We start from the raw sequence: 121,896 nt of genomic DNA on the forward strand, positions 1-121,896 counted from the left end.
GGCTTCAAAGTGAAGAACTGCTACCCTGACTTTACGCCACTAGCAAATGCGGTGGACATAATTCTGAAGGAAACAGACTGGACAAAGTCTGAGTAGTCTTTAGCTGCTCCGGCATTACAAACGGCAGGGAGCAGAAGGCTTAGAGAATGACTGGCCAAGGGTCGCGAAAGGAACCTTGGGCAGGTAGTCAGGGTGAGGGTGCAAAGAATGCTTTTGGTCCTACCTGGGGCAACTCAAAACAGGCCGGCAAAAGAGACAGAGCCTGTAGGTACCCAAGTCTACTTAGAGACGTAATTGCCATATGAAAAACCATCTTGAGAGTCAGAAGTCTACCAAACGCTGACTCTAGAGGTTTTAAAAAAGGGGGGTCTTACCCTATGAAGAGGTCCTAGCAAGGATGCCCACCCGCCCACCGAGGCGTGGCAAACCGAAGTGGAGGCCACATAGAACCTGGCAGTGGTGAGGCAAGTGCCCGCTGACAGTTCTTTCTACAGAGACTCCAAAACTGAAGCAAACTGGCAGTTAGCTGGTTCTGTAATGTGAACTTATTAGAAGGAAACGCATGCAGGCACATTAGTGCCGTGTATGCGCCACCACGATCAGCCCCACGAGGGGGGGGGGTATTGACTCAGGGAGAAGTAGAGGAGACATTGCGCTATCAACATAGGCGAAGAGGTCCTCTTCTGCCCTGTAAAATCTACCCAGATCAGTTCCAAGTGGAGGGAGCCCTAGCACTTGAAATGGTCTCGATAACCTCAGGAGAAAGCCCTGCGAACCTCAGTTGGTACCCTACAGGGGCCAAGCATGAAAGGTTTCACGATTCGGGCCGGGGATGAATATGTCCCCTGAGCCTGAGAAAGAAGGTCCTCCCTGTTCGGAATCGACCAAGGCGAACCGTAAAGGAGAGATATTAACTCCGAGAACCATATCCTGTTCGGCCAGCGCAGCGCCATAAGTAGGAGGCAAGACCCTTGCTGGTGAACATTGGCCAAGACTCCTGGGAGCAGAGAAACCGGGGAAAGAAACGCATACAGATGCGCTGTGGGTCATGTATGTGACTTAACTTCCAGACCCAAGGGGGGGCTGGGTGACTCATGGAGAAATAGAGGAGACATTGCGCTATTCATAGAGGCGAAGAGTTCCTCTTCTACCCTAAAATCTCACCCAAACTTGTTCCAAGTGGAAAAAGCCTGGCATTTAAAAAGGTCTCGATAACCTCAGGAGAGAGCCCTGTGTCCCTCAGTTGGTACCCTTAGGGGCCAAACATGAAAGATTCCACAATTTGGGGCAGGGATGAAATATTGCCCTGTGCCTGAGATAGAAGATCCTTCCTGTTAGGAATCGCCCAAGGCGAGCCGTTGAGGGAAGAGATTAGCTCCGAGAACCAAGCCCTGTTCGGCCAGCAAACTCTGGGCAACTACTACCTTAGGGTGGAGTTCTTAACTCCCCCACTGGTATTTTCTGTCTGGACCGTAAATCTGCTCCCATATACGGGCATCCAGGGATATAACTGACCTGAGTGACAGGAGCTTGCCCTGGGCCCTAAGGAGAACCCAACGTGTCAGAAATACAGCTGACAAGAACGTGGGTCTCCTTGATGATTTATGTAAGAGGCTACCGCTGTATTGTCCACCCACACCAAGACATGGCAGCCTCAGGAGGAGGTATTTCAGGGTCAGAAATACAGCCATCAACCGAGACAGTGACTGTGACAACCGAGCTGATGACCCTCCTATCCCCTTAAGCTGGACGACCACTTAAGGCCGCTACCCCGCCCATCAGGGAGGCGTCTGTCATTAGCAGCCTGCGACAACAAGACGCACCTAGAGTGGGACCCAAGGCAGAAAACCGGGGTCTGAACCACATAGAAAGGGAACGAAGCCTGAGGCGCGTAACCCTATTTAGCCTAGGGGTTTTGGCCCTTGGAAGAAATCCCCTGGCTTTGGGCCACAACAAAAACGGTCACATGAGCAGAAGGTCAAGAGAGATCACCGTGGACGCATTCGCCCTGAGACCTGGAAATCGTTGATACTGATAACAGTGCAACCTTGACCTAGCCTGACTTTGCTCAGGGTGATCTGAATGGACTCAATACTAGCGGGAGACAGTTGTGCCCACATTGTGATTGAACTCCATACGATGCCCCGATTGACAGTGTTCTGAGTGGGAGAGAGGATGCTTTCCTTGGCGTTAAGCCTCAACCCCAGAGAAACAGATGAGCTAAGACGATGTCCCTGTGCTGAACTGCCAGTTCCTGGAACTGCGCTAGGATCAGCCAGTCGTCTACATAATTCAGAATGCAGATGCCCCGGAGTCGCAAGGAGCCAGCGCTACATCATGCATTGTGAATGTGCGGGTAAAAAGGGCTAGGCTGGTTGAAAGAACCTGACCCTGGAAGGCTTCGCCCCCGGAAGTGAACCTCAGGAACTTTCCATGTTGTGGCAGAACTTCTAAATGAAGTATAGAAGTGCGTCATAAGATCGATGTGACCAGCCAAACGAGTTGTAGGGCTTGAGACACGACCGTCTTGACAGGCATCATCTTGGACTTGAACACCCACGGGTAGTTCAAGCTTTAAGATCTAAGCCAGACGCCACCCCTCACCCTCCATGGGTAACGGGAAGTATTTAGTGTAATAACCTAACTCTCTCTCTGGAAGGGGAGCACATACCATGGCCCCTTTAACCAGGAGATTGAGTTTTTTGTTTTTACAAAAAAAGAAATCCGGTTTACGGTAGTGAGAACGCCATTGAAACATGGAAAAGCGGTGAGTGAATTAAATCCTGACGCCCTTATAAGACCCACAGAAAATAATATATCCGGCAGAAGTTTCCACGCTGCCAGGATCTCTGAGATGGGTATTATATTTTAACACTTCCTGTTGAGGGGTTGTCGGGTGTTTCGCGTCCTGAATAAAATGCAGGAACAGCGAAAACACCCAATTTTGATGGAAGCCTCTGCAATCCGAAACACCAAGAGGTGGCGGGAATGGAGGGGCTTCGAGGGGGTACCGGGAGGGGTGAAGTGAAGCACGCGCCCCGTCCGAGGGAGCTACCCCTAATCTAGGTGCAAGACCGTCAGGGTTTTCTCTTGGGTCTTGCTTCGGGGGCTGGCGAGGGCGACGAGACTGTCCCCAATCCCTGGGAGGAGGAGCACGACTCGCCACGCTTTGCTTTTGAGCCTCCCTTCAGTCAGGACCGAGGCGGGTCTGAGGCTTGCTCGTCAAGCGCAGAACCCACACTCAGGTCGTCCAGGGGGTCAGTCTGGTACGCCTGTAAAACAGCATAGTGTGCAGAGCAGCACCAGCCTGACCTGCTGCTTGATAAGCCCTTCCCACTAAAGTGGATGTTGTCCTACAAGGCTTTGAGGGGAGAGAGGGCTTCTTAAGTGACGATGCCGAGCCTGGCGAGAGATATCCCGCAAGCATCTCTTCGACCGGCGGCATCACTGAATACCGCCGTGCCTCAGCACCCACAGTAGTCGAATATAATGACGTCGAGGGTATGTGAACATGGGAAGAAAATATATATATATATATATATATATATATATATATATATATATATATATATATTTTTTTTTAGGGGTACTCCATGAGCGAAAAAGCTCTTCATGGAGGTTATCAAGGAAGGGAAGGGACCCATGAGGCGTTCCATTTCTTAGACTGGAAGATAAAATATATCCCCTAATTTGGAGCGTTTGGGGGTCTCTTTTTCATTTGGCCAGTCCAATCTGGCAACCACACGAGTAACAACATCGAGCAATCCTCCGTAGATTTTTTATCGTGGACGGAAAGCTCGGAGGCGGGAAGAGAATCATGATCCACCTCATGATCCGAAGAAGCGTCGAGATCATGTGAAGGACCAGCTGGGTTTGGGGAGAGAGTGAGAGAAAGGGATCAACCCGTCTCTTGCTCCTCAGCCAAATCCATGCAAGAGCCCCACGAACGATTATTTTTTTTTTCGTGAGTGCTGACTCCCGGAAGCAAGCGAGGCGAGCACGACGCACTCTGCCTGTTAAAGCAAATCGCAGTGCTCGCACCCACCCTGCTGCAACGCGAGAGCAGCGTGCTCTTACCCCCAAACAAACATAGCAAAAACTGATGTGTGTCATCTCCGAGTATTGAAAACAGAGCGGCTAAAAGAAGCTACTCTAAAAAGCTGAAAAACAGTTTTCTGCCAAAAATCCTGCATCTGTGTGGAAAGGCCTGAAAAGCAAAACCAAGTTCAAGACACCTCCCTCTCGCTCTGTAGAGAGTCAACTAATGGCTGATGAACTGAATGTGTTTCACTGCAGGTTTGTAAAGCCCAGTCTCACACCCCTCCCCTGCTCTGATCTAAAATTCACACACACACAAACACCTCCTGGAAGGGGAGGTTGATCAGCTAGCTGTGTGGTGCAGTCACAATAACCTTGAGCTGACCACGCTCAAAACAGTAGAGATGATAGTGAACTTCAGGATAAATCCCCCTCAGCATCCTGAAAAGCATTGTGGCAGCAGTGGAGTCATTCAGGTTCCTGGGCTCTACCATCTCTCAGGACCTGAAGTGGGACACCCATATATACTCCATTGTGAAGAAGGCTCAGCAGAAGTTGTGCTTCCTTCACCAGCTGAGGAAGTTCAATCTGCCAGAGAAGCTGCTGACACAGTTCACTCTGCCATCTTTGGGTCTGTCCTGTGTACATCTATAACTGTCTGGATTGGTTCAGCAACCAAATAAGACAGAAGGAAACTACAACAGACAGTCAGTACTGCTGAGAGATTTAATTGTGCCCCCCTGACCACCCTCAAGACCTTTACGTCTCCAAAGTGAGGAAACCTGCAGGTAGAAACACTCTGGACCCCACACACCCTTCCCACTCCCTCTTTGAACTGTTACACTCTGGCCTCATCCAGGCACAAGAACAGTTTTTACCCTTAGGCCATTATCCACATGAACAATTAAACTGCCTCAGGACTCCCCCATAGTGCAATTATGTAAATACGTATCTCATGTACAATAGTACATTCACATATTTAATTCAATAACTGTACATACCCCTACCTTGCACATCATTACCACTTGCACATGTACATACACCATTCTGTTATACAGTATGTCTGTTTATACTCTTACCTTGTTTTGTATTCCAACTGTAATGTTCTGTGTGCACTTGTTTTTCCAATCACCAAATGAATATATCCTGTGTACATGAGAACACTTGGCAGTTGTCTTAGTGTGTAACGCTTTGATATCCTTCCCGGTTTAGTAGACGCTAAACTTTTGTCAGTCTGTCTGTATGTGTATATATATATATATATATATATATATATATATATTGAATTATTTATTTAAGTAGCACATGGGGGGGCCACATTGAGATACAATGCTTAACATTAATATATTTGTTGTATCTTTTAAGCCCAGAAATAGTTGTGTTCCATTCTCATGCATGATGCACAATCATGATTGTGACTGGTGGAATATTCTGCCTGAAGTATTGCTGTACAAATGGGGATCTTTATAGAACTCTCTCTACATCTGGGGTTGGTATTATTAAAAAACGAACAATATTTAAAAAATATTATTATAAAAAATATCAATGTTTAATTCTATTTCATTAATAATTTTAAAGCTACTCCAGTTATACAGCCAAAAGTAGTGCGTGGTTTTCTCGTTTCCTTATTGTTGTTTGATTAATAGCCTTTAAATGATTTATAGCCTACTAACTAGACAGTGCTCAATTCACATACATGTAAACTTCAAGTCTGACATTTTGGTACAAATACACTTTTTGTCCGACTCTTTAAAATTCACTTTAGACATAAACGACTACGTTTACATTAAATCCTCACTAAGATGGGCATTGGAGGAATTATAAAGTGTATTTGATAAATTAGAGCTCTCGGAGCAAGCACATTTATAGCGTACAAACATTAACCACCTCTCTATCAAACAGTGTGCAGTTACAGACTTCAGGAAATAAAAAGTCAATGTCAACCTACAGCATGTATTCCAACCAGTGGTTGTCTTGCTATCGTGATCGCTAAAATAAACTACTTCTAAATGTATAACATAGGCTAAATATAGAACACTACTCAAAAGTTTGAGCAATTTTCTGATAAACATCAAGATTTTATCATTTTAATCTCTCACAGCAGCCCAATAATCTCAGTGATAGTTAAATTACAGGCTACGTTTAGACACAGAATTTAGTAAGCAGAAATATGAAATTTACCTCAATATGTTTCTTCAAATAAACTCACATGACACGCAGTTGGCCTTTTTCACAGCGAAAATCCCTTTTAGGTGTGGCCGTGATGTTCAGGTGTTGAACTGTGTTTGAGGCATTCTCCACAGATGGCGGCATGGCACCAAATCTGCAGTTGCTGTTCAAATTTGTTACGTGTGATTTGATTTGATGGGATTCACAAGACTTTCATAGCCAATCATGTTGATAGATAAAAATAAATTCAGAACAGAGAAGTAGCGAACACAGACGGTGGGAAAATAGCACAGTAAAAGTACAGTTACAGCACTTAAAATGTACTCAATTAAAAGTAAAAGTATAAACATTTTAAACGACTTATAAAAGTATAAAATTATTGGGGAAATGTAGTTAATTACAGGAACGTGAGTATTTGTAATGCGTTACTTTACTCCCCCTGGTAAAGTGTATACAGTTCTAAAGTCAGCACAAATAATGCCAAATTTATTTTCATATTAAATATAAAAAAAACTGTATATTGACATTGTAACGATGCTGGCAACAGGCATACATAGAGACGATGAAGTAGTGCGATGAACCCAAGTGCAGTTTGTTTACATAAGTGAAATCCACAACTGTAAAACCAAAAGTGAATCAAACATAAACTTGACTAAATTAAACTTTCCATGACTTGGCTTGACTATAATGTTAACATAGAAAGAAGTACACCAATAACGATGCATGCAAACAATAAACCAATGAAAACAAGACACATGAACCTGGAGGGAAACATGAAATCAAATGACATGAAACAGGAACTAAACTTTTCTAATTAAAAGACATGAAAAACATGAATCAACAAAATGCACATGATAGACATTGTAGAGCTTTTTATTTATTGGGCGTTATGAATTGAACATCATCCTATGTGCATTTCCAGTTTAATTGTATAGGACCTGATTATGTTATAAATAAAATTCACACAAGTACAGATAACTTGTAAGCCTGAATAGATAAGCATCATCCAACAAGCGCTTTATCATGCCCCCCTAATAAAGATATAACTTTATTGAAAAAAAATTACATTTTGGCTCTGGTAAGTATAAAGCAGTATACATTTTTTAAGATTTTTAAATAAAAACAAAAATGTTGTTGCATCCCACAGTGCAGCTCACTGAACGTATATGGAATTTTGTTCACAAACATGCCGCATAGTCATACAGCACCTCACATGAAACAGGTCAATAGTACTGTATATTTTGTCAGTTTTACATTTGTTGAAATGTATTACAGTAACGTTACATCTTACCTTCCACTGCATTCCATTAAATATATTCAGTTCTTAGTTTATAGTAAATTTTTTTGACATTTTGATATATTGCACAATTTGTTGCCTAGATTTTTGGAAATTCTTTAAACCAATGTCTACTTTTGAAGTTTTATTTCCACACTTCTCATAGAAACTCACAATCAAGCTGCTCCTCCATTTAAAGGTATTTCAGTCCTACTTAACTTCGATAACAAGGTGCTCTTTGACCTAGATGTTTCTGAGGAGGAATCTGAATCTGATCCAGAACAGCTCAGTGCTTTTGGCACCCTCTTCCTAAAATCCTCAGATACATAATAAAAGATAAAGGGATCAATGCAGCTGTTGAAGGTGCTGAAAGACAGACTGATCAAGTAAGGCATATAGAGGTGATTATTGACAAAGTCTGACTTTGAGTAATGCAACAACAGGAGAACATTGCTTGGCAACAAGCAAACCACAAAAACAACCAACATCAGCACAGTCACTTTCACTGCATGTGCATAACGCTGACCTTCAGCCAAAAGAGTGCGTAAGACAGCACCATAGCAGAACAACACAACCAGCAGTGGAAGCAGGAAGCAGATAGAGAACAGGGTAACAAAGTAAGGCAGGAAGTATTTCTGCTGTTCCTCTGGAGGAAGTGCATCATGGCAGGTGATTATATGAATGTTTTCTATCTGATAAGACTGTTTTGAGACTAACAAGGGCAGAGCTGCAGCTGTAATCACAATCCAAACCAATACACTCATGAGGACAGAATTCTTCTTACTACGAAGAATCTTGGCACCAAAAGGGTGGACCAGAGCAACATAGCGATCCATAGCGATCAGTGACAGACACACCACTGAGCCATACATGTTTCCATAGAAGAGTCCAATCACAATGCGACAGAATGGTTCCCCAAAAGTCCAGTTGTTGCCACTGAAGTGATAGACAATACGGAAGGGCAGCACCAGAAGTAACAGAAGATCACAGAATGTCAGATTGATCAGCAGAATGGTGGAAGGGAGCTTTGTGGTATGGAAGAGCAGCACCCAGAGGGCAAGCAAGTTGGCAGGAAGCCCAATGAGGAAGGCCAGGAGACAGACAAGAGGTACCAGTAGTACAGTGATGTTGCTTTGTATCTGCTCCTTGTGCTTTTCCGATAGGGTGTTATTAACCACAGCAAGGCCCCGTCCCCGTATTCCTAAGAATGACAGAATAGCCTTACTTTTATGAAATCCTTCATCAAAGTGAGACCACTCAGAAAGCAGTCAAAAGTTTAACTAATTATTTATATATATTTATAGTTTTTATTATACCTCAAATAAACATTGTTTATTGTTTGTTTATTTTGTCTAATTTATTAAGGAGGAGATACCTGGAAACTCTCCATTGCCTAAGATATCTACTGTAACATATCTAACAACCAGGGATGGATTATGACTTGCAAAGGCCCTGGTGCTAATTATCTCCAAGGGCCCCCCCTCCACCCAAAAATTGTTGAGTGGGGGAGGCAATCACAAAACTAGATTGCGCAGCTCGGGCAGTCAAGGGCCCGGTTGGTAATCCATACCTGCTAACAACACTTATAGTTATGTACTGTCTTTTTTTCTTTTGACAAAATAAAGTCTTGTTCCTAGTCTTTTAATACTAACAGGAAAAACAAAAAGTCAAAAGTACCAGACACTCAACATACTTAAAGCTAGTAATGTAATGCAAAAGGAGACTTATTACCTGTCATGGACTGGATTTTGTTTTCTGAAGACATATGAAGGAGAACAAGGAGAAAGAGCACTCGGGGAACTGCAACAATTGTCATGGTGCAGAAAACAAAATCGTTTGTTTCTGTACATAAAACCAATGGCAATATTTTTTCAAGGCAATTTTAAAAAGGCTCTCCTCGCCTTCTTGTTTATTTTCTATCTTTTGATCCTTGCTAAAAAAAAAAAAAAAAATTCCTTCATTAGTAACTTGCAAATCTGTTTTGCAGTCTGTCCTCTGAACTCTCGTCTGTTTACTCTTCTGTTGTTTCTCTCAGCTTTTGTCTGTCGAGTGCAGTTTGCCGCATTTGAATGTCTTTTTTGTTGCCCCTCCCCCTCTCTCTGTTATAGATATGTCAGTTTCCCCTATGCTCAAATTTATATTTAAATAGTTATGTTGTTTAAACCATTTTGACATGACACATTTTTTTTTCACAATGATATAAACAAATGACGCTTAGGAACATTGATAGTTTTTGGTTTCATTATATTGATTGTTCAAAATATTAAACCATAATGGTGATACCAAGTGATCTAGAGAAATTCCTGCTTCTGCTTTGATGTTTTGAAGACTAAATACAAATGTTTTACAGTAACTGCCTGCATTTCCATTTAGGGAATTAAGTGGACACTAATAGTGTCATAAAAGTTTTCTTAAATGTTCTGCCCACAACCACTACCAAACAGGAAGCGATATGGTCTTATTAGAAGGAAATGAGAAAGCATTTTATGCAAACAGGGTCAAAGTAATGAAGTTCTTATTTGGCCTGCATCAAGAATGTCATTTTATGTACTTTTGTTTTTAATAAACAAAAGAAAGAAAGAACCAACAGTTGCTCTATCAAACATTTTTTATTAAATTTTCTCTTTATTCATGCATAAGTTTTGGCAAAAAAAAAAAAAAAAGTTTGTTAACAATACCAAGGCATCCAAATATACAATATATTTGTAATGTATACTGTATATCAGATAGGTACATATTGTACGTACATAAAATAAATTCCATAATAACAAATATTTATAGGCCAACATTAAATAATGCTTCCCTGCTGCACTGGGATGCCCCAGGACTGCTCTTCAGACAAAATACCTGACTACGTGCTGGTTACACATCTATTAATAGCCCAACCCCAGGTGCATCCAATGGGCAGAGGCTATAAATTCCGGTCAATGTTCATTGAGGTGTTACACACATATTCACAGCTGGTCACACACATATTCACAGCTGGTCACACATGTGACGGTACTTAAATATTACCATTCTGTTCCTTTAAAATGTATCTCGTACCATCCCTTTAATAGTGCCATCGTATTCTTTTAAAAACGGAAATGAAGTGGCATATCCGGGAGGTAATTGGAAGAGGAAGTGTATAAAAATGACTGAGTGCTAGAGGAAAGGGGCTGAGTAATTACGGAGATCGGAGAAACCAGGAAAACTAAACGCGGCTTCCCAAGGACTGCTGTCTCGCTGCTGAATATTCAGCGAAACCTTTGCACCTCGCAGTCACTCCTGGCAGAGCATTTTCAGTGCATACGGCGGTGGGATTTAACACTTTCAAGTTCCGTTCATTGCCTTGTCTGGACGGGATTACTAGGCGCACTGCTCACCTCTCACGCCCATTTCACACATATTCCGTTTGCAGTGCGTATGCGGTGCGTATTTTTTTCCGTACCCATGTTAACAGGTTAGAGCTTTTACACTGCACGCGGATGCAGTCCGTCGATCCGTTCCAGTTGCGGTGCGTATACAGCAGTACAGCGATCGTTTACGGATCGAGTCTATTTTTGCTGTGTTGCACCGCATTGAATTAAAGTGGCAGCGCATTGTTCACAGTAAAATAGACATAGATTGTCAAGAAACTGTAATAATTTGATCATATACGCATAATTTCAGTTAATGTGTTCTACAGTTACTAAATTACAGGGTCAAGAAAAACAAAAAAGTACGATTATAGTCCCAAAAGTTGCAAAATGCCATCATATATGATTTTTTTACCCTAAAAAAAGACAGAGTGAACCCAAATGCGTCTCATTCTTCTCCTTATTAGCAACAGATATAGCGCGATAGCTTTTCTTCTGTCAACAACTCGAACTACATGTAAAACAAAGAATCACAATGATTAAAATAAATTTTCATTCTGTTTCAATGCCTTAAACAATCTCAAAGTTAACGTTTGGATTTAAAATCAAAATTGCTTACACATTTTTGATTTTGTGGCACACAGAAACTGCGGATCAGTAGCACACTGCAAACGCAGCATATGTGAAAGCACTATAGCACATGCTGCTCCTGTACCGTATACGCACCGCATACCACTGTACACGGAGTAGGCTATGTGTGAAACGGGCGTCAGTCGACACCTTGAAACTCGCTTCTGGTCACCTGCACGTCCGCAAGCCACACACACAAATTACACTACACTCTAAAAACTCCTGGGTTATTTCTTCAACCCATTTTCTGGGTTATTTGTGTTGGGTTAAAATTATGGGTTATTTTTTCAGAGAGTAACAATTTTCTGGGTTATAGGGTTAATATTTTGACCCAATTCCTGAGTTGTTTGGGTTTCTGGGTTATTTTTCAAAGAGAAACCCATGTTCTGGGTCACCCCTCCCCCAGTTGTTCTGGAATTTTCTCAACAGCCGTTTGAAATAACCGTCACTTCGGCTCGATCCACTTCGCGCTCGATCCACTTCAGGCTCGATCTTATTCGGTGAAACTTCGACTTCGTGCGTGCATTAAAGGTAAGCAAGTATTTTCAGTGTTGATGTAATGTTAACTTTTCTGTGTCCATATCCCGTTGCTAAGTTAGTTTAGCACCATTTACCATGGCTTAGTTGCTACTGTACGTTGAGACTAGCATTATGTGGCAACGTTAATTTTGTGGTTGGCATGTAACTGTTAGACTCGGCTATCGCGAAAACATCTAACGTTAACTAGTTTAAAGTCTGTGTAAAGTCAAAATAACTTTTTTTGACAACTTTATGTGTCAAAATGGTCGAAATGCTTTTTTCACATTTCTGAGAAATACATTTATGACCCATTTAACGTGTTTAGAAGAAAATGACAGCATTCACTTTACACGGCCTTTAAATTCTAGTTTTCATAACATGTGCTGCAACGTAAGTTAACGTTACTTATCTCATTGTTATAATACAATGTTACTAATATGGTAAGTACAGTGCAGCTTGTGGCGACATAACTCAATCGTTGAGTTATGTTTAGCAGCTAACGTTAACTTACCAGCTGCGCCGTGCCGTGCTTAGCACTATTAACTTAACGTTATACATAGCTCTAACGTAACTGGCTGAAGTAAGTTAGTGAGAGTTAAAACCTGTTAACCTTTGCAAGTGGCCCAGCGCGTGTTTTTGTTTAAATAGTTCAAAGTTACTATCAGATCAGATTTAATGTTATTACCGTGACAAACTAACCATCATTAAAATATATATACGACTCAAGTTTCAGTATTTGACTATGACCATTATTGTATTCTGAGAAACTTATTGACAGTCATGTCTTAATTTGTGTCAGGTGTTATGAAATGAAAAAATGAGTCGATACCGTTTAGAAAGAGTTATGAGCGTCAGCCGCTCTCATTCAGGAAAAAAAATCCGGTTGCTGTCGTCATGACAGCGCTTGACAAAACAACGTCCCTCAGGGCTTTTAGCTCAACGTCCCTCAGGGCTTTTAGAAGGTGTAGGCTAATTAGTAATAATAATGCAGCAGACAAAAGAAAATAATATTTTATGCTTTTAGTACAAAGGGTTCATGAACTGCTTCTGTTTCAGTTTGGGTATATGCCATTTCTGTGGATTTTTTAAAAAGTGGGGTTGCAGCCTAACAGGTTAAAGAAGCAGGTCAAGTCTTCGAATTGTTGCTAACCTCTATATTGATATGTTTTCTCCAGGTCATTTTAAATGGACAGCTTTGTCACTGACAAGTTAACTGAGTGGCGGCTGTCTGAGCTGATTGAGAATTTTAGAGGTGAGCATTTACTCTTACTGCCCTTATATCATCTCTCTATAGGCCTTATTCGCAAACACCGGAAGTAGCTAACCGCGGCCATATTGTTGACATGACATCTGTCCTGCCCCTAGCCGCACGCAGATTTGAGTTGAGGGGAGCTGTAGCCTAATGGCTTCATCTCGTCGGTATCAAGAGAAGATAAGCTTGATTGGTGTGGACCCATATCAAATAGACCCAATAGCCTTAAGTAAAGATCCGTCCTTATTGCCATCCGTAACTTATCCGGATATTTACAACTATCTCGTTCATACTGTATCCGCATACACATAACACAGTATCATACAAGCACTAATTCCCTACCTAGTATCAATGCCAGACCTATATGTTCATAGGTAACTTAAGCTACGATAAGTTAAGTTAGATATTTAACCCAGAAGTTGGGTCAAAAAGAATAACCCAATTTTCTGGGTTGAAATAACCCAGAAATTAGTTGGTCCCTTTTTAACCCAGGAGTTGGGTCAAAAATAACCCATTATAGGTTATTTTTGACCCAGGAGTTTTTAGTGTGTAGGGTGACCAAACGTCCTGTTTTACCAGGACATGTCCTGTTTTCACGTCCTGTCCTGGCCGTCTTTTTTGTGTCTTTGATAGATAGTATTTTGTAATAACAATTTTCTATCCATACAGAGGCATAGCCTACTTTAAATGTATTGAAATTAACAAGGCATCTTTGAGTAAAATTCGAGTATCATTTGAGTATCTCATTGCCGGGCCGAGTGTCCTGGTTTTTGGTAATCAAAATATGGTCACCCTAAATTACACGGTAACGCCCACCCATCTACACTGACATTACAGACATGCTTTCTATATATAGTGCAAGGGTGAATTACATGTTTCTGTGTTGTAACAACTTTCTTTATTTTCTATTCCTCCTCTCTGTTGTTTTGAATCTGCTGAGTAATGCTTCTGCTGCTGACTCCAAGAGCAGACTGACTAACGAACTGATTATTTGTATTGTGCTTCGTTTATGAGGATTACATTTATTTTGTTCAATACAACACAATTTATGATGCAACCCCGGTGGTGAATAGTGTTCCTTTTTATTAGAAAATAATTTAATTAAGTGACAATAGGCAATTTAAAGTGTGTTGATTATTAATATAAAAACAATATATGATAGTAGCAGTATTTAGTATCTTCTTTTTTTTTCCTTTCTTGTAAGTGGTGGCATGTTTTTCGTTTGAGTTATCTGGGTTAAAACGGTTTATTATATTGCAGACCTAACCTGTCTGCCTGGCACCTGAAAATACATTGGATAAAATTAAAATAAAATAGAGTTTTCATGTCTATTTACAGCCATTTCATCTCAGGGAGTCGGCCACCGTTACACACACATGAAGTTGTTCCCAAAGCGCTTTCAGCGCAGCATCAGAAGTGTGTATCTTTTTGTAAAGGGAACAATTGTTCCAGAACTATGTGCTCTCCAATCTCCTCCTTGGTGTGCTGATCTGGCCTTATCATCTCTAATCTCCTCCAGGAACCCCTCTTCCCATCTCTGCTGAGAGGTGATGAAATCCCTCAAATGCAACCATCACCGAGGTAGGTTTTGCAAGTAAGAGCTTTGGTTAAATTGTTTTTGGATGTGCTCCAGCTGCCTCAAAGCTGTCATCTTCATCCACTGTTTTCCAGGCCTTGTCTTTTGCTGTCTCTGGTACTGTAGGTTTATGAGATCAAAGACAGGGTCCTACATCTAACTGGATGCACCACTTTACGGCTGGCCATCCCACCACTGCCATAATGTCAGTTAGTGTTTACCAGTAACGTGTCTCTTGGTGGTAACATTAACTGAACACACATAGCACTTTAGTGCAACAATGATTTTATGGAGTGCATAAAAAATATCCCAAAACTATATACAGTAATACAGGGTGGAAATATATGCAGTGCAGTGAAAAATTATTTACCCCCATCCTGATCTCTTCTATTTTTGTGTATCTCATTCTAAATAGTTTCCAAAAATTAAAACAAAATCTAACATAAAACAAGGGCAATCTGAGTAAATACAAAATACAGTTTTTAAATGAAAATGTTATTTATTGAAGCAAAAAAGTTATCCAATACCAACTGGGCCTGTGTGAAAAAGTTTTTGCCCCTTAGTTACAAAATCTCCAATTCTATGAAATTGCATTCATAATGGGGTTCAGCTGGACTAGACATACCCAGGCCAAATTTCTGCCAGCCCTGTTCTATCAAATCAACACCTAATTATAACTTTTTCAGCAGCATGAAGTTGGCTAAAAGGTCTCACCCAGTAGCACACTATGCCAAGGCAAAAAGAAATTCCAGAATTGATGAAGAAAAAGATGATTGAAATATATCAGTCTGGGAAGGGTTACAATGCTATTTCAAAGGCTCTGGGACTTCAACGAACCACAGTGAGAGCCATTATCTCCAAACTTTATATCCTGAAGATGTAATATCGCACTTTATATTTTGTGAATGTTTGCAAATCGCCTTTCCGAATGCGCTTGTTAGCTGATTCCATGGCTAATGCAGCTAAAGTTACCATTGTTTCTGACTGTATTCCTGGAGACCAGATATACATATATATTCATACATATGTGGCTGAACTCCGTTATTTACACTGTCAGTCATATTGGTTCTGATTTGTTGTTGCTATAGTATCCGAAGCACGAGCTTTAAAGGCGCAGAACTCTTCTGGAAAGGGGTGGGGAGCAACAGCTAATTTGCATTTTAAGAGATGCAAAATCAGCGTGTTTTTTTTTTTATTCCACCCAAAAAGAGGCTTTTATAACATGGTATAATAAACGATCTATGGGGTATTTTGAGCTGAAACTTCACAGACACATTCTGGGGACACCTGAGACTTATATTACATCTTGTAAATAGGGGCATAATAGGTCTCCGTTAAAACCTGGAAGGATAGTGGTGAACCATCCGCTTTGTGGAATAAATGTGCTCAGAAAAAAATATTGAATGATCATGATTGAAGAGCACTAAAACGCTTGGTGAAGTCACATAGACAAATCTACAGTAAAACTCATGGCTATGTTTAATTGTGAAAGTAAGAGCATTTCCACCTGCACAATGTGACAAGAATTTACTGGATTGAGACTAAACCGCTGTGTGGCCACAAGAAAGACACTTGTTAGTGAGGTTAATAAAAAAAAAAAATTGCGCTTAATTTGCTAGGGAGCATAAAAGTTTACACTGTGGAGCAAGGTCATGGAGAAAGGTCATGTGGTCTGAGGAGTCCAGATTTACCCAATTCCAATGCAATGAGCATGTCTGGGTAAGAAGGGAACTGCATGAGACAATGCACCCTGCAAAGAACCCTCGGGAAGCTGTGTTATGATCTGGGGTTGTTTCAATTGGTCAGGTCTAGGCTCAGCAATGTTATGCGGCAATAAAATTAAGTCAGCTGACTACCTGAATGAACTGAATGGCCAAGTTATCTTCTCTGATGGCACGGACATATTCCAGTGCGACAATGCCAAGATTTATCGGACTCAAATTGTGAAAGAGTGGTTCAGGGATCATGAGGACTCATTTTCACTCATGAATTGGCCACCACAGAGAACTGACCATAACCCCATTGAAAGTATTTAAGATGTGCTGGAGAAGACTTTACGGGGTGGTTCGACTCTCCCGTAATGAATACAAGATCTCTGCGAAAAATGTATGTAACTCTGGATGGAAATAAATGTTGTGAAGTTGCACAAGTTTGACGAAACAATGCCATGACGAATGCGTGCCCCAATCAAAGCTAAAGGCTGTCAAACAAAATATTAGAGTATGCAAACATGGCAATAGGTAGGAACATGGATGTTAGTCTGACAATAACAGAAATGTAATTGTCAGAATTTTTACATCAAATTAGTTCCAAACTTTATTTTCTGTAACAATGTACATTAACTTTATTTTACACTTTTTCCCATTTCAAATTGTATATATAGTATACTATATTGTTTTTTTTAAAAAAATAACTACTGATCTGTCAAGCATTATGTTTGTAAATTTTTTAACAAAAAATAAGTTGTTATAAAATGTCTAAATTTCTCCAATTTCTCAATTATTTCAAGTTGATTTCCTGATCTTTTCTGAATATTTCTCACAAAAAAAACTGACAGAATTTGAGTTAATTAAAAATTGGTCAATGTACAGTTGTGAGTGCTTTAAAATGTATATATTTTAAATATGCATATACCTAACAATACTCTTAAAATATATGCATATGTACATACAAAAGCTGATGAAAAATTTATGTATTATTATCAGAAGATGATGTGTTGGTGTGATGCCATTTTAAAATGTTTGGAGTCTAAAAACTTGATGCACATGCTTGTGAACATATTTAACTTCACCAAATTATATAATATTTAAATTAATATATAAATGCCACTGGAAGACTGATATATGAAAATTAGAGATGCACCGATCGACCGGAATTAGCCGATTTTCCGCATGGTCTGCCGGAGCAGTTTCACACAATTAAAAGTAACAACTTTTACCCAGTCTCGCTTATATAATAATATATATTTTTTTAATAAATCAACAAATAAAGTTACACGTATGATGCATAGAGTGGGAGAGCAATAGTACATTTTTACTTCTTTTGAAGCAGCGCATTACCCTTAAGACTTTCAATATTTTTAAAACATATACTCTCAATCTGCTATTTAAAACTGGTATCCAACACTGAGACAATAGACACAATTGTATCGGCTTCTTCTTTACAGCATTAAACTTTACTTTTCAGCAGCATGTGGCCATTTGTCCATTAGGTACATCAAATCATTGGTTTTATACTGTATAAATGTATATATTATTATGCATATACAGAGACCACTAAAACGCAACACCTTTGTTAGTGTTTTTTGCATTGGGCGACTGACATCTCTATGATTGAAAACACCTCAGAGATTTAATCGACCTCTTTCTGAAATCCTTGGACACATAATTAAAGATGAAGGGATTTGAGAGACAAACTGGGCAGGTAAGTTAAATTATTGTTATAACTGTCAAATTATGAGTTTGTAGTGAAACAGCAAAAAAAAAACAAACAAAAAAAAACATTGCTTGGCAATAAGCCAGAAAGACCACCATTTGTATAATGTCTCTTCTGAAACTAAAATTATTTAGAAACAAATATACTTTTTTATTTGCAATCTTAAACATTACATCTAACTTAACACTATACAGGTACATTAATACTTGCATGCATCAGTGTCAGACCACCTTTTCTCTGAGGTTGAAAAAACTTGAATAAGGGTGAGAAGGCCAAGATGGAGCACTTGAAAAATGACTGTAATAGCCATGTTCACAGAAAGCCTTTTGGATAAGCGTGCACAATGCACATCCCAATCTAATTTGGTATTGGTGCAGGATAAAATGCAACAAATTGCAGAAAGAGGGAAAAGATATCCGAACACTGATATTAAAGCATTAAAATTTGTAACACTATTGGTTTAACCAATCAGAAATAAGCCACAGAGGGGAAATCACAGCATAACAAGATGTTCTTACTAACTTCAAATGGCATAAATGAAATATAGAAAGAAATGTAACTTTAGAGAAGTTTAAAATATAAAGAGAAAAGTTGGACCTATTAGATCAAGTTGCAACCTTTGAAGAAATATGGGATTGAGGGAAGAAACACCCATGAAATAGGGAAGAAACACTTCAGGTTATTCATGCATGTATTATTATTGTTACTTATATTTATTCTGTATTTTGTAAACCTCCAGTGGCTTAACCATTCTCTGTTAATTTCAATCACACTTGGCATTTCAGAGTATTTTCAAATATTCTATAAATAAGCTGCACATTGTTTACTCATACTGTAGTTATGACTTATATTCCAGCTGCCCTACATTTTTGTCTTCTTCAAGATGGAATAAACATGATAGAAAACTAAATTTCTCAAGATTTATTTACAAAGTATAAGTAAACTTACTTGAATGATTCCTGGTATTGTTGGACATTAATGGTTCTGAGTACAAACATTGTCTTTCAGTGTCTTATGTGAAGAAGAAAAAAGTTTCCACCAATCCATTAATAAATAGATTAATAATGAAATCATAATAATAGATTTTTTTCATGATAATAATTTATTCTATGTTAATTCAGTCTTAAAAAAATAAACTTAATATAATATTGCATTTTCACATGTAAGTGTGTCCATATACTAAAATACATATGACGAAAACTTGCATGTGTCAGTATGTGACCAAATACCTTTAAAAATGGAATAAATATGAATAGGAGCAAAGAAAGAGCACTCGAGAAAATAACATTATCTTTAGAATGTCCTCTCTTCTGCTTCTATGTTTACCACTTACTAGCTGTGCCTTATCTCTGTCTTTGAATCTTTCATATATATTCCTATAAATTTAAGAGAGAAAGTGTCATTTGCTACATAGACATGTGGTCCTTTGCCCCTGCTTTATTGGAGCTCTAACACAATTACTCTTCTTCACAGTATTGTAACCACTCTCATCATAACTGTTGAAAGATGACCCTGAATGACTATGTAGGATGGTATGGTTTCCACTAGAGAGAGCCAGAGCACATGCTGAGTGGTGATGGTTGAGCCACGTGTCACCTTAAAGGAGCAATATTTAATAATGATATCAAGCGTTTAAAATGGGTACTGCAATCCAAAGGTAAAATATTGGAGAGAGTTGTCTTCCCTGCCCCCTCCTCCCCAAACTCACGTGGGCTGCCAGGTTGAGGACAGCAACAAGCAAATTGACAATGGCAAGCAACAAGCATTACACTGTAAGTTGATCAGCTAATGCAGTATTTCCCAACCTTTACAACTAAAAAATTCTACGGCACAACACTATCCCACATAGGCTAACCATCATCAGTATTTTCCTTTTCAAGAACTTGTCCATGTTTTCTGTCTGTCTTAGTAGCGTGTTTACTTGTAATGTTTGAAATTAGGCTATGCAAAAAAAAAAAAAACACACAAACAAGTCACATACAGTGCATTAGAATTTTTCATTGTCTGTCATTTTGACGGACAGGGTCATAAAAATTCCGTCATAATCTTTTATTACCCGTCATTTTAATTTTCATATTTTAATGATAATAAGGCTTTAATTTTCAATTTTTAATCATGAACTTACAGGACGAGCATATAGCAAATTATGCATTTATTTATTTATGAAGAGAACAGATGAACAACAGTGACACCACACGAAGCAGATTAATGTTTTTTCCCCCAACACAATATTACAAAAAACAAATACAATTAAAATATTAACAAAACATGTAACACATTAACTGAACAGAACTCAAAGTGGAAGAGAGAAAAAAGCTTGCAGTTGCTTTGATAGCAGAAAGTAATAAAAGACTTATGTTTAGGTCTAAGAGTTGGACCCTTTCTAGATCCGCTTCAATTTGCTTATTGAGCAAACGGGTCTGTGGAGGATGCAGTCAACGTGGGAGTGCATCATATCCTGCAACATCTGGACAGATCAGGGACATATGCAAGGATAATTTTTGTTGACTTCAGTTCAGGTTTCAACACCATTGCTCAATTATACATGCAGACGAATTGAAACAACATGATTTTAATCTAGGATTTACCCTTTTAATCCTGGAATTCCTCAGCATCATAAAGTATCGGACCAAGCCTCAACTTCCTACTGAAGGCCCATCTTTGGACAATAAAATGGTCAAGACACTCTAAACAACCTCATTTAAAGCAAAACGGTCATGGGTCAGAAAGACCCCTCTGCACTACCTCCTGAACTTCCACACAGAGTTAAAGCAGACTTGTTCTTGAAAGGTTTCCAAAAGACCATCAGATGTGCATGACTCGAATACTAAGACATTTCAGCTTAATCCAGGAACAATTTACACAAAGTCACAGTACTTTATCGATTTAGCCTTCTAAAATGTACAGAATACATTTAAATCCATGACTTATACAAGACCTAGTCTTGCTAGGTAATCCTGACAATTGCTTTGAACTGTTAACTTGTATAACTGACAAATTAATGATTATAGCCTGATGTACCTCTTTAAAATGTGTGTAATGTTTCATCCATGTTGTATAACCAATGAATTAACCAGTATGATTTTGTAACTAGGACTTTTCATGTTTTGTTACCTAAACGTATAATATCCATGAAAAAAAAATTCATGTTTAGTATGCAAGCGTTCGCTGGTGTATGCAGAGAAAGCTGATGACAACGAATATCATGTCTCTTGTACCATTCTCAAGATATAAAAGTTAATGATTAAATATGCACTATTTATGTTTTATGCACTATTTGTAGATTTTTAAGAATCTGAAACAAAGGACCATAAATCAACTGTCGGAAAAGACAGCCCAGTTGACCATGTGACTCTGAAAAGTCACTTATAATTGGCACAGGACACCTTTGGGGTATGCGGCCATTTTCAGTTAAAATGTTTCCAAACAGGAAGAACACACTCTTCTTCACTCTCTTCCTCTCTTCTCTCCTCTCCTCTCATCTCAGACTTTGCTCTGACTCTTCCCTTGTGGTCTTCTCGGGATCTCGTCGGAACCAGGTCCATGCATGTGAGGTCCAAGGAAGCCTGGGACTCGACGTCCCGAGAAAGCTTGACACTCTCTACGGTTCACAAACCCATGAGAAGGCCTTGCTTCAAAGCCAACCTCATCATTCAAACAGACAATAACTTCGATTGGAACGAACTTTCGACCAAGAACCGAGCAACACAAAGAACACAAGGAAACACCACTACACACTAGTACATCCCCAATTTTGTGCTCAAAGCGCTGGTGTATTTATTAAATACATCGGGTAATCCAATAGCAAATCGATGTAGACTCAAAGGAGGATAAATGGTTCTTCAGGTATTGTCAACAGACTCCATATAGTCCATTTGTATTAATCATCATTGCATTGAACATTCTGTCACTCTTCTCACCAACCTGTCTTACACATATATATATATATATATGTGTTAGATTAGATTTATGTTTAGAATAGTAATTAAGTTTGTCTGTGTTCAAAGAGGACATGACTGTGGTATATTTTTATAAATAATCCCTGTTTCTAAAATATTTAGCTTCAAAGCTGTACCTAAATACACTCACCTAAAGGATTATTAGGAACACCATACTAATACTGTGTTTGACCCCCTTTCGACTTCAGAACTGCCATAATTCTACGTGGCATTGATTCAACAAGGTGCTGAAAGCATTCTTTAGAAATGTTGGCCCATATTGATAGGATAGCATCGTGCAGTTGATGGAGATTTGTGGGATGCACATCCAGGGCACGAAGCTCCCGTTCCACCACATCCCAAAGATGCTCTATTGGGTTGAGATCTGGTGACTGTGGGGGCCATTTTAGTACCGTGAACTCATTGTCATGTTCAAGAAAGCAATTTGAAATGATTCGAGCTTTGTGACATGGTGCATGGTGGCCATAAAGGATGGACATGGTCAGAAACAATGCTCAGGTAGGCCGTGGCATTTAAACGATGCCCAATTGGCACTAAGGGGCCTAAAGTGTGCCAAGAAAACATCCCCCACACCATTACACCACCACCACCAGCCTGCACAGTGGTAACAAGGCATGATGGATCCATGTTCTCATTCTGTTTACGCCAAATTCTGACTCTACCATCTGAATGTCTCAACAGAAATCGAGACTCATCAGACCATGCAACATTTTTCCAGTCTTCAACTGTCCAATTTTGGTGAGCTCTTGCAAATTGTAGCCTCTTTTTCCTATTTGTAGTGGAGATGAGTGGTACCCGGTGGGGTCTTCTGCTGTTGTAGCCCATCCGCCTCAAGGTTGTGCGTGTTGTGGCTTCACAAATGCTTGGCTGCATACCTCGGTTGTAACGAGTGGTTATTTCAGGCAAAGCTGCTCTTCTATCAGCTTGAATCTGTCGGCCCATTCTCCTCTGACCTCTAGCATCAACAAGGCATTTTCGCCCACAGGACTGCCGCATACTGGATGTTTTTCCCTTTTCACACCATTCTTTGTAAACCCTAGAAATGGTTGTGCGTGAAAATCCCAGTAACTGAGCAGATTGTGAAATACTCAGACCGGCCCGTCTGGCACCAACAACCATGCCACGCTCAAAATTGCTTAAATCACCTTTCTTTCCCATTCTGACATTCAGTTTGGAGTTCAGGAGATTGTCTTGACCAGGACCACACCCCTAAATGCATTGAAGCAACTGCCATGTGATTGGTTGATTAGATAATTGCATTAATGAGAAATTGAACAGGTGTTCCTAATAATCCTTTAGGTGAGTGTATATGTGATATTATTTTCAATAAGCCATGAGAATAATATCACTCCAATAAGTGAATTAATCAATTCACTTATTAAAGCTAATTCCTTACAGTAGAAATTGCGAGCTGATACAACTAGACGTTGTATTACGATTTAAATGGTGGAGAATGTATTAAGACAAATAATCTAGTTATTTGTCATTTATCTAATTTATAATGGTTGTCGAACGCAACTATTTCCATTATATATTTCATTACCTAATAAGGTACAATAAGGACAGCTTAATTTAGTCCATAGCTCACATATTTCAAGACCCTAAATTCCCTTCTAAATTTACCATACCAAATATCTTTCCATATAATGGTGTGAGAATGAGGGCAATTTAAAGTTCCCTCCTAAATATTGCATACCAAATATCCTTACAATGGCCACTGACACATTCTGGAGATTGCGCATTTACTCCAGTATGTGGCAACAAAAGAAAATCGAATAGTTTATGAGTGTTTCATTGAATTGTTTAACCACTGGAACAATGGAAGCGAATGAGAATAATTAAACTAGAACAATTCAAATAGTATCTACTTGTTTGTTGAACCATTGTTTGTAGTAATGTATAATATAAAATTATTTCTTATAACATTCTCATTGCTGGGTAGTAACAGATTACATGTAATATTGATTATGTAATCAGATTACATAAATCAATTACTTGTCCCTTTAATTCTTTTATAAATTTTATTTTTTTGATTCTAAATCAGCTAACATCTGATATACATATGGTTAGTCTTTGAGTGTTTTCAAATGAAGAGGGAGTTCTGTGTGAAATTGTACATACAGACCTGATACTAGGTACCAGCCATAATTATTCTGATGATAGAGTGGTAATTTACACAAAAATTATAGCATTATTGCTGTAATGTTATCTTTAGTTTTGCAAATTGCTTTTTTATTCATCTTTAAAAAAAATGCATATCAATGCAATTTTGCTTTTGTTACAACTTTTGGGATATAACTGGTCTGATCTGTTGCCCTGCATGGATGTCATGTGTAATGCCAAAATTGCTGGAGAGCCTGAATTTTAAGTGCCTTTTTTCATTTCACTCAGAAACAAACAGACATATAGCAATTAAAACACACACACACACACACACACACACACACACACACATATAATTTCTTATATATTGATCTATTAAGTAAGTTTTATTTAATGCATTTAAGCTAAATTATATCAAAATGGCACAAGCTTGCTACTCAAATGCATGTGGCATCAAATAAACAAGAATTAAGTGAGAAGTAATCCAAAAGCAATCAAATGAAATTAATATAAAATGTATCATTTTAGTAATGTAATTTGTAATCAGTACCAGATTACAATTCAGAAGTAATATACCTAGAATTGAACAGTCTGTTCAAGGCCCAGAGAGGATGGTGATGTGGCCCCCCGTCCCTCCCACTGATCTCAATTTGAGATACGGGCTATTACGCGCATGCGCACGACTCAGTGTTAAGTGTGGAAAAAAAGCAACAAGAAAAGCAACACATCGTTATGTGCATGGCCAAACGAGCCACAGCACGGCGAAATACCAAAACAAAGAGATATATTGACAGGATATAATACAGGTGGAAGCGACTGAGCGGGTAAGGTATCTTGTGGTAATATTTTGTTTTAAAAATCGAACCGCTGGTGTAAAGGTGTGTTTCATGGCAGCTTGTTACACTGCTGGTTGCACGGACAAAGCGGTTCTGATAGCAGAAGCAACATATTTGTTGCCCTGTAACAGTCGTTAAAAGCCACGCATTGTACTTGTTTTGAGACCAGTAGACGTTTAACGGAGTAAACGAATAGTAAGCTCTGCATGCAGAAGCCTCAAGCTCCATTAAAATACATGGAATATGTTGCCATTGTAGAGACAATAACGTCGACGGATATGCAAACGCAAGTTGTTTCTTTCTTTTTGTCGTGCCTAAATCATAAAATTGTATATGGGCATGCACATTTGCGCCAGACCCCAAATGTAATGGCCAGTTATTAGGCTACATAAAAACACAACGAATCTCTGGTTCATGCTTCTGAAAATGTACCATTTCCTCTTTCAGGTTTTAATCGGCGCACAAGCAGGATAAGCGACGCATGGCTCTCCATATGGACATTGCTGTGGCTTGAGAGGAGGACATAATGTTTACATGACGGGCCGTCTCGAGACAGAGCGGTGACAGTTTGAACGTATCGCTGAGTCGGGTTGCATTGAACGGCACAGACATTCCCGAAGATGCTGAAAAGATTGGCCGAACCGGCGTCATGCAGCAGCTGTCTCCTCGCCTTCATCCTCGTCTTCGTCTCGCCCAGGTGTACGCTGTCTGTCGCTGCCGACAAAAATATGGTCAACAAAGAGGATTATTATAGCGCCACGGTGAACGCCACAGTTTTGGACCAAAAAGGCAATCCTCAACAGATGGTCACGAAGAATGACGGGCGATATGGGCAGAATTCTCCCAAAACAGAGGCGAAGGGCATCGTGATTGCACCTGCTGCTGTTAATGGAGGTGAGTGTGTAAGAGGGGTCTCTGGGAGATTTAAAGTGTCTCGTTTTGAGTTCAGGTTTTTGGAAGTGAGCATGAGCATTGCAATGGTTTGCACACATGTTCATTGAGCTTATTAACTATAGCATTTTAAATGTTGTGACATATGAAAACATTTCCCTCTTGTCTTCAACAAACAGCCTACTGAAATCTTCAGGAATTGGATAAGGCCAAGATAACTGTACAAATCTGGTCATGGTTCTTCTGTCTCTTGAAGACCTTGGTCTCTTTATAATCAAATCATGTTGCAAAATTCTTTCATAAATGCTTTGACCTTTTAATATATTTATGGGCAATAGAGCTGTTCTGCTTGTAGTCCAAAAACCAGAAGAGAATTTGCAATTGGTTCCTTCTGGAGTTTCCTATGGGTTTTTATAATGGGGTTTTTGAACTTAGAGTAAAATAAGGTCTGTGGTAACATTACTTGATTAAACGTGTAGGCCTACATTTTGTTCTACAACGTGAATTAAACATAGTCATACCTCAAACTTGAATTCTGAAGCCTGCTTGCATAAAAAAAAATATATTCAATACGGCTTCAATTCACATTTGAGGTATGACTGTTTAATTCATGTTGTAGAACAAAACGTCCACATTTTGTCAAGTAATGTTTACAACAGACTAGGGATGCACCGATCTGATACCTGGATCAGTGTTGCTCCGATACTGACGTTTTTAAACGGATCGAGTATTGGTCGTCCGAGCCTGATCCAAATCCAATACTGTGTGTTAGTCATGTTCGTTACTGTCAAGCATAACCATTAAAACACAATTAAAGTAGTTCGTATGACCCATGCATTTTATTCAAAGCCACTTGAAGACGAGCGATAGCTCTGTGAATCACACAAGGCTGTGTTTAATAAGTAAATATAAAAAATGCACACGCATTTCATGGCACATCAGTGAATTGCGCTGCTCTGTTTAAAATACACGCCTATTTTAGCCTTAATGCGGGGTGCAATATGAGCACTACTCGCATCTCAGATGTAAATACTCAATAGTTTGTTCACTTATAATATACATTTAGAATGGCACCGGAGGTTCATTTTTACCAGAATGTGAATAATAAGCTAATTAAAATACTGTGAACTTTCCTACAAATGGACACACACACAGGTCTTCCTGGAGTTCAAAATGTCAAAATAAAAGCATGAGGGTTTACTAGGGTAACTAAACCCCTGCTCATAGTCTGACTCCACCCAATATTTGAAAAATGCTGGAAAAGTGGGCAGACACCAGCGGGGATAGAGGGGACGAAACGAGGGCTGAGCGGGGGGGGGGGCGTGCACCTGAGACCCGTAGTGACGGATTAATTGACAGTTGCTGTCAGACTCTAAAATGGAGAATGACTGGAGTGGTAATTTTCTCCAGGAGTATTACTATTATGTTATTATTATTCCTCACACGGTCGCAAGACGACATGTACATGAATCTGAGTTTTATTGAGTTGATGTCAATATCGCGCGCTCTGTAGGCATATTATTATTTTGCCGCTATGTGAAAAAATCCAGCAAATGCGCCGGCGCGTTTGTCTACCCCAGAGGATTAACTTTAGCCTAACCATAAATTGTGATTCAAATATATCACTCACCTCAAGACGCCGCTGCGGTGGTGGAGTCCATGCAGGAGGAGCAGCGTTTGGCACTGTGGCGCTTTTCAGCACGAGCTGTTTGGAGAAGCCCATTTCCACCTCCATTGCGTTGGAGAAGCAATCCCGCGTAAAATGCAGTTTTGCACACTCCTACAGCTCTAGGCGGGAACTCGCGGTCTTCCAGGCCAAGGACATGCAACCACTGGCGCCTAATTTCCAAGTCTGCTGGAAAGCTATACAGTCCAGCAGTGCTGTTGCAACCAGCAACACTACACCATCCTGACCACTGTACTAAATACAGATAATCTACGCTAACTTGAAGCTATCCTAACTGACGCAATACTATGCTACTAACTAACTATGCTTCTAACAATACTACACTAACAAATATGCTAATTAACTACCTAGACTACACTAAATAATCTAAATAACTATATAAATGCTATGCTAAATAGATGCTAAAATACTCTATCCTGATCGTTTTCAATACTCGCAATTCCAACTGCTGACTCGCTACAGTGGTTTTGACGAAACAAGATGGTTTTTATACTGCCATGGGCGTGGTAGCTCGTACCAAGGGCGTGGTGAGCTGGAACCTGCTTACGTCAGCTGTCACCGGTTACGTCACGAAGTACCGCAAACAGCCAATAGGAAAATTCAACTGCAGTAGCCACCGTTCAACCTGAAGAGGGCAGCACTCAGACGTTTTTACACCATATATTGTAGAATTAAAACACTATACACAAATGTCAAAAAAATTACTTGAATCAATGACCAGTACTAATAAAGCCCCATTCTTACAGATCATTAACTAAAAAAGTTGGTTTAGGGTTTAGTTACCCTTTAAAAGTTAAAGGTGTCATGGAGAGACTCACAGAGGCAGAGATATGAACTCAGTAGCAGGGTTTATTGAAACAGTGATGTAAACATCATGTGAGTAAATCCGGTTGAGCAGAGTGGCAAACAGCAGGTTAGTAGCAGATCCAGACAGGGTACAGACACGATGAGCAGACCTCACAGCAGTCTTCTGATACTTTCAGACAATAATGAAGACACCAGTATATTTGACATAGCAGAAAGGTGTGGAATCTCAGAGATACTATCGGTGAGAACAGACAAAGAGTGTGTGTGAAACCGGGGTATATATATGCAGTCCTTGATTAGCCACTAATGATATGCAGGTGCATGTAACCAGAACTCGGGTGAGAATGAGTGCTGACGGCAGTGAGGAAGAAATAGAGAGACCGGTGGATCCGTGACAAAAGGTGCACAATTGAGATATATTACTATTATAATATATTATTATTATTATAATTTGTTTACAAGTTATAATAATGTTTAAGTTGTATGGGTTCCAAAAAATAACTGTGTGAATGAAAAGTAAGCTGATGTCTTAAAACTAAATTGAACAAAAAAGAGATCTGAATCCTTTTAACTCCAGATACAAGTTGAGAAATGTTTGCAAAAAAAAAACATCTTCTTTTCTACTGATGACTTATACTGGAATTACTGTTAATTTTGCTGCTACATTATCCAGTATACTAGTTAATAATAAAGTGTCTCTTAATGAGCTATACATTTATATTTTATAAATGCATATTAAAGAGCACACCCAATTAGTTCCACACAATAATGTAAAGATATTCTAAACTGATAATGCAAAAAAAACAACACTGGTCTCAGATCGGTATCGGACGATACTGAGATTTCCAATATCGGAATCGGAAGAGAAAAAGTGGTATCAATTTTACTCATAAGTTTAAAAACCCCGGTTCGCCTACAAATTGACGTGGCTGAACAGCTATGTGGGTTTGAAAAAATGTGCATGCATGGTAGCCTATGCAATGTGTTAAAGGAATATTCTATGTTTAATGCACGTTTAGCTCAATCGACAGCATTTGTGGCATAATGTTGAATATCTACTTTCGACTCGCCCCTTCTATTCTTATAAAAATTCCAAAATTGAAGTTACAGTGAAGCATTTACAATGGAAGTGAATGGGACCAATTTTTAAAGGAACGTGAAGCCTATAATAATAATAAAATAAAGCACTTGTATTACATTTTCTGTTAAAACTTGTGTATTGCATAAATAGATTTTAACGGTCATTTTGTGTTAATCAGCATTCTTCCACAAATGCTGTCGATAATGCTTTATCAAAGTGGGTAATTTTTCAAGGAAATCTAGTATGATGTGTCCTTGGAGATATGTGATATGTCCTGTTATATTTTACATTTTCACATGACTGTCATGCCATTTCCTCTAATGTGCATGTTTTGCACAACAGAGGAAATTATGCAGAATATTTAAAGGTGCTGTAAGCGATTTTTGCTATTCTGAAACTTCCACCAGACCAGCCGTTAAAATTAGCCCAGCCCCTTCTTTCCAAAACCCTGCACACGCAGACACACTAGAGACTGTTGTGTGAGCAGATGGAGGGTGATGGGTCCCCCTGAGCCTTTCATGTGAACATGCACAATGATTGACTGGCAGAAAGTCTTCTGATTGGCTAAAAAAGGATCTGGCCAGGGCCTGCAGATGTCTTTTACCCCGCCGTTTACTGAGCCTAAGGCTGTTACAGAGACAGATGACACCTATTTCATGACACCTAATTCAGTGGTATCTGGCAGCTAATAAGGACATTTTATGCATGTCATTTCATAATAATAAAAACCACTTACAACCTATTTAAATCAGTCAGCTATACATGATATGGCCATGCTAAAATTCGGTGAAGTATTGTAATTTTTCTCAGATTAAAAAGGGACTATTTCTATTATTTTATAGTTAATATAATACAGAGACTGAAGCTTCTTGTCCTTTCTTTAGGAGTCTGGCTGCAAGATCCTGTTTGGCTAACTTTGCAATATTTTTATTTGTGAGACCTTGTGGATAGCCAGGTGTCCTCCCAGGACCAATTACGTGTGCTGTGGCTGCTTCTCTCGCATTGATTCGGTAAACAGAACTCAAAAATGTCCACTAAACACAGTGCTACTTTACTTGCATAACCTCACCTAAAGAGCCGGTGCAATGTTGTGTTTTGTTCTGTAAAGTCAGTGACGTGGGGGATAAGGTACACAAGTGACTTGTTTGGCTTGCTTTTTTTTTGCAATAACAGTAATACCATTGCCTGCCTTCCTCTTTGACAGTTTTTGACAGCTCTTGTGTTCTCAGAGCATGTGTAAGGTCATCAGCTCATTTTGCTCAATTGCTTAGCAAACTTATGTGTGATCCAGATACCACAAATTTTCTTGAATCCCCAAAGTGCCTCTTCACAATGCACCAAGCTACTTCTCAAGTTACATTAAGTGATGGCTGCTGTGTATGGCTCTATACACACATCTTCTTTCTCGATTGACACTAAGTAATTTTCTTTCATTGCTATTCTTAATTTTGCTGAATCACTGGGTTTTTGACATATCTCCTGTTTGTATTGAATTGCTTGATGGAAGTGCAGAAGCTATAATCATTATTGGTCTGGCTGGAATCATCTTTCCATATTTCTCTCCATAACGCCCAGTTCTTCTTTGCTTGTTCAGTTTACAGGATGCTTAGAAATGGCCAGAAATAATTGAGACTAGGATTCTCTGTAAATCAATTATTTATCAATATTTAGAGTGCCATTACCTTTGTTTATTTTGGTGCAGCACACTTTGAGCTGAACGTTAAGTGTCATTGAGGCAAGACTAACAAAGATGAGTGTGTCGATGAAAATGTCAACAGATGAAATCTTTACCAGCTCACTAGAGGCAACTTTAAAAGATTCTTCATGCTTCATGGCTAATGAGTTCAGCCAGGCAGTTTCCTTAGTGTTGTCCATCCCTCATTATACCAGTTTCAGCCTACATGCTGTTCTAGTTAAACTAGTTTGGTGAATTAATGCAAAAACCGCTGTCTGCCCTACTGGTTATTATGCCAGTGAACCCAGTGGAGGCTATTCATCCTAATCCAGACTGAGGTTGGGACCGGGGCACTGGACTCATTATTTCATTTGAAATATGATCTCAAGGACATACATCAATTTACAGTGAGGGAGTAACTACTATCAAGAAGGACAGAAACGTAAGAAGACAAACTAGGAGACATTCTATCATTTAAGAGCAAGTGGTTGCTGTAAATACAAAGCAAAACTAGATCCTAAACTAAATACTGTATACTATATATAAGTGATTCTGACTTCTTGTATTGCCTTTTCAATTGCATTCACTCTTTTCCTGCCAAAATAATGATCCTCATAGGGTGCTTGAGATATTGTATAAAAGAGACAAAGCCCAGAGTACTTTGGCCTACATCAGTAACACCTACTTCCTCTGTTACACTAATCACTAATCAAGATGCTCTCTCTACACATAGGATATAACCCTGGTTTGGCTGCATTTGTTATTACACTATGCTGTAGCATAATCATTCTGGATTGGTTTGACCAGTTCATCACTGCTGAAATGAATTGTATCCATATGGATACAGTAGGCTAGTTAATATTGCTCTAGAAGTTGCATGGGGAAAGCTTGTCTTGTTTGTTTGTTATACATTATTTTGATGTGTTTAATGTTAAATAACCCTGATTAAGCTGAGGAGGAACCCTCTGGGATCTGAGGGTGTTTTGGGCCCTGGAGAAGTTTTGAAGTTTTGCCTTGACATTTGTGCTTTTTTCAGTTGCTTAAAAACATATTAATGGCTAAAGTCTGATAACACTGTATTCAGCACAAACTGGGCTACAATAATATGTGAGCAACATGTATGTACAGGTTTGTATTTTTGAGAAAGTAACGTTTATGCATGGTTTTTGAAAAAACAAAATTTTTATGTCATTGAAATAAGGCCATATAACACATACTAAACATTTGTCTACAAGACATTTGAGAACTGGATCTTGTAGCCTAGAGGTTTTGCTAATTTTCAGCAGCATTACTGCATCATTCAGTGTCACATGATCCTTCAGAAATCCTTATAATATGCTGATTTTCTAATATGGGCATATTTAAAGTGGATTTTACTCATTTACACCTGAACAGATATTTGCAAGCACAAGTATTAATAATAGTAAGGCAGCATAAACACTAGATCAAATATATTCTAAACATTCATATAATTTTATATCATATTTATATCATACAACATACAATTTAAATACCTGCTTTATCCGAAACAGCATTTAAATGTAACTAAAACTTGCTTATTAGGACATATTTCAAACTTTCTTTAAAGAAAAGAGAAGTCGAAAAACATTTTTGTGGTAGTCAACATTATGCCACAGATGCTGTCAGTTGAGCCATATGAATCTAGTTCGCCACACTTGGGTCAATTGTCCATGACAAGCGTTCATTGAAAAACATCCACTAGCACTTTTTGTCAATAAAAGTGATAAATCTGAGAAATATAGATACATTCTACATTGTTTACTTGAGATCTCGCCTGAAAGAATTACCCTTCGTCGTCGTTCTTCAACAAATTATGCGATCTGAGAAGCATTCATGTTGTAAAACTGTATATTATCTTGTATATTAGAGTCTCATAAACAAAATGAATGTGTCTCCAAAGTCTATTTTTAAAAATGCGGCATAGTTTTATTCATAATAGCAGAGCAGTGTATTCATATTTTGTGTCCTCTTGAAAGGCAGAGCCTTAATTTTACTCTGTACGCCGGCATCGATTTTCAGAGAAAAAAAGCTTGCAGGAACCTCATTTTTTATTAGATCATCTTCAAATCTGAAATGGTACTTTAGACTTGTGACTTTGAGAGCATTGTATTTCTGGGTTGCCTTGTCACTTTTATTATTGTTTTTTTGTTTATAAAAACATGTTCAGCACAAAATATTTTCAATACTATAAACTTCAGCTTCTCTAACTTTAATAAATAACAATATATATTATTTCTGAAACTTGGGAAATAAAGCACAAAGTGTCTTATTTCAAAAGATACTATAACTGTGTCCATACTCCAAAGGGTCCAGTAAATACAACCATTTAAGTGTCATTTTCATGGTTTGTGCTCAAAAAGTGGGTGCGTATCAACAGGTTAACAATAACTTCTTAGATCCACCACAAAACAAACCATTAAAGGGCTTTTCCACTGCACGGTACAACTCGACTCAACTTGACTATTCTCACTTTTTGGGGTTTTCCACTGTGGATAGTACCTTGTACCTGATCCTTTTTTTTTAGTACCTCCTCGGTCGAGGTTCCAAGCGAGCCGAGCTGATACTGAATGTGACGTCAAAATCCTGCAGATCACTGATTGGTCAGGGAGAATTGTCACTACCAGAGTCACTGGATTTCCGACACGCAAAATCAACCCACTAGTTTTAAACTAGTTTAGCAACAGCTATAACAGTATCATTTGTTCACGTGACTTTCAAATTGTGAACAAAGAAATGGCTGTGCGCAAAACAACACCTTGGTCAATAAACGAGGTGCAGATGGTCCACTCGTTAGCAATTAGCGAACCGAAAAAGTCTGTCAGGAAGTGTATCAGCTGTTGGCCGCACACGGCTTCCACCGGACCTACCAACAGTGTAGAGAAAAGTCACTACAGAACCATCAAGGAAAAGTGGAAGTGGTTCGACCAAATGGACACTATCTAAACCGGCGAGCAATGGGAGGGAGAGTGCCCTTGACTGGCATTGATCCACGATGGAGGATGGTATGTTTTGTTATGTTAACTCTATACTCTGCTTTATTTAGTTGACCAGCTACTGGAAGCTTGCTTCTAAAATAAACAGGCCAATTTAATTGTTACACCTGTGTAAAATCACCATGCAACAACTGCTTTGTGGAGCATAATGAGCTAGTAGCTAACAGCTAGCGGTCATTTTATTGTTTTGGTCAGTTTGTGTCGTGTTTAAGATGATGTCACAGCAGTAGAGGTGACACATCTATGACGATCATCCTATAATCTCACCCACGTTTAGGTGGCATTAAACTGCAATTGAAATGCAAGCTCAGAAACGTAAAGCGATTAGAGTTGAGGCGAGTCGAACCGTAATGTGCAGTGGAAAAGTGCCATTAGATGATGCAGAGTATTTGGCTTGTGAGAAACTACTAAGTCACTGTTAGGCTGAGTGAATCTAGCACAAAAAGTCCTGTTTGACTGTTTTAAGATAATATTTCCTCATGAGACCTCAGTGTATTTGTCTGTCCTCTGTGTTTTTCTGTTCTTCTGCCTCTCAGATGGCTTACCAGTTTCTCATCAGTCTAAACAAGGTGGTGAGCACTAAAAATCTCTCTCTCTCTTACAGTAGCTCACCCCTTTCAAAGAGACTGAGTTGGAGAAAGACAGACAGAGGGAGTGCAGGACATTGCAACTCACCATTTTCTTCTCCACTCAATTCTCTCGGTTCCCCGGCCAGCTGCAGCTATCATGAGGGGTCTGGCAACATAACCACAATTAGCTAATGGGAAGTGGGACAGAAAAGCACCTGCCAACCGGAGATCCAATAAAAAGTAATTCTAGAATAAAGCCAGCAACACCAATTCGGACATGAAGCCAAACAGATAGCAGCCTGAAACAAGACAATAGACAGTGGGAGGTGATGAACATTTGTCAAGATAAGCGTCCTATTGCATGTTTCCCAGCGTGTAGCAATTTCTGATGCATGAACGAGCCCATATGGCATTAAATGACCCTGGCATAAAGGATAATTCGATTCACTTCAATTTCAGTTGAAGGCAAAGAAGTAAGCAAAATACTACACAAATGAATTGCATATTTACGAAAACAAAAGAAAATCATGTATTTATTGTCAAAATATTTTTTTATTCCAATAAAATAGAGGCTTTACCCATTATCTTTCTTAAAGCCTACAATAAGGAGGAGGGTTCTTACACTTCTTTTGATGTGTAAACAGTCCATTGATTCATCACTACCAAATGAAAAAGGAAAAAAAAAATCAATTTGTTAAAAGAAACAGATGAAAGAACAGCAAGGAAACATGTGACATGCCATATGCTTCTAATTGATCCAGGCAGGAATGTGAGCTTGAGTAATGTTTGAACATTGATTACAGTGGTGTTGTTGTCATATTGAATAGAGGTTGGAGAGGGCCAGCAGTGTTGAAGAAGCTAATTGGCTGCCTGTGTTTTTCCTAATAGCTGATTTTTCCTCTGTGGGTACGTGTTTGGTCATAATGCATTCTCATTTGAGATGAACACAATGTCAGGAGATGAGCTGCAGAGAATCAAATTAGTTTAGTGTCTGATGACAGAACAGAATGTAGTTAGTAGCGATTCTGTGAAGATTTTTATCCCATGAAGTCTCACATCTATCAGTGTTATGGCTGCTTTCACACTTGGGTGGATTGCTTGAGCCAGACGTAAGTTCGATTCCAGACCCCTCTGCCAGCCCCCTTTTCACATTATTTGGCTTGTAACCACAGTATGTTTGGCCATCAACGTGAGTCCCTTCAGAGATAGCATTTGGTGGAAAAGGCCAAGTGAGTGGAAGAAAACACAAACCTCAATATGCTGTCTGTAGGAATGAAAGTACTGACTTTCAGTTAAAAGAGCCAATCAACTTTTTATTGAGGTATGGTTTGATGACCTAAAGTAGCAGCATTTATTATACCATTGTTGTCAGATTTTTTTTTTGCTGATGTGCATTTGTTATTGAAAATTTAGAAATGGACAACTTTAAGATATTGAACAACATTTTAGCGCTCACCTGGTTCACGGTCCTCCAAGGCTCTGGCTGAAGTAAGGAAAATTTGTGGCTGGCTGGCCATTTAGATGATTGGTTGATAGACGAACATCCCGTGTGATTCCGCGCTTTATGTAATTATGTGTGTAAATAAAAAGCAAAGTAAAAAAAATCTCATGGGGATTGATTTAATCTATTTTACCTCATATTATTGATCATTGGTTGGGACTACAAACCCACAAAATTGTGTATATCCTTATGTGCCTGTGCCTTCCAAGATGGCGGCGTGATGGCACGCAGCAGCCACTCCGGATCCAAAATGGTGCTATTTTTGTTAAAAAAGCCCGACTTTTGCAGCACATGGACATCGGAGCAACCGGTTTTCATGTCTACCATCACCAGACACTACTGAAATATAAGACTCATGCAAAAACCAAGCTGCATGATGACCTGCAGGAGGCGCTACGTGTACTCTGCTTGCTGCGGAGACCAGGCCTCCAGTCCTCCAGTCCTCGGCGTCTCCTGATGCCAGTGGCCAGGGGAGAGGACGTCGTAAGCGGTGTGCGAGAAAGCAGAAGCGCGGCAAGAGGGTGGGTGTCCATGCTAGGCTAAAATTAAACCCTAGCCGGCTGGCTCTCCCGTCTATCCGGCTCCCTGGACAATAAACTAGACTATATCGCAGCGTGAGTTTAGAGACTGCTGTGTCTTTGCTTTCACGGAGACGTGGCTCAGCGACAGAGTTCCGGACTCCGCCATTCAGCTAGACGGGCTCGCCTCGTTTCGTGCGGACAGAAATCCAGCTCTCTGCGGTAAGACTCGCGATGGTGGCTTGTGTGTTTACATCAACACAGAATGGTGCAAGAACTATATGCTAGTCTTCCTGCTCTTCAGGACTGTTTTGAGTGTACTGACTGACACATGTTCTGGGAGGCTGCAACATATGGTGATTCTACCAACTTGGAGGAATACACGGCATCAGTGACCAGCTATATCAGCAAGTGCATTGATGATGTCACTTTCTCCAAGACCATCACCACACGCTCCAACCAGAAGCCGTGGATGACTGCGGAGGTGCGCACACTGCTGAAGACCCGAGACTCCGCCTTCAGAGCAAGCGATAAGGCAGCCCTAAGAACAGCTATGACCAAACTGTCCCGGGCAATCAGAGAGGGAAATCACGCACACGTCCAGAGAATCCACAGTCACTTCCAGGACAGTGGTGACACGCGGCACTTGTGGCAGGGCATCCAGGCCATCACCAACTACAGGACAACATCAGTTGCCTGTGACAAAGTTGCCTCCCTTCCAGATGCGCTTCTACGCTCTTTTTGAAGTGCAGAAAGATGTGGTGACGAGGAAGACCACTCCTCCTCCCAACGACCAGGTGCTCTGTCTTACCACGGCGAGGAAAACTCTACGTAGAGTCAACCCACGGAAGGCTGCTGGACCAGACAACATTCCTGGCAGAGTGCTCGGAGGATGTGCAGACCAGCTAGCAGATGTTCTTACTGATATCTTCAACATCTCTCTGAGCAGCGCCGTCATTCCAACGTCCTTCAAGGCCACCACCATCATCCCCATGCCAAAGAAGTTTTCAGTGTCCTGCCTCAATGACTACCGTCCCGTTGCACTCACACCAATCATCATGAAGTGCTTCGAGAAGCTCGCCAAAGGCACATTAAGACACTGCAGTTTGCGTATCGTCCAAACCGTTCAACGGACGACGCCATCGACACAACCCTCCATCTGGCCCTCACCTACCTAGACAAAAAGGACTCATACGTTTGAATGCTGTTCATAGATTTCAGCTCAGCATTCAACACAATAATTCCTCTGCACCTGATTGGAAAGCTGAACGTGCTGGGCCTGGACACCTCCCTCTGCAACTGGATCCTGGACTTCCTGACTGGGAGACCTCAGTCAGTCCGGATCGGGAACAGAATCTACAGCTCGAACCACATCGTCAAGTTTGCAGATGACACGACCGTGGTGGGTCTCATCAGCAAGAACAACGAGTCAGCATACAGAGAGGAGGTGCAGCGGCTAACGGACTGGTGTAGAGCCAACAACCCGTCCCTGAATGTGGACAAAACAAAAGAGATAGTTGTTGACTTTAGGAGAGCACAAGGTGAACACTCCGCTGAACATCGACGGCTCCTCTGTGGAGATTTGTTAAGAACACCAAATTCCTTGTTCACCTGGCGGAGAACCTCACCTGGTCCCTCAACACAAGCTCTATCACCAAGAAAGCCCAGCAGTGTCTCTACTTTCTTCGAAGGCTGAGGAAAGCACATCTCCCACCCCCCATCCTCACTACATTCTATAAAGGGACTATTGAGAGCATTCTGAGCAGCTGCATCACTGCCTGGTTTGGGACTTGCACCGTTTCGAACTGCAAAACCCTGCAGAGGATAGTGAGGACAGCTGAGAAGATCACCGGGTCTCTCTTCCCTCTATCAAAGACATTTACAAAAAACACTGTATCCACAAAGCAACCAGCATTGTGGACGACCCCACACACCCCTCACACAAACTCTTTACCCTCCTGGCGTCTGGTAAGAGGTACCAAAGCATTCGGGCCCTCACGGCCAGACTGTGTAACAGCTTTCCCCCAAGCCATCAGACTCCTCAATACTCAGACTCGTTTGTCACACACACACACGTGTCCTGAGTTGCACTTTAATTACTGTCACTTTATAACTGTCTGCTACATCGATAACTGCTATGTGCATAGAACACTATCTTATAGTATGTTATGTTTATGTTTTTAGAAATGGTCATCTTTTTGCACTACTGTGTACTGGTCTCTCACTGTGCCTATTGTCCTGTTCATTGTTAGAAATGTATTGTACTGTCTTGTACTTTTTGCACATGTTTGCACGTGCACTTTATATAGGTATATATAGTTATTTTATTTAGTTGCGTAGTCTCATGTGGTTCTGTGTTTGTCCTATGTTGTTTTTATGTAGCACCATGGTCCTGGAGGACGTTGTCTCGTTTCGCTGTGTACTGTACTAACTGTATATGGTTGAAACAACAATAAAAACCACTTGACTTGACTTGATGTGATTAGTTGGGTTTGTAACAAAATCTGGCAAACGTTAAGACACGCAATTCTGACGCACATAAAATATTTCACTTTCTTTTTTAAACTATATGCTTAATGCTTTACTGTATAGGTTACCTTATAAAACGATGTATTAAAAAAAGCCTAAGCTGAAATTACCACAATAAACAAAAAAAAAACCTCTGTCGGGCTTGTCCATTGGAATATTACTGTATTCAATTCAGTGTTAATTTTGGCAGCAAATTCTGATTTAGTCTTAGTCTTAGTCTTAGTCTTTTGAATAACACACCATTTAGTTTTAGTCATATTTTAGTCATCTGAAATCTTTTAGTCTTAGTCTAGTTTTAGTCGACTAAATATAATAAGAGTTTTAGTCTAGTTTTTGTAGATCAAATTTAGTCGACTAAATCTACAGTGGACTTAGTTGACTTGACTAAATGTTTCTCCAAAATTTCCAGTCATTGGAAGTACCCATGGTATTAAGATTTGAATATGCAATACAGACACAGATTTAACAGTTGTAATACAAAACATGTATTTTATTTTATTCTTAATGTCAAAAACACTCACCGTGGCTTTTTCATAAAAGATAATCTCACATAAAATAAGCATACGGCCTGCTCTCCCAGAAAAATATACTTGCTCCCTGAAAAAGATATGCATTCTCCCGCATATGACATTCTTTCACGATGAAGTACAATACTATTGATATAGATAACCACCTAACTCTGAACTTACTGTCTTCTACGGACTGTGCAAAATCAAAAACTTTAAGAAAAATAAAGAGCAATTCTTAAAAATAATAAAACTATTGTTTGTAATGCCATTGCACAAGGTATCTACAGATAATTCACTACTGTTAATGTTCACGTACCTCAAGAGAAGTTAAATTACTGCTAGGTACAATGCCTTAGAATGCCTTACAATGCATTGCTACTCTGTGCAAAATCAACAAGATCTGTTGAACAGAACAGATTAGTGCAATTCTCAAATGTAGAATAAAAGATGTATTGGATGTAATGCCATTGCACACAAAATGAAATATTCTTCTGTTAATAATTAAAAGTAGTATCAATGAGCTCAACTCAAGACAAGTGAATTACATGCTAAGCTGTAATGGCATTATTGCATGGAACAACAAAATCAGTAACTTTCAAGTTGTGCATATACTACTACAGGAAATGCTGTAAATAGCAGTGAATACAACAGTTCTATTTGTTTCTGTTCATTTTAAGGAAAGCACTTCGCTCCAATGTGACCCTTCCTCTGTTGCGCCGTCCTCTTGTGAGGTCACCTGTGATGCTGAATACCCTCTCTGCAAAAGCTTGAGAAGCTGGCATAGCCAACAAGTCTAATGCAAAAGGTTTTAAACTGTGATAAAAACTGTCACTCTTTTCCAGCCAGAAGTCTGTCCCTGTGTCCTCAGTGATTTGATGTGAAAGTTCTTCCTTGTACTTGATAATCTGCTGCCTGATGCTGGTTGTGGAGGTTTTCTGTTTAGGCCTTGTGGTGCGGCATTTTGAGAGGAACCTAAACACCGGCTGCTTTGAGGATGGCGTGGCTTCTGGTTCCTCAATAACCTCTTCTTCTGCATCATCTTCAGACTGGTCCTCCTGGCAAGTGCATTTGACCACATAGTCTTCTGCCTGTTTCAGCAGTTCCTGGATATTTCCATCAGCCACATCAACATTAACAAGGATTTCACAGACAGTTGGGTTGACAAAGCATGCAGCTGCTGCAAGTGCTGAGAACTTTTCATCAGTTGAATCTAAGAGGCAAGCAAAACGCTGGTTCAGATTTGATCTCATTTTCCCTGCAAGAGTGGCGAGGTCTCTGTACTGAGTGTTCTGTGCAAAGTCAGTTAGGTGGCTCAACAGATCAAAGAGGGCAGGAACCACTAGAGACATAGATGTGGTGTCACTCTGGAGGGATTTAGTGTGTTCAGCAAAAGGCAGCAGTAGGTCATGCAATGATGAAAGCTTTTGCCACTCACTAGTAAGCAAACTGTCCCATCCCATGTCATTTGTGATTTGACAGACTGCATCTTTGACTGTGAGGAGTCGTGCGACCATGTTGAATGTGCTTGACCAGCGTGTGGGGCAGTCATTTACAACAATAACACCACGCTGGTCCAGTAACCTCTGTGTTGCAACTGAGGACTTGCGAAAGAGCTTCACCACAAACCTTGCTTTATCGAGGACTCTTGACATTTGTCTCTTTCTGCAACATGTGGACCACAAGTTGTATGGTATGCACCACGCACGGTGTCCGGTCCATTTCGACATGATGTACCTAATAACAAGAAGAAAAGACAACCAAATAAGTCTAAACCTAATAAAGTGGCTGGTGTGTGTCTGTATGTACTGTATATATGTAGTGTGAGGCAGGGGGAAATTCATTCATGTTATAATTGACTGTCATGTAAAAGAATAAACCAAACATGGCTCACCGCTGTTCATCAATTTCAGAGTCACTTTCCATAGTGGACCCAGGGGAGTCGTCCTCAGAGCTGGTTTCTTCTGCTCTGGTGTTTTTAAAGGCTGCCACCATGTTACTCCCATTGTCCGTTATTACCGTCAGGATCTTCTCCTTTGGTATGGCCCACTCTTGCATACATTTGTCCACACATGCCTTAATAGACTGTGCAGTGTGTGGGTGAGCTACTTGTTCAAGGGCCAACAATATGTGTACAGGTTTACTTTGTTCAACACAAAAGTAGCATGCGCTTATAGCAAGGAATGAGGCTGTCAGTCCTTTTTTGTCCACAAGTCAAGGCCAATGGATACTCTCCGTGCAGCAGCCAGTCTCTCTTTGAATTTTTGTCTTTCATGTTCATACTGTGTTTCAATCAAATTGCTCATTTTAGTTTTCTTTGGAACTGTTAGTCTCCTATCCACTATCTCCATCATTAGCACAAAGTCCTCATCTTCAATTGTTGTGAGTGGTAAACCTGTGCGTCCAATCCATCTAGCTATGGCCTGCTCCTTGGTCTGTTGTTCCTTCGATTCAGTATTGTACTTTGAAGAACTAAGGAAAGCTGTAGAGATGGCCTGCTGCTGGGTTGCACTAGCAGTACTAGCTTTATTTCCACTTGGCCTATGGTCATTTTTGTCATCAGACGTCTTCTTTATCTGTGAGGGTGAAAAGGGGAATCAGGTTGTGATTTTTATTTTTTTTTTATTTTTCTTTCTTGCCCAATCTCCAGATCTCTCCCTCTCTCTCACACACACACACACACACACCCTTTGTCCAGTCATATACATTACAACACCACAACATCTAACATTACTATAATAGTACACATTTGATTTAATTTCAGGACATTTAATATTTATACTCATATTAATTCAGCGAGACAATCGTCTAATCAATACAGTTGAGAGGTGGTTTCCTTTTGCTTATATTTTATTCCAAGTTTAGCGGAAACACGGTGGTTTATCTGATAAAATAAACTTAGCGTGTCTGCTTACCTTCGCATTTATTTCTGGATGAGTTGTCTGTAAATGTACGCTTCAAGTTGGTGGTGTTTTTCCCAGCGATTTTTGCTCCACCACGGTTTACAGGCGGACTTGTTGTCCTTGTTGTCATATGTGAAGTGTGACCAGACGTCAATTCTTCGTTTTCGTCCTAGACCTAGCTCTGACATTTCTATTGTTCATGAAAAACGTTAGCGTGTTGCTAACGAGGAAAGTCAACTGAAATCAGCCAAAGCTGTGTAACTAAGTCCAAGACTGTGCAACTAAACACTACTAAATATAATGTAAACAACATAACTGTTGTGAAAACGTCATCGAAACTGTGCAAAGTTCAGCAAACTCAACTCGTCTTTTGTTCTCCTCCCGTGTAAACTGTTGCTGCGCTTGTTTAGCTGTTGCGCGGTGCCGGCGCCTGCATTTGCCGCGGCTTTTTAAAATGGCTGCTTCTTCTGCATAGATCAACCTACCCTCAAAGATTCGCTCTGATTGGATTTCTTCCCATTTGTCCCACAAAAAGAGTAGTTATGATTGGATCTCTTCTCCATTCGTCCCTCCCTAATATTTTCGTATCGTTTTTATTCGTTGACTAAAGTGTCAGTTATATTTCGTCACAATTTTCGTCATCATATCTGACTTTTTATTTAGTTTTTATTTAGTTTTCGTCCGTGTAAAAGGTTTGTTGACGAATAATTTTCGTCATAGTCTTCGTCAACGAAATTAACACTGATTCAATTTAACAGCAATATAAGATTACTGTAATTATTTTCCCACTCTGTTGTTTTTTTCCAAAGACTAGCATAAATTGACAGCAACTTTTCTGTAATTAGTTTCTAAAGTAAGACAAAGCTGGAAATAAAGCAGTAATACTGTGAAAGCTATAAAATTGACAGCAACATACTGTAAACTGTTTCTACAGTAAACTTTCACTGATAATACTGTGAAAAGAACGGAAATAATTTACAGTGTTACTTGCAGTGTTAATACAACACCTTGTAGTGCTAAAAACTACACTCAGTGTAGTGTTACACTCACTATTGTTGTTCAAGTTTTACACTATGGGGCATTTAACACATGGTATTGTTTTTATTCCTTTTAGATGACTCTAAAAGTGTTCTTAATAAAGTACTCTTTTCAGTGCAAAATGTATTAAGTTTTTTAACAGTTTTGCTGTACTTTCATCAGGTATGTACATCAGATCTAAAATCAAGAGTCTTAAGACTGTATGTAAAAATTAAAATGATATTTATTTAACAAATGGTCAAAATAGCTACTTTAACACATATGCCAGGTGTGTAGAGGTCATGCAGTCGGTCACATTCATTAGGTGTTGCACAAACAAATACAATTGTGAATAAATAATCAAATGTCCCCAGAAATTAGCAAATATGACTTTGACATATTTATGACAAATATGATTTAAACAAGATTGCAGTAGGAGACAACAAATCAAAATAAATTGACTGTCCCATAAGGACATCTGCAAAGAGTTGCACATGGTCTTTGTTCAATTTAGAAAATGTACCAAATTCCCATAAATTAACTTTAAGGATTAGTTCACCCCAAAATCAAAATTCTCTCATCACTCACCCTCATGCCATCCCAGATGCGTTTAACTTTCTTTCTTCTGCTGAACACAAATTAAGTTTTTTGAAGAATATTTCAGCTCTGTAGGTCCATACAATGCAATTGAATGGGTGCCAAAATCCACATAAAGTGAGCATAAAAGTAATCCATAAAATTCGAGTGGGTTAATCGAGCTTGAAATCATGTTCGCCAAGGAGAATGCTATCAAGATATATAGTAAAACATTAGTTTTATTTTAGATCTCTTCTGAAAATATGAATTAAACCACTGGAGTCATATGGATTAGTTTTACAGTGCATCCAGAAAGTATTCACAGCGCTTAACTTTTTCCTTATTTTGTTATGTTACTAGTTTTGTAACCTCCTCGTGGTCGCTCTAATGTGCGTGGATGCGACGGAGAATACCGTGAAGCCTAGACACGCGCTATGTCTCCGCGGTAACGTGCTCAACGAGCCACGTGATAAGATGCGCGGATTGACTGTCTCAGACGAAGTGACAACTGAGATTCATCCTCCGTCAGCCGGATTGTGGCGAGGCACTACGCCACCATGAGGACTTGGAGCGCATTGGGAATTAGGCATTCCAAACTGTGGAGAAAAAAAAAAAATCAAGCTTGAAATCATGATTGTGCCTAGAGACTACAATGGCAAGCTGTACAGCTAAAAAGGAGTTTTCGGACTGTTCTCCCCAAAAACCAATTAGATCTCTTCAGAAGATATGAATTAAACCGCTGAAGTCTTATGGGATTACTTTTATGCTGCCTTTGTGTTTTTTGTGCTTCAAATTTCTGGGCACAATTCACTTGCATTGTATGTACCTACATAACTAAAATATTCTTCTTAATTTGTGTTCAACAGAAGAAAGAAAGTCATGCATATCAGAAATGGCATGAGGGTGAGTAATTGAATTTTTATTTATTTTATTTTTGGGTGAACGTTTCCTTAAGCGGATTTAATTTTTAATATCATATCAGAACTTTAGAATAGATATGCATTTTTTAGGTTCAAAGCTACTTTCACAATGTTTGCATGAACTTAATCTTTATATAGAAAAAATCCAACATGATGGTGAGACTACTTCATGTTTATAAGTGAGCACGGCTGTGTCGCTGAAATGATGTGTTATGCTGCGAGCACAGGCAGCATAATTTTAGATTTCTCCGGATGTTAATGGCATTTGCTTGGATGATTATTGAACTGATTTGTGTGGGGAAAAGATTGCTTGACGATCAGTAAACTTGATAGATGAATCATGAACACATCAAAATCTTTTTTTTTTTACATATACAACACGCAATATATTTCATTTGCATGCTTTTAATTGAAAATTCAACATCCCGCCTCAGTCCAAGCACAAAGATGGCATTTTTATGTCAAATTCATTAAATGCATCACAAAAATATCAAACGTTTATGCATACATTTTTACAATTCTAGTTGTGTTTGTAATGCGCACAAGATGACAACGTCAAATATATGATTTTTAGATTAATATCAAATTACCATTTGATGAATTCTCTGATATGAGCTGGAAAACACATAAATGTGGCTGCTTGTAGGATCTCCATAAATGCGTTAACTTCATGGCCAGTCAGACTTGTCGAGTCTGCGTCTGATATGAGGTGGGAATCAATCAGCAGTATGCTATAATAAAATAGTGTAATTATCATATCAATGCATCTCGCATTGGCTATCTTTGACAAAATCAAAAAAACTGTTCATCAGTGCTAAGATTAAGGAAGATTAACACTGTGCACCAACAGCAGCTGGTTTCCTCTGTAGCTACTTGTGAAGAGAAGATGCCACCATCACCTTTTACTGTCTTGTTTTTGTGCCTTTGGTTTTACTACTATGGTAACTGCTGTTAGATTACTGTGAAAGATTATTTGGGCCTTGACCTTCTGACACTCAATCAAAACTCATGAACTTATGTACAGGGTTGGGGAGTAACTGAATACATGTAACAGGAATATGTATTTAAAATACAAAATATAAGTAACTATTCCACTGCAGTTACAATTTAAATAATTGTTAATTAGAATACAGTTACATTCAAAAAGTTTTTTGATTACTGAAGAGATTACTTTGCATTTTATTGTCATTTGTTTCATTTAATATTTAGTCCTTTCAGATGGAAAACATTTATGCATATAAATGATGTGATCCAAAGTGCTTTTGAACAGCAGTGAAATATATATATATATATAAAAATTGTGAGCTTTCAGCTGTCTCAGTGTTAGTGAGCATATTTCAGAAACACGTCACAAAATGAACTGAAACTCCGCAAATACTTATCACACAAACATGAAACTTATGTCTAAAGAAAGCTTAAAATGTCTACTTTTACAATTCAAATTTAAAACAAATATTCTTCTGCAATGTAATCTGTATGAAACAAAGTGATGTACAGTTTTACCTGGCTCAGCTAATTATCCCTAATGTGATCACACCCACCAGTAGCGCGTGCCATTCATACGCTAATGTGCTGAGGCGATCAATGCAAATGGTAAATGCCCCCAACTGTGCCTAAAAAAACATCAAGTTCATTCACTTTTCTGCGCGTTTGGAAGATGCCACGATACACAGGTGAGGAAACGCCTGGATAGTGACGAAGAGTTAACATTTTCCTCAGAAGAAGAGCGGGACTCCGATGAACATTTGCATTTTGTAGAGTGACTTGATCCAGCTGAGGATACAATTTCAGACGATTTCTTTTAATATATATATATATATATATATATATATATATATATAAGTGCACATGCAGAAAGTACTGGGACAGTACAAGAAACTTCTGACAATGTACAGGACAATAGGCACAGTGAGAGACAGTAGTGCAAAAAGATGACAGTTTCTAAAAACATAAACTTAACATACTATGAGATAGTGTTCTATGAACATAGCAGATATTGAGGTAGCAGACAGTTATAAAGGGCCCCTGTGAGGGCCCGAATGCTTCGGTACCTCTTGCCAGACGGCAGGAGGGTAAAGAGTTTGTGTGAGGGATGTGTGGGGTCGTCCACAATGCTGGTTGCTTTGCGGATGCAGTGTTTTTTGTAAATGTCTTTGATAGAGGAAAGAGAGACCCCAATGATCTTCTCAGCTGTCCTCACTATCCTCTGCAGGGCTTTGTGGTCCGAATCGGTGCAAGTCCCAAACCAGGCAGTGATGCAGCTGCTCAGGATGCTCTCAATAGTCCCTCTATAGAATGTAGTGAGTATGGGGGGTGGGAGATGTGCTTTCCTCAGCCTTCGAAGAAAGTAGAGACGCTGCTGGGCTTTCTTGGTAATAGAGCTGGTGTTGAGGGAGCAGGTGAGGTTCTCCGCCAGGTGAACACCAAGGAATTTGGTGCTCTTGACGATCTCCACAGAGGAGCTGTCAATGTTCAGCGGAGAGTGTTCACCTTGTGCTCTCCTAAAGTCAACAACCATCTCTTTTGTTTTGTCCACATTCAGGGACAGGTTGTTGGCTCATCACCAGTCTGTTAGCCGCTGCACCTCCTCTCTGTATGCTGACTCGTCATTCTTGCTGATGAGACCCACCACGGTCGTGTCATCAGCGAACTTGACGATGTGGTTCGAGCTGTGCATTGCTGCACAGTTGTGAGTCAGCAGAGTGAACAGCAGTGGACTGAGCACACAGCCCTGGGTGGCCCCCGTGCTCAGTGTGGTGGTGGTGGAGATGTAGTTCCTGATCCGGACTGACTGAGGTCTCCTTGTCAGGAAGTCCAGGATCCAGTTGCAGAGGGAGGTGTCCAGGCCCAGCAGGTTCAGCTTTCCAATCAGGTGCTGAGGAATTATCGTGTTGAATCCTGAGCTGAAGTCTATGAACAGCATTACGTATGAGTCCTTTAGGTGGGTGAGGGCCAGATGGAGGGTTGTGGCGATGGCGTCGTCCGTTGAACGGTTTGGACGATATGCAAACTGCAGTGGATCTAGTGAGGGGGGCAGCTGGGTCTTAATGTGCCTCATGACGAGCCTCTTTTATATGGTAGTGTAGGTCTTGATTTTGATCATTAAGGGTCCTCACATTCATTCTCTTTCTGTCACATTCCTCAGTGATAGGCCCAGGGGAGGGGTCTTTTTCTCCTCCGGTGTGAATCACATCAATATTCATGATAATTCACGCCTCCTCGCATACAACCTTTCTAACACAAAATTGTCTTACAAAAGTAAAATTACTAAATTGTTTTGTATGAATGAGTGATCAGGATGGTTTTCACATCATTTTGTAGCAAAAACTCTAGGCTAAAAGATCTACTTCTCAAAAGGCTTGTGGACAAATGTTTAGTATGTGTTATATGGCCTTATTTCAATTACTTAAATCTATTATTATTTTTTTTAAAACCATGCAAAAAATACAAACCTGTACATACATGTTGCTCACATATTATTGTAGCCCACTTTGTGCTGAATACAGTGTTATCAGACTTTAGCCATTAATATGTTTTTAAGTATCTGAAAAAAGCACAAATGTCAAGGCATGTGAAAATGTCTCCAGGGCCTAAAACACCCTCAGACCCCAGAGGGTTAAAACACAGTAGATGTGATGTGCCTTGTCATCATCAAAAGCTCTCATGTGCACTTCTGTCAGGATTGACCTACATATCAATCTTAACAGGGTGTTGCTTGTGGACGTTTGCTTTGGAGCAATGACTCTGTATCTGTCTGAAATCCTTATCATGAGATTTAAAGTGTGCTTTATCTAATATTGGAGTGAATAAATATCTTCATTGTTGATTAACCTAAAAATAGGTCTAAATGTAATGCAGAAATCACATTCAGTTTCAGATCCAGCACAGGAACAGGTTGCCAGCTGTACCGGTTTTTTTGAAGCAAGGCACTGTTACTCCTGCCACAGGGGAAGATACCTCATTGAGATATGGGTTATTTGTGACGTTTGTCTGGTTACAGTGCAGGTGGTCTGATGGAAGGAGTTTGTTGCTTCTACTGATGGTATCTAGCATTCCAAAGCTTGCACATGCCTGTAGCAACTCTGCCCTTTTTGCAGACAAGTTCATATATGGGGAAAAATGTAAACTTGAAAACAGTCTTTAGAAGGCAGCTGCATTCTGCATACTTGCATTTTCTTTTACGTTTTCGTCACGTGATGTTGCTATCTTTGTTCTGACTTGTAGATTATCCATTTTAAATCATTTCTCTGGGCTGTCTATCAGTAGTGCTATGCAAAAATGGTCTAAAGAAGAATGGTCTTTAAATGGTCTGCACTTATATAGTGCCTTTTTAATCTTAGCGGTATTCAAAGCGCTTTACACTGCGTCTCATTCACCCATTCACACACACACTTATTCACACTTATTTCACGCTCTGTATCTGCACAATCTTGTGCATGCACATGACTGTGCCTTGGCGCATCCAGTATATTATGCATTTGTGCATCTTTGCGAGAAAAATATACTCACGCTCGCTCCTCGGTTAGAAGTGCTCTCTTGCTTGTTGTTTGCTTCCACTAATGTTATAAATACAGCTCTGGCCCGATCGGGCAAGTGACAGTTCTAGCAACTGGCCCGAATTTCTCTCACACTGGACTCGGGCCATCGGGCAGTCTTTATTGTCGAGCCCTGATTGTTCTTTCCCTGCTGTCTGTGACCCAATCTGAACAGACATGTGACCCATTTTTGAGTTGTGACCCACCAGCTGAGAAACACTGGCTTAGATTACATAAATTGTTGATGTCAAATTGTATTCCTAAAACCAAAGAAAGGAAGTGTAGATGTTGGGCAAAAGAAATATCAAAATAGTTAAAGGGGCCACAATGTACTCCTTTTTCTTTTCTTTTTAAATTATTATTTTTTTTATTATTATCTTCCCTGAGGTCCACTGATAATGTTAGTAAGGGTTTTTTTTTTTTGTTTGTTTTTTTACACCAAAACCAAAACGTGGTGCAGATCACCGAAAATGCATCGGAACGATCAAAGATGTCCATCTTGTGCATGTTTACTTAGACCAGCAATTAAAAATATTCTTGGACGCGTTTATTCTCAAAACAGCAAGACACAGAATTGGGGTATCCAAAAGTTTTAACTTGACATTGTGCCTTTTAAAAGTGGTGCGAAGTGGATGATAATGGTCAAAGCAGTTTGTATAGTGCATGCTTATGTAGATGAGCATTTATGAATGTGTCTTGTGTGATTAGCCATTGGTTTGTTAATATCTCATGACAGATGAGTGCCAGTGGGTGCCATGTTGTAAAAGTGGGCATTGATGTCTTGCTCTAGAGGCATCTTTTGCTGATGTATTGGTCCTTTTTATGTCACAAAATCAACAAATTCCAAATGAGCAGTTTTTGCAGCTTGGTTTAATTAAATGCTCTTTTTCTATAGAGGAAGAAGTTTTGAGTTCTAAAATGTACAGTATAGTATACAGTACCCCTTTAAATTTTATTTTTATAGTATATAAATAGTATTTTTTTCACCTAGTTATTTACTTATATGTACGCAATGCACCTATAATAATTAATGCTGATCTGTCCCCTCACCCCAGTGATGACATGCAGACATGCCCTAGAGAGACACAGGATCAATTTGGCTTTAAAACTCCCTCTGATAAACTCTCATGCTCCACATCTTCTGATTAGAATGAATGGCGACAGGGATTTCTAGGAAGCACATGTCCTCCGGCACTGCATTTAATTTGTGAAAACCATTATGCTCTGACTAGCTATTGTACAAGATCACAATTTGATTTTGCTTGCTGTCTGTTTGTACCAGCTAATAATTTGTTGAAATGTGGGCCATTATTATGTCCAAAATAGCAAATATATTTTCATAACCAGTAGGGTTGGGCGATGTCCCCTAAATTGGCAGTTGACGATGTTGACAGTAAAACATCGCGATGGACGATGATATCGTCGGTGGGTGGGGGGTGGTTATATAATTTCATAATTATATGAAAAATTATAATTTCGTTATTTTACTAACCCAACGAATGGCTCGTCGGCGCTTTATCAGTAGGTTGCAAGACACGTGAAGCATTTATTTTTTAGCTTTCACTTAAGAAGAGTTGTGCACTTTTTATTTTAATATATCTCTTTACATAAATACTATTTTCCACTTAAAAACTATAATTTCGTTATTTTACTCACTGATGAGCAAAAGGTCGAGGCAGAAATGACCATGTACCTGCAGGAAATGGCCATTGATGGGGAAGAGGACCCGCTGACTTGGTGGAAAACGAACAACAAAAGGTTTCCGTTCATGGCAAGATTAGCACGGAAATATCTGCGCATATGTGCTACCAGTACTCCATCAGAGCGGGTCTTCAGCACAGCGGGTAGTGTAGTTACTCCAATCCGCAGCTTATTAAAACCAGATAAAGTGAATATGTTGGTATTTCTGGCCAGAAACATCGAAATTTAAACATGGTCTATGGTGAAAGATATTAGAATTCTTTACGCATTTTTCGCCATCCGTTGCGGAGCTATTCGATTTTGCATATAATTTTTTAAACGTTCATTTGTGTAGTTCATATGACCACTTTACAATATTTCCATAACATAATTTATTTTGTAGCCTGTGCTGAAGTTAATTGTGCTGCTAATTATAAGTGAAATGTTAATGCTGAGTTTCGGTCTGAGTGTTGTTCCCGTTTTCTTGTTCTTTATTTGTTGTTCTTCTATGTTTTAATAAATGTGTGTTATTCATATTCACCTTGTTTCTTTCATTTGATTTGACATTATGGATTTATGGCCAAGGAAATTTTTCTTTAAAAGTATTAACCAGACAAAAGTTATTTGACGTTCAGCTGGTCTGGGTTTATCTTAAACTGCCGCTTCAGTGTATACAAGAGCTATGTGACAATGAGCAAGATTTTCTGAGACACTACAACTACTAATAATTAATTAATAAAGGCTATTTTCTTGTAGCCTACAACATAAAATATTTTAATCTAAATGTACAGTGTAAGACATGTAAAAAAAAGACAAGGAGCTAACAATGTCAAGATCAATATCTGTGCAGCCTGCCTGACACGGTATTTTCACAGACTAACACGTCACGTCTCTGGCATACTACAGTATTTAAAATAGCATATATGCATTAGTTATATTCTCAATTTAATTTACAGAGCAATCCCTGCAAAGTTTTTAGGTTAACTATAGAAGAGACTAGGATTAGTGAGTCACACTAGCAAGACTCGCAAAAGGGGGCGTGGCATCACGATGGTGGCTCTACATCGTGATGTTGGTCAGCCATCACGATGGACGATCAGCACAACCCTAATAACCAGACATCAAGTGGTCTTGATTTTTTGGAGTTTATTTTTCAGATGCATTACCCGCAAACCCTCATAATAGGATCCCATTTGAGTGATAACATTATAAGGATATAAAATTCTGTCATTATTTACCCACCCTAAGGTCTCTCCAAACCAGCATGATTTTCTATCTTTTGTGGAACTCAAAAGGTGAATTTTTTTTTAAATGTCTTCTCAGGGTGTATTTGCCATCTACTATAAGTAAATAGTTACAGGTCTGTCAAGCTTGAAAAAGTTCAAAACAAAAAACAAATGCACAAGACCACAGTAAAAGTAACTGATACAATTCTTGCATTGTATTCCAAGTCTTCTGAAAAAATACAACCACTTTGTGCTGAGAACAGAATTCAATTTAAGTCTTTATCAAATCTAATCAAATCATTAATTAAAATGTTTTTGGCCTCCATGTTTTAAAAGCCCATGAGGTGAGCAAGCCTCTGACAGATGGGGAGTTTTATATTATTCCATAAGATGTGTAATGGACTTTAATGTGCACACTGTCGTGCGGAGTACACGCACATTCACAGTTTGAGTATCTGTATGTCAAAGTTGAAATTGAGAAATTAACTGTCCAATTCTGTCACTTGTCTTGCTTTATTACCCATTTTTTTAAGTCATTGAGTTGCTCATTACATAAGATTATGTAATTTAGAAAGATCAAATAGAAGTTCAGATTTCACCAGCTTTCTTACGAACCCAAATATGCCCTCTCAGCACTGATAACACTGCAAAGTCAGAGATGCACTATGCAAAGGGAACTGCAACCTCAACCTTAAAGGACTTTCAGTTCTTACTGCAGTTACAGCATTTGGATTATATAACAATAATATTGGGAATAGTTAAGCCAAAAATAATTTTCTGTCACTATTTACTCCCCTTCATCAGGTGGTTTTGATGATTTAATATCAGATGACTTTGGATTCACATATTGACTGCACCTCAGCTCTACTTGTCAGCAGATGCAGGTCATCTACGTGAATCATTCATGCTGCACAGTAAACCCAAATAAGTTAGCAGAACAAAAAAACATACACTATATATCACTTAATTTTAACATTTACTCTCCTTGTCGAGTGCCATGTAAAGCCTGCTGGGAAATACAGGGTTCCAGACCAAAAAAAATACTTGGGAGCTATTGGCATCTAAACTGAAACAATAAGGAGCCAAATGGCTGTTTTTTGTAGCGAAATCACAGATTTTGTGATTTCACAAATTTAGTTTGCTATTCACAAATAAGATAGATAGCCAAAGAAAAGTAATCTGATAACCCATTCATTGAAGGTTTAATAAACTGCATATATAGTTGAGAAGATAAGATTGCATTCCCTTTTGTCTCATAATGTTCACACCCCTCTCATAATTTATACAAATATAAGAGATAAAGGATTTGTTTTAATTTAGTACTGTTCTTCAGAATCTACATTACAGTTATTTACATAAAGTATAGTATGCAGATAGTAGTGTGTTTTCTTCTTGAGAATCAATGAATCTTTGCACCTTGTGAAATGGTTGTGTACAAGTCCCTCAATTATCCTAAGTATCAAAAGCTGGATTTATATACATTTATTTTAAAATAATGCCTTTTTGTCTATCTATACTGTTAACAGATGGCAAATTGAATAGAGACTGTTCAAATTGAATAAAATCCCAGGTGAATTTTATTGTGCTACTCCAATCCCTATCAATAATTACCAGGAAAAAAGTGGTACACAATACGGGACTGTAAAGCAGTTCAATAGAAAGGAGGCGGCGAGAACCGGTTTGCCAATATAAATAATATTTTAATAATAAACTTAAACAAAAGACACAAACACACACATGACGGACATGTCCGTAAACGATCTCTCTCTCCCACACCACCGCCTGCAATCGGCATTTATCCCTCTCGGAGGCTTGATTAGCCTGATAAGGGACGAGGTGTGTAGAATCACGACCCAGACCCGCCTTCCGCCCTGCCACAGGGACTTTTAATGATAAAGAAGCCCGATTTTGCACATGAGACTCTTATTTGTCTGCGCTCTCAGTTGTGAACACACTGATGGCTGATTCGCTGAGAAAGTGAATCTGATTCAAACTGCTAATCGGAGTTCAAATCCTCAGTTCTTTTCAGGTGATTTCATGAAAAAGATCCAGTTCAAAACAGTAATTTGATCACGACTCTCTCATGCTGGGTTTGTTGTTGTTGTGTGTGGTGCAGCGAGCAACAGAATGGGTATAAAGCCGCTCGAGACACACTGGTTGTGCATGCTTTAAAAATGTATTCAATAACTCGCAAGATGATATCTGACGAAACCGCATATGAAAGCACACCGACTGTCGTTAATGGCGACTAGATTTTAAATTACTATCGCAATCAATTATTTTTGATCGTAAATGCGACCATTTTAGTCGCAGTCTGGAGTACTGAAATAAAAATCTCCTTCCCAGTTTCAGTTATATTTAAGTTCCTACAAATTTAAACAGACAAGTTCATTAAACTCAAAACATTAAACATTACTTAAAAGGTGTACGTTTTGTGAACTCGAATGAGAAAGTTCTAAATACTCATCAAGGTTAATTTATTTGAACTCATTTGTATGATTTAATCTTTCCCTAAGCAAAACAATGAATTATTTTGAGCATTAGGTTTTACAGTGTGATACTAATATTATAGTGCTCATAGGGTCTACACTTTTAGCTTGTGGAACAACAATAGCTGTGGCCTCCTCTGTTGCTTCCCCACTGCACACATATGCACATGCACCGATCAACAGCAAATGGCTGCTCAGTGTTAGTACTGCAGGCTGATGGATATTTGATTTTGACTCGTGAGTAGGGTTGCAGCGGTATACCAGTTTCACAGTATACCAAAGTTTGAAAATTGACGGTTATCATACCATGTACATTTGCTTATCTACGGTATTGAGAATTCTTTTTTAAAGATTCAAGATGTATTTCATCTAGTATTTATTTTTCATAAATACTGTAATTTATTATTATTATTATTATTACTATTATTTAGACTAGCACACTGACCTAACCATGGTAATGAGGAGCCTTTCCTTCTGTGTAATATGTGTAAATATGTAATATTAGGCAACAAACGGGATAATAACGGGCTCATATAAGTAAATATAAGTCCATTTTTAAAAGGGGGAGAGAAACTTCCTGTAGATTTTGACATCATCAACAAAAATAACGTCACTTGATGCATGTCCTTGTACTGGAAAACCATGCAACATAAAAGGAAATGCAACCCAGGATACATTAAATACAGGTTATGTTTAATCTATGGCAGGTCAACACTTGATTTCCAATGTAAAATCTGTCCTGAAGCAAAACCAGTTGAGAACCTCTGTGTTAAAGGTACAGACAGGAGCAGTCTGGCCTCACTGTCGCACACCTACAGTATATGTTAACTATTAATAATCATAGGACATTACTTTAAAAGCTCACACAGCTGATGTTATTTTTCATTTAGTAGTTCATTTAACATGCTATGCTAACATGTAAACTAACATGTTTAGTTATATAACATGTTATAGTTACATGATATTTTTTATCGGGTTTATAATTCTGTTTATTATAATTCTGTTAGCTTTCTTATTTTTTCTATTTATTTATTTTCAAAAGGAGACTTTTTTTTACACATATGTACCAAGAGTGTACGCCGCATCATTCTTAAAAGTGTAACACATACTTCAATAAAATAAATGGTTTAAGTCTCAATTATAATAGTGTTTGCTCAAAAATAAATAAATTAATAAAATAACCCTTCTGTTTTCACTAATAATAGTAATACCGTATACCGTGATATTTTCTGAGACTGTTATCATACCGTGAAAATCTCATACTGTTGCAACCCTACTCGCGTGCGTGCGTGCATGCGCGTTCCTATTCTTAAGAGTGAAGACTCCAAACTGAAAAACAAAGCTTTGCTCACTCTTTTTTTTGCCCTGCAAACACTCTCTGTATCCTCCCTGCTTTTGTTTTTGCTTTCAATGCACAAATCTTACAAAATGCCTTGAGGGAAGGATAGTGGGTTCTGCTGGGTGGGGTGGTGGGCTTGCAGCTGGATCAAGCAACGGCCTTTTAAAGTTTTAAAACTTTTAAAGACAATCAATTACCATAACCTGCGCTGCCTCCCTGTGGGGGTTCCACCTCTCCTGGAGAGAAGGCCAGGCAGCTCCAACTTATGAGTCAGTGTTTTGAAGTGGTAAGGCATTCGTTTGCTCAACCTAGCTCATCAGAATGTCTCCATAATCCCCCGTGCCGATGGAGCAATCACAGGGAACTAGGGAGGCTGGCAGCCTCCTCCACATACTATATTTAATTGCAAGTGTGTTTAGTGGAGGTATGCTTTCAGACGAAAGATGTCGTGGTGATGAGTTTTATTTTGATCATAAATGCAAGTTAACAGCACACAGTGAGGCTACTAATGAGCAAATTTCTCCCTCGAACACAACATTTCACAGATTTCAACATTATTTTGTTCAGTTCTTAGGTCAAAAATATCTAAAGGAATGCTAATGGTTTGCAAATGGAATTTCAAAAATGTCTACATTTGTATCAATCCTATTGGGATGCAAAATAAAAAATAAAAAAAATCCTCAAAATCCGCTAAGATAAAAAATATATATGTTTTTTATCCTGATCCAAATCTTATTTGCTTAATTGTGGATTCTAATTTGATTCCTTAATGATTTGTTCCAGATTTGTTCTTTGCATAGTATTCAAACAGTACTTTGGTATGCATGGTATATACCCTGTGGTATAGTATACAGTAGTATGCACACAGTACTTTAGAATACAATATGGCTGCACAATTATGACAAAAATCATAATTGCCGATTGTTTCCTTTTTGAAATTGTATTGCAATTATTAATTTTGATTAATAGAATATTTTTTGTGGGGCAGGTGCATACCATATTCTTTAAATAGGCTTTACATCAAAACAATTTGAGAACTATGTTCCTAAATTGCTTTAATATTTGAATTGCATGTTATTGCAATATTGTTTTTTTTTTTATTAATTGTGCAGCCCAAGCATAGTCTGTATTTGCTTTCCATTTGCTCTTTTATTATTATCCATTGTATGTTGTTATATTGTAGAATGTTGGATATGTGATTGTTGTTTGTGTACAGTATGTTTGCATAAGTACATGCAAATTCAATGTTTAAGCAAGAAATTCAAATGTTTACTATTCGTATTTTATTTTTGGCACTTTCACCATTTTTATTAAGTGACCGTGACCGATAACATTATGTTACGGGGAAAAAGGGGCAGGGGTTGGCAAATGATGCAAGCTAGACTCACAGACTATACATAAATAAAATAAATACATTTGAAAAGTTCCTCTAACTTTCTTTTTTCTTCTCTTTAGCTGTGGATATTCAAGGCTGTCAAAACACCCGATTTGTCGTGCCTCCAAAGACCACACACTGGGTGGCCATAATGCAGAGAGGGAAATGCACCTTCAAGGAGAAGATCCTTAAGGCAGCTGCTTTCAATGCCTCAGCTGTCGTTATCTACAATAACAACACCAAAGAAGACACAGTCACCATGGCTCATGAAGGTGAGCTCGAAAATCTTTGTATTCTCATTATAAATAAGAAGATTAAAGTTGAAATGCATGCAGTGACTCCATGTTCCAATCTCCTCTCTCTGTTAGAAAGCACACAAATGAACAGGATATGGTTGTTGTTTGTTCTTGACAGGACATATTAAGTTACTAAGGCCCCTGATCAGTTAGATTAAGGTCTTTGTAATGCTGTTTGCCCTTTTGCATCAGATTTTACAACAGTGACGTACACAATCTGGAAAAATCATGGTCAAAAGATGGAGAGGGAGTGAGAGAGACAAAGTGTTTTGCTCTTTGTGTATGGTTACATGAGAAACACTGTTTATACCTGACTCAAATAAAAGGCAGCCCTACAATATAACGTTAACTGTAAAATGAAACTATTTTTTGTGTGAAGCCGTCACTCATAGAAGGATTTTTGTTACAGTGGATTGGAGACAGTCTGGGTGAAAATGTTGCTGTGCTCAGCAAAAATATAAAGAACAATATTTTGGTTAAAGCAATAGCTGACACAGTAGCTTCAATATCCATTAAAGTCCATTAAATGTTTACTAAACAGACCACACAGATGGTGCTTGGACATAATATATCCACACTAAAATACACAAGCTACACACAGCACTGATACATTTATAGATTGTTTATGAATTATGCAAGTGTTTGTAATACACTTTTTTTGTTTTTTGAGTATTGCTATTCCTGAAAGTGATGTCATTAGTTCGGCTTTTTTATACCACATCTGTTCAGAATTTGCAGAAAATGGCTGTTGATACATCTGCAATTTTTTTTTTATGGTTAATTTATGGATTTTTTTTTTTTTATGTCATAAGCAATTTTTGCAAAAAAAAAAAAAAGCAGCCTTGAGGAACACCAAAGTTCAGGAACACTGCTGATTGTGTTTATGTTCCAATGTCTACTGGCTACATCATCATCTGTTTGTAGATTGATGATTGAGATAGATAGAGAGTTAGGAAAGTCATGTCTGTGTGTGTTTGTGTAGTAGGGCTAGGTTATATATAGAATATTCACAATAAATGCAAATTATTTTGCTAGTGATGTAAAATAACTAATGCACTTTTTTTGGCCATTAAGTTTCTTAATCAAAGAGCGCATCGTTAGACTAGTTTTGCAATCCTTTGTTGTCTTGTGACTTGTGAACATGAGAGTGTTAAAACAGAAATATTTTAAATAACTTCAATATCAAAAATGGAGCAAGTTAATGAGACCAATTTATCTCCATAAATAAGTTCAAACTGTCCATTTAAGTGAGTTGACTCATTTACCTCATCACTCAAAAAATGTCCCTAAATGCCATTTTACATGTATTACAGTGTTTCTTCCTTGCATTTTTTTTATTTTGATGAAAAACAGTGTGAAAAATCATGCCTTTTATTTTTATTACCTTTTTGAACTTGATTTTTACTGTATTTAGTTCTTTGCATGTAACATGTAAAAATGGGTGTTTGGTAGAACCAAAGTTCCTTTGATTGAAAAAAAAAAAAAAAAAAAAAAAAAACTTAAGCTATTTCATGCAAAATAAATAAATGTCAAATATTTGTGAAATATTGCCAAAAAAAATAAAAGTTGATTTATACAATTTTTTTTATTTTTTTTGCTATATCGCCCAGGCATATACAGTGGCAATGAAAAGTATGTAATATTATATGTGTCCATTGATAAACTTGGGAATTAATTTTCCCCTCGATGATGGCAAGCTGTCCAGGTCCCAAAGCAGCAAATCAACACCAAATCATGATGCTCCCTCCACCGTAGTTTACCGTTGGGATGATATTTTCATATTGGTATGCGGTGACCTTCTTACACCATACACAGTGCTGCATTTTCTTCCCAAACAATTCAAGCTTGGATTCATCAAACCACAAAAACTTTCCCAGTAGTGTTGTGGAGTGTCAATGTTCAGTTGAGCAGCAATGTTTTTGTTGGAAATCAGCGACATCTTTCGTGTCCTGCCATAGATACAATGCCTGTTTTTCATGTAGTAATCTCAAGAACAGAGATGTTAACCAGTCCCAACTCTGTCCCAAGTCACATACTTTTTCCAACTTTTACTGTGAATATTTGAATGATGTATTCAATTTGTACAAGAACAATACAATCATTTGTGTTTTAGCATTTGTAACTTAGATGAAGATTAAACCACAGTTTAAGACAAATTTATACATAAATGCAGGTAATTCCAAAGGGATCACATACTTTTTTCTTGCCACTACAGTATCTAGGTATTTCATAATTGTGCCATATGAGTGTGGTAGAAAGAGCGTTTGGTTTTGAGGACATTTGGACGTGGTGAAGAACTACATGCTGGAACTCTTCCACTAGAGCTGTCATTATTGCTCTGCAGGTGCACTCTATATACACACACACACACACACACAAACTTACACTCTTTTAGCCTGGCACATAGCCAACAGCTTAGGATGCAAAGGGCTCATATGATTCAACCTAAGGCTGGCAGAGTTTTGAAAGCGTGATAGGTTGGATAAAGGGGAGGGATGAGGGAGGAACTGAAGAGGTGGGGTGTACAAGGGTAGATGGTGAGTCACGGCAACACTATCAGAATGGGATCGATGAGATGCTGAAATATAGGAGTGCATGACTTATTCAGAGGGTCCTTTTCCTCTATACACCCTCAGGTCATTGATCCTTCACCACATGGGAAATTGTGCATCATGCAGCTCTACATCTGTTTTTATAAGACAATTTCACTTGTGGGTTTAAGTAGGCAGTCACATTCTTGGATCACTGCATGTAAGACATGGTTTGCATTTGTGTAAGACATGGGTCTTACACAAATGCAAACCCAAAACGTCCTGTGTATGTGCCTGTGGATGCATGTGTGGGTGGGGAAGAATGTTTACAACCCTAAAAGATGTTGCAAAACTGAGACACTGTTTTGTGTGCAATGGATCCAAGAGACATTATTGACATGCAGTTATCACATATTTACATTTAAATATTTTCTGTTTCAGAAAAATGACGTTACTTTTTTGAACACTCAAACCATGATAATTTGTTTCTATTTCATTGATGTGGAGTGAAAGCAGAAAATGAAAGTCTGAATCTGCTAATATCAACAGACATGAGCTAAAAGATCCCATGAAATCTCTTGAGTAGCTCAGATTTCTGTACTGTTTCCGTGTATTTCAAATTTAAACAGGAAGTTTGAGTGGGACATGTCAAATGGCTTGTCCCTTTAAAAGAATAATAATAATAAATACAATTTTAGGTTGCAGCCATGAGCCATAATTTGCTAGTCAGTTGTAGGTAGAGGGACATTCTCATTCTAGAGTGCATGTGATTGGACAAAATCAATATTTTTAGTCTGCTCAAGTCAAGTTAAGTGGTTTTTATTGTCGTTTCAACCATATACAGTTAGTACAGTACACAGCAAAACGAGACAACGTTCCTCCAGGACCATGGTGCTACACAAAAACAACAAAGGACCAACATAGGACCACATGAGACTACACAACGAAATAAAATACCTATATAAACTACCTATATAAAGTGCACGTGCAAACGTGCAAAAAGTACGGGACAGTACAACAAATTACTGACAATGAACAGGACAATAGACAGTGCAGCGCCGACCAGTACTCAGTAGTGCAAAAAGATGACAGTTTCTAAAAATGTAAACATAACATACTATGAGATAATGTTCTATGCACATAGCAGTTATTGAGGTAGCAGACGGTTATAAAGTGACAGTTATTAAAGTGCAACTCAGGACACGTGTGTGTCAAACCAGTCTCTGAGTATTGAGAAGTCTGATGGCTTGGGGAAGAAGCTGTTACACAGTCTGGCCGTAAGGGCCCGAATGCTTCGGTACCTCTTGCCAGACGGGAGGAGGGTAAAGAGTTTGTGTGAGGGGTGTGTGGGGTCGTCCACAATGCTGGTTGCTTTGCGGATACAGTGTTTTTTGTAAATGTCTTTGATGGAGGGAAGAGAGACCCCAATGATCTTCTCAGCTGTCCTCACTATCCTCTGCAGGGCTTTGCGGTCCGAAACGGTGCAAGTCCCAAAACAGGCAGTGATGCAGCTGCTCAGGATGCTCTCAATAGTCCCTCTATAGAATGTAGTGAGGATGGGGGTTGGGAGATGTGCTTTCCTCAGCCTTCGAAGAAAGTAGAGACACTGCTGGGCTTTCTTGGTGATAGAGCTGGTGTTGAGGGACCAGGTGAGGTTCTCCGCCAGGTGAACACCAAGAAATTTGGTGCTCTTGACGATCTCCACAGAGGAGCCGTCGATGTTCAGCGGAGTGTGTTCACCTTGTGCTCTCCTAAAGTCAACAACCATCTCTTTTGTTTTGTCGACATTCAGGGACAGGTTGTTGGCTCTACACCAGTTCGTCAGCCGCTGCACCTCCTCTCTGTATGCTGACTCGTTGTTCTTGCTGATGAGACCCACCACGGTCGTGTCATCGGCGAACTTGATGATGTGATTCGAGCTGTGCATTGCTGCACAGTCGTGAGTCAGCAGAGTGAACAGCAGTGGACTGAGCACACAGCCCTGGGGGCCCCAGTGCTCAGTGTGGTGGTGGTGGAGATGCTGTTCCCGATCCGGACTGACTGAGGTCTCCCAGTCAGGAAGTCCAGGATCCAGTTGCAGAGGGAGGTGTCCAGGCCCAGCAGGTTCAGCTTTCCAATCAGGTGCTGGGGAATGATTGTGTTGAATGCTGAGCTGAAATCTATGAACAGCATTCGAACGTATGAGTCCTTATTGTCTAGGTGGGTGAGGGCCAGATGGAGGGTTGTGGTGATGGCATCGTCCGTTGAACGGTTTGAACGATACGCAAACTGCAGTGGGTCTAGTGAGGGGGCAGCTGGGTCTTAATCTGCCTCATGACGAGCCTCTCGAAGCACTTCATGATGATGGGTGTAAGTGCGACGGGACGGTAGTCGCTGAGGCAGGACACTGAAGACTTCTTTGGCATGGGGATGATGGTGGTGGCCTTGAAGCACGTTGGAACAACGGCGCTGCTCAGAGAGATGTTGAAGATGTCGGTAAGAACATCTGCTAGCTGGTCTGCACATCCTCTGAGCACTCTGCCAGGAATGCTGTCTGGTCCAGCAGCCTTCCGTGGGTTGACTCTACGTAGAGTTTTCCTCACATCTGCCGTGGTAAGACAGAGCACCTGGTCGTTGGGAGGAGGGGTGGACTTCCTCGCCATCACGTCGTTCTGCACTTCAAACCGAGCGTAGAAGTCGTTCAGCGCATCTGGAAGGGAGGCATCTTTGTCACAGGCAACTGATGTTGTCCTGTAGTTGGTGATGGCCTGGATGCCCTGCCACATGCGCCGCGTGTCACCGCTGTCCTGGAAGTGACTGTGGATTCTCTGGGCATGTCGCGCTTTGCCTCTCTGATTGCCCGTGACAGTTTGGCCCTAGCTGTTCTTAGGGCTGCCTTATCGCCTGCTCTGAAGGCGGAGTCTCGGACCTCAGCAGCGTGCGCACCTCCGCAGTCATCCACGGCTTCTGGTTGGAGCGTGTGGTGATGGTCTTGAGAAAGTGACATCATCAATGCACTTGCTGATGTAGCTGATCACTGATGCTGTGTATTCCTCCAAGTTGGTAGAATCGCCATATGTTGCAGCCTCCCTGAACATGTGCCAGTCAGTACACTCAAAACAGTCCTGAAGAGCAGAGATGGCTCCTGCTGGCCAGGTTTTCACCTGCTTCTGAAGCGGTTTTGTGCGCCTGACGAGCCGGTCTGTATGCTGGAATTAACATAACAGAGATGTGGTCTGAGTAGCCGAGGTGGGGGCTCCGCCCGATGCACGCCTGGGATGTTTGTGTAAACAAGATCAAGCCGTTCAGCCCTCTCGTTGCAAAGTCCACATACTGATGGAATTTAGGGAGCACTGTCTTGAGATTTGCATGGTTGAAATCTCCGGCGACAATAAACAGTCCGTCGGGGTGAGCGTTCTGCAGTTCGCTCATAGCCCCATACAGTTCACAGAGCGCTTCCTTAGCGTTAGCGCTGGGGGAATGTAAACTCCGGTTATGCAAACAGTGGTGAATTCCCGTGGTAGATAAAAAGGTCTGCATCTAACAGTCACAAGCTCCAACAGCGATGAACAGTAACTAGAGACTAACATAGAGTTCTTGCACCATTCCGTGTTGATGTAAACACACAAGCCACCACCGCGAGTCTTACCGCAGAGAGCTGTATTTCTGTCGGCACGAAACGAGGCGAGCCCGTCTAGCTGAATGGCGGCATCCGGAACTCTGTCGCTGAGCCACGTCTCCGTGAAAACAAAGACGCAGCAGTCTCTAAACTCACGCTGCGTAGCCTGCTGGAGTCGGATATAGTCCAGTTTATTGTCCAGGGAGCAAACATTTGAGAGCAGGATAGACGGGAGAGCCGGCCGGCTAGGGTTTGTTTTTAGCCTAGCATGGACCCCGCCCTCTTTCCGTGCTTCCGCTTTCGCACACCGCTACGACGTCCTCTCCCCGGCCACCGGCATCAGGCGACGCCGAGGGCTGGAGGCCTGGTCTCCGCAGCAAGCCGAGTACGCGTAGCGCCTCCTGCAGGTCATCATGCAGCTTGGTTTTTGCATGATTCTTATATTTGAGTAGTGTCTGGCGATGGTAGACACGAACACTGGTTGCTCCGATGTCCATGTGTTGCAAAAGTCGGGCTTTTTTTAACAAAAATAGCACCATTGTGGATCCGGAGTGGCCGCTGCGTGCTACCGCGCCGCCATCTTGGAACAATCCAAGATGGCGTGAATGTACTGGAAGTGAATGATTGTAAAATTTACAAGTGTATTGGCTTCTTGCTAAATGAAAAATGTCAAATTTTAGGCTAGAATATTTTTGGAATGGTTTTAAAATAGTAAACATTTTAGGCATTATAGTTCCTATAGGCTAGGCCTGGATGACTTCAAAGCAAATAGATGTGGACTAAAGACATCACAATTTTGGTTAGCTCTGCATTTTCCGGCTCACAGTTAAGTTGCTTGTTATTATTGCAAATAAAACATGCAAGTTTTTTTATATTGTTAGGGGTATAACAGTTATGGCCCGGACCAGATATGGAGAAAGAAGACCAGGAGTCGAGAAGTTCAATTAAAGAATCAAAAATTTACTGAAGTATAGTCTGCAGTGAAATTGGTAGAGCCAGCGGCAAAGTCTCACGAGGAGATCGAAAGCCAACTCGTACCTTACACAAAATCTTACATCAATTATACCATTTGCAAGGACGTACATTCCATTATTTTACTCCTGATTGGCTAAAAGACCATAAAGTCACAACATATAGACAGCTATGCGGCCTATCAACATTAATCAGCGCACTTGTCATCCGAGCCCGAGATTTACATCTGAAGTGACCTCGCAGATGGTCGCGGGGCGTCCTCGAGTCGGCCTGGTGTGCATCCCTGGGTTCAAAACCTGGGTAGAAGGACAAACGCACACACAAAACACTGACGAACGACAGTTCTTCTCTGGGCACAAGAGAGCCAGAGCACAACGTTATCAGGCCATTTAAACCAAAACAGAGAGATAAAATATTCACTCCTCGGGCAGAGGAGAGGGGTAGAAATAACATACATTTCTTCCCTAAAGAAATAATAAGAGAAAATCACACTTCTACTATTCAGGTATTATTACATAGGACTTTAAACCATATAATTAGTCATGGAAATGTAACAATCAAACACAGAATACATCTGGAACCTATGTTTAACGCATTCTCCCGGCCCCCTCCCCTGAGAGGCTGGAGAGCATCACAGATAAGCTTATCCCTAAAAGACCTTCAGCCTACGTGCAGGACAGAGAGAAAGACTCTGGAATGTTCCTAAAAGAGACTAGTTAGCATTCAACACACATATGATTCAAAGTATATTTCAGTTATGCATAAGTAAATAGAATTGATTATGTGATCATGCATATAGTTAATTCATCACTTTATTAAAGAAGTTAAGCAACAGAATACAGATAGATATTGATATAAAAGGATATATATATGTATTGATATATCTGAAGAGACAAGGGATTTTGACCCTCACCCTTCAATATATTATGTTTTGGTTGAATATTTGATTTCCCCATGATGTGTGTGTCATGTTATGTAGTCGTTTGTTCTGTCTATTGTCATGTAGATTGGCCGTGCTGTCTGATTTGTCATTCTCAGACTGGGAATTTTTACAGTTAGCCACTCGTTATATTAGTAAATTCCATCCATCTAGCATTGTCTCTGAAATTCCATCATCACCTACAAAAATCATGTGCTTTTTAAAGAGATTGACATGTGCTGAGACCGATATTTTTAAACCTAATCACATGCAGAGGTCATCTATAATTCATAATGCCAACACAAACACACACACACTCTTTGGTTTGAAGGATTGCTGCATCTTCTCTGTCAGAGTCAGCTTGTGCTGGGCTTAAGACCACCTTTGAGGGAGTTTCCCTTTTAACACTGATCGATAATTGCATGACTTAACCTTTGATGAACAAGCAGTAATGAATAAAACACTTTACATCGCATTGTAAAGTAAGGCTAATCACACCTTTTCTAAATGTATGAAGGAAGAATCATTTACATTTTCATCTTATTCTTTGGCTGACTTTCAGATCTTTAAACAATACTTTTTAGAAGTATTTGTTCTTAAAAACAGTATTTGTTCTTAAAAACAACAGTTTTTAAGAGTCATGTACTAAACTATACTTTTTTTTTATTCATTACAACCTTATGTAGATTTCATTTTGCTACGTTTTATATAATTTTATTACTTATTTAATATTTTTACACATTTGCACATTTGCTACTATTTCTTCTTTTTCTATATGTGTTACTATTGTTATGTAGAAGTTGTTATAAAGTAGTATATTGTTAAAGTTTTTTTAGTGGTGGGCTCATAGAACAACAAGTACTGATGATGTGTTGTTGCACATTTAACAAATGATTTGACTGATATTTTAAAATATGCCAATTATATATTGTTAATTATAATGTCATGTTTAGCTGTGCATTGCATATTTTTGTCATATTATGCATTGCGCATATTCTATTGTTCTTGAGTTTATCTGTGTGAAAAGGTAACTCTTCAAAAAGTAAACCATCATATTAGTTGACACACAAGTGTTATAATGCCACATGCTCTGACTGAATCAAGCTGTATGTTTTCAGAAGGCTTTCACATGCAGCTTCAGTTCGTACAGTACTATAATAAAATCTCTGCAACTCTCTAACCAGTAAAGAACATTCTTGAAGGTCAGAATACATTGACTTCTAGCTATCTCCAATCAGATCAAAGATCTGCCCTCTCGGTAATAACAGACATGTCATGTCTAATAGACTAATGGCTGTGTCTGTGGAAGTGAGTATATTATGATATTAATTTGTTGGTTTTCACACTGATTATCGAGAAAAACAGCCTTGTAGAGCTGCTCTATCAATCACTGCTGGAGCAAATTGTCCCTGGCCTGCACTAGTCATCTTCTTTACTGCTGACAAACTGCCTTCTGAGACACTAAATGGCCATGTCTCATTGACAACCGTGCACACATGCAAAAATGATCATGTACACCAATGTGTGTTTATTAAAATCATTATAAAACACACCAGCACGTAGACCGTATAATCAGACATTTGTAGACACATGGATAAAAATAAACATGATGTCAGACTCTAATGATACCAGCTAAATTCATACTGACGTTCTTTGACATTCAAACCCGTTTCACTCACTTTGTGATCTAGTGACAGTCAGTATTTGGCTGTAAGATGCAGCAGTTTTGAAGCGTAACAAACCACATGCCAATTTTCGCATTGATTTTAGTTTTATTCTGCAGAAAAGTAAATGTGTACTCCAAAGCATAAACTGTAACTACTGAACATTTGTAATTTGTAGAGCATTGGTCGATCAGATTTATATCCATCCATCGTTGTTCCTGTGCTCAAACAAATATGATTCACCAGCCTTTTCAAAGTGTTGCCCACTGACTGAAGTGAACAGCTTGTTTTTATGTACTGCTTAAATACTTTTTTGATTATGTAATTAGAAGAATTAATAGATAGATTATTTAAAATTTATTTTGTTCATGCATAATTATTTTTTGTAGTAATAAATAAAAATTTCTGAACTGATACAAGGTCATTTTAAGTTTAGTCAAAGTACATGGAGCAAGCTGATAGTTCCTTTTATGTGATCTGTTAGCCAATCAACTTGCAGATTTCCTCCCTCTAGCATTTACATTGCATCAGTTGTCACTGCTACAAAAGTTTTCTCTCTGAAAACATCCTCCTCCCCCAGCATCACTTGTATAGAGCTGCTTCACAGGGATTGTATTTATGTCTAGCCTTACTGTGGCCGCATATCTTGCATGCTCCTCTTACTTGTTACTGTGACAGGGAATGAGATTGGGACATGTCACAGGCCTGATTCAAACCTGATCTGCCCACATGTGTACCACAGCTCAACAGGTCATGATCATTTACACTAACTGCTGTTCCACAGCTAAAGCATTACTGGTGCTTTTAGGAATTATAAGATTTTTTTTCACTATATTTCGCCTCGCCTCGCGCAGGATCACCAAATTCTTTAGACACCGTATCAAGTTATAAAGAACTATAAACGCATCACAAGACATCAGTACGGTTTCATTCAATGCACTGAGCCTACTTTCATTTTTTTAATGCAGTTGTTGCAAAGATTTTACATTCTGAAAAAGTTCAGGTTGCAAAAATGCTCTGGTGTGCAGACAATATTTTGACAAGTGAAATCGTAAAACATTTGTTAAATAAAGCAGGCTAAGATACCACAACAGACTTGCCAACTCAATGCAAATGTCTATAGTTAACTGAATAACCATTTATGAACCCTCCGTTTATCCAAATATTACAAATGGATACCATGCACATCTCTAATTCAAATGTATTCTGACCAGACAAATGGTTCAATTTTCATAGTTGCATTCGTTTTCTTTTATATAGGTATCTATATTGCAAAATATGGTGAGATTAGATCGCTGGTTAGGCTAAGTCTGCAATAGTTTTCCATCTATACAGCTCTAGCCTTATTATTACAAAGCCAAAGGGCCTGTATTATATCAGTGTCTGTGGCACTGCCTAAGTCCCAGATAGCTGTACCAGGGCCATGTGTAGCCAGTGAATGATTTTGTGTCTTACATTGGGTGGAAGAAGTGTTTATTTGTCCTCATTTTATGATGCAATTAATTCTGTGTCATTTGTGTGAATGTATAATAGGTCAGACCAGGAGTAATAAACTCAATTGGACAAGATTATTGTTTGTGAGGTTTTGATAATCTCTCAATACAGACATGTTAACACAGATTATAAAGGAAACTCAAGTGCTTCCAGAGTGAATTGAGGATCTGCTTTCTCTTTCTAGGAAAATGTGACTATTTTGATCTAGGGTTCCTGTAGCTCAACTGGTAGAGCATGGCGCTAGCAAACTCAAGGTCATGTGTTCGATTCTAAGGGAGCACAAACCGAAACCATATACGTTGATTGCACTGTAAATCGCTGTTGATAAAATTGTCTGTCAAATGCATACATATAAATGGGTCTACATTTATTAAACTAGCTGAACAAATAGGTTACTTGTATATGCATGTGTACACTGTCTCTGATATAAGTCCTCTCTCCAAAGGCACTGGTGACATAGTGGCGGTGATGATCACAGAGACCTTTGGAAAGGAAATTCTGGGCTTCCTGGAGAAGAACCAGACTGTGTTAGTGTCAGTGATGGTGGGGTCACGAGGGCCACCCAAGAACATCAATCGCGGCTCCTTGGTGTTCGTCTCCATCTCCTTCATTGTGCTGATGATTATATCCTCTGCTTGGCTCGTCTTTTACTTCATTCAGAAGATCAGAGACACCAGCGCACGGGACCGCAGTCAGGTCTTACACAATACACACACACACACACACACACACACACACACACACACACACACACACACACATCACATTACTAACACACACAAGCCTTGCACTTCCACCTTCATCTTCCTTTGCAATTTCTTTGAGTACACACGCACACTTACACCCTTAAGGCCCAGATATACTTTGTTTTTCTGCATTCTGGATTAGATCCTGCCTGGTCGACCATGTTGCATTTATAATTTTTGACCGCGAACAAATATGAACTTTTGAGCCACGCATACTGTGAACGTAGCGATCAGCAACATGGACAACCAAAGTTTATTTTGCACTTCCAGCTTGCATCATAACCTTGCTAGTTTTTACTTTTGAAGACCTCCCTTCTATTTTGTTTGGCTTATCTGACCTTCAAGAACTTCCTGTGTGCTCAAAGATATGATGTAGTAAATGGCCCAGTCTTCCCATCTCATGAAATCTTAATGCAGAATGAAATGTGTGTGTGTGTGTGTGTATGTGTGGTGGAGCTCTGCCGCTTCAGCCTCTGAATTAAGTACTAACATTAAAGGGCTGTAATCATCAGGCCATTTTAACAGATGCAAGTATTTAGCTGTATAAAGGTTAACATATCAAATATGAATCTCTTTTATTCACCAGTACATATGAGGTACTGGAATTTACTTTGATAACATTTGAAATCTATTCAACATGCAACTTTAGACACAGTTGCAATAAATACAGTAAGACATATGTACAGTACAATATAAAATTATCTACAACGTACATTTTATACATCGGAGGGTAGAAATTAAAGCGGTGAATATTTAGCTGATGAACAGATCAAATAAACTCATCGTAGACTCTTTATTTACAGTAAATGTAGTTGCAAACACGTGTACACTGAACTACACATATACTATGCCTCTCATTGACTTCTATTCTGTTCTTTAATTAAGCTAATTATAATTACTACAGACTAACCCTAACCTCGTGCTGACTCACTTTGGCATTTTTACGTTTTAGTTAAGACATTATTTTGCCAATTTCTGAAAATGTTTACCTGTGAAGACCCTCACAAATATACAGTAGTTAAACAAGCACACACATGTTAGCTAATGCAAATGCTTTGGCCTCAGTTGGCCCTTTTTTCTTCAAATTGCTGGTGATAAATCACTTGGCTGTTTATTTAGCAATTAACTGGTAGAATGAAGACAGGGAACATCTCAAAACGCACAACATAAACAACATACTCAAACACACACAGATAATAAACTGCACATAACTGAGTGCACTCTGTCTTTTATTTATGACCCTCTTTAACAGTCCTTTTATGGGCTTTGCTTCATTTGCTTTATACAATCCTGATATGTTCCTTTAGCCCTATAGTTGAAACACAATTAATATGGCTAATGCGTTCTTCTCTGCCTCATTACTCAGCTCTACCTTGTTTGTCAAAATCTGAATTGATATTTTCTGTTATTTAGAGTCTTTTATTTCCCAACTTTGTTTAGTCATTTTATTTTCCAGTTCCAATAAATCATGCTGCAAATCTAAAATTACTCTCCTCTTGTCCTTTGTTACTGTAGCGACGACTGGGTGATGCTGCCAAGAAGGCCATTAGCAAGCTGACTACCAGGACAGTAAAGCGAGGGGACAAGGTGAGGTCTTTTGATGTCATAGCTTGTTTACTTTTTTCAGGCTTGTGTCATGTCTGCCAGGGGTTAGTAAGCAGCACTGGTTCCTATTATGGATCTGTTTTGTGCATTTCTCCATTCATAATGCATCTCAGTACTCTATGAAGGACTCACTAGCCACGTACACACTGTAGCATACAATACAATATGGTTGTCACTCCCCCTCTGAGTGCTTAATTCCTTTGTGACAGCCACATTCTACAACTAAACAAATATCTCAAATGTTTAGATTCCTTTTTGAACATAAACCTAGCTACTTTGTCCGAAAATCGGACAATCTTATCTTTACAAAAATAATTACATGAACTATGATTGTTCAGATGCAGAACTAAATAAATGTTCACTGTTGTCTACTGTGTGTGAATAAATGTGTACAAGAAGCATCCAACATGCTTTTCATTTTCCCGATTTTAGTACTTATGGGCGATTGTTAATTTGATAATTAATTAGCTGATATATGGGGGTTTCTTTGGGCATTTTCATGTCCCAGGGGTTGATTTTTATTAAAACTAATATATAATTTTTTTTGTCTTTTGTTGTATGACTTGGACTTTTTGATCATTCCGTAATTTATTTATTTTTGGTATTTTTCAAATACCTTTTAACACAATACAAAATTTGAGATGTGGTGGAAATTACACTGTGGTGTGAATTTCCATGACTCTCATAAAAAATACTATTAAAAAATATAGCTTTGCTAGTATAAAAAAAATAAAACACATATATTTAGAGTGTGAAAAATGTTTTAATGAGACTTTACTTTCTTTTAAGTCCACTGTGCTAAAAATGGCAGAAGACTAATAGACACCCATATGGGAAAGAAAATTAAAAATGCTGATTGCACCACACCAAAAAAGCCCAATGAAACACCTTTACCTGTGTAAAGGTGACTGGCTGTCAGATAAATGATGAGGTTGTGAGGATCATGAGACTTCACAGCTGTTGGGTTTGGAGAAGGGGTGGAGTCATGCCAGTCAGTGCATACAGTATCATATCCCAGTCAAGGTCAGCTCGCATCAGCTATGAATAAAACATCAGTGGCCTTGAAGAGGCGCTGCAAGAAATTGAAACCTTTCATCTGAGTGAGGTCAGGATGAGTAGAGATTGAGTGAGAGAACATATGTCTGTCTGCCTCTCTCTGTGTGTGTCTCTCTCTCTCCCTTGAAAATGAATCTTACTGTATGAGAGCCATCTATCTCCAAAATATTTATTGCAAAGAGTGTTCTTGTAACCAGTACAGAGGATGTGGCCACACAGGAAAGCAGAGCAGAGAGATAGAAAATAAGTAATTTAAATCATATAGAGTAAAGGTGTGAGGCTTCCTGAGAAAGTCCCAGGTAAGCATCCAGTGATAGGTAGGTGTTGCTTGGGCAAAAGGCCAGTAATAATGTAGTACTTACTGTAGCAGAAATGGAAAAGTGGATTGAGGGTACAGAACAAAATGCAACAAAAAAGAATGTTCAGGCTACAGTGATAAGTTATAAAATACTTTATATCAGTATGATATTATATGTGATGTAATGTGATATGATTGTAGCCTTTCTGTCAGTTTGAAACAGTCTGGCCATTCTCCGTTGAACTCTCTTATCAACAAGGCATTTCCATCCTCTGAACTATTGTTCTCTGTATGTTTTTTTTTTTTTTTTTCTTGGGGCACCATTCTCAATTAACTCTAGAGACTTTTGTGCATGAACTGGAGATATCAACCAGTTACAGAAATACCCTTCCCATCTGGCACCAACAATCATGCCACAGTCGAAATCACTGAGATCACATTTTTCTGCATTCTGATGGTTAATATGAACCTCTGAAGCTCCTGACCCATATCTGCATGATTTTATGCATTATACTGCTGCAACACGATCAGCTGATTAGATAATCACATGTTGGTTTACAGGTGTAACTAATAAAGTGGTGGTAAGTGTGTATATATATTTAGATCACATTCCTGCCCATTCAGAATGTTTGTAGATAAAGTCAGATGCTATCATTCTGTTTATTTGTGTATGAGGCATTTATGTGCAACAAAAGCATCCTTATACTGTATACACTATATAGGCTTTACTGCCGGTGTCTCAGCCTCTGAGTATTGGCCAGGTCCCTTTTGCAGAGACGGAGTGGACCACAGTCAATGACTCGAGCACTGAGAGGGGCCGATTAGAAACTGTACACCACTCACCACAACATGACCTTGACTATGCTGAGACAGGACATAGCCAGGTGATGAAAATAGCATCTAGGGTAGAGAAAGTGCATCCAGGAAGAACAGGGCATTGTGTGATATAAAACCTAGGAGGATTTTTGTCACTTTCGATCTAGCAACATGCAGAGGGAGGTCTAGTTTGCCTATTGAGTGATGTTGTGCTTGCTACTGGAGGTACTTGTGCTACAAAACTATATAAATTGAATAGGAAGACGTATTTTTTTTTTCTTGTTTTACTGCTGTGGTTTTCATAACACTAATTTTTAAAGGGAATGAGGTACTAGTTCTTATTTTGTTACTTTAAGTATAATCAGGCCCAGGTGGAATCAAGAGATCTTTCCCACATTTTCTGTAGAATTAATTTAAACATGGTAAAATGTATTAAATGGTCTGAGAATACTGCACTCTAATTGATAGAATAAAACTATCAAATTAGCCAAATACACTGCTTAAAAAATGTAAGGGAACACTTACATCACACATCGGATCTCGATGAACGAAATATATTGAAGATCAAATTCTTTACTGTACATTGTGTTATTCATTCAGAACAAAATGACGTAACAACTGTCAATGGAAACCAAAATTACCAACTGATTGAAATCACACCAAAAATCAAAGTAAACAATTGAAGTCACAGACTGTTCCAACTTGCATGAATTTCATCGCGGCAACTCATAATGTGATTCAGTAGTGTGTATGGCCCCCACGTACCTGTATGCACTCCTGATGAGACGGCAGATGGTGTCCTGGGGGATCTCCTCCCAGACCTGGATCAGGGCATCAGTGAGCTCCTGGACAGTCTGTGGTGCTACTTAGAGGCATCGATACATAACGTCCCAAATGTTCTCAATTGGATTCAGGTCTGGGGAATGTGAGGGCCAGTCAATGGCATCATTGCCTTCATCATCCAGGAACTGCCTACACACTCTGGCCACATGAGGCCGGGTATTGTCCTGCACCATGAGGTACCCAGGGCCCACTGCACCAGCATAAGGTCTGACGATGGGTCTGAAGATTTCATCCCGGTAACTAACAGCAACTGGATATATCAACTATTATATTTATTTCCAATATGAAGAATCAAAGCCTATTTCTGCATGTTATATAGTGAGGTAATGTGAAAACAATGTATCATACTATTTAGAATGCTTATTCCATACTGCATATTGTATCCCATTCTTTTCCAAAATGTAAGCAGTTTGCTTTATATACTATGAGGCGTCGACAGTATGTCAGTTTATCATTCCAAACATACTATGTGCCCCATTTTAAAGTGTCAAGACAATAGGTTATGGAATCTTTCATCTTAATTGGAAAGTGGACTACTTGTACACTTTCAGTCTCTCTTTGTTTAGAAGTCAGATATTTGCTTGTTACAGAAACAGTACACAATGTATAACGCTAAACATTTCAGACTGTAAAATGCTTACATTACATTTGACACATGTTGTCAGATGCTGTCATTACATACATGTTTAATTCAGCGAGTGGCATCCAGTCTCAGAAATTACAGTGTCATCTCTGAAATTAAATAAGTTGTTTACATTTTTAATTCAATTAAAAATATCCTAAAAATATTATCTGATGTTGTTCATTTATCACAGTGAAATGGAAGGTCAAGTTAGGCGGATTGCAATGTGGTATACAGTATTGGAAATCTCATGCACACAGAAAATCCACATTTTGTGCACAGAATATTGCTATAGCGTGCTATTCCAAACAAAGCATAATGCAGTGTAATGTTTGAAGTAGATCCCAGTGAATGTATCATATTTTACTGCAGCTTTGATGCACTATGCCAGTCCAATATTTTACTTTTGTAAAGTAAACAGACCACTTTAAAATCATCTGTTTGCAACAATTAATTTAGTATGTACTTTCTGAGCAAGTGTATGAGCTTCTTATCTGAACCTTAAATGGTGCTCTTGAGAATAGCTGGGCGAGGAATATAAGGATGAGGAAAGGAGGAGGCCAAGAGATCAGATCAATATAGAGTGAAATGCAGGTACTCAAAGCATATCGCCATGGGTTTAAAGAGAAAGTCACACCTGACGAGTCATAAGGTCAGCATGCATATTTAATTGTAAAGGGCTAGTGATGCTTGAGTACATATAGTAGGAAGGATGCAGGGTCCTAAAGAGAGTTAAGTTGAAGGGTTAGTTCTTCCAAAAATGAAAAATCTCTCATTCTCATGCTATCCCAGGTGTGTATGACTTTCTTTCTTCATCAAACACATTTGAAGAAAAATAACTTAGCTCTGTAGTAGGGTGTAAATCAGATGTTTCATCATGATATGATCTTGGTCTATGATCCAATATTTGCAGATTCTTCAAAGTCTTCAGCGATACGATTTGATTTGATTCAGATCGGTATTATATTTTTGCCCTCAAATGCAGCCAAAAAGTGTTTTTAATAATTTTTGGAGCTCTCTGAAAAGTGCAAATTTAGTATCCACATTGGGCCATCCACAACAAAATAAGGTACTTCAGATGTTGAAAAAAATATCAAAATATAATATTAATCATTTGATTAAGTCAAATTTTTCAGTTTAATTCATTTCAAAGTACTTGCATACCCTTGACTTGTTTCCAACTCTCCATGCGATCCAGTTTTCTTGGCTGCAACTTCCACAATTGTAATGGAAAAATCTGTTACAGTTAACTGGGATAAATGGAAGTAAGCGTGTTGATGTGTAGATGTGTAAAGTCTTATAACTGATGGTGATTTCTCTTTCCCTCATTGGTGATGTTCAGAATGTCGGCATTGTCAAGATGTTTCACATGAAACATCTTGATGCTCCATGGTACTTTTAAATAGCAAATTCACATGGGTCACATGCACAACAATATTGATGGAAGCCCGAATTAATTGCGCATGTGAGCCACTCTGCGTTTTTGTCACGAGAGCTCACATTTTAAAGAGCGCCCGGTTGACGTGCTCACACTGATCCCATCTCAGGTCTGGAGCTCGTGTTTTGCAGGAAGCCCGGTTGATGCGCACACACGGATAGCAGAACGCAATTTGGCTTCACAGACCCTGCGCACATCATTGTCCCACATGAAAACTGTATTTCATGAAGTGAAATAAATGTAATAAGGTTGCTTCATCGCCTGACTGATATACGAATGGACATGGCTGACATGAGAGTATTAAAATGAAGGTTCATCTTAAACAAATTCGATATCGATATTTACACGTTGTATTAATAACATTGGATCATTGGTTATTGGATCGATGCATCAATCCAGATTGATGGATTGTTACACCCCTACTCTGTAGATCCTTAAAATGCAAGTGGATGGTGATCTAATCTTTGAAGCTCCAAAGAGAACAGACAGTCAGCATAAACGTCATCCATATGACTTCACTGGTTACATTAATGTCTTCTAAAGCAAAACTTGCTTTTGGTGAGAGAGAAGATCAATAATTTAGTACTTTTTAAATATAAATCTTTGCTTCCAGTCAGTAGCAGTATGCGCATTTGTCATAACTGAATTGGCATGTTCACACGAGTACAGACGTACATGTGACACAACTGAAAGAGCTGCACGTTTTACAATGAAATAGGAGAAATCCTGTACAGAAACTTCTTTGGATTTGATCTGTATTTGTATATGTTTGTTTACTCACAACGTATTTGTGTGCTCATCCTGGATGTCTCAACCAATAGAAAAACGTGAGATTACATCCTTGACATGCCACGGTGAAACGTCACGCAAGAGACCGAGTGTACTCCGCGTACGGCTGAATGCGTGTACGGCTGCTGACCAGAAGTGATGATTTATAGATAAAAAGTATTAAATATTTATATTTTTTGCACTAAAAGCGATTGCTTTGCTTTAGAATGTATTCATTTAAACAGTGGAGTCATATGGATGATGTTTATGCTGATTGTGATTTTCTGAGCTTCAAAGATCAGATAACATCCACTTGGATTTTAAAGACCTATTGAGCTAAGATTTTTCTATTTTTCTTCAAATGTGTTCTGAACTATCCCTTTTAAATGCAACTGTGTGTTTCTGCTGTAAGAAACCACGTTTTGAAGACTCTAGCAGTCAGTCATTGGGGGTTGTTATTTCACCTATCGTTGCTTTTAGCTAGTTCCTGCTGTTCCTGCCAATTAAAATTTAACATCCTTTGTGTCGTAAGGGTACAATTGTGTACTGTAACACAGTTCAATGGAAAGGAGGAGGGGAGAACCGCCTTGATGATATAAATAATATTTTAATCAAGAACTGAACCAAAAGAACACACACACAGGTGTCGGGAAGCTGGCTGTAACACACTCTCTGTTGCACTGCCGTCTCCGGTTGCCTTTATCCCACTCTGGCGTCATCAGCCTAATCATGACCCGGCTCCACCCTGCCACATTCCTCCCTTGTTCTCTCAGGCCGGGGAGCCCTCGGCATGATGTACATCACCCCTTCCGCCCCATGTACTGTTAGGTCGTCCCATCTACCTGGATCAGGGAGAGGACAAGGGGAGGGAAACAACAACAAAAAATTTGATACTTGAATGCCGTAACAGCGATGGTACGAAATTAAAACACTAATATTTAAAAAGAGAGGGAAAAGGCCAACGTGGAGCAACAGCAGGAGAGAGAGATAGAAGAAAAAAATACAATAATTTACTCACACCGCCATTCCTCCACCCTATAGCGGACTGCTCGCGGTCGGCAGTCCCATACCCCACCGCATTTCAGCGGCTGGTAGGTGTCTCCTCCGCCCCTGGCAGTGGCACTGATCACTCCAGGCGGTCAGTTAGGAGCCCCTCCTCCCCTCGCAGTCAGTGGCTGGGCTCCTCCATCCCCCTGTGGGCTGCAGCTGCTCCTTTGGGGTGGATGGTAATGACGAGGACTCTACTTCAGCGCATCCCTCCTCCTTCCCGGGTTACGGCACCAGTGTAACACAGTTCAATGGAAAGGAGGAGGGGAGAACTGCCTTGATGATATAAATAATATTTTAATCAAGAACTGAACCAAAAGAACATACACACAGGTGTCGGGAAGCTGCTCGGAACTCTCGCTCTGTCGCACTGCAATTTCCGGTCACCTTTATCCCTGTCTGGCTTCATCAGCCTAATTAGGGGCCGAGTGTACGGAATCACGACCCGGCTCCGCCCTCCGCTCTGCCACATGTACCAATGTGACCGTCATTGGGATGTTTTAGCTATATTTTGACTAAAACGACTCATCAGTATTCTTTGTTGTGTACATGTTTTACAGGAAACTGAGCCAGATTTTAATCATTGTGCGGTGTGCATTGAAGGTTACCAACTAAATGATGTTGTCCGCATCCTACCTTGCAAGTAAGTGTGTGTTTTTGTTTTGTAAAGGCACTCTTTTTAATGTTTGCAGATGACATTTCCATGTAATAACATTTTCATTCAGGAGTTGTACACACCTATAGCAGGGAAACTGTCCTTCTTAGGGTCGGTTATGACTTTTACAAAATTTTTATTTCTCTACCTAAAGAAAACTACTAATTTGCAATGCCCAGTGCAATTTTGTTCATGCAACTTTGAATAATGGTCAAATTACATTGAGAGAGAGAGAATATTGGTCACTCTCTGTTGTGAGTGAGGAAATATGGCACTGCTGTGGCTGTGAATCATTGGCACTCTCAGACTTGCTTTGCTTATTTTTAGCAGCTTGGCTTCTAGTGACCTCTAGGCAGCCAACACACAAGACATACATTTATACTTAAAAACAAATACACATGCTTCATACACAGTGTATTAAAGGGAGGAGACTTATGGAAAAACACACAAACATGCCCTTTCCTATAATTTCAGACAGCATCTGTTGGGTCTGACCTAGTTACACAGCTGTAAGTCTGGCTGGTAATTCTGTGGATCAATTTACACCAAACACATGCTCCAAAACACATACGGCACATACTTGCATGGTAAAACTGCATCTATAGATACACAGTAGCCACTTTCACACATGAAACCTGGTAAATTTCTGAAAAAGTGCTGGATTTCCTTAACTGGTAAATATGGGGAAAGATCATACATGAAATGGTTTCCGTCTTTTTTCCATTTTGCTAATATTCAAACATCAGCTCCAGACTGCCATTTAAACTTTCAGTTGTTGTTATTTTATCAGTTGAAAAATGTTCTTGGTTGAAGCGCAGCACTTTAAGGCTGGATTACACTGCACCATTTTTAAAATCTGAACATGATCTTAAAATACTTGGTGTCTCACACTTACTGACAATGCTATTGACAAAAACTGGGCATCACGACTGAGGATCGCTCTGGCTCTAAAGTAGATCCAATCACAAACTCAAGTGGAAACACATGACAGATGTAAGCAAACATGGATGTATGGTGATACTGCAGCTGATATTGCTGCTACTCTGTTCTGATTCTCAAAAGTAATGAGCCGATCACTTTTGGGTGAAAGACAGAGACTGTAACACAAGTTGGAGGTGAGTGACATTAAAAGTTAGGCTCCACTTTGAGCACTTTTTCGCCATCTCCATTTCTTTATGGTCCAGTGTTGTGGCTGTACGCTGTCAATTTTCATTGGCTGCTAACCGTATGAATTCAGATTTGTGTTATGTAGCATAATACACTGCGAGATTTCCTCTATTATCAGCTCTAAAATATCAAATATTTTTTATATCCTCTGACTAGATATAATATTTTAACTCTCTATTAAATTTGATGAATTTGCTTTTACTCCAGAGTAACTGAATAATCCCTGTATTACGACAGTGCATCCTGATCTCGTTCATACTCAAACCGTTAATCTTACGACTCTTATTCACACATGGTGTAAAGACTAAACTTTTCAGATAATGTTAAAGCTTCTCATTCAGGGAAATAGCCAGAGCTAAATTTACCTGTATTTTCAAACGGATCATGTTAACACATGACCTCTTAACTGAAAATTGCAGTTAATATTCTGGAAAAGGCTGTACGTAAGTGTGAAAGTGACTAGTGAGTGTCAGCATACAGCATTCTCAGAATAACTTTACTGTTTCCATCCTTCCCTCTTTTTTACTGTAATTTTCTTTTCTGTTTAGTTTTTTAAATAAAGCTACTTGTTTTTGGATTTTAGATACTTCCTTCCAAACCCATAATACGTTCTTCTTTGGAACGCAAAAGGAGATGTTTTAAATAATGTACTAGTTGCTCTTTTTCAAGACATTTCAATGAAGGGGGCACTGGCACGTTCCAGACTAAAGAATTATACAAAATGGTATACAATGGCTTTTTTGTGATGAAAAGACCAAAATGTAAGTGTTTATTAACTGATAATATTGCTCTTGCTCTCCTTGGAAGCTTCATATGTGGCAAAGTCAGAATTACAAATCTGAATCTTTTTAATGATTCAGTTGATCTGGTTCAACACGACAGTCTGAGTGAAACGTTCTCGAATAAAACTGATCCAATGAGCTCACTGACTCAGTAAGTTAATGGCTCATTGGAAAGTTTGGTTCAATCTTTCTATGAATCACACTTGGTTGAACCCACATTGCCCACTTCTGAACTATTCTATACCATTTTGTAGTGTAAATAGTGCTGGTAGTATGTTTACACCAAAAATGCAACAAAAAGTAGTGTACTATGTGTACCCAGATGATGCATTTGTTCAACCATCAAAGCACAGTGTGGAATGTTAGACACTTCATGCACTCAGTGCTTGCGGCTTGCTGTACAAAGTGGGAGGTGCAGAGTTACTGTAGCTAACTACATTGCTGGTCTGACAAAACAATTGTAAACTATGGAGAATTGTAGCAACCAGCGAAACTTCAGTGAAGACAGCACTTTACAGATGGGAGTTGAATGTTTTAGCATCACACACTGTGTGAAAATGTTAGTTGTTTTAGACTAAGTGGCAACATTAAAACATTCCATCAGCTGTTAAATGGAGAATGCTTCTGTGTAGTAAAAATGTGTTAAGTGTACCGTTTAGGATGATACCACACTTTAAAAATGTATACACAAGTGCATAGTGTATTCTGTAAGTGCTTAGTGGACAGTGCGCCATTTTGGATAGCTTATTTCTCACACAAAGCAAACAAATGGCTTCAGCAAACTTGGAACAATAGTGGTGTTTACCACTTTTATAATACTTTTGTGGTGCTTTTGAATCTTTGTGTCCTTTGGAAGGTTTTAAGCTACAGTCCTCATTCATTGTAATTGCACAGGAAAAAAAGATTTATATCTCCTTTGGTGTTCCATAGAAGAACATGAGGGTGTGTAGGTAAAGACAGAATTTTAATTTTGGGTAAACTATTAATTTAACCTAAACTGAAACTTAATTAGCAAAAGCTACTACTAATGTACCACAGCAGTAATATTCTTTAGTTTGCATTACTCATCTCTCTCTCTCTCTCCCTCTCTCTCTCTCTCTCTCTCTCTCTCTCTCTCCCTCCAACTCTACAGCAGCAGCAAAACGCTAATCCTGAGCCTGGTTAAATGCATTGTGCTCATTGGCTCTCTCCATATGGCTGAATCACTGTCTCACTCCAGTTAGATCAAATAACACACTCATAAGCCAGGCCTGCACTGCCTCAAGCATTCAGCAACTCACCAGTCTAAATCTCTTAGTCATGGTGCGAAGGGTTGAATGACAAACCTGGTTTCACCATGCATTAAGATACCAGTGCAACCAAAGTTCTCATCGAGATGAGTGAAGAGGTTGTCAGTTTAACTAAAGGAGTAAACTAAAATATCCCAGAGAAACAACATGAATAAATGTAAATACAATATGAAATGACATTTGCATCATTGTGTTTTATGGCACATTTCTGAGTAAAACTAAGTATACAGCAAGAAAATAGAATATTGCAGGATTTGATTTTATCATTCTGGATTTGATTGCAGTGGACCTGGTTATTATTCGTTAATATTATTGGGCTAATCCATCTCAAGTGGTCCAACATATGTTGCTTGACAATTAAAAATTTTCCTAAATTAGTGATTACCTCCATGTATTTATATTGCAAAACTACCAGTTTGTATTTTACTTGGTTAATCACAGCGGCCATCTTTGTCATGGAGCACAACGATTTTTGGTTATACAGATGTTTACAGAAACCTCAATATCTCAGCTTAGGATGGTCCTAGCTCTAGACACATTACAAGGTACATGTGTGTATATATATATATATATATATATATATATATATATATATATATATATATATATAAACATTTTGCACATCCTTAGACTTAGAACTTCCGCATTTGTCACTTCTCACCGGAGCTTATGCTACGCCTACGTTATATGCCGGAACTCGACTCTCTTGAACGTGTGGACGGCCGTTACCAGAAGCCAGTGATTATAGTTTATAAACTTATAAATATGGATATTTTTCTCACAAAAAGGCATTTCTTTGCTTCAGAAGGCCTTTATTAACCCCATGGATCCATATGGATTACTTTTATGATGGATGGATGTGCTTCAAAATCTAAGGTACCATTCACTCCCATTATAAAGCTTGGAAGAGCCAGGATATTTTATAATAAAACTCTGATTGTGTTTGGCTGAAAGAAGAAAGTCATATACACCTAGAATGGCTTGAGGGTGAGTAAATGATGGGCTAATTAATTTTTTTGGGTGAACTAACCCTTTTAAGTTCCAATGTAATGATCAGTATTCCTGAAAGTTCCAATTGTTGAGCTCATTTAGTGGATAAAAGTGTAACATTTCTCAGTTTTAACATTTGTTATGTTATCTATGTTCTATTGTGAATAACATATTGGCTCATGTCATTTGAAAGTCTTTTAGTTTTCATTTTATTCAAATTTAAAAAACGGCCCACATTTTCTGAAATTCGGGTTGTAAATATGAATGTATGTGAATGTGATACATTCAAGCCATAATAGAGATAAACACTGTATTTCGCGGTTGATCGTATATTTTGCAGCCATCTGTCTTATCATTGCTCCATACCCCTGCAAGTGTCTCTGCTTTCTAAGCTTGACTGTTTCCCCGGCCACAATCAATAACTTTTAGCATAAGTAATGGCAGCACACTTGACCTCACTTTGGCCATTCAATTTACTTCCCTGTGCATTAGTTTCCTTGTTCCTTCTCTGTCTTAGGAGGTGTGCAACTCTGTTCATGGCAGTGGGGGTAACTTTTTTTTGCATACACTAGATGCACATGCTTGCACTGGAACTTTCTTGCATGGTAACTGTAAAATAATACATGGAGTGACCACTTTGATGGTATGCATCTCTTTATGTTGGAAGTACCCTCATCATTAATTCATTTGACCCTTGTCTGCATGTTCTCCATCAAAGCAAATAAAGCTAGGTTTGAGTTTGTCTGTAGTTGATCCTGCCTCAGTACAGGATCATTGCACACCACAAATCAGAGTGTGTCAGATGCACTTAGCATATGCTGCAGCTGTACTCCAAAAACCTTTTTCTTTATGTATTTATGTATTTATTTATTTTTAAAACATTCTCTAAATGCCCTGTAGCTGGCTTCATTCCTGTTGGGTTTTACTCAAATAATTGGCATACACACTTGGACGGTTTTTCGAACCGGTTTTTAATGCCACGCTTGTTGGCATTAGACCTTTTGCTGTGTTTAAGGCTGTTCGGGTTAACGAAACTTCTACAATGAATATCTGACTGACCAATGCAATGATAAAGATTCTACATAATCTTCAGAGCCACAATGGCTGCCTTGTCTGGCAGTAGCCACAAAGGCTGGTTTGTGCAGAGAAACTCCCTCATGAAGAGGGTTTCCGTTGTGAATGTGCAGGGTCTTTCCTGCACCGAACACAGCTCTTTGTGTTGTGTAGCAGCCGGATATGTGGAGGAGGAGAAGAGACTCAAAAGCTCTGTGAAAAGCTTGTGTTGCTCTTTTGAAGTCCACCAACTTCTTGTTTTTAATCTGACTCTCACTTTCCTAAACCTCTCTAGTTGTAATATAAATGTGTAATGTGTTTTTACATGCAGTCTGCTTCTCACACCCATGTTCTTGGAGCAGTATCAAATATTCATTGTTGCTGCGAATAATAATGCTGAAATCAGTGGTGTGATGCAGCATGTCATGATTTGGCATTGATTTGATAGGAAAAATATTTGAAACGGAATTAATTTAATATATTTACAGATTTTAGTTTGAAGCAACTATACGGTGTCTAAGGCTGCTATAACAAATACTAATATTTAGCATTTTTGTCATTTAATTAAAACAATTTTATTTGAAAAGAACTTTTAGAGATTGATACAGTTACTTGGGAGGAATGTCTTAAGAATATACATGCCTGTTCAATTAACGTAAGGCATAATTTGATAGTTTAAGATGGTACAGGTGAAGCTACACCAAATCTTTCCAGATGTCTCCCCACTCTGCAGCAGATTAAGTTAGAAGATGGAACTTTAATACATTCACTTTGGTTGTGTACTAAATTGCAAGGTTATGGGAAGAGTATATTTGATTGCCTTTCTAAGGAATTTCAAAAACTTCTGGAGCCTGATCAGCTCACAGCTATTATTGGCATATCCAGCATATGAAACATTAGCTATACTATAACGTATGATAATTGCTTAGAGGTTGATTCTGAGAATGTGGTAGAGTAAACTGGTACCCAAATTTGAAATGTGGGCTAAAGAGCTTGTAAACATATTGGCACTGGAGAGGTTGAGATATATGAATGTTGATAAAATTAGAACATTTGACTAAGTCTGGGGACAGGCTCTGGACCATCTCAAAATAATGAATGAATTACATGCCTAGCTTGTTGACCCTTGGAACTCTAATTTCTATCTGTGATTAATAATAATTAACGTATTCATGAGCCTAAATTATCATTGAGGAGATGAAAGGATATAATGTATTTTTGATTTACTTGTACATTCTTTTAATTTAATTTGCTTGTACATCATTATCACTTGAAATTAGTTTATGTTTGCCCCTCATTATTCTGTTTTTTTTTTCTTGTTTGTTTAATGGGCTTGTAAAATGCATACATGTACATATGGAAATATTTCAACTCTTCAATCTAATGTATATGTTTGAAATTAGCCACTGCATTCATTGCCTCTCTCTCTCTCTCTCTCTCTCTCTCTCTCTCTGTCTGTGTGTGTAAGCAACGCTGTCAGGTGGTTCCTTGTATAGTTTTTGTGTTGTGAGGAAAGTGAAAAGTGTTTCTTAGTATTTGTATGTCCCAATTTGCTTTAAAGGTGCATTCAATAATTTTCTCCTCATTAAAATAGTTGAACTCCTAAAGACATGACTTGTAATTTTGCAGTTGGAAATCATGACCACTAGCATTCAAATGAAGACTGGAGTCACATCAGTAACCTTATAAAAGCTGTTTCATTCTACATGGAGAGGGTCTACACATGGGGGCTGCCATGTTAGAATCACATGACCAGCTGAACAATACTCCCTTAATCTCAGTAACCATCCTGATATTTGACACTTTCACTCATTGATTAAAGTAATCATGGCTGAGTGTGAATACTAAATTTCTTCAATGGCATCTAAAACTGAAAACTATTGATTTTAAATGATGCTGCATCCAAGCTGCTATAGGTGTCAGTGTAAGTCCAAGATGACAGAAAAACAAAAGTTTCTGAGTGCAACATTAATGATACAGTGCTCTTGAATTTTTCATCCACAAGTTTATGCAGAACCTGATGATCAGTGTTATTTTATCATGATTTAAAAATGTTCCAAAGAGCATCTTGTGTGCTTTAACGGATGCAAGGAAATCTTTTTTCAAAGGGGTTTGGATGTCACAAATTATCTTATTTGATTAGTAATCTAGAAATAGTGTAACATCTTAAAGAGGTAGCTCACCCCAAAATGAAAATTCTCATAATTTACTCACTTTAATGTCATCTCAGATGTGTATGACTTACTTCCTTCTGCTGAACAGAAATTAAGATTTTTAGAAGAATATTTTAGCTCTGAAGGTCCATACAATGCAATTGAATGGTAACCAGAATTCTGAAGCTCTAAAAAGACCTAAAGGCATAATAATAGTAATCCATAGGTTTAGAGTCCAGTGGTTACATTTGTGTCTTCAGAAGTGATATGATAAGTGTTGGTGAGAAACCAATCAGTATTTAAGTCCTTTTTCACTATAAATCTCCAGCCTTCTTTTGCTTTTGATGATTTTTATTCTTCGTGCATATCGCCACCTACTGGGCAGAGAGGACATTTTATAGTAAAATGTTTTTTTTAAAAAAGCTTTCATATTAATATATTTTTCACCCACACCTATCATATCACTTCTGAAGATTTAGATTTAACTACTGGAGTCGTATTGATTACCATCATGCTATCTTTATATGCCTTAAGGAGCTTTAAAATGTTGGTACTTGCATTGACCAACATAGCTGAAATATTCTTGTAAAAATCTTTGTTTGTGTTCAGCAGAAAAAAGAAAGTCATGCTTATCTGGGATGTCATGAGGGTGAGTAAATGATAAGATACATTTTATTTTTGGGTGAAATTCCTTTAAATATTTCTTATTATTTTTGCATCGTAATGTTTTTTTTTTTTTTACGTTTTCAAAATACTTAACATTTATTTTCTTGTTATTTTCAATGAGGTGTCAGCTATTTTTGCCCCGCTGTGAAACGTTATGTTATGTAACAAAATGTGTGCATTTTGCAGGTTTGTATGCAACAAAGTGTGAACAAATCATTTAATAGGTGCTTTATTTATGACAGTTAATGTGAAATGTAATCTCTCTCTCTCTCTCTCTCTCTCTCTTTCCAGGCATGTCTTCCATAAAATGTGTGTGGACCCGTGGCTAAATGAGCACTGCACCTGTCCAATGTGTAAACTTAACATCCTCAAAGCTCTGGGAGTTATGGTGGGTGCACATACATGTTTATCTAGCTATGTAAATTGGGAAATAGCATTTAGACTTGTTTTGTTTATAAATTAACTAAGGTTAAAGAGTAACCCAAACCCTAACCATACCATTATTTGGTTTAATTACTCTCTATGCATCATTTTTACCTTGGAGATTCCCCCCAAAGGAAGGTTTTGTCAGATTTCACATCTGGGGACAAACTTATCCCCAAAGTATAGCTAAGTAAACACACACACTTAAATTTGGCACAAAAACAACAGGCACACATATCTCCAATGCCAGCTGGTTGTAATATGTATAAGGCCCTTATTTTATTTTTCAGATTTTTTTTTTAGACTTTTTTTATTCTTTAGAATAACAGTGATGCAGTTGTATTGGAAGTGATTGCCTGAGTCAATTTTAACTACATATGTGAGAATTTAAAGACATTGCTGTACAATGTGACTTGGGTGAACACAGAATATTACAGTGTAGTTCGGCCTGCAATCTTTGGTGCAGCAGGCATAGAGTATTTATGATCTTGTGCCTCCCTCTGGTGGTCATTTATGTCATTGCACAAACATGCTACAGCGCATACGCTATGCTTCATATTTTCAGGTCATAGCTGAAATTAAATGCCTCATCTAGGTTTTATGGAACATAGCAAGAAACATAAACTGAACAATTTCTAAACAACTGAAACATTTCTGATCGTAACTCAATTGAAATCTCAAAATAACTTTAATTTTAAGGACATTTATTATAATGAGAAAAAGTTTCTGTGGTTTATTAGTTAGTTTGACTAAGACGTGAAATGTATGTGCAGCCCAACCTGCCCTGCGTGGACAACATGGCTTTTGACATGGACCGGATGTCCCGCAGTCAGACCTCCAGCCAGAGGACGGCTCTGATGGACCTGTCCTCAGAGACCAGCATTAGTCTGGAGCCACTACACCACTCCAGTTCCTCCCAACTCCCCTCCGATGAAGAGCTCATCCCTCGCTCCGGAGAAATCAACATCGCTGTCACCAGTAAGAACAGGGCTCTTTCTCTCTAAATTCTGTCTGTTTTCATTGGGATGCTTTTAAAGTCTTTCCCTGTGTCACCTTATCGTTCCTCACCTCGATTACATCCTCTTTCTGCCCTTCATTTCCTCCCCAGCGGGGGGCAAACTTTCCTTACCTTTGACTGCATCACTCCACCTATTGTTCAGGGACATCTGTGTGCTCTGACTCGTACACTCTGTCCTCCTGCTGCTGAGCTCAGTGATGTGATCAGGTGTCTGTGCTGAACCGCAGTGTGTTCTGCCCTTTACTGCAATATATCTTTTCTTTGAAATTTTTCAAGTCACAGTATTTGAAGTTCTATTACATGTATATTTCATCTATTGTACAAATGAACAATTGTATCATGTAGCACTGTCAGAAAAGTTTTAATAATTCTGCTGAATTTTTGCTGCCCTTCCTGCTCTGGGTGGGGAGTTTGTATGGCGTTTCAAACGTCAAATGTATTTAGGTTGCAGATATAAAAAAAAAATTTAAAAAACGTGAATACATTTTTTTAAAACACTGAAAAATATATTGTAATACAAATGAAAGCAAAATAATCGGAATTGCAAACAAAGTAATGTTTTCCTTGGTTACATTTCTCTGATTTTATTCTCTGACAGTTTTTGCTGTATGCTTACGCTATGTTTTTATGTGCTCTCATTTCCAAGTTCTTCACTTGCGCTTCCAAATGTTGCAGGTAGAGTTTCATGCAGAACAAGGCGGGGTTTAACATCTCCATTGGTTCTCTAGTTCTAGATTGACAGCTCTACTCTAGACAATTAATCAAAAGTGGGGAGTTGACTTTACGCCAATGTGACTCTGGCTTACTGCTCACATGTGCAGGGGAAGATAGTGAAGACAATGGAAAAAAATATCCACTGTGATTTAAGGTTTCTCATTTTAAACCAAGAACAGTGTTACATCAAATGTTTGAAATTAAAAATAGCTAATTTTTCAAGTGAAAGTCCTGGTTACAGCACTTTGGCTGTCATTTGATGTCCCAAACACATTAAATTCACAATCTTAAGTGAATACAATAATTGTAGTCTATTTTAGTAATACATGTTTACAGGTTTTAACCAAAATAAAACTGCTTGTCTGAGTTCTCCTCACCTGTCATTGGATCAGATATAATTTTTGATGTCCGCAGCAATAAGCAGACTCTTCTCAAACCTGTGACTCAGCATTGATACAGCTAGCTTTAACCTCATGAGAACCTGGGTCCACATGTGTGGACATTACATTTTGGCTTTGCTATAGGCTATGCATAATTGAATTTAATGTAAACAGACTGATCTCAGTTCAGGAGACATTAACAGGTTAAACTTTCTAATCACAAAGTAATGTGACAAAACAACATAGTGCCGATCCCAGCTGAGTTTGTCTTTGAATGGCAACAAAACTATATCTTGTAAGAAACCTCATTAAGTTTTTACATTAAGACCTGTTTGAGTCAAAAGATTAAAGTCTCTAGTTACATCCAGTATGCCATTTTAAAAATTGCATAGATTTATCGAGAAATGGCACGCTGTTAAATGCAACGACCATGGGACTTTAGGCTCATTTAAAATATCCCATATTCACTATGAATTATCACATTGAGAATCAATGGATGCATCCAAAAGCTGGAAAGTGTTGCTTTCAGAGGATGTATACGGAGTTAGGATGAAGATAATGTGCATTTCAAACTGTTCTGAGACCAGTGCAGACAGAGCAAGGGAGCATCCTTTAGCTTTCCTATGCAGCCAAGTGCATTCACCCATAACATCTGGTCAAAAGTTCTGTTTCAGGCTGCAGATGATCTTTGGACCACTCAACATGTTTGGCGGAAATCAGTTCATAGATTCAGAATTTGTCATGCAGAATTGTGTTTTAACATGGTTGGCAATGATTGGATGATGTTGGGCATTACTTTGAATCAGATGTAATTATGCTAATGTCTGTAACATCTCAAAAACATGAGCACTCCTGGAAACATAATAAACAATTTGTTAAAATCTAAATCTGACTTTCTATAACTTGGTTTGTTTTACAGTTTTAGAACTTAGTTCCATTGTGCACATATACATTTTTAGGAAAACTATTTGGTATAAAACATTGTTTTCTTTTTTTTTTTTTTTTTTGCTTGTTTCTTAAGGGCTACTAGTTACAAATCAAATAAGGGAATGGAAAATGCACACATCACTCACACTCGGTCTCAGGAGGTTAAATAACAAATTGTTACCATCTCCTTAGACATCTCTGGATTGATTTCAGTGTGTAGTGTGTACCACGTTGTGCCAATTCTTAAATGTAATAGAGAGCAACACCTGAGAAAACAAATGATGAGTGCAAGGAAAAGTGAGGTAATAGAATGAATGTATACACCATGTGAAGTGTTCACTGATAACACTGAAATCACTGTAGTATGCATATAGAAGTACTGACTTTTGTTGCAGGTTTTAGGGTAATTGTGCATTTGTAAATTTAGTATTATTTATTTGTAATAAAATACTTGTAATGTATTTATATTGTGTTCAAACATATTAACCCATCTTCTCGGCAAATGTTTATATTGTGTTGATTAATCATGTTAAAGAGCCCCAAGCAGGTGTATCAGCTTTACGAGCTCTGCAATTTATTAAAGTTTTTTTTACAATAGGATTTCCCAATTTTATAGATTTTTTTGTCTTTTACATTTTTAAGTATTGAAAAAGGGAAAAAAAATAAAATTATGTATGTGTGTGTGTGTGTGTGTGTGTGTGTGTGTATATTTATATATATATATATATTATAGCAGTTATTTTAAGACAATATGTCAAATATTTGACTACTACTGCATCTTGTGCAGTGGTGTTGTCTTCCTAACAACTCAACAATTCAGATTTTCGCTGCTTTTAAAATGGCTAGCTTGTCCAGCACTTGTTTTCATACTGTGGATGTACTACATTCAGTTTAGCTTTCTTGTTTTTATCTCTCTCGTTTGCTCTTGATCATCGCTTTCCAGTTGTTTCCTCTTATGTTCAATGGATAAGAGAAGTCTTTCTCTTTTCTTCACAACTCACCCTGCCTCCAGTTTCCTCCTCCTCCTCGGCCCTCAACGTAAATGACTCCTCCCCCTTTTACTCTGTTAACAGAAGAGTGGTTTATTGTTGCCAGCTTCAGCGTCCTCTCTGCTCTCACACTTTGTTACATGATCATCAGAGCCACTTCCAGCACCAGCAGCTATAAGTGAGTATAGTAGAAATGTCAGCCCAGAGCAACATGTGTAACAATTACAATTTTAAGCAGGTATCATATCATTTATCACAGTAGTTTAATGCTGTGTACAGCACAAGTAAATATCAAGTGTCATAGTACTATACTGGAAAAAAGTAAGGTTGAAATGGAGATGAAATCCATCTTACAACCAGTATAATCAGCAAAATATTTGTAATCACATAACTTCAAACTCAGTTTCATTTCTTATTTAAACGTTTTAACGTGTATATACAATTTCCTATAAATGCCATGTGCCTTACAGCAGTGCTTGTTAATCCAGTTTTAATGTTTTATCTTTTACAGTGTGATGTTGGAATGAAGATGCTTTCGGGAGTCCTAATTTTCTTTTTAGACATGGATTGGTAGTGTTAGTTGAGCTCATTTTCCTCAATTGTTGTATTTAATCGGCTCATTTTTTGTTTATTTGTATTTTTTAGATGCAAATTGTTTCTTTAACCTAAATATTAAATGTCTTTTTATTTTGTCTAAGTTGTCAAATCCATTGTTTTGTTTCTTATTGTAATGTGAATTACATTTTGTGTGTGTGTGTGTGTGCGCACGCAAGCTAAATTATTATATGCAAACCTGTGTTATGCTGAATTGGAAGTTTTGCTTTACAGTGCCATATATTCTGCTTTTCATGTTTGTTTCAACAGTGCCTTGGGTATGTCGAGGGCACTAAAATGTCACTTTTTGTGTGATCCTAACATTTAATGCATGGGTCTGGAATAGAATCACTATAGGTCAAATATGAGTGCTGTGTTTGGTCATTGAGACTTACTTTGCTGCATTGTGTAATAACATATATACTCAAAAACAGGAGCCTAGAAATTTATAATAAGATTAAAATATCCAACATATACTATAAGACAACAGTTCTGACAAACAGTGTTTTAAGTAAACCACAAAACTTTTGTGTTGTTTTCTGGTTCAATTAAATATACTCTTTTGCACTTTCTGGAGGGTTAGTTGATTCTTGTTTATTTTTCTTTCTTTTTTTATGATAATAAAATGTTTGCATCCTCTCTAATAATACACAGATAAACTCAGACCAGCCCAGATTTTTAAGTTAGAACAACTAAGATATAATAAAAAGTATAATAAATATAAAATATATATACATATATGCCCATACAATAACAACAAAACACTTATTAATGGGTCACAATCAGCAACTCCCTCTTTCATCACCGTTGAGCTCTCACCACATTTATAAAAGATGCATTCAAGGTGGGCATGATCAGCACACGTCATCAAAGATTCTCACAATTGCTCATAACGGAATGCATAAATAAATGATACACTGTTTTGTAAGCTATATATGTAATTTAATATGTAAATAAATGCCAAGCCATGTACTCGTAAATTAAGTCATTTTTAGAGACTGGTGTTGGACCACCTGAGGGACATCACTAGACCTTTTCTAGATCCTTTTCAATTGGCTTTGTTAAATTCACAGAATAATAATAAGTGTGTCAGGACAGCTATGGTGACTGGAAGTAAACTGATCAACCACCTTATCCAAGAAACTCATCAAAAATCATTAAGCAACCATCCTACAGGATGATGGAATAGATCATTCAATCATTCAAATACAAAAATGTAATTGAAAACAGCTAATGAATGGTTGCTTTTAGTGTTACATAATAACATCTGTCAGAAGAAGAGTTTTTATTCTTGTCTAAAACCTGTATATTATTATTAATATATTTGTTTTTATTCAATGTGTATTCTAAGCAAACGTAGGTAGTACACATTTAACATACTATATTTTTGAGGAGAATGTGTAAGTTACTTACTGTGTTGACTACACAGAATCTCTTATAAAACCTTATTTTTCGTGTACATTTGACTATGGCAAAGTAGCGATTCACCTGTAGTAGACAGTATGTCAGGAAGAAGCGAGTTCCAAGTTGTGCATGCGCACAAGAACATAGAACACTGTAGCCATCCTGTTGGCAGCTGTTGCTTAAAGTCCCTAATATTGAGAATACCTGTGACGTAGAGGTGCTGAAATTCAATGGAAAGCTAAACCCTGTACATTCTGACCTGTGATGTTGACTCAATGTCAATTTCAAAACCGGAAATCAAAAAATCACTAAATTAACCCTTTTCTTCTTGAAATTAAAAATAACAAATGTTAACATTCTCTTCCCTTGTGTGCAAGACATATACCTGTTAAAAAATATGTATTAGTGTTTCATGACCCTTTAAATTAAGTCATTACACTTTTAATTTAATTTTAGAGAGTTTTTACAAGCAATTTAATTTCTTTCATTCTTTCATTAAGTGAGTTTCATTCAGCCAACATAATTTAGTTTGATTTGGTCAAATCGATGTACTATAGTAATTTTAACTCAACTTTATTGGGTTAATCAAACTAACTTTATTAAAATATTATTTAATTAATATTCTTATGTTGGTCCAACTTTATTTTATTAATCATTAGTATATGCCAGGTGAGCAAGTGTAAGGACTGTTAATCTGTGTCACTGCAATTTGATAGCAGCTGCTAGAAGAGTTAAGCAGCACTCAAATTAATAATCACTTGAACGTGAAAGTCCATCCACAACCGAAGCATAAGCCCGCACCCCAAGCGTAACAAGCAAAAAAACACACACTCTTTTTAAATACTAATATAAAAGAACATTCAACATGAACAAATCTCCTCCTGTTCCCATCTTGTTCAAAAGGGCAAAGCATTCCCAGTTTCATCAATGCTAAAAAATCATTAATTTATTCCAAACTCAAATGGAATAAATATAAACTTATATTTTACAAATTTAATTGTATAGAACGCAGTGCAATCAAGTTGGCTTTTTCTATAATTGTGTTGCTTTATTACATTTTAAGTAAACTGAACATCCTGCAAAAATCCTTTTTGAGTGAATTTAACATGCTGTATATTCCCAAGACAAGAAGCAAGCACACACACACACTTTCATCAAGAACAGATTTCCACCGAGAAGCCACTTGATGTTGATTAATTGGACATAATAAGTCTTGATTACAGGGTAAAGGACATAATTAGATTTTGAGCTGAGATGAAATGTCAAACCTGCATAGAGAATTTAAAAACGTCTTTTAGCTTTTAGGCTACTGCAGCAGGAACCTTTTAAAAATGTAGTGTATCTTTCTGTTTTTACTTCTTTCTCATTCTTTTCCACATGTTCTAAATATCACTGTGCATATTAAATAAACTGTGAGAATTATTAAACCTATACAAATTGATTTTTTTATGTAAAATTTTAACCCAGTATTTATTTTTTCAGGTGGTTATTTCTTCAACCGGAGTTCTGTGTCTCCACGCAGCGTCGTCTGTGAGATGGAGCTTCCTGATATACAAGTGTCACTGGAAATGTATGATGACAACAAATCCTGAGGGCAGGCACCTCCTCCACACTAACACCATTCTTTCATCATCATCTCCCAACACCAAACTATGGGGAAACAACTGAAATACATTTATGAGTGTGAAATGGAGTATTGACAGTGAACACACTGACTATAGTGATAAACTCTGCCACTGTAGAATGATCAACATAGCAATCAGTCACCTCAAGAGGATGTGATTGGACTACTGCTCAATATGTCAGCACCATCATTGGCCTACGTACACTTTGAAATTGATTGCTCTCTCTCTCTCTCTCTCTCTCTCTCTCTCTCTCGCTCTCTCTCTCTCTCTCTCTCTTTCTCTCTCTTTGAGACTTTTTTTGAAAGACTATGATAAAAGACATCTTTTCACAGATGACCGTGAAGTTAGGTTTTTTTATCCTCAGTTAGCCACAAATGTTGTCTGTTAGACTGAAGTTGTCTCATGTATGCAATTTGCTGACTGTTTTTACGTTCCAGTGCTTACTATTATGCAAATGGGGAAAACTGTCATGGACAGTGGTAAAACGAGGATGGAAACTGGACCTTTTATAGAGCTGTCTGCTTCGTATCTCCTGCCTTTTTGTGAAAGATTGTCTCAGATGCAAACAAACTTGCCCTTCATAAGCTTAAATGCTGAAGCTTCACATTTAGTGCTATCACTCAAGACACCTCAACAAATCAGCGTTACTTCCTCATAGAAATATACAGATTTATTTGTACATATAATGAAAATGTTTTAAACATGTATTTAAAGAAAAATCCTATGGAATACCTACAGCGTATACTAATCAGTTCCAACCAAGGGGACCTAATTTATATATGAATATATACAGTATTTGCATATAATAATTCATATATCTTCCTCAAGTGGCCTCTTAGCACAATTTGTCTTTCCTGGATCTTGTCTGTGCACACGAGTGTATGTTTCTTTATGTTCTAGTTTTTGTATGAATGTTTTGGGGATAGTATTGTGACCATACTGGGCTGCACTTACTAAGATTCTCAGAGCTGGAGCGCTGATTCTTCATCAGTTTTGCGTTTTGCCACGAAGTTACAGTTGGGACAGGGCAGTTAAAGTTGACCCTTGGTCATAACCCCTAATTTGAGACATATAGTGAGTACAGGCTCTGCTTTATGTGGATCATGGTAATGGACTATGTTACATACTGCCTCAGTATTAAACTTGTCATAATTGACTATTCTGTTCTCTTTCTTTGGGTGAGGTTTAAATTGACAAAACATGGATGGATGATTTAAAGTAGTTATTTTAAAGCTATATTGGTAATATTAGAGATCAAAGATGGATTGTGGTACCCATAGACCCTGAGGTACCAGCCTCTTTATTTACAGTGGTTTGTTTCCATAAGTCATACCACCACAAAAGTCGAAGACAGCATTGTGCGACCCCCGTGCACTGGCCCTATTGGAAAGAAGAATAAAATACAGTTTTGAGTTATTAATATTATTATATGTGTTAAATATATTATATATACAAATTTAATATAAGTAGTAGTAGTAAAATGGCACTTTTCCGCTGCATGTTACGATTCGACTCGACTCACTATACTTTTCTGAGTTTGCTTTTCCACTGCTGTTTAGTGCCGCCTCAATGTGGGTGGGATTATAGGCTAATCGTCATAGTTGCGGCGCCTCAACTGCCATGACATCATCTTAAACGCGACACAAAACTATAAACAATAACATGACTGCTAGCTGTTAGCTACTAGCTCATTGTGCTGCACAAAGCAGTTGTTGCATCATGATGTTACACAAGTGTAACAGTTAAATTGGCCTGGTTGTTTTAGAAGCAAGCATTCCAGTAGCTGGTCAACTAAATAAAGTGAAGCTTTCAAGCAGAGTATATAGTTAACGTACCATCCTCCATCGTGGACTCATGGCCGAGTCCAGGGCACTCTCCCTGTCATTGCTCATTGGTCGAACCACTTCGACTTTTTCTTGATGGTTCTGTAAATAAGTAATTTTTCATTTATTTTTTACTTTTCCCTACACTGTTGGTAGGCCCGGTGGTAGCCATGTCTCAGCTGTATGGCCAACTGCTGAGACACTTCCTGAAAGACTTTTTCTTTCGTTCGTCGCTAATGAGAGGAATGTCTGCACCTTGTTTATTGTCCACGGTGTGGTTTTGCGCACAGCCATTTCTTTTTACAATTCGAAAGTCGCGTGAACAAATGAAACTGCCATCACTGAAGCTAACTTTGAAACTAGTGGGTTGATGTCCCGTGTTGAAAATCCAGTGATGCTGGTAGTGACGATTCTCTCTGGCCAATCAGTGATCTGCAGGTGAAAAAAAGATAGTACCTGGTAAAAAAAAGTACCAGGTACTATCCACAGTGGAAAACCCCCAAAAAGTCAGCAGAGTCGAGTTGAGTCAAGTTGTTTCATGCAGTGGAAAAGCCCCTTAAGTGATTACATTTATAATGGCATGGTGGAAACTATAATATAAAGTATGCTACATAGTTTACATTAGTGGACAGTAATGTAACCTATGTAATAAGACAGTAACATGAGCAATGCAGTGTAAATAGTGACTTAAGAAGTTTGTTTCAAATTGTTTATTACACCCGTCACAAACTTCATTGTATTATCCTAAAAAATTTAAAATAAAAAAACACATTAAAAGGAATATTCCAGGTTCAAGTTAAGCTCAATCGACAGCATTTGTGGCATAATATTGATTACTACAAAAATAAAATTTTGACTTGCCCCTACCTTTCTTTAACAAAAGCAAAAATCAAGGTTGCAGCAAAGCACTTATGTGGCCAGTCCATAAACATTTAAATACTCACCATTTCAAAAGTATTATGTTGTTGTAAATTTGACTAACATTTTCTGTGTAAAGTTATTACCAATTTTCCAACTTTGTAGTCATGACGTAAACTGATTGTAAATATGACGAGTTTTAACAGAAGAATCCATATAAGTGCTTTTATAAAATTATAACATTTACATTTCTTCCTTTACACTCTCCAAACATCGCCCCATTCACTTCCATTGTAAGTGCCTCACTGTAACCTCGATTTTTGGGGGGACGAGTCAAAATTATGCTGCCGATTGAGCTAAATTTGTATTGAATACTAAATATTTCTTTAAAAGGAAATACAGTGTTGTTAGAGAAGTGTTTGAAGAGGACGCTCTCAAGCGATGTTTGATTGCTGCCGCTGGAGGGAGATAGAGCGTTTTGCTGGAGAAAAACTGTTCCCGGATACGTGAAATATCTAGCTCAGAAATGAATGAAATGAAACGAAAGTGCGCGGAAGAGCTACTGAATGGTCACCTATGACTCTTTTTAAATTGCGTTTACTTCAACATTTTTTGTTTTGATAATTTGCCATGGACTGCTTCAATGATCCATCAGTGTCGAATTAAGTAAGAGATATCAGACGGAAGGAAGCCAACGATTTATGATTTTCAGCTACAGTACGGTCGAAATGACAACAATGAGGAACTTTCTGAGAGACGTATCCATTTCCAGATACGTTTGATATACAAATAATGTAATAAAAAATAAAAGCTCAAAGATATACGTGTGTGTTTCAGTCACTGTCCTGATTTGGGGTGGAGAAGACGATGGCGCTGTGTTTCAAAATGTGGTTTGCTCCCTTCGAAGACAGAATGTTTTGGGTATCTTAGCTGCATTTATTGTGTTTGGGTTTACTTTGTCCCCTGTAGTTTTCTAAATGTGAATTATAAAATCCTTTGTGGACGCCCTCATCTGTAAATTCTACTCATAAATAAATTAAATTATTTAATTATAACAATTCTAGATTGTGTGAAATATCGCAATATCGTAGATTTGAAAACCATCCATCCATCCATCGTCAACCGCTTATCCTGTGTACAGGGTCGCGGGGGGCTGGAGCCTATCCCAGCTAACATTGGGCGAAAGGCGGGGGACACCCTGGACAGGTCGCCAGTCCATCGCAGATTTGAAAACCAATACACCAAAAATAATGAATGCAATAATGTCGTATCGTGACCTCATATATCGATATTATATCGTATCAGTATAATAAATTGGCCCCATTTACTTGTGCATCACTGTAACCTCGATTTTTACTATTTTTAAAGAACTGAGAACTGTTTCCAAATCATCAAATGCATTGTTAAATTGATATAAATGTGCCAGTTTACAAAAACAAGGCCATCTATGCACAATGCAAAGCCATAAGCATATAAGACTGTAATGGCTTCCTATTTCTGTGGTTAGGTCAATGTAGCTAGTCTTTCTAATATACTATTTATGAATAGTAGCCGAAACAGTTTCAATACACAAAAGTACAGTATATTTGATTTCACCTAAAAGGTTAACCTATTTTTTAAGATACTAAAATTTTTGCCAAAATACCTCAGTGATACATTTTAGTAATTGAGTGTGATAATGTATAAAGCATGAAAACTGCACCTTCTAAGTGAGTGTTGTTAAATTCCTATTTCGATTTGGCAAAGATAAAAACATTTCCCATCACACAATATTAATGTGGAAAATATTTAATAATAATATCGATATTTGGCGTGCAAAAATGTATACAATATCACAAGGAAAAATATCACATTGCTTTAACATACCAATATTTTTTCCCACCTCTATGAATTGGTTTCGCTCTGTGTCTATTTCTTAATGCAATTTCCTTAAGTGCGGAGCATGCTGGGCCTTTAGTATGGTTGGAGCCATAAAAAAAATGTCAAACCAAGTGACATTTATTTAGAAGAAAAAAGAAAGAAAAGGTTTCAGAATCATAGTGGCTAAAGTTCTTTGTACAGCCTGTTTGAATGTTTGTACTATTAGAATTCAAGGTTGAAATCCAGCTGGGATGTGGGCCAATGTTGTATTCTTACACATTTGTGCTTGTCAACTCTGTTTGCAGCTCAGGGACAGGTGCAGTACATCCACTGACTTTTGACTCTCAAATTCAAGTTCACATACTGCTGGTCATTTGACCAAATAAAGCTCTTCTGATATGTCTTTAGTTGTCATGAAATTGTGCCAGATGTCACTTGTCAGAAATGAAGCCCCAGATATTTCAAATGTGAGTGAATTTCAAATGTCAAGTGTTTTTTTGTTGTTGTTTTTTTTTTTTATTCGCTGTCTATATATAGACAGCGAATAAAAAAAAATAAAAAAAACACTTGACATTTGAAATTCACTCGCATTTGAAATATCTGGGGCTTTTTTGCCCTGAGCCCAGGTTAATTTCCGACCCTGATGTATATTTAATGTTGCATCTTAAGTGAGTTTAGTTGTAGGCCTGTTTAAAAAAGGAATTTATATTTTGTTCTAGTAAACATGAAGAGGTGATTCTGTGAATGCTGGTGGTGTGGGCCTCTTGTTGTCATTGTGGATGCCATACAATGGCAGGATTATCTGGGTAGCAACATTCAACACCACTGCTCTAGCCGCAATGCCAACCATGCTGTACTGATCACATGCTGTTATGATACCACAGGTACAAGCACACATACAGGCATGGACTTGAACACACTCTTTGCTTGTACCAGAGAGCATATAATAGTTAAAAAATCTGGCCTTCATGGATAACTTCCTGACAAGGACACAAAATTGAGCAGACACTGACAAACACTGGCTGAATGCCAACATCCAAGAAAAACTGCCTAATGTGTCCACGGCTTTTAACCTTTCTGTTTTTTTCTCCTGTTTGTTTACTAGTTTAAATGAAGTACTTTTAGTCCAAGGTAGAGAAAGTAGTTTTAAATGTTACACAGTTTGCTTTAATCAAATAGAGCAGTGTTATTTCATTTATTCAGTTCAACGTTTGATATTTGAAGAAAAAGACAGATTTTTATTTTTTATTTTTACCATTTTAAGTTTATGTTGTGTAGTATAAAGGACTAGGACCAAAATTGGCTTGATATTTAGTCCTAAACATTCATTGGTGCATTTGTTATTAATCATTTCCCGCATGAATTTAAAGTTTTTGAAGGTTGATGCAATTGTAATCTCTATATTTTAATATTTTACCATAGGTGACATTCCACACTGGATTGTACACAATTCATGGGGAACTTCATGGGGTAACAATGGCTATGTTTACATAAAAATAGGGGACAACATGTGTGGTAAGTTCATCTAATGACTCAAATGTAATGCCGTTGTAAATGTAATATTATTTTTTTTTTACCATATTGACACTGCAGTCACTGTTTATCCATATTAGTGATAAATGCAATGCAGTCTGGCACTGTAAGAATATGAGACATTTGTGGGCATTAATAAACATTCATGCAGTACTGTGATGTTTGACCAACAAATTAAAAAATATAAAAAAATCTAATTCTTAAAGCCATGCAGTGTTATCATGTCTTGTATGAGATTACTAGGAAATTCTGTAGTTAGATTATTTTGAGATAGTGATCTTGACTGTAAATCATTATTTTGAATGACTTTGCAATGTCAGATAAGAAAAAAGGTCATTTTATAAAGTGATTGATACCTCTCATGTTCTTTCTCTCCTCTTTTCCAAGGCATTGTAGAAAATGTTGCTGCTGTTTTTGTGTAATTATTCTGTTGAAAATCAGAGACCAGCAAGTCACATCGGCCTTCGGACAGGAATCTGGCTTGATTCTCCATTGCAGCTGATGAGAATTTAAGAAAATTCTCATGGGAAATGCTGGTAACAAATCCTGTTGCCTCTTGAATGCAAAGCCAAATAACTCTTTAATTCCCTATTACTAATCCCAGCAACTGCAGACCAAAATAATCTTTGACTGTTTATTTTTGGTTATGAAATACACTAACAAGGTTTTTCTTAAGAAAGTTTTAAAATGGGGGAGTCACATGATGCCATGTGAGGAGCGGACATGTAAACTTTGAGCTCTGTGCACTTTCCTAGTTTTGAGTTATTTTTGTTTTATAATCTGGTGAGATTTGATACACCCTGCTACATATTTGCAATTTGAAGTCAATATGTCCAAAAAATCAAAGTCCTCGGGCTCTGGAGATATTAAAAGACACTTACGTACTCAAGCTGATACCTCTGACGGGCCTGCAGACCGGCGACTCGACTTGAATGGTGCTGCTGGGAAATCCTACGTCAACTGTCCAACATGTTCGTGATGCTAATGAAAGTTGTTGCTGACTTAGAAGATCTCGCTGTAATATGTCGATTGAGTACGGTGATGGAAACTATATTCTCCGAGTTGGTTACAAGAGTGGCAGATGTTGATTACCTGGAGTCATTGGAGAGGGAATTATCAGATAATCCACTGGCGTCCAAAGTTGATTTGGAACACGTTCTTGGAAAACTTGAAGATCTGGAGAATAGGAGCCACAGGAATAACATTTGAATTGTTGGAATTCCTAAGCATGAGAAATCTGATGAAATTCCAAGACGAGCTCTTCCCGAGTCTGCTCGACATAACAGGCCACAAGCTGGAAATTGAGCGTGGTCACAGAGTCCCAGCTCACAGATCGGCTGAGGGAGACAGGCCCCGATCAATTCTGGCCAAATTTCTAAGATCATCTGATAAAGATCTTGTGTTACGCGAGGAGCAATGGAAAAATCACAACATTTTCTTGTTCTCAGATTTTGCAAATTCGACAAGAGAGAAACGTGATTGATTTAAGGAATGCAAAAAAGTATTTTTATTCCCCAAGCAAGCACTGTTGCACCTTCAAAAAAAACATTAGAGTGAGTAAGCCATTTGGTATTTCTCGTTTGAGTGGATTGACTCACAGACAGCAAGACTCACTCTTGCTGTCTGTAGCTGGTAGCTGGGCACCATTTTTTATTCTTTTATGTTGGTTCAGCCTAGTGGCTGGATTTTGTTTTGTGGAGTGACACTTCTTCAAGAAACTTTTGCATTGACGGAAGATCGCGTTTACACTGAAGTTCCCGGCTATTGATAAGGATGACCGCAAAATATCTACATGCCTTCAACAAGCAATGTCTTTTATAGTGTTGATCGTGGTGTGTGATGTGGCCTCTGAGTGAACTTGACTCATTAAATATACACTGGACCGTCCGAGGAACTGGGATACCTGTATTGTTCCTTTTTGTGCTGTTCCGCCTGGAGGCTGGAGTTTTTTATTTGGAGGAACACACCTTCGGGACAGCTGTGGATGAATCTGCTTGTTCTTTGAGCTTATGCCTTCTATTGGCTGGAGTTTGTTTCACAAAGTATTTCTGTTATGTCATTTTGCCTCAGAAGTCAATTGTCAATTTGTACAGAAGCACCAGCTTTACATTTACATTTATGCATTTGGCTGATGCTTTTATCCAAAGCGACTTACAAAGCCCTTCTTACAGGGACAATCCCCCCGGAGCAACCTGGATTTAAGTGCCTTGCTCAAGGACACGATGGTGGTGGCTGTGGGGATCGAACCAACGACCTCCAGATTACCAGTTTACCAGTACTGTGGTTTAGTCCACTACACCACCACCACGGCTTGAGCAATCCGATGGCAATGTTGTTGCGGTGGCTCTCGTAGGTGTGCATGGACTCTTTGAGTTTAGAGGGATCGTCACTGCTGTCATGCACGGGGTTAATGCGCATGTTTTTCTTTTTTCTGTTTGTTTGTCTGGGGGAAGTTCAGGGTTTTATTGTTGCACTAATGCTGGAATGTGTATATGAGTGGATTATCTCTCTCCACATGAAATGTGAATGGGTTGGGGCACCCCATCAAAAGAATGTTATTTATTTTCTTAAATGCTTGAAATATCAGTGTTTCTTTAAGAAACACATCTTTCCTTGCAGGAAGCTGAAAAATTTGGGAAGCTATTGGGAGGTGCTATTTCCTCAGTGCTGGCTCACGTATGAGCAGGGGAGTCATTATATTGATAAATAAACATCTACAATAAAAATTTCTCGGGGGCGGCTATGACGCGGAGCTGAGCGGTCGCATTCTCGATCCCTCCATAGGAATCGGCTAAATTTATTTATCCTGAGTTAAAAGCGAACCTAATCCTTCACCAAACTTAAGTTTAGAGCATCTGTAATCTAAAACATGTCGACCAAACAATCTAAAACCACCTCAGGCCATCAAAAAAAAGCTCAGAACAGGGCCGAACGACTCGAAGAAGCAGAGGAAGATGTTAGCATGCTAACCACTGATGTGCACTCTTCCGGAGCAGCAGGGATTTTAGAGGCTATTACAGCCCTGAAAAATGACTTCAGCTCTAAATTTGACGGAGTTTTGACCGCAATCAACGAGATTAAGTCAGACTTTAAAGACTTTTCAGGGAGACTGGAACAAGCAGAGAACCGTATTGGTGACATGGAGGATGATATTGCCAATGAGAAAACCAGAATCACGATACTGGAGAAGCAGGTGTCTGAGCTCACCTCTAAGGTGGATGACCTGGAAAACAGGAGCCGTCGTTCAAATCTCAGACTGGTGAATCTCCCGGAGGAAGTTGAAAAAGGTGATGCAGCTGCTTTTCTGGAAAAATGGCTACCCGATGTCCTGGGATCCGAGACTTTTCCTGATCCGCTGATTATCGAAAGAGCTCATAGACTACCAGGCGCGCCACAATCCTCTGCTCCGCGAGTCATGATTCTGAAGTTTTTAAACTTCCGTGACAAGATCCGAGTCATGGGCAAGATCATGTATGAAGGCCACCATGTCATGCTTTTCCAAGACATCTCCACTGAACTACACAGGAAAAGAAAGAGATTCGATGATGAGAAACAATGACTACGTGACCTGAAGATAGACTACGGTATCATTTACCCTGCTAATCTCAAGCTGCTCCACGGAGGGAAACCTCGTGTGTTCGCTGATCCTGCAGATGTGGAGTCGTTTATCAAAGAATTGGACACCTAACAAGTTGGCCACGGCCAACTAACGGTATTAAGTTAAATGGTGAGGACCTCTGGCAGTGACGGGACTTATTAACGGCAGCAGGCGATATGATCATTTAACCTGAACCGTTTTTTCCACCCACTGAGAAAAGGTACTGTAACGTTGCTTTACCAGGCTGCACCTGATTGACACTATACGCTGACGTGGTCTTAATCCCACGAAGACAGATGCACATATGCATATTGTATATTTTGTTCGCTTATAGCATTAAGCCGATTGTGAATGGGGGGGGGGGGGGTAGTGTGTGATTTATCAGTTTATAACTGCTCCTCGTTATCAGTGGATCAGTTGAGCGTCTAGCCGGTCTTAATGCTACCGGGAAGGTAAGCCGCCTCGCTTTGGGGAGACAGTGCTGGGATTAAGTTTAGGGGTTATAAATGTACATTTTATTTTGTAATTCGGATAACGACATACACTCCAATCGCTTTAAGAACGAGATTACAGTTTACATCATTCCTTCCTATTACATATATGGCCTATGAAAATGTTTACGCCTGATTTTATTTTATGTCTTCTAATCTAAATTTGAAGCTTACATCCTGGAATGTTAGAGGTATGGTGAAGTTGGCTAAAATGAAGCAAATCCTCAGTAGGGTTAAACAACTCAAATCGTTGTATATCTCCAAGAAACCCACTTATTATCAGATGAAGTGATAAAGATAAAAAGGAGATGGCCAGGGCAAGTAATATCAGCCTCCTACTTATCACACACTCGAGGGGTGATGATCCTGATCCATAAATTGATACCCTTTAAAGTGGACAGCGTCATCCGTGACATAGGGGGTAGATACCTGATTGTCCAAGGTACATTGATAAATGAGAAGATAAACATGATTAATGTATATGCCCCAAACGAAGACAATCCTAAATTCTTTGAAAATTTATTTTTATTAATTTCTTCTCTCCCAGGGAAAGCTCTAATAGCAGGTGATTTCAACTGCACTTTAGACCCTAAATTGGATCGGTCAACTGGGATGGATTCCTCTCATATACAAAGTAGGAAAAAACCCAGATAACGTAGAATTCTCCTGTTATTCTCCCCAATTTAAGTCATACTCACGAATAGATTTTTTCCTGATTTCCAGCTCTATGCTCTCCTCTGTGATAGAATGTAACTATAACAGCATACTGCTGTCAGATCATTCCCCTACTTCACTGGTGTTTAGAGCCCAAGGGGTAGTTAAAGGGAGCCCTAGATGGAGATTTCATCCCAGATGGTTTTCTGACTCGAATTTCCTGCAATTTTTAGATGCTCAAATTGAGTTGTTCTTCAATACAAATACAGATGAGACCTCTGCTATTGTCAGATGGGAGGCCTTTAAGGCATACATCAGAGGCATGATTATATCTTACACCAGTTCAAATACAAACAAACTCAAGTTGAAAATGAATGAGCTTGACCACAAAATTAGACAATTGGAAAGAGAGGCCTTTTTGGATGGCTCTACAAAAATAAAACAAGAATTAAAGTTACTTAAAGCCCAATATGAAGAAATTTCCACATCAAAAGCAGAAAATAGTTTAATCCGGCTCAAACAAGAGTTACTATGATCAAGGCGAAAAACCGGGGAGATTGCTAGCCTGGCGAATAAAAAAATTAGATGCGGACAGGGCAATTACTGCAATTCAAACTCAGAGTGGAGCAATAACAACAGACCCACAAGAAATTAATGATACTTTCTCCATCTACTATAAAATATTATATTCATCCGAATCCTCGGGGAGTCTGGAAACACAATCTGAGTTTCTGGATGATCTTTGCATCCCTCCCATATCGGTTGATTTTAAAGAACAATTGGATAGGGAACTAGATGCCTCAGAAATCGCTGACGCCATTACTGATATGGGAGGAGGTAAGGCCGCAGGCCCTGACGGTCTTCCGGTTGATATCTTCAAAATATTTAAAGATAAATTAATTGAACCACTTTTAGATGTATGAGGAGGCCTTTCAACGGGGTTGTCTTCCAGATTCCCTGAGGAGCGCGCTGATAACACTTATTTTGAAACCCAATAAATCCCCTACCAATTGCACGTCGTATAGACCTATTTCACTGCTCAACACAGATGCTAAGATTATCGCTAAAGTAATGGCTAGAAGACTGGAACCGGTGCTCCCGACAGTGATCAATCCAGATCAGAATGGTTTTGTGAAAAACCGTCAAGCTTTCCATAATATCAGAAGGGTGTTGAATTTGATACATGCGAAGGAGGGAACCTCTGACACCGCTATTCTGTCCTTAGATGCTGAAAAAGCATTCGACAGAGTGGAGTGGAGCTATTTATTTGATGTGTTATCTCGCCTTGGCTTTGGTAACTACTTTCGAAAATGGATTGAGACACTCTATACTGACCCAATGGCAGAGGTCTCCACCAACTATTTAATATCATCTCCTTTCAAACTCACAAGAGGTACTCACCAGGGGTGCCCTCTCTCACCGATGCTATTTGTTTTAGCAATGGAACCGCTTGCATTGGCGGTGAGATCGCACCCCTCAATTTCAGGTATAAAAGTATCGGACACCGAACATCGCATTGTAATGTATGCTGACGACACCCTCTTACTTCTAACAGACCTAAGTAACTCCATTTTTAATCTGACCAATTTAATTGACACATTCGGAAAATTTTCAGGTTTTAAAGTAAACAAAACAAAATCCTCTATTATGTTTTTGAATAAGCGGGAGCGAATAAACCCGGTGATAAACCACCCTTTCAATAATGCGGTAAATGGATTTAAATATCTCGGTATCACCATTACCCCAACCATTAAAGACTTAGTACCCTGTAACTATGATCCTATGATTTCTACAGTAACTGAATCCATGAACAACTGGTCATCAATGCCAATCTCCCTTTTGGGGCGTATAAATATAATCAAGATGAATATACTACCAAAGTTTTTATACCTATTTCAATCTATCCCTTTACCCCCGCCGCCACAGTTTTTCTCCAAAATGAAGCAACTATTTACTAAGTTTATTTGGAATAACAGGAGGCCAAGGTTGAGGCTGTCACTTCTTTACCTGCCTTATGAGAGAGGAGGGTTACAACTACCCAATTTACAATGGTACTTTTGGGCTGCTCAAATTAGAGCTGCAATGTACTGGTTTTCCCCTGAACCTTGCTTACCATGTGTACAAATTGAAAGTATCTGCACTAAAGGCCAGCGACTTGACACTTATTTATACTCTGCATCTGTCAAAAAACTGAGGCGGCTCACTGATAACCCCTTTGTGAGAAACACAATTAATGTCTGGCATAATGTACAGTCAATTCTTGGTGAATCTACTTTTTTCTCAGGCTTTTCACCGATATGGGGGAATGATAACTTCTCTCCTGGAAAAAAAGACCAAGGTTTTAAAATGTGGGCAACAAAGGGCATCTGTAAAGTTATGGATCTGTATAAAGAAAGTAAACTAGCTTCTTTTGAAGAACTTAGTAATGAATATGATATACCTCGGACACATTTAGTGGATTATTTTATAGTTTGACTGCTATACGCTTTGTTAAATGTATCAAAATGTATCCTTGTTAACTGTTAAAATTCAATAAATACATGTTTATAAAAAATAAAAAAAAATTCTCAAACAGATTAATGATAAATTAGGAAGAGTCATTATTGATTTAGAAGAAATTCAGGGGCAAAGGATTTCGGCTAATTTTTATGCACCTAATGCTGATGATCGGGCTTTTTTATAGATCTTAAAGGGATGTTGCAAGCCGTTGGAACCCCTCATGATATAAAATTGGGAGGAGACTTTAATCTATTGATGGACTGAGTCCTTGATTATACTGAATCAAAAGTGTGTAAGTCCCCTAGAACAACATTGACGCTCCAAAGGATGTGTAAAAATCTTGTTCTTGCAGATATTTGGAGACATTTGAACCCATCTGGTAGGGATTATAAAACATTTTCATCAGACCTTAAGATTTATTCTAGAATAGGTTTTTATATACAGTATATAAATTCACAAAAATATGATTAAATGTGAATTCTAATGGATTATGAAGGAAAGGAAATCGAGTATTAGTACACTACGTACCAGATATATTCAGAATGTATCTGCTTTTGTAAATACTGTAACAATAAAGTTTCCTTTTTACTTTCTTACACTTTTTGTATTCATCATATGTGTTGCAATTTAATATTTAAATGCCATGTGTACTGATAGAATAAAACCCATTATATCCAAGAGTTAATTTTTTTTCCTTCTCCCTTTTTCTCCCCAATTTGGAATGCCCAATTCTCAATGCGCTCTAAGTCCTTGTGGTAGTGTAGCATAATCTGGGTAGCGGAGGACGAATTTTAGTTGCCTCCTTGTCTGAGACATTCAATCCACACATTTGATCACATGGCTTGTTGAGCGCGTTACCCCAGAGACATAGTGCATGGCTTCACGCCATTCTCCGTGGCATCCACATTATAGCGACCACAAGGAGGTTACCCCATGTGACTCTACCCTCCCTAGCAACCAGGCCAATTGGTTGCTTAGGAGACCTGGCTAGAATCACTCAGCACACCCTGGATTCGACTCCAGGGGTGGTAGTCAGCATCTTTACTCGCTAGGCTACCCAGGCCCCCTCCAAGAACATATTTTGACAGGAAACAGACTCTAATTTTCCTAAATAAACAAGAATTATCTTTATGTTTTATATGTGTATTATATTTATTTACAAAATACAAATCAGTTAGCCTCTCATACAATGGATATATATTACATTTTATTGACCAAATATACACAAGTGCATTAACAGTATCACTGAGATTATGGTGACACCATGCTTAAATTCACAAAGAAAGAAGATTGATATTATGAAACATCTAAAGCATCTCTTTCTAACATTATATACTGATAATCTTTTATAGTGTCTTGTCCATCCATTCCTTCATCCCTGTTTAGTCTGAGTCATCACTGCTGCAGTAGGAGCTGTCACAGCATTCAGCGGTGTACAGGAAGCTGTGCTCATTTGGGTCCAGCTTAGGAACCCATTCCCTCGGAATCAGAAAGGTGGCCAGGTTAAATAGATCCACAAACACCTTGTAGCGATCACTGAAACAACATACTCCTTGTCAATACTAAAACTGAATAAGACTTCTCCGGAAATGTTGTATGTTTTATTTTTGTACTGGTTTGTAGTTAGGAGATGATTTGCAAGTTGTTGTACATTTCAGACCTTTTTTTAAGAATGCAGAGCATTGTGTTTTATATTAAAGGGGTCATGACATGGGTTTTTTTATTGTATTATTATGTTCCCTTAGGTGCAATTATAGTATTAATATATTTTTTTTTAAGAAAAACTTTTAAAATCTAGTGATTTATGACCTTTTCCCACCCTGTTTCTCATCCTCTGATTCAAACAGTCTGTTTTGGGGGCGTTTTCCAATTAAGACTTCAGTGTTAACGCCCACTGTTATGATTGGCTAACGTCAGTGCCTATGTATCAATTATTGACGCCCCCAGCCAGAACAATATGCAAGTAAACTAAGTAAAAACACTGTGATTATTCATAATGAATGAAATTGTGCTTTAAAAAGTAGTTTAAAGTTTAAAATAGATTACTTACAGTTTGCGTCGTCGTTGTTCCCAGAATAGTTGGCACGGACTTATCTTTGAGCAACAGTTTTCTGGCAAAGCCAGCATCATATTGAGATTTGTTCTCAAAACAGTCATCCTTAAAATGTACAGAACAAACGCTTAAGTTAACACTGCCGTGACTGGGACGTCCGCAAAAAATAAACTGCATCCATTTTTCCCTGACGTCTGGATCTTTCGGCAGCTTATTCAGAGGTTTTGATTGACCACAGCCAGGAACAGCACATCTGTGTGGCATCGTAATTTTCCTGTGCACAAGTAGTCTCTGTCAGAGCTCGCTGTCCATCGACTGAACACTTGTGAGGCGCACGGCGATACTGAAATGAGCGTAGTTGTCTTGGCGCTTAAAGCGTAGTTATCTTGTGCTGGAGGCGGTCATATGCAAACGCTGGTACGTCACTTCTAACCGTCACGTCACTTCTAACCATGAATCCAGAACGAGCTGTATTTTGAGCTTGATTAAATAAATGATTCGTTTAGAATGGGGAGGACGTCTTAAAATATTAAACTTGCAGGACGTTTTAATGATACAAAGACCTCTTATATACCAAAAGATCAAGGCAAATTTGGTTTCTCATGTCATGACCCCTTTAATAATTCTTAACAGAGACTTCTAGAGCCAAAGCATGCCGAGTGCTTCATTTTAAGACTGGATTTTGTCCCAGATAATTTGGCCTACCTGACAGTGGAGCGCAGATATTGATAGCCTGATGAGCCACCTGTGCCAGCTTTACTGCCAATCATTCTGTGCACCATACATACATGGTTGTCTAAGGGGAAATTCAGGTATAAATTATGCCATGTATAAGTAAATGTATTTTTGGAATGCATGAGAAAAAGCATGGGCAATATCCTTTGTTCTGTTTTTTCCCCCACAGTTTCAGGGGTTTCACATACATCTCCATTTTGTCATGAGTGTGTCGATGTCCATCAGAGATGTCAGAAGTTGGAACGGAACCTGAAATCGAGGCTCCTCTCTGAAGGTAAAGGAAGTTAAGTTGAGCTAAATGTATTTTCATTTATCTTGAATTAGAAAAAATTTATAACATGACATGTTCCTATTTATATGTATTAATGAAATTAAGGAACGCAATTCATTTGTTAGAATTGAAATAGCTAAGTTTAAAGGAATAGTTCAAGTTCAAACAAGTTTAGCTCAAGTATCTTTAGAATTTGTGCCATAATGTTGATTACCACAAACAATTATTTTGACTTGTTTCACCCCAAACAAATAAATAAATCGAGGTTACAGTGAGGCACTTACAATGGAATGAATGGGGCCAGTTTGTGGAGAGTTATAATTTTACTATAAAATAATTTATATTATTTATTTAGCTAAAACTCATGTGATATTTGAGCTGTTAAGTTGTTTAAATAATTGTTTTTATGATTGTTTTAGGGTTTTATTGTTGACAGGGTTGCGTTGTCATGGTAAAAAAGTTATAAAATTTGATATAACTTAGGTTAGCAAGCGATTTTATCTCACGTAAATCATGTTAACACAGATATTGTTTACATTTTGTGGCTATAATTTTGAAACAGTGAATATTTGAATATTTACATATTTGCCCCATTTATGTCCATTATAAGTGCCTCACCGTAATCCCAGACTTTTGCTATTTAAAGAAAATGAGCGATGATTCAAAATTACTTTTTGTGGTAATCAAAATTGTGCCACAAATGCCGGAATGATCCTCTAATGGTTCAAGTTTTGTGAAGGACAGCAGAATTACCTGTAAAAGTAGATCATTAGGGCTCCCTGTAGTGCCTTATAGGACAGCCTCCTCTGACCTGTACAAAAATAAAAAGATAGTAATTGATTTTATTAGAACTCGGAAATGTAACGCGTTAATTTCTGAGATTAATAGTTTTTGTTTAACGCGTTGAATTTTTTTTACAGTGCAGTATCCGTTTTTTGACCTTCCTGAGCCTTCGCGAGAAGGGAGACAGGTGCCTCAGTTTATTCCAGGCAGGCTACTCAGCTTTACTTGCTTCAAAGGGTGGGGTCATGCTGCCTGCCTGGAACAAACAGAGGCAACTTTGTACTTCACTAATGTTTTCCCCCACTTTCTGTGGCTAACTAGCATATATACATTTTTCAGGAGGTACACACTCGACACAACTGTACATCCTAGGGTGACCATACATCCTCTTTTTCCCAGACACGTCTTCTTTTTCGGACCTTGAAAAAGCATCCGGCCGGGATTTCTAAATTTGCGAAAATGGCCGGGATTCGGCTTTATTAGCACTATGATGTGCATATGGTCCAATACTTCATTGTGTGCCAGCATATTTTCATTCCTTTAACCCCTCTTTGTAAGTCCCGTGTGAGGAGAGGATTCCGTCGGGCCACTCTGCCATAAAGCCCCGACTGGTGGATGGCTGCAGTGATGGTTGACTTACTACAACTTTCTCCCATCTCCCGACTGCATCTCTGGAGCTCAGCCGCAGTGATCTTTGGGTTCTTATTTACCTCTCCCACCATGGCTCTTCTCCCCCGATAGCTCAGTTTGGCCAGACGGCCAGCTCTAGGAAGGGTTCTGGTCCTCCCAAACGTCTTCCATTTAAGGATTATGGAGGCCACTGTGCTCTTATGAACCTTAAGGACAGCAGAAATTTTTTTGTAACCTTGGCCAGATCTGTGCCTTGCCACAATTCTGTCTCTGAGCTCTTCAGGCAGTTCCTTTGACCTCATGATTCTCATTTGCTCTGACATGCACTGTGAGCTGTAAGGTCTTATATAGACAGGTGTGTGGCTTTCCTAATCAAGTCCAATCAGTATAATCAAACACAGCTGGACTCAATTGAAGGTGTAGAACCATCTCAAGGACGATCAGAAGAAATGGACAGCACCTGAGTTAAATATATGAGTGTCACAGCAAAGGGTCTGAATACTTAGGACCATGTGATATTTCAGTTTTTCTTTTTTAATAAATGTGCAAAAATGTCAACAATTCTGTGTTTTTCTGTCAATATGGGGTGCTGTGTGTACAATAATGAGGAAAAAAAATGAACTTAAATGATTTTAGCAAATGGCTGCAATATAACAAAGAGTGAAAAATTTAAGGGGGTCTGAATACTTTCCGTACCCATTGTATATATATTTTAAATTTTTTTAATATTTTTTATATGCCCTACAACACTTACCGCTTTGGCTACTGTGGGCAGTGTTTCAAAATTTTGGTCAACATATAACGATTTTGACAAAAGAAAAGTCGGTCTACTCTTTCCGATTTCACTGTGAGATCAGGCTGGCATGTACGCATGATAGAGACTGAAGGATGTGTCTGTTCGGCTAGCTGCAGACAGGTACTGTATACTTGTAGAGACTGGACAGCAGTCGAGAAAATAATAATTTTGAGATTTTAAATTTCAGCAAATTAAAATTCAGCATTCAATATGTTTTATAACTGTATAAATAGTGTCTAATAATACTTTGTCAATGTACAGTACACAAGTTTATCTTGCCAATAAAACTTGATATGAATTGAATCTGCCCATTTGATCTAATTATTAAACAAAGTCCACTGGAAACCGCCAGAGGATTTTGCTCAACTTTTAATAACAGCATTATGCTTTCCTAACAGTGAGAAGCACTGTAACATAATAACCCTAAGTTGTCAGCATGTCCATTGATTTTATGGCATGCATACGTATACTTGTATCAAAGATTACTACCTGTAAAATTGTGTCTAATTAACTCTATCCACAAAAAAGAAAAAAACCTGAACATTTGTACATTTTTATTTAAAATAAATTATGTCTAACCAATTTCTTGCAAGTTCTTTTAAGACAAAGTATAAATAAATATATTTATGATGATTTTTTTTTTATGTTTGTTGTAATGTATCATGTACCATCATTTTATTAATCACAATGAATTTACAGAAAATTGTGTGATTAATTAGTTTTAGGCCCTAATTTTTATGTAACAGCTAATATCATTTGACATTATTTTTCTCAAGTCTCAAGAAGTTTGCTCACCCGTGCTTAGTAAGTGATCATGTCGTTTCTCATCAAAAAGGGATATGAAAATGTCTCTCTGTTTAATGAACTCTGCCATCATCTCTTCTTTCATCTCAGAGTCTGGTTTTTGCTGTTAAGCAAACACAAAACATTTCTGGAATTAGTTGTTCATTAACTTACAACATTTGTTAATTGTGTATATATATACGTATATATATGAAGGTATTCCCAACAAACCTCTATTTGTTCTTTCTCTTTCCTGAACCCATCAAAAATATTGTTTTGAAGTTTCCACCAGAAGTTAAAGCCATCTTCCTCCAAGCCTGGTGTTCTCTCCAGCCATTTCTAAAATATATTGATTCAGTGTGATAATGTTAATCAGTCGTTTGATCCTGACCTGATTTTAAAAATGGTTCTGCTGTTTTACTTTTTCTTCTATGAATACCTATAATCTGTGAAGAAGTCCGGTAAGTTATAACGGTTCTTGTGTATACAGTATATTCGATGACATTGTATAACTCATATGGGTGGGGGGGGGGGGCTCAGGGTTCCTGTATCTCACAATGCCAACAACTCCAAAGGTCATTGGTTTGATTCCCAGGGAACACACATACTAAAAACATGTATAACTTAAGATGCTGTCATCTGTCAAATGCATAAATGTAAAGTTTGGTATTCCTCACTGGACTGCTAAAATGTCTTCTGAGTACTACTAATCTTCTGCTGTAGGTGTCTTATACCTCCACTAACTGAAGTAGAGTGGACTCCTGCTCTGAGTGAAGAAGCAGCTCGCTTTCCTGATCACGGAAAATGTCCCGGTAATGCTTTCTGTTGTAGGGAACTCTCTGGTTGTGTGGGACCCCAATCTTGTTTTCCAACAGTCGAAACTGCAGACTCTGGAAACCTGAGGCTGGTGAGAGATATTCCCTGTGCACAAAAGCACACAGATCAATTGAGCTAAATACAATTATACCCAGAACTGCCATTGCCATTGATTTATCAAATTGGTACAATCAAATACTTATTTACTGAGTTGGCTGACCTTCATCTCTTGAGTGTTAGTACATTTTCCAATATCAAGTTTTCCCAAAAAATGCTGTTATCTAGGAATTAGAATGCTTGTTTTTCAGTAATCCTTTGGTAAACATTTGGTCTTTTTTGGCAGAGTCGGGAAAAATGACAATGAAATACATTTTACCTGAAGTCATAGAAGTCTAAGGCAGTCATGGTTTCCAGAACAGCAAATTGGTCTAGTAATAGTCTGAATATCATTACAATCCTGTTGATGCGAGTGTTGACTTTGAGCATGTTTCGCTCATCACGGACCTGTAGAAATATGTAGAAGTGCATATATTAACTCTCTGTTATATTCTTGAACTAGACTGAAAGTGGCAGCATCATGCTGTCATGCACATTCAGAAAGTTTGGGCCGTGATTTTTGCTTTTCATCATCCTCCAAAAATGCCTCCATATAATATGTATAATAAAACTTTCATTTATGAATGAATCCACCACTTGAAGCAATAGGAAGACATTAGGGATTCTAGCAGTCAGTTTAAGATATTCAAGATATTCATGTTTCATTGCATGCTTGTCAATCAAGATGTGATCCATCCATAATACTCTTTTTAATAGTTTACCATGCATTTTTTGTTTTGTTTTATTGTTTTGACCAGTCTACCCTTTTCTTCCTATTTTCCAGTATCAGAAGTGGCTTTTTTCCTTTGAAACTCTGTCTACATCCCAGAGTCTTGTTTTTACTTTTTTATATGAAACTGGGGTTTAATGTGTATTATTAGCTGCCAGCTAAGCACGAGTGATAGTTATGTTTCTCAATTGTTTTAGCAAAAACATCAATTTCTTTCAAAATAAATAAATAAAAGAATGTCTTAGTGATTTCAAACTTTTAAATGGTTGTGTATATCAGTTACATTGAGTCAAAAACATTGAAGTGATACAGAGCAGAACAAATATGTTGAGACTGATAAAATAAATAAATATCCCCCTCAATATTGTACCATCTAGCTTAACAAATTTGTCTGGACAAACAGTTGAACAATGTTGCAGATTTGCCAGCTCCCAGCATGCATTGCGGCATGACATTTGTATTTATGGATAGTGTTATAGGCTTATTATATGCTCTTTGCAGACTTTATCTAGGCTGTTGTTGTTGTTGTATTTGTAATCACTGTTTTTTAATGATGTTTGTTGATTGTCACCATCACTGAGGTCTATATTTGAAGTCAGATGTTTACACACACTTAGGTCGAACTCATTAAAACAATTTTTTTTAAACCACTCCACAGATTTCATATTAGCAAACTATAGTTTTGGCAAGTCATTTAGGACATCTGCTTTGCACATAACATGAGTAATTTTTCCTACAATTGTTTACAGACCAATTGTTTCACTTTTAATTAACTATATCACAATTCTAGTGGGTCAGAACTTTACATAAACTAAGTTACCTGTGCCTTGAAGCAGCTTGGAAAATTACAGAAAATTATGTAATGCCTTTAGGCAATTAGCTTCTGATAATTGGAGTCAATTGGAGGTATACCTGTGGAAGTATTTTAAGGCCTACCTTCAAAGTCAGTGACTCTTTGCTTGCCTCTTTCTACATCATGGAATAATCAAAAGAAATCACCCAAGACCTCAAAAAAAGATAATTATGTTCCTCCACATGTCTGGTTCATCCTTGGGGGCAATTTCCAAATGCTTAAAGGTACCACGTACACAGCCATCAGACCACTCAGGAAGGAGATGCATTCTGTCTCCTAGAGATGAATGTAGTTTGGTGCGAAAAGTGCAAATCAATCATAGAAAATACAGCAAAGGATATTGTGTAGATGCTGGAGGAAACAGGTAGACAAGTATGTATATCCACAGTAAAATTTGTCCTATATCGACACAAACTGAAAGGCTGCTCAGCATGGAAGAAGCCATTGCTCCAAAACCACCATAAAAAAGCCTGACTACAGTTTGCAAGTGCACATGCAAATATCTTGCTTTTGGAGAAATGTCCTCTGGTCTGATAAAACAAAAATGTAACTATTTGGCAATCATGTGTTTGGAGGAAAAATGGTGAGGCTTGCAAGCCGAAGAACACCATCCCAACTGTGAAGCTTGAGGGTGGTAGCATCATGTTGTGGGGGTGCTTATCTGCAGTAGGGGTCTGGTGCACTTCACAAAATAGATGACATAGTGAGGAAGAAATATGATGTGGCTATATTGAAGCAACATCTCAAGACTTCAGCCAGGAAGTTAAAGCTTGGTTGCAAATGGGTCTTCCAAATGGACAATGACTCCAAGAATACCTCCAAAGTTGTGGCAAAATGCCTTAAGGATAACAAAGTCAAGGTATCGGGGTGTTCATCGCAAAGCTCTGATCACAATCTGATAGAAAATTTGTGGGAAGAAGTGAAAAAGCATGTGCAAGCAAGGAGGCCTACAAACCTGACTCAGTTACACCAGTTCTGTCTGGAGGAATGGGCCAAAATTCTTGCAGAAGCCTACCCAAGATGTTTGACACAAGTTAAACAATTTAAAGGCAATGCTGCCAAATACAAACAAAGTGTATTTAAACTTCACTGGAAATGTGATGATCTCTGTACTATTATTCTGACATTTCAAATTCTTAAAATAACTGACCTAAGACAGTGAAGGTTTTCTACAATTAAATGTCAGGAATTGTGAAAAACTGAGTTTAAGTGCAATTGGCTAAAGTGTATGTAAACATCTGACTTCAACTGTATGTGCCTCCCTGATATCACTTGCTGTATTTGCTTTGCAGGATGCTCAAAGGTTGTACTGTGTTGTTATAAAGAATACAGATAAAGTGCAATGATATAAAAAAACTTTAATTTAATATATGCTATTTAAACAACTCAGTCAAGTCTGTATTACTTAAATCAAACGTTTCTTATTATAGTTGTATAATATGCTGTCTTGTTGTCTCAACAAGACTTTTTAAGTTGAAAAGTTGAGTCAAACATTTTTACAGCAAATAAAAATTAGGCAATATAGTTTCCTTAAAATTAATACAAATAAGTTAACTTCTCCATGCTTAAAGTGTATACTGTCAGCTTGATCCTTCATCAATGCCAAATGTAATATTCTCATTAAAAATATATATTATTATTATATTTATTTTTTAGGAGACTTATTAAAATGTTATATTGAAGTATATCATTTTTTTAATTATATTACAGTAATTAAAAGCAAGCCCTATCAAATCAATAAGGGGCATTGATCAGATAATTCATTAACATATATAAGTATTTAATAAAATTAACTAATAAAATACTGTCTGGGTGCTTATGACCGAGTAACGCTAAGAGGAATATCAGGACCATAGACAAGTCTACATTTGGGAGTAATATTTAATTTATTGTTGTTGGCCCACTCACATGCCCACTGATGAAGATTTCTCTTACTGAGTCCAGCTCCCATAGAACTTGTTTAAACCACAGTTCATAGGCTGCAATAGATAACAGTTAATTATTTCTTCAGATAACCTATAAAAAGTGATTACACTTAAAAGGTGAATGTATACAAGGGCCTCAAAGTGCAATGTCATTATACTCTTAAACTTGGGATATAAGTATAAATAATACCATTGCAATGCAATTATTATATATTTTTTTACATTAGGAATAAATAAAAAAAATTATATGACTTCACATCGATAGGTCAATAAGTGCCACAGCATGGTGATGCTTGATATTGTTCACATTCACAATTGTTACATTTATAAGAACATTACTAACATGGATTACATGCATTATGGTTGAGTGTTTGATCTAGTCTTGCCTATTTTTGTTGCAGTGAAACTTGTCAACATTCAGCATTATAAATAGGGAAATTAGCTTTTTTGCCTGCTGTGTTTTAGAAGCTAAGAGAGAGAGGCTAAGAGTGATTTGCCCAAAGGCTGTTTCAAGCATTTGTGTGGCTCACCTTGATGTGTGACGATGAACAGATGTTCATCGTGGATCTTGTTTCCCTTCAGCTCACTTTGAAGCACCTGAGAAGTCACAATTTTATCCAGCTGGGGATAACAAAAATTCAGAGTGTCAAGGAAATGAAACCAAACAAAGTCTAAAATAACCAAGCTCAATATATCCATCAAAATAGAGAAACTAGTTCACAGTTTTCCATTAAAGTTGCATTGTGTTCCAAAATGGCTCATTAATTGCTCATTAATCATCGAAATAATAAAATCTAATATATTTTATGCTTTTGTTTAATAAATAAAATGCTAGTAAATATACACAAAAATGTATAATACTTTTAATAACAATACACATACAGTTGTGCACTTACCTGCAGATAATCACCATAAATAAGACCTCCTTTGCTGGCCTTGTTAATTCCAGTCTGAGCATTATCATTCTCATCTTCTTGAGAATGCTGCTTACTAGTTGACCTGTAGTTCATATATCAACATAAAAATGCAAGACATATTGAAAACAAACTTTTATGTATAGAATTCAATATACAGGTTAAACTGATTGTCTATATGTATCAGATATTGTGGTCATGAGGTTTTCAAAATTTTTGTGAGAAATGTGCCTTTAGATGATAAAATATTAAATATGTACAGTAAAATAGTGAAAGTTAGAAATACATACAAGAATTTCTGCTGAAAATATGGACATCCACTCATGGCTAAAATGATGTAGCAAGCAGAAGTGTCCTTCCCCCTAAACCAGGGGTTTCAAGGATTGTTGCACATTTTATGTTCTTTTCTGACTTTGTGACTGACCAATCACCTCTTGATCCATCCCACCTCCCTTCAGCCCATGTTCACCCCTTTTACTGTTGGAATTGTTGAACTTTGATATGTTCTTATCTTAAGGGAAATACTTACATTGGTTCATGCACCAAACAGTCAATTTGAGAAGGGCTTTTGTACATAAATTAAACAAATGTGCGTCAAAACATGGGTTCATTCAGAATTGCACTGTAGAAATTTAAGAGCATTCCTAGATTTAATTATGTTAAGGAAGACTGAATTGAATAGAGACTACTATGGTATACAGCAATTCAATGTTGCACTTTTCCCCCTAGATAAATCCTAATGACAATTTATTTGGAATCTGTAATGTAATTTTTACCATTTTGGCAATCAGTTAATTAGCAGTGCTAGTTTCTTTGAAATAGCACTATAAATAAATGTCTAGGTTACGTATGTAACCTCAGTTCCCCGATGGAGGGAACGAGACGTTGTGTTGAAGAAGCGACACTAGGGGTCTCTCTTGGGTCTCTCTAGAATATGCCTCTGATCTATGAAAAAAGGCCAATGAGAAGTTGGCAGATAGTATTTGCAAATACTATCTGCAGGGCACCGAAATACTATTCATTCAGGATTTTTCTGAGGAGCCGGAAATGGTCCGGCCACAAAAGTGGCTCGGCTCAGCGACGTGGCAGGGAGGACACAACGTCTCGTTCCCTCCATCGGGGAACTGAGGTTACATACATAACCTAGATGTTCCCCGTCTGTCGCTCACTTCGAAGTTGTGTCGAAGAAGCGACACTAGGGGTCCCAATTATATCGTGCCATGCGCTCAGCCGTGTACATGAACTGCTGATACAGAAGCAGGCAGGTACTCTTATGTGCAAACACGACCAGCTGTATCAGACTGCACGCACCCTTCCCCAATGCCCCATAAAGTCATCAGAATCCTTCCGGTTACCCTGACGAGGGGAACAAGGTGATGCTTGCCAACCTGGGAATGGGCCAAGCCTGGCTGGGCCTCTTTTCTCTCTATGTTTCTCGCATAGAGCAATCACAGCCGGGGCCCTTACATGCATCAAGGGAAGGGGGTCTTACCCAGTTTCCTATTCTTTCAGGGGGAATAGGACTGCCTAAGGAAAATGCAGATCCAGTTTTGTAAGGGGATCGTACCATCGAAAATACACACAGGGGAGTCCGCATAGGAGTCTTTGACCTGTGGAGCACCTATTCCAGTACAGGGTAGATTAAGTACCCACAGTGGATTGGCTCGGCGAGTTCCTCCGCTGA

General features: G+C 38.5%; 3 protein-coding genes across 4 annotated transcripts; 1 reads left to right on the forward strand and 2 right to left on the reverse strand.

Annotated features, from left to right (window-relative positions):
* Window positions 1–7,284: 7,284 nt before the first annotated feature.
* si:ch211-132p1.2 (proteinase-activated receptor 4) lies at window positions 7,285–9,498 on the reverse strand. Its single transcript, XM_052149607.1, has 2 exons — window positions 9,215–9,498; window positions 7,285–8,684 (listed from the first exon to the last, which is right to left on the reverse strand). Exons 1-2 carry the CDS (start codon window positions 9,297–9,299, stop codon window positions 7,660–7,662), a joined length of 1,110 nt encoding a protein of 369 aa, XP_052005567.1. The 5' UTR covers window positions 9,300–9,498; the 3' UTR covers window positions 7,285–7,659.
* A 15,485-nt stretch (window positions 9,499–24,983) lies between these two features.
* Window positions 24,984–96,849, forward strand: LOC127659948 (E3 ubiquitin-protein ligase RNF130-like). 2 transcript variants are annotated; one of them, XM_052149954.1, is made up of 10 exons: window positions 24,984–25,119; window positions 25,579–26,025; window positions 58,050–58,241; window positions 69,889–70,139; window positions 71,705–71,776; window positions 79,243–79,325; window positions 87,729–87,825; window positions 88,634–88,838; window positions 91,973–92,066; window positions 92,400–95,360. In XM_052149954.1, exons 2-10 carry the CDS (start codon window positions 25,752–25,754, stop codon window positions 92,413–92,415), a joined length of 1,284 nt encoding a protein of 427 aa, XP_052005914.1. In that variant the 5' UTR covers window positions 24,984–25,119; window positions 25,579–25,751; the 3' UTR covers window positions 92,416–95,360. The 2 variants fall into 2 exon arrangements, with proteins under 2 accessions (XP_052005914.1, XP_052005915.1); XM_052149955.1 differs by lacking the exons at window positions 91,973–92,066; window positions 92,400–95,360 and adding an exon at window positions 95,369–96,849.
* A 13,100-nt stretch (window positions 96,850–109,949) lies between these two features.
* On the reverse strand, window positions 109,950–120,637 carry tdo2a (tryptophan 2,3-dioxygenase a). The gene is made up of 12 exons (XM_052150357.1): window positions 120,503–120,637; window positions 120,195–120,297; window positions 119,829–119,919; window positions 119,282–119,352; window positions 116,071–116,198; window positions 115,613–115,799; window positions 115,110–115,217; window positions 114,891–115,002; window positions 112,640–112,697; window positions 111,804–111,883; window positions 111,586–111,676; window positions 109,950–110,363 (listed from the first exon to the last, which is right to left on the reverse strand). Exons 1-12 carry the CDS (start codon window positions 120,535–120,537, stop codon window positions 110,210–110,212), a joined length of 1,218 nt encoding a protein of 405 aa, XP_052006317.1. The 5' UTR covers window positions 120,538–120,637; the 3' UTR covers window positions 109,950–110,209.
* Window positions 120,638–121,896: the final 1,259 nt, after the last annotated feature.

This window comes from Xyrauchen texanus, chromosome 19 (assembly GCF_025860055.1).
Source record: "Xyrauchen texanus isolate HMW12.3.18 chromosome 19, RBS_HiC_50CHRs, whole genome shotgun sequence".
Lineage (NCBI taxonomy): Eukaryota > Metazoa > Chordata > Actinopteri > Cypriniformes > Catostomidae > Xyrauchen > Xyrauchen texanus.

What these genes read in the sequence shown, in the direction of transcription:
- tdo2a (XM_052150357.1), bottom strand. Translation starts at nt 120,537, where the DNA reads ATGAGTGGATGTCCATATTTTCAGCAGAAATTCTT. An exon ending in CTCTACTTCAGTTAGTGGAG is followed by an intron (nt 115,218 to 115,612) that starts GTATAAGACACC and finishes AATATATTTTAG; the next exon opens with AAATGGCTGGAGAGAACACC. An exon ending in AAGAGAAAGAACAAATAGAG is followed by an intron (nt 115,003 to 115,109) that starts GTTTGTTGGGAA and finishes TTTGCTTAACAG; the next exon opens with CAAAAACCAGACTCTGAGAT.
- LOC127659948 (XM_052149955.1), top strand. Translation starts at nt 25,752, where the DNA reads ATGCTGAAAAGATTGGCCGAACCGGCGTCATGCAGCAGCTGTCTCCTC. An exon ending in ACCTGCTGCTGTTAATGGAG is followed by an intron (nt 26,026 to 58,049) that starts GTGAGTGTGTAA and finishes TCTTCTCTTTAG; the next exon opens with CTGTGGATATTCAAGGCTGT. An exon ending in GCGCACGGGACCGCAGTCAG is followed by an intron (nt 70,140 to 71,704) that starts GTCTTACACAAT and finishes TTGTTACTGTAG; the next exon opens with CGACGACTGGGTGATGCTGC.
- si:ch211-132p1.2 (XM_052149607.1), bottom strand. Translation starts at nt 9,299, where the DNA reads ATGACAATTGTTGCAGTTCCCCGAGTGCTCTTTCTCCTTGTTCTCCTT. An exon ending in CAAAATCCAGTCCATGACAG is followed by an intron (nt 8,685 to 9,214) that starts GTAATAAGTCTC and finishes TGTCATTCTTAG; the next exon opens with GAATACGGGGACGGGGCCTT.